The following is a 144,179-nucleotide window of genomic DNA, read 5'->3' as shown; positions in this document are numbered from 1 at the left end:
ATCAGCAAAATACACAAAAATGCACTATAATGCCAGCATAACTTCAACTTGCTTTTATTTCCTTATTATTAAAGCTTATCCTTTCTAACTTGGCAAAAATGAGTATTGATATATACTTCAACCGTTCGTCAACCTTTTGTGACAGAAACTGACATAGAGCTGACGTCAGCTTAAAATTATTGTGCAAAACTGTCATTTTTAATGTCTTTCTTTATATGGCATTTACTTCCGGTCTATTGCTTGCGCACAAATAAAAGTGGTACCAATGTCACCGCATGGGAATGCTCTATCCAGTGATACCAAATACGACATAGGTTACAACAGAAAATGTCAAGATAAGCCAATCTGAACACATGGTATACTACTCACGATGCATACATTATCAATAACAGAATTGTACACAATGTCTATGGCATAACGTATTATGCATGCACATCGTTCTGAGTTACGTTAATGAACTGTCAGGGAAATTTATATGCTCATTCATATCACTCTCTCTGTGTCTTTCTCTCCCTTCTCTCTCTTCGTTGAGCGGCCATGTCGTCTAAAAATAGAACAAATCTGTTTGACTCGAGAATGTATTTTCCTATGGAGGGCAAAATGTACCAAAATCCACTTTGATTAACATGTAATTTTTGTTAGTCCTCCCCTGCCTCCGCTCCTTATCTAAATTCATTCCGATTTGGTAGACATGTTGTCCATGATGCATTATTGTGTACCTCTTATTTCATTTTGTAAAATCATTCATGCATGACAGCGCATGCGCCATTTTGAATGAGTGACATCATCATCTCTTTCATTTGGATGTAACTGGCTCGTTCATATAACTATTTTGTTAAAAATAAGCGAAACTTTGAAATGTCATACCTTTCTTATTTTACATCCGATTTTGATGAAATTTTCAGCATTGTGCTTGTCTGATTTTTCCCTATTGATTCTAGTCAAGATTTTTCTGAGGTAAACTTGACCTTTCAATCAGACGCGTCAATGCATGCACATCGTTCGGAAACGATTGCAGTTCTAGTATTATGATTATTGTTATTATTATAAAAGAAATTTTGTCACAGACGCCACGTTGTACCCCCTCATTTTCTTTCTTTTTTCTTTCATTTTTTCTCTTGTCAGATTGTATAAAAGATCGCTGTAAGAACGGCTGGTGTGAGGAGACTATGAAAGGCTACAAGTGTCACTGCTCTCCCGGGTTTAGTGGGAGTCACTGCACTAAACGTGAGAAATATATATGATCATTAATACCATTATAACAGGCGTATAGATGACTTATACTCTTTGAAAACGCATTATCCAAATTTCATCATCATTAATTTGATAATATTGAATTTAGATTAAAAATTATCCAGTGACAATTAAATATCTACTATCGTATATCCTATATCTGTACAGAGAATAAATCACAAAATTTCTCAATTTGATTATTTTAAAACCCTTCTTTAATATTCTATTGGGGATCCACGCTCTACTAGCTGTGCACCTCCTTATTTCAATACACATTTGACATTATTTTGTACAAGCTTATGCTATCATGAAATTGCGATAATGCAAAGGTCTTGATAACTGATCTGTAGTTGATTTGAAACTCTGATTACAACTTTGTTAATTGGCTGAAATAAAGCTATAATTTCACGTTTTCATTTCTTGTCCTGCGTATGGAAAGTGTATACATACAAAAACTAAAAACTCTTCTGCTCATCATTTCTCTAAACCTCCCTTTCAGCAATAACATTACTTTTTTTAAATATTGTCCCAATATTTCTCTTATGTTTTATTCAGATTCAACGTCTACTCCGGCCATCCGACCAATGCCTCCAGTGGAGCCATCTCCCCAATGCCAGACATCAAATAGGCCTACTGCTGGTAAGAGTCATGTGATAACCTTGCACTCATTAACAAAAGGACAAAATTATTGATTTAAAGCTCCCTCAAATCCTTGAGTTCAGCAGCAAGTAAAGATTGTGAATGTGGCCCTTTTTTTGTTAAATTTTGCCTGAAAATGAAATGAAATAAGTTCATTGGGTGTTTAAGGGTGTGTTGGGGCGTGAAGGTGAGTAAAGCCCCTTTCACAATTGTCGTACGACCTGTTTACGACCGCCTGCAACAGTTTTTTCTTGTTGTTGCACGATCGATCTCTTGGTGTCTTGCGAGCACTCGCAGTGGTTGTAGACGAATGCACGAATTTGAGGTGGTCGGAGGTGGTCGTGACTGGTCGCATCTGAATTTGAACATGTTCAAAATCCAAACGCGATCAAATACGATTGATTTACTCGCATCAGGTCGTACCATCGGTCGGGCGATCATCGTGTGAGTGTTGTTCAACGTTGTACGACTTGGTGCGAGAGGTGACACAACTACGTATAGTCGCATTTAGTCGACTAGAGGTCGTACAACACTTGCACATGCGCTAGATACCTACAGAGACCAGTCTTGCGACTGGTTGCGATAATATAAGACTGTTGCAAGACCGATCGAAATTACGGCTTCCAACATTCCACTACCGTTGCATTCGCATGTATGCGACCGTACAGCCCCTTTCACAATTGACATCCGACCAGTTTACGATCGCCTGCAACAGTTTTTTCCTGCTGTTGCACGATCGATCTCTTTGTGACTTGCGAGCACTCGCAGTTGTTGTAGACGGTCGCACGAACTCAAGGTGGTCGTGACTGGTCACATCTGAACTTTGAACATGTTCAAAATCCGAACGCGATCAAATACGACCGATTCACTCGCATCAGCTCGTATCCGGGGTCGTACCATCGGTCGGGCGATCATCGTGGGAGTGTTGTTCAACGTTGCACGACTTGGTGCGAGAGGTGGCACAACTAAGTAGTCGCATTTACTCGACTGGAGGTCGTACAACACTTGCACATGTGCTAGCGACCTACATGTACAGAGACCTGTCTTGCGACTGGGTGCGATAATATGATGGGCCATAAGACTGTTGCAAGACCGATCGCAACAGCTTACAACATTGCACTACCGTTGTGTGCGACCGTTCCCCTCGCAATCCCTCGTGCAACACTCGCATGTGATCGCACGAGCACAATAGGATCATAAGCGACTTACTCGTGCAACGGGTTTTACTGGTTGTTTTTGTTGTACGACAGCTGTTGCAACTGTGAAAGCCTCTGTGCGATATTATGAGATGACTGGCGATTGATGCCTGTTGCAGCCTGTCGCACGACCAAAAGGTCGCAAGTGGTCGTACGTCAATTGTGAAAGGGGCTTAACGAAACACCATTAATATAATGGAATAGGCTGAAAATTAAACTGGCATGTCACTTAAGCCCCTTTCACAATTGACGTACGACCTGTTTACGACCACCTGCAACAGTTTTTTCTTGTTGTTGCACGATCGATCCCTTGGTGTCTTACGAGCACTCGCAGTCGTTGTAGACAATCGCACAAACTCGAGGTGGTCGGAGGTGATCGTGACTGGTCGCATCTGAACTTTGAACATGTTCAAAATCCAAACGCGATCAAATACGATTGATTCACTCGCAACAGGTCGTACCATCAGTCGGGCGATCATCGTGTGAGTGTTGTTCAACGTTGTACGACTTGGTGCGAGAGGTGGCACAACTAAGTATAGTCGCATTTAGTCGACTGGAGGTCGTACAACACTTGCACATGTGCTGGAGACCTACAGAGACCAGTCTTGCGACTGGGTGCGATAATATAAGACTGTTACAAGACCGATCGAAATTACAGCTTATAACATTCCACTACCGTTGCATTCGAATGTATGCGACCGTTCAGCCCCTTTCACAATTGACGTCCGACCAGTTTACGACCGCCTGCAACAGTTTTTTCTTGTTGTTGCACGATCGATCTCTTGGTGTCTTGCGAGCACTCGCAGTCGTTGTAGACGGTCGCACGAACTCGAGGTGGTCGTGAATGGTCACATCTGAACTTTGAACATGTTCAAAATCCGAACGCGATCAAATACGATCGATTCACTCGCATCAGGCCGTACCCGGGGTCGTACCATCGGTCGGGCGATCATCGTGCGAGTGTTGTTCAACGTTGTACGACTTGGTGCGAGAGGTGGCACAACTAAGTAGTCGCATTTACTTGACTGGAGGTCGTACAACACTTGCACATGTGCAAGCAACCTAAATGTACAGAGACCTGTCTTGCGACTGGTTGCGATAATAATATGGGCCATAAGACTGTTGCAAGACCGATCGCAACGGCTTACAACATTGCACTACCGTTTCATTCGCATGTATGCGACCGTTCCACTCGCAATCCCTCGTGCAACACTCGCATGTGATCGCACGAGCACAATAAGAGCATATGCGACTTACTCGTGCAACGGGGTTTACTGGTTGTTCTTGTTGTACGACAGCTGTTGCAACTGTGAAAGCCTCTGTGCGATCTTATGAGATGACTAGCGATTGATGCCTGTTGCAGCCTGTCGCACGACCAAAAGGTCGCAAATGGTCGTACGTCAATTGTGAAAGGGGCTTTAGTAAGCTGGTATACAAAACTACATAACATTATTTTGTTTCCTCTCAAAATGTTTAATATCGCCATTATGGTAACTTTTTGATACCGACGGTATATTATCTATGCATTTCTCTGCACGATTAGAAATGTTATATTCTGAATATCAATATAGGAAAGGAACCGTGGGGGACGATTCGACTTATATAACTTCACTGCCGCACAATGATTTTTATATTTATTTCTGCTTTGATTGATACAAAATCACAGTAATTCATTATATATATAAAACAAAACATACAAATAATTGGTCAAAGTACAAATTGCGACATTTGCATAATATCAATAGATAAAAGACAAAACAGATATAAATATAAACAAGTACAAATAATCAAAATGCAATGGCCAGCTCAGCTATTGTAAGCATAATGCTAAAAAAATATATAGCATCCAGGGGAAAGGGGCTATATGACAACATTGAAACATTCACGAGTCTATTCTATAAAAGTGATAGAGAAATCGCCTGTTAGTGTGACTATTTCATTAAAGGTCCACCCCAACAAAAAAATGATTTAAATTTGAAAAAAGGAGAAACTTTACACAAGCATATTGCTTTATCAACATCGGATGTAAAACAAACAAAAAAAGTAAGTGCATTTTGAAGTTTCGCTTTATTTCTCAAAACTTTAATATGTACACCCAAGTAGGTATGCAAATGAGAGAACCGAGGACACCACCTGCCCACTATTTTTGTATTTAATTGTATGAAATATGAAATTATATTTAAATTTTGGCTTCATTATCACTTGATTCCTCCCTCACAAGTGGAATTACCAATGTTTTTGTGGTTTAATCAAGAAGGTTCTAATTGAAAAATCTGTACAAAAAAATGAAAATGTGGTATCATGTAGACAATTATGAACAAAATAAAAAGTCGGTGACATCATCGATTCTCTCATTTCAATATCAGTGAGTTGTGCATATTCACAACCGTTGAAGTAAAATGAGGGAAAATCTACAATGGCATATCTTTATTATTTTACATCCGAATTTTATGAGATTTTCAATACTATATTTACTTTCTTTACCGTATTTAGTACAGCAGTCTTTTTCTCGGTTGAACTTTGATGGAGGTTAAGCATATTCGTATTAAGAGATAACACATCGCGTGATTTCGTCCACTTAAATCCTATATTATTTTAATTACTTTATGGAAATATAAGTTACGTTAATGGTCTTTATTTTGCTCTTAATTTTAGATTCATCGGAATCAGTTTCAAGCGAAGAAATTACAACTACCTCTTCGGAGGAATTTACCGACCTCAATATACGTAAGTATACTTTATAACATCATGAGTGCATAAATAGCTATACAAGATAAGATTGGCATAAGGCTTGTGCAACCAATATGCTTCCTCAGCCTACCCTCCTCTCCCCTCTTTCTTTCTTCTTGTTTCTTGATTTCTTTATTGCTTTCTATCTCTCGTTTTCTCCTATCTTTGAAGGTGTGTGTTGGGGTGGCGGCGAAATTGTTCATTAGTCTGACCGAACATTTTTTTTACCACATCATAAACGTTATTTAACAAACAAAACTTAACTTTTATTTACAACTGCGCCAATTTTTTGAACGTTTAAACGCTCTTTATCACAAGATACTATACTCTTAAACTACACAGACAACCACCTATTCTACCACGATCATCTTTTTGTTCTTTACCCGTCTCTCCGTTTCGCCCTATCAAGATCTTACCATCTCTCTCCTTTACTATCAATCTTCCTGTTGTATAGCTATGTCTTGTATCTTTTTGTTATAGCTTATGTCTTATTCTTGTGTGCGTCCTGCTCTCGTTTCATGTTATTTCTTGTCTTATTGTCCTGTCATGTCTTATTTTCTTATCTCATTTTGTCTTTTCTTTATGCGTTTAAAACAAGTCGTGTCAAGTCATTTGATTTGAAAGATATTTATATTTCGTATTTGAGAACAAAAATGAAGATAACGATTGTTTAGACATTATGCGCTGGCCGGCGAAAAACATTATGTGCTGTAGGGGAAGGCGGGGTAAGTTGTGACACTTTTTTGCTTTTTGCATGTTAGAATTGATACAATTAATGATCTTGTAGAAATAAGTACCTTGCCTTAAAATCTAATTCTTCTGAGATATATTTCACCTATATATAACTTTCTACCCCCACACTGAAAGTCACTGTCATCTTTGAAAAAATAGATGTCAAATGGCTCAACTTGCCCCATCTGTGGGGTAAGTTGAGGCTGTTGAGCCACCTTCTGGGGTAAGTTGAGTCACAAAAACTATGTACAAAATGTATGGGGGAAGAACCAGCATGTCAACTTTTTATTTAATGTCTTTTCACTCGCTTATTCTCTAAATACCAACATCCTCTAAAAGGAAAAGAACAGTCGTGTAAATTTGTTCCTTTCTGCATGCATATCGATGGCTTTTCAAGGTTTGTTTGTTTTTTATTATGCATTACCATAAGAATTACCATGGCTCAACTTGCCCCATGTTGGTTTGCTCAACTTACCCCAGTCCTAACTTAATGCGATAATTTCGCATCCACACATTTCTTATTCATCCATCATGTGAAAAACTACGACAACAATGAAGATCCATACCTGGACTAACAATGTTGTTCTTATGTCTTTATTATATTTAAAGGCGTGTGTGTGTAAAAAGCACTAATCTATTTCACACCCTTTTTTACTTTTTTGGCAGAAATTTGTATTTTTCCCTCTAAACAAGTACTTTTTGTTTCAAAGTTAAAAAAATGTGGTGGGGTTAGGGGTTATGCAATGGGTCATCAATACATGGCACCACCACAATGTCCGACTCATTCATTATTGACCTGGGGTGGTGGCTCAACTTGCCCCTATGCTCAACTTACCCCGCCTTCCCCTACTGTGTTTAGAGCTTCATGAAAAAAGGAATTAATGACGTATCTCTTCATGTTGACATTCAACCTTTCATAGGTCGACTTGGCTAGATAAGTTATCTCGCATATATGGCGAGATAACTTAACTCGCATACAACTTTTCATAAGTTGATTTGACTGGATAACTTATCTCGCATACAATTTTTCATAAGTCGAATTGGCGAAATAACTTATCTCGCATACAACTTTTCATAAGTCGACTCGGCGAGATAACTTATCTCGAATACAACTTTTCATAAGTTGATTTGGCGAGATAACTTATCTCGCATACAACTTTTCATAAGTCGACTCGGCGAGATAACTTATCTCGAATACAACTTTTCATAAGTTGATTTGGCGAGATAACTTATCTCCCATACAACCCTTCATAAGTTGATTTGGCGAGATAACTTATCTCCAATACAACTTTTAATAAGTTGAGTTGGCGAGTTTACTTATCTCGAATACAACTTTTCATAAGTCAATTTGGCGAGATAACTTATCTCCCATACATCTTTTCATAAGTCGATTTGGCGACATAACTTATCTCGCATACACCTTTTCATAAGTTGATTTGGCGAGATAACATATCTTGCATAAAACTTTTCATAAGTCGATTTGGCGGGAAAACTTATCTCGCATACAACTTTTCATAAGTTGATTTGGCGAGATAACATATCTTGCATAAAACTTTTCATAAGTCGATTCGGCGGGATAACTTATCTCGCATACAACTTTTCATAAGTTGATTTGGCGAGATAACTTATCTCCAATACAACTTTTAATAAGTTGAGTTGGCGAGATTACTTATCTCGAATACAACTTTTCATAAGTCGATTTGGAGAGACAACTTATCTCGAATACAACTTTTCATTAGTCGATTTGGCGAGATAACTTATCTCGCATACAACTTTTCATAAGTCGATTTGGAGAGACAACTTATCTCGAATACAACTTTTCATTAGTTGATTTGGCGAGATAACTTATCTCGAATAAAACTTTTCATAAGTTGATTTGGCAAGATAACTTATCTCCCATAGATCTTTTCATAAGTCGATTTGGCGAGATAACATATCTTGCATAAAACTTTTCATAAGTCGATTTGGCGAGATAAAATATCTCGCATACATCTTTTCATAAGTCGATTTGGCGGGATAACTTATCTCCCATACATCTTTTCATAAGTCGATTTGGCGGGATAACTTATCTCCCATACATCTTTTCATAAGTCGATTTGGTGAGATAACATATCTCGCATAAAACTTTTCATAAGTCGATTTGGCGAGATAACTTATCTCCCATACATCTTTTCATAAGTCGATTTGGCGAGATAACATATCTTGCATAAAACTTTTCATAAGTCGATTTGGCGAGATAACATATCTCGCATACATCTTTTCATAAGTCGATTTGGCGAGATAACTTATCTCCCATACATCTTTTCATAAGTCGATTTGGCGACATAACATATCTTGCATAAAACTTTTCATAAGTCGATTTGGCGGGATAACTTATCTCGCATACAACTTTTCATAAGTTGATTTGGCGAGATAACATATCTTGCATACAACTTTTCATAAGTCGATTTGGCGGGATAACTTATCTCGCATACAACTTTTCATAAGTCGATATGGCGGGATAACTTATCTCGCATACAACTTTTCATAAGTCGATTTGGAGAGACAACTTATCTTGAATACAACTTTTCATAAGTTGATTTGGCGAGATAACATATCTCGCACACAGCTTTTCATAAGTCGAATTGGCGAAATAACTTATCTCGCATACAACTTTTCATAAGTCGACTCGGCGAGATAACTTATCTCGAATACAACTTTTCATAAGTTGATTTGGCGAGATAACTTATCTCGCATACAACTTTTCATAAGTCGACTCGGCGAGATAACTTATCTCGAATACAACTTTTCATAAGTTGATTTGGCGAGATAACTTATCTCCCATACAACCCTTCATAAGTTGATTTGGCGAGATAACTTATCTCCAATACAACTTTTAATAAGTTGAGTTGGCGAGATTACTTATCTCGAATACAACTTTTCATAAGTCGATTTGGCGAGATAACTTATCTCCCATACATCTTTTCATAAGTCGATTTGGCGACATAACTTATCTCGCATACACCTTTTCATAAGTTGATTTGGCGAGATAACATATCTTGCATAAAACTTTTCATAAGTCGATTTGGCGGGAAAACTTATCTCGCATACAACTTTTCATAAGTTGATTTGGCGAGATAACATATCTTGCATAAAACTTTTCATAAGTCGATTTGGCGGGATAACTTATCTCGCATACAACTTTTAATAAGTTGAGTTGGCGAGACTACTTATCTCGAATACAACTTTTCATAAGTCGATTTGGAGAGACAACTTATCTCGAATACAACTTTTCATTAGTTGATTTGGCGAGATAACTTATCTCGAATAAAACTTTTCATAAGTTGATTTGGCAAGATAACATATCTTGCATGAAACTTTTCATAAGTCGATTTGGCGAGATAAAATATCTCGCATACATCTTTTCATAAGTCGATTTGGCGGGATAACTTATCTCCCATACATCTTTTCATAAGTCGATTTGGTGAGATAACTACGGAAGCTTAGACGTGCCCCCAGAAGACAAGATGAGAAGACGAGAAATAGAGTCAAGATGACAAGAAGACGAGGAAAGAAGACAAGAAGACGAGATCCTCAATCTTGTCATGTCGATTTATTTAGGATGAGAAGGCGAGATGACAAGATCCATTATCTCGACATGTTGACTTATTTTGGATGAGAAGATGAGAAGACAAGATCATCAATCTCGTCAAGTCGACTTATTTAGGATGAGAAGGCGAGATGACAAGATCCATTATCTCGACATGTCGACTTATTTAGGATGAGAAGGCGAGATGACAAGATCCATTATCTCGACATGTCGACTTATTTAGGATGAGAAGGCGAGATGACAAGATTCATTATCTCGACATGTGGACTTATTTAGGATGAGAAGATGAGAAGACAAGATCATCAATCTCGTCAAGTCGACTTCGTCAGGACGAGAAGATAAGAAGACAAGATCCTCAATCTCGTCAAGTCGACTTATTTAGGATGAGAAGACAAGAAGACAAGATCCTCAATCTCGTCAAGTCGACATGTTTAGGACAAGAAGATAAGAAAACAAGATACAGAATCTCATCAAGTCGACTTATTTAGGATGTGAAGATGAGAAGACAAGATCCTCAATCTCGTCAAGTCAACTTATTAAGGATGCGAAGATGAGAAGACAAGATCATCGCGCTGGAGTTATCGACCAATAACGCCCGACCAATAAGGATTTTGAAGATAGCGGACTATAAATCATTATATTTTGCGTACAGTGTCTACAAAAGCACGAACTGAAATTGAAATTATATTAAAAGATATCAATTATCTATTGAAGTTAAAACTAAAAAACTTATAAACATCTATTAACCATTAGTAATAATATAAGAATAATAAAACTCTCAGTGCAGATTGGTGGTTGCGGGAGCGAGCCAGATTAGGGGCGCGCATGGATGACAACGTAACAAAAAAGGTGATTTTCCTTTTTTTAAATCTTTATATGCCCACAATGCAAAAACAAGGATAAAAATCACCTAGAACATGGCCCATCAGTTGGAATAAATAGTGTGTGTGTTTGGATGGGGGATGTGACAGACACAAATTTTGTTCTCTTCAGTGAATGAGGATTTTTTTTTTTGGGGGGGGGCTAGTTGTTGTTTTTTTGCAGGCGTAACCGTTAGTCAAAAATAATTATGGGTCACGGAGGGGGGGTGGCAAATATGGCATAAAAGACAAATTCTATTAATAAAAAATTGAAACTACGGGAACATCAGCCTCATCACCCACTTTAGTTTGTTGCACAAGGGCGTAAATACGGGGGGATTAATGATCCGCCCATGCCGTTCTGTTTGTTTCTGTTTGTTTGGCATATAAATACCCCCCTCACTTTTTAAGACAGGAACGATATTTTTTTATCATAAACTGATTAATATAGGCTACTGCCGTTAATTCGTGGATTCGTATTTTAATGCATTTGGGGTGCTTCGGTCGCTAGGCTCATTCGCTTAATCTATATAATATATTCTTATTGGATTTCGCGATGATGAATCCCAATGTTAAGCTCATGCACTGGCAGATCAAGGGGGGCACATCCCTATAGTTGGAATATTCTTTTAAAAATAGATATTGCCCTTTTCCCTGATAAATTTCACGTGCTGCAACACCGGGTTTAACTCTTATTGTTGCAATTAGAAAACTAAATATAAGACCCCCTTAATGGTGAAAATTAATTAGCGGAAATCTACGGCAAAATTCAATATTTTTCTTCAAAATAAAATATCGAGAGACATACCGCCATTTCGCCCAGTGAAGGTCCCATGCTGGAATCAGAGGTAAAAATGGCAATTAATGGCCATTATTACCTCTGCCATTTTTACCTTTGCCATCTTTACCTTTGCCCGTTTTTACCTCTGCCATTATTAGAAAAAGATTAACATTGTTAACACAAGGCGTAACGATCAATAACATTTTATGAACATTTATATTCTTTATCACCAGTTTTATTATGATCATCGTTTTGGATTATCATGATCATCATATTTATTTTTATTACCAGCAGAAGCTCTTATTAAAAATGACATCCCCTCCCAGTGGCGTACCGTGGGTTACGACATTGGGGGGGGGGCACCAGCAAAATTCTTGAGTCACTTAGTGAGCGCGCGAAGCGCGCTCAGTTGTCAGGTATACTGACCTAATAGAGACATTTTAAGGAAGCAATCGTTGTCATTGTAATCATGAATAATATTCGCATCTCAGCAATCAAATAATGCGAGCGCGAAGCGCGAGCTGAAATTTTTTGATATTCAGACCTAAAAAGGGACTTTATAATCGAATTTTTGTGATCATGATACGTACCTGTTTCGCTAAACAATGCGAGCGCGATGCGCGAGCCGAAAGTTTTTGTATACATTGATCCCAAACAGGGAGATCTTAAGGACTATATTTTAGGAATCTCTTAATAGTATACATATCTCACCAAAGTCATCTAATGCGAGTGCCAAGCGCTTGCTGATTTTGTTAAAATTACATCTGAACACATGAAGCACTTTTTGTAGTCAATGTAATCATGATTATCATACGCATCTCACTAATCAAATATTGCGAGCGCGAAGCGTGAAAATTTAGATAATTCAGACCTGAAGCGGGGCAGTCTAAGGCTTGTTTGTAAGAATTCACTAAGACCATTCGTATTTCACTAACCAAATGATGCGAGCGCGAAGCCCAGCATGGAACCTACGACAGGTGAAAGGGGAAAATCTGGGCTTTCAGAAAACGCCAATCACTATTCCCAATATATGTCATTCGATATGTTTTATTTCGATCAAAGAAAAAGATAAATTTTGGCGGGATTTTGCGATTTTCGCCTATTTCCTGGAATGGGTCGTAGATTCAATCGTAAACAATAAGAGTTAGATTGAGTGTTCCAGCATGGGACCTATATAAAATAGGATTTGTATTGGAGGGGACGGCGTAACTACAGGGGGGCATGGGGGGCACGTGCCCCCCCCCCCCCCCCCCCCCCCATCGGCTGACCCCCCAAAAAACGGGGAAAAGGAGAAAAAGAGGGAGAAAGGAAGAGGAACGTAGTGGGAAAGAAGAAATTATTATTCATTATAATTGTATATTGTATTATGATCATGTTATGTTATTTTACATAGGAAACATTTTTGTCATAACTTTATGAAACATAATTTGCTCAGGGTCCATATCTTCATTGTTCCTGGTGCTCGCATTGTCTGTTTAAAGAGATATATAAACCTGTTGTACGAAAACCTCCTGTTTTCAAGTCAATATACACCAAATATATTATTGTTTTATGTAGTGACATATGGTTCTTTTTCATGACTACTTAAAGTGATTGCCCCATGTTAAGGTCTTAATATAAAACATTTCCTGTCCGTGATTACGTTCGCTTCAGTGGATTGGTGAGATATGTCTGCTCTCCATGAATTCCTAAAATCAGTCCTTGAAATGTCCCTTTTTCTGATCTAAATATCCAAAAAAATTCAGCTAGCGCTTCGCGCTTGCATCATTTGGTTAGTGAAATACGAATGGTCTTAGTGAATTCTTACAAACAAGCCTTAGACTGCCCCGCTTCAGGTCTGAATTATCTAAATTTTCACGCTTCGCGCTCGCAATATTTGATTAGTGAGATGCGTATGATAATCATGATTACATTGACTACAAAAAGTGCTTCATGTGTTCAGATGTAATTTTAACAAAATCAGCAAGCGCTTGGCACTCGCATTAGATGACTTTGGTGAGATATGTATACTATTAAGAGATTCCTAAAATATAGTCCTTAAGATCTCCCTGTTTGGGATCAATGTATACAAAAACTTTCGGCTCGCGCATCGCGCTCGCATTGTTTAGCGAAACAGGTACGTATCATGATCACAAAAATTCGATTATAAAGTCCCTTTTTAGGTCTGAATATCAAAAAATTTCAGCTCGCGCTTCGCGCTCGCATTATTTGATTGCTGAGATGCGAATATTATTCATGATTACAATGACAACGATTGCTTCCTTAAAATGTCTCTATTAGGTCAGTATACCTGACAACTGAGCGCGCTTCGCGCGCTCACTAAGTGACTCAAAAATTTTGCTGGTGCCCCCCCCCCCAATGTCGTGACCCACGGTACGCCACTGGGAGGGGATGTCATTTTTAATAAGAGCTTCTGCTGGTAATAAAAATAAATATGATGATCATGATAATCCAAAACGATGATCATAATAAAACTGGTGATAAAGAATATAAATGTTCATAAAATGTTATTGATCGTTACGCCTTGTGTTAACAATGTTAATCTTTTTCTAATAATGGCAGAGGTAAAAACGGGCAAAGGTAAAGATGGCAAAGGTAAAAATGGCAGAGGTAATAATGGCCATTAATTGCCATTTTTACCTCTGATTCCAGCATGGGACCTTCACTGGGCGAAATGGCGGTATGTCTCTCGATATTTTATTTTGAAGAAAAATATTGAATTTTGCCGTAGATTTCCGCTAATTAATTTTCACCATTAAGGGGGTCTTATATTTAGTTTTCTAATTGCAACAATAAGAGTTAAACCCGGTGTTGCAGCACGTGAAATTTATCAGGGAAAAGGGCAATATCTATTTTTAAAAGAATATTCCAACTATAGGGATGTGCCCCCCTTGATCTGCCAGTGCATGAGCTTAACATTGGGATTCATCATCGCGAAATCCAATAAGAATATATTATATAGATTAAGCGAATGAGCCTAGCGACCGAAGCACCCCAAATGCATTAACATACGAATCCACGATTAACGGCAGTAGCCTATATTAATCAGTTTATGATTAAAAAATATCGTTCCTGTCTTAAAAAGTGAGGGGGGTATTTATATGCCAAACAAACAGAAACAAACAGAACGGCATGGGCGGATCATTAATCCCCCCGTATTTACGCCCTTGTGCAACAAACTAAAGTGGGTGATGAGGCTGATGTTCCCGTAGTTTCAATTTTTTATTAATAGAATTTGTCTTTTATGCCATATTTGCCACCCCCCCCTCCGTGACCCATAATTATTTTTGACTAACGGTTACGCCTGCAAAAAAACAACAACTAGCCCCCCCCCCCCCCCAAAAAAAAATCCTCATTCACTGAAGAGAACAAAATTTGTGTCTGTCACATCCCCCATCCAAACACACACACTATTTATTCCAACTGATGGGCCATGTTCTAGGTGTTTTTTATCCTTGTTTTTGCATTGTGGGCATATAAAGATTAAAAAAAAGGAAAATCACCTTTTTTGTTACGTTGTCATCCATGCGCGCCCCTAATCTGGCTCGCTCCCGCAACCACCAATCTGCACTGAGAGTTTTATTATTCTTATATTATTACTAATGGTTAATAGATGTTTATAAGTTTTTTAGTTTTAACTTCAATAGATAATTGATATCTTTTAATATAATTTCAATTTCAGTTCGTGCTTTTGTAGACACTGTACGCAAAATATAATGATTTATAGTCCGCTATCTTCAAAATCCTTATTGGTCGGGCGTTATTGGTCGATAACTCCAGCGCGATGATCTTGTCTTCTCATCTTCGCATCCTTAATAAGTTGACTTGACGAGATTGAGGATCTTGTCTTCTCATCTTCACATCCTAAATAAGTCGACTTGATGAGATTCTGTATCTTGTTTTCTTATCTTCTTGTCCTAAACATGTCGACTTGACGAGATTGAGGATCTTGTCTTCTTGTCTTCTCATCCTAAATAAGTCGACTTGACGAGATTGAGGATCTTGTCTTCTTATCTTCTCGTCCTGACGAAGTCGACTTGACGAGATTGATGATCTTGTCTTCTCATCTTCTCATCCTATAATAAGTCCACATGTCGAGATAATGAATCTTGTCATCTCGCCTTCTCATCCTAAATAAGTCGACATGTCGAGATAATGGATCTTGTCATCTCGCCTTCTCATCCTAAATAAGTCGACATGTCGAGATAATGGATCTTGTCATCTCGCCTTCTCATCCTAAATAAGTCGACTTGACGAGATTGATGATCTTGTCTTCTCATCTTCTCATCCAAAATAAGTCAACATGTCGAGATAATGGATCTTGTCATCTCGCCTTCTCATCCTAAATAAATCGACATGACAAGATTGAGGATCTCGTCTTCTTGTCTTCTTTCCTCGTCTTCTTGTCATCTTGACTCTATTTCTCGTCTTCTCATCTTGTCTTCTGGGGGCACGTCTAAGCTTCCGTAGATAACATATCTCGCATAAAACTTTTCATAAGTCGATTTGGCGAGATAACTTATCTCCCATACATCTTTTCATAAGTCAATTTGGCGAGATAACATATCTTGCATAAAACTTTTCATAAGTCGATTTGGCGAGATAACATATCTCGCATACATCTTTTCATAAGTCGATTTGGCGAGATAACTTATCTCCCATACATCTTTTCATAAGTCGATTTGGCGGGATAACTTATCTCGCATACAACTTTTCATAAGTTGATTTGGCGAGATAACATATCTTGCATACAACTTTTCATAAGTCGATTTGGCGGGATAACTTATCTCGCATACAACTTTTCATAAGTCGATATGGCGGGATAACTTATCTCGCATACAACTTTTCATAAGTCGATTCGGAGAGACAACTTATCTCGAATACAACTTTTCATAAGTTGATTTGGCGAGATAACATATCTCGCACACAACTTTTCATAAGTTGATTTGGCGAGATAACTTATCGCGAATACAACTTTTCATAAGTTGATTTGGCGAGATAACTTATCTCGAATACAACTTTTCATAAGTCGACTTGGCGAGATTACTTATCTCGAATACAACTTTTCATTAGTCGATTTGGCGAGATAACTTATCTCGCATACAACTTTTCATAAGTTGATTTGGCGAGATAACTTATCTCGAATAAAACTTTTCATAAGTTGATTTGGCGAGATAACTTATCTCGCATACAACTTTTCATAAGTCGATTTGGCGAGATAACTTATCTCGAATACAACTTTTCATAAGTTGATTTGGCGAGATAAAGTATCTCACCATCTCGACAAGTAGATGGCACTTTAAAGCTCTTGTACAAATTTTGCTGTATAATACAGTTACCTAAATTTATTTAATGATTGTGATTTATTTTACTCTTCTAAATGCGGGCATTCAGCTGAGGAATGGCAGTGTACATCCTCAAAATGTTATAGACTGTACAGGGTAAAACAAGTTTGGTCAGATGCTAAGGCTTTCTGTTCTGGATTAGAGGTTAACACATCTACTGGATACAGATCGCCATCTCTACTCTTTCTTAACACTAAAGAAGAGGCTCGTGAAATTATGGGCCTTCAGCTCGGCTTGGCTGCTTGGATCGGGGTGTGGATCAACTGCAACGACCAGTCAACAGAGGGAAAATTCGTCTGTGACGTAGATGGTGAAGGAACTAAACAATCCTCTGATTGTAAGTGCTCCTCCATCTATTCCATGATCAATCTATTTCAGAACATATTGTATGCCTACATGTATGTATCAGGGCGCTGTGGATGATAAAGCGGGATGCTGGTTTTGAAAAAAAAAGATGTAGAAAAATAGTTTTCATAAAAAAAAATGAAAATGATTTTAATCAGAAAAAAAATATCACAAGCCCTCCCCCAAAGAAAGGTTTTCACGCAAAAGAATGAAGGTGAATTTGGTCTTCTTTTTAGTACACCAATCTGATTTCCAAGGTGCTGCATGTTTAACATACGCTTTAGCATCCGGCTTCCCGGCGGGGGGGGGGGGGGCATGATATACATCAAATACAAGACCATGTTCATTTGCCTTTTGCATGACTAAAACTTTAAACACGGCAATTTTATCATGATCATTAACCATATTAAACTTTTTTTTTTACCTTGATTGATGGTTATTACACAATAGTTCAAACAGACGATTGATTGAGATTAATGTATTTATTCACGGAAAACTCACAAGCGTAAGCCCCTTTCACAATTGACGTACAACCATTTGCGACCTTTTGATCGCGCGACAGGCTGCAACAGGCATCAATCGCCATCTCATAAGATCGCACAGAGGCTTTCACAAATGCAACAGCTGTCGTACGACAAAAGCAACCAGTAAACCCCGTGCACGAGTAAGTCGCATATGCTCGTATTTTGCTCGTGCGAGTGGTCGTGCGATCACATGCGAGTGTTGCACGAGGGATTGCGAGTGGTTTCATATCAATCTCAATAGTTGCACGACTGATTGCATAGTCGTGAGAGTCGACGTGAGACAATGCAATTGCTCGTACGTTTGAATGAAACCAGTGCAAGTGTCTACTACTCTGTCAGAGTAGTATGTCCATGGTGTGATTGATGTGAGGTATAGACCAATTCGAACTCAGAGCAATGTAATATAGCAGCCATATTTTTTGGCTTCCATCATGTCCATTGGGCTGTCAGCCAATCTGCAATGAGCTAGGTGCGCGTATGTACATATCCTTTTGTTTGAATGAGCTAATAAATGAAAACTGCACCATTACAGATGTATGTGACAATTAACTATCCATAATTAAACAACAACCTTAGAAGAGTTCGATTTAAGCCCGAATTCAGTATACTGGCCTATTTGGTGAGGGAAGAATGCCCTTTACCCCATTTTCTCTAGCATGTCTAGGTTCTATTTCGGAAAAGTTTGATTTGTGTTTTAAAAGACATAACATATAAACTTATCTTGCCCTTTTAATTTCGTGCAGTTTATATTACAATTTTTTAAAAATATTTTCTGCCCTCTCTTTTGTTTATTCTTAACTCCTATTTTGTAACACCGAGGAACGGTCGCATACATGCGAATGCAACGGTAGTGCAATGTTGAAAGCCGTGTTGCGATCGGTCTTGCAACAGACGTATGGCCTATATATTATCGCACCCAGTCGCAAGACTGGTCTCTATAGGTTGCTAGCACATGTGCAAATGTTGTACAACCTCCAGTTGACTAAATGTGGCTACTTAGTTGTGCCACCTCTCGCATCAAGTCGTACAACGTTGAACAACACTCACACATTGATCGCCCGACCGATGGTACGATCTGATGCGAGTGAATCGATCGTATTTGATCGCGTTTGGATTTTGAACATGTTCAAAGTTCAGATGCGACCAGTCACGACCACCTCGAGTTCGGGCGATCGTCTACAACGACTGCGAGTGGTCGCAGGACAACAAGAGATCGATCGTGCAACAACAAGAAAAAACTGTTGCAGGCGGTCGTAAACTGGTCGTATACTGTCTACGTCAATTGTGAAAGGGGCTTAAAAGAAACGCTTGTAAAAAAAACTCTGGAATTACGGTTGATGTCGAAAAAATGTAGAAAAGATTTCTCGATTTACTAAATGGAATGAGTATTCTTTATCCGAAATTTATCTGAAATGTTTGATTGAAATGATATTCAAATCAATAGATACTTCTTTCACCAGGGTGGAATGACGGACAGCCTGAAAATGAATGGAGAAGACAGGACTGTGTAGTAGTCAAAAGCAAGTGGTCTGAACTTCTCAAATGGCACGACAAAGCATGCTTATCGCTAAGATACACCATTTGTCAGTATATGGTCGGACAGCCAGAACAGTAAGAGCAACTGGGGTCCAGGCAGTAACATACACTCTTAAAGTGTTGGGCAACATACTGTTCACACAGCAAATTGTTAAAAAAAATTATCCATATACATGATCTATGGGTAGTTTTCAACTAGTTTTCACCCAAATTACAAATTATTGGTTAAAAACTACCCAGAATTGGATAAAGTTTTAACCAGTTGTTGTGTAGATAGTATGTTGCCCAACATTTTTAAGAGTGTAACGCTTCGTTGGGCCGATTTCTACGACTGATTGCATTGAATATTGTGTTTGATCAAACGTTAAAAAAAATAAATATATATAAGCATTATGTTATGTTGCCCAGTCCTACAGATTCATTAAAGTACATTGGTTATTATTCCTGTGTGGATGTTCCGTGCTTAACAGCCAATCAAAAGTAAATATTTTATTGGTATTGTAAAAGATGACAACAATAAATCCTGAATTTCAAATGTTCATTCATGTCAATCGTAATTCTCAAACAATTTTGTTTAGGTAAATATTTTATTAGTATGTGCGTTTGTGCGCGCCTGTAAAATGGAGCCCGATCAGAATGCTCGCGTGGCTATCATTAAAAATAATAAGGCGCTCCCTGAAAGTTGGAAATTTATATGTTATACTGTGACTTCTCATAGAGAAAGAAGATTAAAGAGTAAAAATTAATGCTATCGTACATGACAAAACTGCTTCAATTTCTCTAAATCTCATAAATGTTGGCAGACCTTAGGCCTTAGCCTTGAGGACTCCATGATGATATTTTTTATTATTTTGACATATACTTCTTCATCATGGAGCCTTGAACCGCCTTCCATATAAATATGTATAAGAAACACATCAAAACAAAAATGGATTTCCCCAAGAAATCCATCTTTGTAGATAGAAATCATGTAAATGTTTGTGATTTTATTTGTTAAAAAAAAATTGGTTAATAAAAAGGTGAAAACTTAAATGTTTCTTACCAGACCGATCTCGTGTAGATCCGCCGATCCGTTCGTCAACAAAGCAAATATAATAGGCCTGACCCTTGAACCGCTTCGTTCTGACGTACCTTTGATTAGCGATGTTACAAAATGCCGTTTTGAAGAACAATTTATAGATAAAAATTATTATCTAACAAATATTAAAATCAAATACGTGATTATGAATAAGTGCTATAATAATAATACTTATTCATAATCACGTATTAAAAAATGCCGTTTTGAAGAACAATGTATAGATAAAAAATATTATTTAACAAATACTAAAATATAATACGTGATTATGAATAAGAATTCCTCTCTCAAAATAACTGCAAACAGTTCGTTGATGGTGTGCATATTATAGTTCCGCAAAAGTTACTGTTGCATTCCAGGTGGAAATAAACTACTCTCGGCCGTGAAGTCTCGCCTCTGAATTTCTGAGTTCTAATCTGATCTTCTTGAAGAAACTGCCAGCGTATGGAAGCTTCTAGTACTGTCTTTAAAGAGAACATTCTGCCCCTTTCTTAAATAGTCCAATTCTAGGAGACTCTTGAATGACCTCAGTGAAATTAACAATATAAATTACATAGTTAGTCCTATTGTCCCTTTTCACTGCTGGCAGTAACTATTGTCCATTACAAAAAATACCAGACATTACTCTGCCTCATTAATTATGTGTGTACGTAGCAAAGCTTAACTGAGACATTATTGAATATTCTTAGTATGCAATGAAAAAAGAATGACTAAAGGACTGAATATAGCCTACACATAATTTCTCTTACAACTCTTCTTATATATATATATATTAATATTTATATATAACAGTATGTTTGTTGGATAAAATTACACTAGATTTTTTTTTTATTACCAGTGAAACGAACTTTTTGTTACCAGCAGACAAGCATGTTACTTAAATATTGGGTAACTAATACCATGGACCTATTCGTAATAGGTCCATGCTAATACTCATTGTTTAGAAGCTCTGTTACAAGAAAAATATTTGAGGTGCATTCTGCTCACCTAATATGTCCAAATACCCCCCCCCCCCCACCCTTAGCAGTTTTTCACCTTGAATGACCCTTTTTTTTTTAATTAATGTGCGCTTCATGAATAATCTAAATGACTTTTTACACATGGGGAGTTAACCCTTGACCTGAAGTTTATGTGCTGTAAAAAATTGTTAATTTTCGGATTATTTGTGTTGATTAATTAATTTGGATCAAATTCAAGAAATCATAAAATGGCGACTAGATGACGTCATCAAGGCCTGAGGACTTTGAAAAGTTTACTATGGCATCTCTAAGATATACCTTAAAGATAACATTATATTCAGTAAAATTGATATGGCCCATTCGGAGAAAACCTGGCGACAATCAGTGGCCTTAGAAATTATCATTACAAAAAAAAATTCTCACGAAATTAATAAGTGATTTATCATAGACAGACCACCAAATCAAATCTTTTCAAAAAAATACTAAATTGTACCGTAAATGTGCCCATTTTGAATTGTTATGGCGTTTGATTGCAACTCCTTGTGCAAAGTGCTCCAAAGTTCTGTCTTAATATTTTTTTTTCTTTTTTAGTAATTATCGTTGATATATATATTTATATATATTGTCATTGTGTTATAATTTGTATTTTCCCCTTTTATGTTCAATGTTTATATCTGGTATTCAGTATTTATTACATCATGTATTTTACAATATCATATATATATATATTCAGATTCCAGATTTTGTAAAGGTGGCAGCGCTAATAAGGCTTTCCCTTTCTAGTTGCCTCCTCATTCATTTATAAATCATGTACACTCTTTTCTTTTTATTCAACTTTTTCCCAGATTTTATAATTGTAATATTTGCAATTTTCCCATGTAATTTATGTAAACTTTGTATGTGCCTTGTATTTGTTTTTATGATGAATGGAATAAATGCTATCAAATAAAAAAAAAAATCAAATAAAAAAATATCTTATTGACCTTTAATATGTGGATTTCTCACTGTAATGCACACGACCCAGGTGAGGTGAATGGGTACCCAGCAGAATTAATTATTTGAATGCATAGGCGCTGAAAGGCAGCTCGAGATAATACCGGGGTAATAATAATAACAACAACAATGCACCTCGGAATAGATTGTTTCTAGATAGAAGGCGCTATACAAATGCCTATTATTATTATCATTATTATTGTTTTTGTGTGTGTTTTTTAATACGCAGACCTATATAGTACAACTTAAAGAGGAAGTTCGCCTTAACGGTAAAAATAAATGGTAAATAAAAGGTATATATATATATATTCCTTTCAAATGGATCATGGTGAATAAAAATAAATATTGTGTAGAAGGAAATATGAAATGATGTCTCTGGTGATTTATCGTAATAGAGCAGCTGCTCGTCTGTGAAGTCGTTTAATAAAAACTTTAGAATGTCATATCAAAACTTCAATGATATATTTTTCTAATCCTCTGCTTTCATACGACCCAGGTTTTTTATGTCGAACTTCCTCTCAAAAGGTTGTAATTTTCAAAGCCACGACTCTGATGGTGTCGTAATGTATGGCTTCGAGCGCCACCTTGTGTCGCATATTGACTTGCAGAAATTCCATATTATTGTTGCTGCTTTGTACATGCACTGGCATTGGCGGCGGAAGCCAAAAAAAATAGGGGGGTCCACCTGAAATTTTGGGATGGACGCAGGAAACAAAATTGACAAGCCAAGAAAAAAAGGGTTATCAACAAACATTTTAGGGGGGGGTTCGTCCCCCCCCCCACCTCAAATTTAGGGGGGGCAGGACCCCCCCCCCGCTTCCACCGCCTTTGTGCACTGGTAAAATTGTTATCAACCAACATTTTAGGGGGACCACGAAAATTTCATGGGGTCCACCTGAATTTAGGGGGGAGGACGCAGGAAACAAAATTGACAAGCCAAAAAAAAAAGTGTTATCAACAAAAATGTAAAATTTTAGGGGGGGGGGTTCGTCCCCCCACCTTTTATTTGGGAGGGGCAGGACACCCCTCCCCCCGCTTCCGCCGCCTATGTGCACTGTTATTTTTCTAACATCTTTGATTGAATGTATTCAATAAATATCTAAAAAGTATTCTATGACTGACGTCTTATCATTTCTTGGTAGCACTGTGATAGATAAGATGTGATTTTACCATGGACCTACCATAGGTCCATACTTAGGCCTACACCTTATACCTAGTTCCCACCGTCGCGCGATCATTTACGAAAGCAACGATTGGACTTTCGTTACTGATCGCGAAAATTTTTGAACCATTCAAAATTTTCCTACGATCAATTCGACTGCCACGACTGCTCTGATATGATCTGATACGATCTGACAAGATCACTACGATAACCCTACGTTTAAATTCACCTTTTAAATCGTGGCGCAAATCGTGACAGTGGGGACTAGGTATAAGAGGCATTGATTTACCACCCCCCTCTGACGTACCATGACAGTATTGGTATGTGTATCCCTTTTAGTAAGACCCCTTTTCACCCTTCATTGACCAACCCGTTCTTCCCGGCCCCTCATTTCGAGCATCAGTTCTTGAAGACCCCCATTCCAGTTCGCAAGCACCCCCATTTCGTTCTTGAGCTTCTCAATTCAAAGATTCTTCGGTTCTTAAGGGTGTGGTTTCAGATTTTTGGGCCCACACCGCGCACTACCTTTTCAAAAACCGAATGCCCTCCACGCTTCTACACATACCGAGGCAGGGTCGCAAGAATAATCCATTGAACAATACAGGCCCTATGGCGAGAATCTATTCGGAATTACTCCTCATTCAGATACCCAGAGTTGTGATGAATTTCAGGAGGTAAAATAACAAATTACTTTAAATCTTGGGTATTAATGCTTAAGTAAACTTAGAGAAGTGTCCCGTATTCGTTTCCAAAACGCAGCCTCTCGATCCCTCTCTTCTACTTCGTCTTCTTTTTCTTCTTCTTCTTCTTCTCCTATATGTTCCTATATTCTTCTTCTTATCATTTTGCAGTGTGATAGGTCATCTATTTCAAGTTTCAGTTTACACATGAACGGAAAATACTTCGGAATCGCGGGTTTCCTGTTAATATACTTTCATATCTTATATTAAGTTGTCTCTTCTCCTCATTTGCAAACAGAATTAATCAATGAAAGCGATAATGTAGCGCTATAAACGATCGATTTTATTTTTTGTTTTTTCTAGTTCATTAGATACAGCGCTTACTATTTACGAGCAAAAAGCGCTATATTTAAATTTATTATTATCATTATTGTTATTAATACTAAATAGGTTCATTATTGCGGATTGAATTTCCTTGTTGACCATAGTAGATTGCGAGACAAATGAATACCCTCTAGCGATTATTATTGTTATTATTACTATTTTTATTATCATGATCATCATTATTCTATTATAGTTGTTATTATAATTATTATTATTATCACTATTATCATTATTATTATTATTATTACTACTACTATTATTATTATCATTATCATGGAATTGATGGATAGAAAATATGTATCAATGCTGGAGAACAAAATTAGTGAACCATATTAAAGGATAACCTATAGTTTTGACGTTTTTATATATATTTTGTATTTCATAAAAGCAATACAGCATGTACATAGTCTATATCAATATTGACCCGGTCATGACTGTGATAGACTCCCTTGATTTGTTATGGGTTTCAATGCGTTTACAAGGCAATGACATGCAAAGTACGAAAGTAGATGATTGTTGTTTAGTTACTTAATCGATAATGTGAATCATGGATCATGGTTATTAACCGTGAATCAGATAAAATAACTTCATATTGACAATATTAGAAATCATCGTAATAAACAAAATAAAAACGAAAACATTTTAAAATAATCTAGCAAACGAAGTCTCGACATAATTATGATTGATGAAGAAAGATGAAAGTGGTGCGGTCTCCACTTCCGAAGATTAAGACTGGGAGAGAGGATAATCTTAAAGGAGAATGAAACTCTTGGAGCAAATAAGCTTTTGTGAAAGCAGAAAAATCAAAGAATAAGATCAACAAAACTTTGAGAAAAATAGGACTAGCAATAAAAGAGTTATGAGCATTTGAATGTCGAGATCACTAATGCTATGAAGATCCTCCTATTGGCAATGCGACCAAGATCTATGATGTCACAGATGAACAACTCTCCCCTTTTGGACACTGAAAATATACCCCAAAACATCTCTTTTTGCTCATTCTAATGATATGACAAACGATTCATCAATGACATAATGTTGTGAAACCTCTGTACTTGTCCTCTCATAAAGAGAACACCTCACCTTGTGATAGACTCTATAAAAGTGAAAATATAAGTGAAATAAGTACTAAAGTAATGAGGGAGTTGTACGTGTGTGACATCACATATCTTGGTCGCATTGCCAATGGGAGGAACTACATGGCATTAGTGATCTCAATATTCAAATGCTCATAACTTTCTTATTATTCATTCAATCTTCCTCAAACTTTCAACAATATGTTTCTTTGATTTTTCTCTTTGATATGGATTCATTCTCCTTTAAAGAACGAAGGCCCACAGAAAGCAACGAAGATTAATTCATCCCCCATCCCTTCCAAATCCAAACCTACCTGACTATCTCTGCTCTGCACTCTTAAAATAGTTGGGCAAAAAATCCCAACTTCCCAACAAACCCTGGGCAACATACTGTCCACACAACTATTGGTTAAAATCTGCCCAAATTGGGTGATAAAAACTAATAATTGGGTAATAAATTTGCTCGATTGGATAATAATTGCCCAGTTATATATATGTTTTTTACCAACATGCATTACCCAACACAGTGGACAGTATGTTGCCCAACATTTCAAGTGAGTGTACTTTTGAAAACGATAAAACAAAGTAATGTTGGTGAACTATTCGTAGTCTGACCAGAAAAAATGATAATCAACCATGCAGAATTTCGGCGGAATTTCGACTAATGATTTAATTGGTTTTACTATTTTTCTTGGTCTGACACCTAATTATCAAATTTGGTCATTGACATGATATATGAATTGTGATTCACCTATTATGCCGTGTTAAAGGGGAATCCAACCCAAATAAAAACTAGCTTTTAAAGGAAAATGAAAATCAGACAAGTTGATAGGTGAAAGTTTGAACAATATCGGGCAAACAATAAGAAAGTTATGAATTTTTAAAAGCTGTGAACATTGGAAATCACTATACATGCTATACCTATGGAGATTTCAAAGTGGCAACAAATGTGATGTCAAAGTGATGTAAGACAAGGACTTGTCCATTAACCCAGAATTCTGTGTCACAATAGACCTTCATCCATATAATCGAGGTAAGTGCATGATTTATTTTTCCCCTTTTATTTGAGGTGCTATTGCGACCCCATTCTTCCCCATTTTGGAGAGTACCCGCTGCCTAATATTACACGGATGAGTCATGGGCTCCCTTGGTTACCCTTCCATGTACTCCAATAATAAAATGACTAAAAGTACATTTTTTAAAATGCTTTACTTCAATTTACATTTTTTTTTCATGAGGACATAAAACAATATACTACCTAGGCTGTACAGCCCCAGGGAAATGGGTACTTGGGAGAAAACCACAAATCACTGATAATAAAGTACATTGCCTATGGGAAAGTTTCCCTTACCTCTTGTCATAATTTACCTACCCTACTGCCAATTTCAATTTTAAAACAGCCATAACTTTCTCAGTGCTTGTCCGATTTCTTTCAAACTTTCACCATTCTGTTGTATTGATTTTCCTCCTTTCAAACATAACAAATCATGACCAAGGCTGGATTCCCCTTTAAATTAAATATAGTTGAGTGTACTGAGTTCTTGACAACATATAATTATAATTAATGGTGCTTATACAGTGCGTATAAAAAAACGGGACATTTTTGAAAAGTTTGTTTCAAATCATTATATCAATATTTTTATGTTAATAGATGCTCTGAGGTCTTATATTTGAAATGCCATTTAAAAAAAAAAAGTTTTGTCCATGCTTGAGCGAACAACGGACGTTTTTGTCGGGGGTTCAAAAAGAGGCTTGCGCCAAAATGGCACAAATGAGAAATTTTATGATTAGACTTTTGGCTAATCAGCAGACTTCCTCTTAATCTTTCCATTATCTTTGCCATAATTTTCGAATTATGTTGTCAAATTTCATTTACAAATTTATTTATTTACCTGAATTATTTTGTTTTTCATTTAAACTTCTTTTTCCTTTGATTTTTTTTTTCATAAGTAAGAAAAGAAGACTTTTTGTCAACCCAAGTAAGAAGATTTGCATTATTAATTGGGATAATTTGTAATTATTCAATCCTTTTATCATGTGAAACAAATTATGTTATGGTACCTATAAAAAACATGAATCCTATTTTCAAGGGATTATTAAATCCTTCACCAATCTTTCACCAAGTTTAATTATGTGCTTGACAGGACAAACAGGACAGGATTCATGTCTTTCAATGGCAATAGTGTATTGAGTCAATTTTGAAGGAGCAAGATTTGGCAGATCGGGTAAAATGGATAAAAAAGTTGTGAAGCGAGCAAGCAAACGTTTCCACTTTTTAATTAAAATATCAAATTTTGTGATTTTGACATATTATTTAGAAAATGATATCATATTTCATTTTCTATGTTTTCTTTTATATTCCTTTCCACTTTTTTTTCTTAGTTATGATTTTATTTATTTTTTTGTTGGTGGGAGCACCCCGAGCCCCCACCCATCAGTATGCCACTGTTCAAAGGCACCATAACCTTTGTAGCACGCAATGAAAGGATTTGAAAAAAACACGCTCTCACATACTTCAGTTTAAAAAAAATTTCTTGCCTAAAGAATGAATGTTCAAAGCTAAAAGAGAACATATTAAAAAGGAACAACAGCAGAAATATTCAAGCAAATAAGTATATTTGGAAATAAATTTTGACCGAAATTCGAAAATTATGGCAAAGATAATGAAAAGGTTAAGAGGAAGTCTGCTGATTAGCAATAAATCCGATCATCATATTCATCATTTTATGCCATTCTGGCGCAAGCCTCCTTTTAACCCCAGACAGAAACATTCTGTGTTCGCTCAAACATAAACAAACTAAATTATTTTAATGGCATTTGAAGGACAAGACCTCAGAGCACCTATTGACACCAAAATATAGAGATCATAATTTGAAACAAACATTTTATAGACTTCAAATCTGTCCCGTTTTTTTTATACGCACTGTATAGCGCATAATCGATCAAATTTGCTCTTTGCGCTTTACATACAGCTCTCAAATATTACAATATTACACTACGACACATATGGCAATGTTTTAGATGTCTTTTAAATGATTCTACAGATATACAAGACCGGAGATGGATTGGTAAACTATCCACAAATTGAGACCGCAATCAAAGCATTCCCCCCCCTTTTTTTTTCGTTTTTTTAAATTTGCGAGTTTGTTCATTAAAAAAAAAAAATGTTCTTTTATCATTGTAACTCGTTGTGTGATGTTTTGTATATATGCATTATATATATACATATATGTATATACATATATGTATATATATATATATTTTAATGAGGCAAAGTGGTAATGCATTGTACTTAGTTCCAACTGAGTTTATTTTGAAGTCCAAATTTTCGACGTTAAACACACGTCTTCTTCAGGGATACAATAAAGGTCATATATATATATACAATGTCTGTGCTATCTGTCACATGGCTTGCCAAAAAAATTGCTTCCTTTACTATTCTGTATCTAAGTGCATGTAGCAAGCGCAGCAAGAGAGGGAAAATAACCACCCTTGTTTCTACCAACTAAATTAAACGAGCGACCGCTACTGTCTAATATCTACATTCTGTAGACTTACATGAGTTTGCTTGCTAATTTGCTAAGGGGGAGGTACACTTCATCTAGTGACGCTGAGATATGGACTGTCTGAATACCAAATCAGGAGTCACACGTTTCAAGATTATTTTATTTATTCCATACCCACACAAAAAGGATTACATCAAAGAATATATATATATATATATATATATATATATATATATATATATATATATATACAGTGCGTATCAAAAAAAGTTTACACTTTGAAAAAGCCCTGGGATTTAAAAAATATACAACATGTGGGTATTTTTTTCACATATAATCTTGGGTTTGGGTCTCATCTATCCAATGAAAGTAAAGGTTTTGACAGAATGTTACACTTGAGTGAGCACTGTCCATTTTTGTAAAGCTCGCAGAAATCTGTTTGCGCAGAAATGCTCGTTTTCACGTTGTGTCAAGGGGAAAGGGCGAAATCAACTTTACCCTGTGAAACATTTCTCATACATTTCCCTTGCACATTCAGTCAATTGAAATAAAACGGATACATTTAAGCATTTTGTAACAATTTTGCCATCCAAATTGAAATTTCAACAATTAGTAAACAAAACTTTTACCCTTTTTGTGCCAGCTGGATCTGAGGACATAACTGAATCTGAACGAAAGTTTTTATCAGACATCTCCAGCATTTTTTCACTAAGTTTATATCATTTAAAGTGGGTTTACATTTCATTTTTCATTTAATACTTGTTTCTCCACACTTTTCCCAAGCTTGACAATGATTAGCAAAATTAAAATCAAGCCTAAGCCATTTAATGTAAATCACAGCTCAGTGTAAAGCAAATATCGTCACGATAGCCTCCGTGTGTTGGGGAGTGGGGTGGGGCGCAATGCACTCTTCAAATTGTTTTGGGCAAGGAAACAACTTAAAAAGGGTAAAAGATATCTTCAAATCAATTCTAGCTAAATTCCACGTGTTCTTCATGATTAAGGTCAACTTTTATTCGCATAACTATTTCAAAGTTCTGCGCAAATCATTTTTCACTAACTTTTCAAAAGTAAGTGGTGCTCACTCAAGCGGAAATATTTTTCGACAGTTATATCGCCATTTGCTTAAATTGATCTGTACCAATGTTAAAATGTGGAAAAATCTTCAGGATATTACAAATGTATAATTTTACAGGATTTTTTCAAAGTGTAAACTTTTTTTGATACGCACTCTATATATATATATATATACAGTATATATATATATACACACACACATATATATATATATATATATATATATATATATATATATATATATATATATATATAGTATTTGGAAAAAGTCGGATATTTCCTTTAAGATTTACTTACAAGAGTTGGACGAAGAGGGTGTAAAGTGTTTGTCTTATCACAACATTGAAATGTACATCTCATAACAAATAGTTCCATTTTGGTATAGTTATAATATTGAATATGGACTGTTATTAGAAATGAAAATTATATATAAATATGTAAATTGCTTGGGATAAAGTATACTTCCTTTTTTATGAAATTATATTACGGAATGGTGTTATAACTTAGTAAAGAGGAAGGATCTTGTGAAAGTGATTATGTTACGCGGGAAGAAAACCCGCTTGGTCAGTAGAGATCGATTGTTTTGAGGTCATTGGTCAAGCTACTCAGTGAGGAGAGCGATCAGTCAGAGAGTCCTGTAGGATCCAGATAATTTAGATCTCAATCCTGTCGAGGTATGTTGATTGATATGTGCTATTTTATAAGAGAAGAATATCTATGTTTTGGAATATATCATCTCTAAATCATGAACTAGAATTAGAGCATTGAATCGTAAGTTTTCTGTTAGGTCAAGGATACCTACTACGTGGCATGTTACGTAACAATGAATGTGTGTATATATGTATCGGGTACCTATCGATTCAAGATGGTAGCACTCTTTCCTTTTACTGATAGAATTGCCAAATTGGAGGAATATATTTATGTAAATGTATTTCTTTAACGCTCGATAAATTATTTACCTGGTGTATTTAAATAGACGATGAGTAGAATTTATCAATGTGAATAATTCGTAAACCGGGAGATTTGGTAAATGGTAGCCTCAAGGTCAGGCAAGGTCAAATCATTTCGTACTGATGGTTTCGATTAATTATCGATTTAACTTTAATCGATTAATACTTTTGCCAGTTCGGTTATATATTTTAGATTTTAAAATGATACGTGATCAATTGATATTATACAATCATATATATTAAGGATTGGTGTATCGTTTATTTATTTAGGAGTTCGAATGTTCATTTGTTGATGGAACTAGCTGGATTGTGATGATTTCTGGGTTTTCTACGAAGGTACGAAAAGTTATGAATTTTCCTTGTAATTTAATGACTGTGTTGTTCAAAGTGATATCTTATAATATTAGGATAAGAATGATTGGTGAATTTGATTTTTTTCCTTCGAGCATTGAAGGCTTAATTGATAACTTTTTCATTAGATCACGGTGTTTGAATTAATAATTCTAATTTTTTGTCAATGTGATGTTAAGACATTTACAGTTAATCGATTGTAATTTCCCTGTAAGATGTATAGAAACCTAAAAGGTATTATGATATAGTTGAGTAGTTACTCATGCAAATGTATGTTATTATTTATTTTAGATTGCAGTGTTGGGTACCGGAATCTGACCCTAGAAAGTGATTGTTTTGGTCCTTGGTATGGTTTTTAACCTGTATCTGCCCTAGTCGGGTGAGTCAAGATGGCCGTACTTAAAATATTGATATGTGAAGTATTTTTACAAAAATTAACGTTGTTTTGTGATCGATTACAAAAGTTTGAATTTGTTGACATATATAAAAGATTGATATAATTGGAAGAATGTTTCCAATGGTTGCTATATAAATTGTGAATTCATTTATTTTACATTGGAAGAAAATGATTGCAAAAGAGATCAATTTAAGTTTTAGAAACATGTAATAATCTATGATACTTGTGACTATTTAATTGTCGATAACTGAGTTAATAACTTGTTATAAACATTGTTACTTTTCGCTTATTATCGAGCGCAAACTTTTACAATCTAAATGATTGCAAATCAGTATAAAAATACACATGTAGCAGTGACCTGCTCAGTGATCGACAGGTGTACTCGTAATATTAAGAGTTTATATTCTGTCTTGACATGTAAATGCCTTATTCATGCTGTAATGATATTTTGAACATTATACTCATGTTCTTTATTGTTTCTCTCTTTTCTGCTTGCAGAGGTTTTTTTTTCCAATTTGTTATATACTGAACAACTGTTGTGCTCAAGTGGGAAATTAAATTCCGCTCACAACCTACAACTCTCGTCGTATCGTGTCTTGTGTTCTGGAGTGTCCTGACAACTTCCCCCAAAAAATCCAGAATACTACAAGTGGTGTCAGAAGTGGGATAGAACTTGAGCATCGATAGACGGCAACTAAGAAGCAAGAAAAGAAGAACATCATTAGACGGAAACCAAGAAGCAAGAAAGAAAACCTCCGACTTTGGTTGTATGGTAAACGTAGTGTAATTTTACTGTGGAAGAAAATACTACTTTTGAAACAAATGCCATAGTTTTTTTTCCTAATTGTAGACAGCAGGTTCCAATTGTTTGAATCATACTTACTGAGTGAGGATGCCAAGGAACACTAACTCAGAGGATGATGCTCCAAGGGGAGCTACGGCCCAGCCCTTAGCTCCAGGTCTAGCTGAAATGATGGCAGCATTGACGGGGGCTTTCCAAAGTCTGCAATCACCGAGGGGTTTACCAGCGGTAAAGCTGAGTAAGTTTGGTGGGTTCCCCCGGAAACATGGAGACCCGACAATCAATGAATGGCTCCAAGAATTTGATGAATATTGTAGCTATTATCAACTGAAGAGGAAAGAAGAGGCTCAGGTACTATTGACTCATCTGACAGATTCGGCCAAAGACGAAGCGAGGCTGTATGACTCTACGGTCAGGGAGGACAGTACGGCATTGAAGCAGGCTTTGAAGTCTCGTTATGGCCTAAAGGAGACTGTACAACCATTGACCACGGAATTACATGCCAGAGTACAAAGGCCAGGTGAAACGTTGGCAGATTTCAGTAGTGCACTTATTCGCTTGCACGATCGAATGGAAGCTGCAGCGACAGGTGATGAGCGATCAGCATTGATCATGCTGAGGAACAATACATTGAAAGAACGGTTTGTAACTGGTGTGAGAGACAAACAGATTCAGAGGGAGATTCGACGTATCATGTTTAGCACTGAGGATAAATCCTTTATTGATATGCGAAGAGAAGTTCTGCGAATGTTCCAGGATGAGGACACAGTTTCTCCTAAAGCTAGTATTAGGGAATGTGAAGTAGAGGCGGCGAGAGCATCGGTAAATACTGAGGATCAGACAATTCAAAACATGAAAAGTGAGATCACCGAGTTAAAGGAGACTTTGAAAGAGGTTGTTCAAGTGATGAAAGGCATGAAAAGCAATCCTAAACAAAATTCGCCACCTTTTTGCTACAACTGTAATAAGAAAGGACACTTGAAAAGAGAATGTCGCTCACCTCCTCTATGCTATGGATGTAAGCAAGTAGGTCACATGAGAAAGGACTGCCCCAATGGGTCAGGTACACGACAAAATCAAAGAAGTCCTCAAGGATCAGACATGATGCCTCAAGAAGAACAAGTTCAAGGAAATGTCAGAAGCTTGTCAGCTGGTGGGAATGAGAAAACACTCAGCTTGGTATCATCGTGTCCAAAGTCAGTAGTTGGAATAGCAGGGATACCCACAGGCTGTATTCTAGACACAGGAGCAGAAGCTAGTCTTATTCCGGTATCCTACTATGAAGGGAAACTGAGGGAAGTTATTGGTCCTCTTGATGGTAGTGGCGATGGTATTAGAGTTGTTGGGATCCATGATAGCGTAGTACCGGTGGTAGGATACATCCATACCACCATGACCCTGAATGGCGAATCCTTTGAAGTAGGCTTTCTGGTCGTCAATGACGAGTTGCAAACCAAGAAGAAGACAGACTATCCTGTTCTCCTCGGCTGCAATGCACTTTGGCCAGTAGTCAAGAAGAAAGTCTACAAAGATGATGATGAGAACTGGAAACTTGTTGAGGTGGCTCTCAAGTTGTCACGTGAGAACCGAGAGGTTGCTACCCCAAACACACTCTTGACCTCCAAAGAAAGGAGAATCCTCCCGCCGTTGACAGTTCATCGAGTAGAATGCCTGATGAATGATGCACCTTCCTTTGAGTATACTGAGAAGAGTATTCTGATAGGCACAGACTGTCAGGTCAACAATATCAATCCTCTAGTAGGGAAAGGACTGGATGTCTATGACACTTGTTTGGAAGCTGACGGACAAGACCTTCAAGTAACTGTTGCAAATAGGTCCACTCAACAATTAGAGATCACTCAGGGCATGGTTCTTGCATCGGCTACTCAAGTGAAGGAGCGTGATGAAATAATTATGCAGGAGAAAAACGGACTTATCGAAGTTGACATCATGAAGGTGATGGTTGAGTCAGGAGCCAATGTAGCTGTGATTGAGAGAGAAACTCAAATCCAATCTCATCAGGAAGGTGTTGATCACCTTTGCATGGATGGGAAGAGTGTGAAATTACCAGTTGGAGTGAAGATTGAACATCTCTCAGGTGAAGAAGCTGATACTATTGCTAACCTCCTGTCGAATCATAAGTCAACTTTTGCCGAGAGTGATATGGATCTGGGAAACTGTACCGCAATACCACATCAGATCCGGACATCAGAAGGACCACCATTCCGACTGCCCTATCGTCGAATCCCCCCAAACCATATCCCAGAGTTAAAGGCACTCCTTCAAGAAATGTTGGATAAAGGAATTATCCAACAATCGACCAGCCCTTATGCGAGCCCGGTGGTGCCAGTCCGCAAGAAAGATGGGACGATGAGAGTTTGCATTGACTATCGTCAGCTGAACGCCAGGACGGTTCGGGACTCATTCCCCTTGCCAAGAATAGATGAAACACTGGAAGCCCTCGGAGGAGCTAAGTTCTTTAGCTCTCTTGACCTTGCTAACGGCTATTTTCAGATAGCAATGGATGAACGTTCGATCGAGAAGACAGCTTTTAGAGTCCCCTGGGGCTTGTTCGAATTTCTACGTATGCCCCAAGGCTTGGTGAATAGCCCAAGTACGTTCCAGAGAGTCATGGAGCTGGTGTTAGGCGATCTAAATTTAGCACAGTTAGTGATTTACCTTGATGACATACTTGTTTTCTCAAGTACCCTGGAGGAACATTTAACCAGATTGGAAGCAGTCTTCAGACGTCTAACAGAGTATGGCCTGAAATTAAAGGGAAAGAAATGTCAGTTCCTTCAACGAAAGGTCCACCATCTTGGACATGTTGTCACTGCTTCAGGAATATCAGTTGACCCAAAGAAGATTGACACAATCAAAACCTGGCCTGTACCGAAGACTGCCACTGAGTTGAGGTCCTTCCTTGGACTGGCCTCATATTATCGCCGGTTTGTTCAGGGATTCGCAAGCATTGCTGCTCCCTTGCATGCTTTGCTTGGTAATTGTCTTCCACCTTCTAAGAAATCAAAGAAGAGACATGGCAACATGGCTGGTAGACTGAAAGAATTCGTCTGGTCAGAGAAGGCAGACGAGGCATTCCGTAAGCTTAAAGACGCCTTGACGTCTACACCTGTTCTTGGATATCCACAGTTTGGGAAGAAATTTGTAGTTGAGATTGATGCCTCGCTAAAAGGACTGGGTGCTTGTCTTTCTCAACATGGAGATGATGGAAAACTTCACCCTGTGATGTACGCAAGTCGGGGACTACGCAATGCCGAAAGAAGTTATCCCGATTACTCTAGCTTCAAGTTAGAGCTCCTGGGCTTGAAGTGGGCGATTGCTGACAAATTCCGGGAATACCTCATAGGAAGCCAAGTTGAAGTTCTCACAGATCACAACCCACTGGCTCATCTGGAAACAGCAAAACTAGGGGCAACCGAACAGAGATGGGTCGCTCAACTCGCCCCGTTCGATCTTCAGATTAAGTATAGACCAGGAAAAACCAATAAGTGTGCGGACGCTCTCAGTCGTCTACCTATGGTTTGTGATGTCATGGACACCTTACAGCCCGTTGTTGAACAAGTACTTCAGTGTTCAGTAATGCCAATAGAAGTAGAGCAAGAAATAAACGTCAATCGATTGGACATGGATGTAATGGCACCTGGTGTGTTCCCTTCCTACGATCTTAAACAGTTATCAGATCTGCAACAGAATGACAAAGGGTTGAGTGTCATCTTCAAGATGCGGAAAGCTGGATGGAAACCAGGAGAACCAACACCAGATGACAGTCCTGAAGTAAAGAGTTGGCTTCGAGAGTGGAAACAACTCGTAGAGAAGGATCAAGTGCTATTTCGCCGAATCGAGGTGCAGGGGGATGTTGTTGACCAACTTCTCATTCCAGCTAGCATCAGGCATACTATCCTACAGGCTACACATGAAGGATGGGGCCATCAAGGTGTGACTCGGACACTCGGATTGTTACGCACAAGATGCTTTTGGCCTGGTCTTCAAGAGGACGTTCGACGACATATAAAGAAATGCTTCAACTGCACAGTGGTAAAGGCGCCTACTCCTACAGTGAAGACGCCGATGAGACACCTTCTTGCCTTCAGACCTTTAGAAGTCCTTGCAATTGATTTCCTTAAGATGGATCGTGGAAAAGGAGGCTACGAGGACATACTCGTCATGTCAGATGTGTACACCAAGTATGCTCAAGCGATCCCATGCAAAGACCAAACTGCCCAGACGGTAGCAAGAGCCCTCAGAGACAACTGGTTTGTCCACCATGGAATACCCCACAGACTCCATTCGGACCAAGGAAGAGATTTCGAAGGAAACCTTGTCCAAGAACTATGTCGGTTGTATGGTGTCAAGAAGTCAAGGACCACCCCATACCACCCAGAGGGGAATGGACAGGTTGAACGTTTTAATAGAACGTTGTGTAGCATGATTCGATCGATGGATCCCTCAGAGAGAAGAAAATGACCAGAGACAATATCCCATCTAGTGTTCATTTATAACACTACTCCCCATCGATCGACTGGATTCTCACCATACAGGTTGATGTATGGAAGAGAACCATCTCTACCCCTCGATCAGCTGTTGTCTCGTACCCGACGGTCATGGGATGAGGATTTCGTAGAGACGCAAGCTGCTGCTCTAAGCAAGATGAACGATCTCGTTGAGAAGAATCTCAAGGCCCAAGCAGAGGAGAATAAAGCCAAGCATGATAGACGGGTACAGTCCTCTCCCCTTGTAATTGGGCAGAGCGTATTGTTGAAGAGGATGGCATTCTCAACAAGACATAAGTTGAAAGACAAATACTTTAGGGAACCTTATGTCGTTGTTGACATCAACAAGGAAGGCGACGTCTACAGTATCCGTCCACTCCATGGAGGAACACTCAAGACTGTTAACCGAAAACTACTGATAGCTGATCCACGGACCCAGGAGCTCTGTGACTTGGCAGATAGCCATCCTCATCACATTCGTCAGTCAAGTGATGAAACTGGAAGTCTTTCCTCGGAGAGTGAAACTGGTGAATTCAATAGTGATGATGACGGGGACGATTGGTTCCAATACCATCCTCCATCTTTCAATACTGAAGAGAATGCACGACCAGAAAATTATCAGAATCTACGTCGGTCAAGTAGAGTTACTAAGGGCGTACATAGAAATCCTTATCACCTACCGAGATCAACACTCTCGAATTGAAGAAAAAAAAAAGATATAAATACACATGCATATATCAGATGAATCGTTGTCATTTTTCTTTTTCTTCCTTGTATATGAAGCCTTCTCAGCATTTTGCTATTCGCCTCCTAATTGACATTTTATTCAAACTTAGTGGAAGCTATTGAATATTTATAACTTATGTGTCAAAGTATCATAATTCAATTGCTGATATCATTGAGGACAATATGGTTTTGTCAGGATGGATTATAGTATTTGGAAAAAGTCGGATATTTCCTTTAAGATTTACTTACAAGAGTTGGACGAAGAGGGTGTAAAGTGTTTGTCTTATCACAACATTGAAATGTACATCTCATAACAAATAGTTCCATTTTGGTATAGTTATAATATTGAATATGGACTGTTATTAGAAATGAAAATTATATATAAATATGTAAATTGCTTGGGATAAAGTATACTTCCTTTTTTATGAAATTATATTACGGAATGGTGTTATAACTTAGTAAAGAGGAAGGATCTTGTGAAAGTGATTATGTTACGCGGGAAGAAAACCCGCTTGGTCAGTAGAGATCGATTGTTTTGAGGTCATTGGTCAAGCTACTCAGTGAGGAGAGCGATCAGTCAGAGAGTCCTGTAGGATCCAGATAATTTAGATCTCAATCCTGTCGAGGTATGTTGATTGATATGTGCTATTTTATAAGAGAAGAATATCTATGTTTTGGAATATATCATCTCTAAATCATGAACTAGAATTAGAGCATTGAATCGTAAGTTTTCTGTTAGGTCAAGGATACCTACTACGTGGCATGTTACGTAACAATGAATGTGTGTATATATGTATCGGGTACCTATCGATTCAAGATGGTAGCACTCTTTCCTTTTACTGATAGAATTGCCAAATTGGAGGAATATATTTATGTAAATGTATTTCTTTAACGCTCGATAAATTATTTACCTGGTGTATTTAAATAGACGATGAGTAGAATTTATCAATGTGAATAATTCGTAAACCGGGAGATTTGGTAAATGGTAGCCTCAAGGTCAGGCAAGGTCAAATCATTTCGTACTGATGGTTTCGATTAATTATCGATTTAACTTTAATCGATTAATACTTTTGCCAGTTCGGTTATATATTTTAGATTTTAAAATGATACGTGATCAATTGATATTATACAATCATATATATTAAGGATTGGTGTATCGTTTATTTATTTAGGAGTTCGAATGTTCATTTGTTGATGGAACTAGCTGGATTGTGATGATTTCTGGGTTTTCTACGAAGGTACGAAAAGTTATGAATTTTCCTTGTAATTTAATGACTGTGTTGTTCAAAGTGATATCTTATAATATTAGGATAAGAATGATTGGTGAATTTGATTTTTTTCCTTCGAGCATTGAAGGCTTAATTGATAACTTTTTCATTAGATCACGGTGTTTGAATTAATAATTCTAATTTTTTGTCAATGTGATGTTAAGACATTTACAGTTAATCGATTGTAATTTCCCTGTAAGATGTATAGAAACCTAAAAGGTATTATGATATAGTTGAGTAGTTACTCATGCAAATGTATGTTATTATTTATTTTAGATTGCAGTGTTGGGTACCGGAATCTGACCCTAGAAAGTGATTGTTTTGGTCCTTGGTATGGTTTTTAACCTGTATCTGCCCTAGTCGGGTGAGTCAAGATGGCCGTACTTAAAATATTGATATGTGAAGTATTTTTACAAAAATTAACGTTGTTTTGTGATCGATTACAAAAGTTTGAATTTGTTGACATATATAAAAGATTGATATAATTGGAAGAATGTTTCCAATGGTTGCTATATAAATTGTGAATTCATTTATTTTACATTGGAAGAAAATGATTGCAAAAGAGATCAATTTAAGTTTTAGAAACATGTAATAATCTATGATACTTGTGACTATTTAATTGTCGATAACTGAGTTAATAACTTGTTATAAACATTGTTACTTTTCGCTTATTATCGAGCGCAAACTTTTACAATCTAAATGATTGCAAATCAGTATAAAAATACACATGTAGCAGTGACCTGCTCAGTGATCGACAGGTGTACTCGTAATATTAAGAGTTTATATTCTGTCTTGACATGTAAATGCCTTATTCATGCTGTAATGATATTTTGAACATTATACTCATGTTCTTTATTGTTTCTCTCTTTTCTGCTTGCAGAGGTTTTTTTTTCCAATTTGTTATATACTGAACAACTGTTGTGCTCAAGTGGGAAATTAAATTCCGCTCACAACCTACAACTCTCGTCGTATCGTGTCTTGTGTTCTGGAGTGTCCTGACAACTTCCCCCAAAAAATCCAGAATACTACATATATATATATATATGTATATATATATTAGAAATTAACATTCTATCACTAAAGAGAGCATTATTTTCTCCCACACCCTCCATTCGCACATGTCTTTAAATACAACAAAGACAAAGGGATGCAGCGAGCGATGAAAAATAAAAGTGCAATTAGTACAGCATGATTTGTAGGCACCCACAAAAAAATAATGATTAAGTCACATGGTTAAATTATTCTATCCTGTCTGAAGTGAATGAGGCAAAGCAATTAATATTTAGGAAAAACGTTTCCTCACTCACTTGTAAAATTAAATACAAAGTAAGTGTCAGGAAATAAATTTAATTATAGAATGTTTCAGTTTAAACATGTGTTAAACATATTTACTTCGTCCAGGTTGGGGTAGGCCTATAGACAAACATGTACATATGTTTTGAATATTTCAAAAGCAAGCGTTGGAAACGTTTGATCCCCCCCCCCCTTTAAGTACAAGTGTACCAGGTGGATGTCATATTTTGTACAGGTGTTAGAAATATTGTTATTAGGTGAAGCATTTTCAGACAGGTGTCATAAATAGCCAATACAGTGATCTAGCATTGATGAGTGTAGATGTACAGATACACAGGAAGTGTCTTTTATTAATAAGAATGTGTTGCTTTATGCACTCATCTGCTATTGAAATTCTATAGAAATTTTACAGTTAGTCCTAGTAACGGTTGGGTATATTAGGAGGTTAATTTCAGTAATTCAGGGAGAACCACCCAAGCTAAAATAGACCACAGATGATAATATAGGCAGTCGAAGTTAAAACTGGGGACTACGTCGATGACGAGATAACGACCCCAGCTGCCGCCGGTTCTCCACCGACATGATTGGTCAAAATTCATGTCATCATTGGGGGCTCGATCTCGTCCACTAATTCGTTGAAGCCACATCTCTTATCTGGGGGCTACTCATCAGGGGGCAACTGTCTGCGGAGGCCGAGGCCGAGTGGAAGAGACATCGCAAGCTGCGGAGGCCAGGAACTGGACCGACCACCAGGGCCGAGTGGGGCATGTCAAGCCAGAAGAGATGATGGGGGCTCTATTCAACTATTGATTAAGTGAAGTTATATTTTGTTATATCCATGTATATTTCATGTACAATCAATGTAAAAGAAATCAAAAGGAAACCACAGAATGACATAAGAGATTTGATTAAATCTTTTTAATAACTGTATTTATCAGTTTTACGTATTCTTTATTTGGTGTCATGCAGCAGTAGGTAAATAATTAAAAAAGTCACTCCCACGTGACAGTAAGACCTCTTTGATACCGTGATGTAATGTAAATGATTTTTGAAAATTAACTTCAATAAAAGCAAGAGGCCCTAAACATTCTAAGATTTAAATCACCAAGACTTACTTTGAATGCAAATTCTTGTACTTTGTGCAAGGAGGAGGGAGAGGGGTGCGAAGCGGTATGCAATATAGCATGCAGCACACCGTCTTCAGGAAAATTGGGGTCTTACAACCCCCGCCCCCCCCCCCATCAACATGAATTAGCAACTCATAGAAGTATACCAATTACTACACATTAACAACGCAAAATTTAATTCAATTCAATCCTATTCACATCTTTTTAAAACACATCAAAAATATTTTAATGATCAAGTTTACAAATCAATACAAATAACATAATACATCATTTATGATACATAACAATAGAAAAGAAATAGTAAAGATGAAGTGTGGAGGATGAGGGCCGGGGCTAAACAGAAGGCCATTTGACCTGTCAAGGTTAATCCCCGAATTTACCCCCACTTCAAAAACAAATGCAAAATAACATATTTACAAACGTAAAGTTAATATAATACAAAAACATACAGTAACATATCTAAACACATAAAAGGCAATCAATTAAAAAAATATATTATGACTTAGGCAGAAATAATTTGTTTTTCTCCTAAAAGAACGAGTATTTGAGCTTTTTTGAGTTAATCTGGCAAGAGATTTCAAGGCAGGGCCTTTAAAACTGACAGTTGTTTTTGAAAAATTATAATGATTAAAAGTTATCATACATTTTATTCGCGTTTATTGCGCTATATTTATTTAAGCTGATGTTATATTCAAAGTTTCCATCAAAATAATTTAGAAACAATTGCATAGAGTACGAAAGCATAAAAGATGGTACTTGCAATTCATTTATATCATAAATATTAAATATTTTCAATATCTTAAATAAAGGCCTTTAATTAGAATTTGAAGTGTTTGTTTGACTTCCCTCTCTTGACTTCACTCAAGTAATTCTTTCATAGATTTAGCATGTTTAACGATTGTATTCCAGGAAATGAATGGGATAACGGCCGTTGAAAGTGAAACTTTGATAAATTTTCTTTATTCTCACTTCATGACTGCTTCGACTTCTGTGCAGTGATTTCTATTCAAATAAAAGACAAACAACTTATAAAAGAATGACATCAAGTACCTATCATGCCCATAAACCCGCTTTTCACAAATGACGACAGTATACATGCTGTTTAAACGATGGATTATCCACTTTCAAATTTGAATGCCATACACATATTAATTCATGGGAGTAAATACCGGGGGCAATGTCGTAAACCGAGCAATGGGGGGGGGGGGGGTTGGCAATAAATTGAGCCGGAAATTCACCATTCTGGGGACACCTCCCAGGGGCTATGTATACTGGGGTAAAACCATATGCATATTACTACCATCTATCACTTTTTGGTGATGACAGTTATGCATGACTACTATGCACAACGCTTTTAAGAACATGCAAAATGCTGTCAAAATAAAGGGCAACCAAGAAGTCTTTGACGAAAATTGGTAAATCAAAACAGCAGCTTAGTCCTGGGCTCTGGACAAACGACATATTTGCAAGTTTCCGTCAGCTCTGGAACTGCTCTTCCGGTTCACCAATTTTCGGCAAAGTCCTACCAACTATTCATTGTGATTTGATTTGCATAATACATTTACTGTGTTCTTAAATTCGTTCTGCGTTGCTGTGCGAAAACTCTCTATTGGTATGAATATCAGAGATATTGTTCTTTTATGGACGTTCGAAAACATAAAAGAATTCTCCATTGCATGTGACCAATTTTCCTGATTCGGTCACGACACAAGGAAGAACAACATCTTTTTTGTTCTTAGACACTGGATACTCCACAACCTTGGTTGCCTCAAGTTCGCCATCACATCCAACCACATCTACGGTATACACCTTCCGGTTCTGGTCTCTGTACACGACGTAGATGGAACCATCGGAGAGGTCCACATCGCAGAGACATCCATCCCATCGGTCATGATTGATGCAGAGACGATGCGACCCAGAGGGATCCATGATGGTGAACTCACGGTTGCCCGTCTTTGCGACGAAGTTACCGGACGGCAAAGAACAAAGCCATTGGATTTTCCCAGCCCCGGTTTTCACTGATTGGGTGACGATGCCATCCCCTGGGTTAATGATGTGAATGTCAGATTGGCAAGCCACCGCGGCTAGAATTCTTCCACCGTTCTCAACGTGTACTGATGCGAAAGTCTTCTCTGTTTCAGGGTTCTTTGGCAGTTCTACATCCCTGATGAACTCCCATTGTCGGCTGTACAGGCTTGCTCCTTTGAAACAACTCCCAGTTGCATCCTTGCAGAAGTTACCACAGAGGATATTTCCCTTGCCCATGGACGTACAAGAAACTACTTTCCTGTAATCCCCAGAACGTTCTAGGACTTTCTTTGTGGTCTTGTCTTTTAGGTTGGTCACGTAGAGCGTCCGGCATGAAATATCAGACACTACCATCTCATCGTCATCAATCGCTCCAATGAAATATGGTTTGGTGAGATTCGTTCCAATGGAAACACTGTCAACCAGTTCCCAGCGCTGTGTAGCACCCAGAACTTTACTTTCATGGACATCGCCACCAAGTTTGAAGTAAACTTGCTGTCCTCTTTTCAGGTTGTATTCCAACGTGTCGACATTGATATCAGCATCTAGGATACTTGTTAATGATGATTCGAACGTGTCTGCTTGTCCAACCAAGTCTCTGTCATCCTTAACAAGTCTTTCGAGACGACATTGAGCATTTTCCACAGATGCCTTTATTCCATCGACTTGCAACTTCATCCTTTGCACTCTACAAAGTGTTCGTTCTTTCATTTTTATCAAATTGTCAGTTAATCTCTGCTTTGTATGGCAAATATTCTCACGTTTAACGTCTGCTCCTTCTTTTCTATCTAGCACTCGCTTCCTCAATTCCTCTTCTACTTTTCTAATTTGCTCTTCCGCATTCTTTGTTAAAGTCTCAATCTCATTTCTCTCACAAGAATCGATGTTCTTTGACTCTTTGCCCAAGGCCTCTGATATTTCATCTTCCAAATTCTTGAAGTGCTGATCTATATCGCTACCATACTTCACTATCCTCTTCTCTTTTTCCTGTAGTTCGTGGCACTTCTCAGTCACTCTGGGTAACAGTGTCTCCAATCTCAACCTCTTTTCCCGAACTGCTTCCTCAAGGTCGTGCACCATGCATGGTTTCTGGTGCGATAGGAAAGCACAAGACTGGCAGAGAGGAATGTCGTGTGACCGACAGACGAATTCAATAGGTTTCCTATGCTTGTCGCAGGACCAGTCTGAGAGTACCTGGCCCTGTTCATCCTGTGCCTTCCTTGAGACGCAGTCCTCGCACAGTTCCTGATGTTCTCTGATGCTGTACGTGGCAACAGCATCGCCACTCCTGCAGTCGATACCTTGGCATTTGGATGAGGATCCAGACTGGAAAGCCGATGCCATGGTCAGAATCGATGAGATTCGGAACTGCCAATCTTGTCGATCAAACCATATGGATTGCCAAACTGGACCTCTGACATTCGATCCCGAATTTAAATCTGAAGAAATAAAAATACAAAGAATACTTAGGAGGCTTACAGCTCTGCATAATGTACTATACAGTGCGTATCCTAAAAAAGTGTACACTTTGAAAAAGCCCTGGGAATTAAAAAATATACCACATGCGGGTAATTTTTTCACATATAATCTTGGGTTTGGGTCGCATCTATCCAATGAAAGTAAAGTTTTGACAGAATGTTACACTAGAGTGAGCACTGTCCACTTTTGTAAAGCTCGCAGAAATCTGTTTGCACAGAAATGCTCGTTTTCACGCTGTGTAAAGGGGAAAAGGCGTAATAAAACTTACCCTGCGAAACATTTCTCATCCATTTGCCTTGCACTATTAGTCAATTGAAATAAAACGGATACATTCAAGCATTTTGTAACAATTTTTCCCCCCAAATTGAAATTTCAACACTTAGTAAGCACAACCTTTACCCTTTTTTGTGCCAGCTGGATCTGAGGATAAATGAATCTGAAAAAAAAGTTTTATATCGACATCTCCAGCATTTTTTCACTAAGTTTGTATCATTTAAAGTGGGTTTACATTTCATTTTTCATTTAATACTTGTTTCTCCACACTTTTCCCAAGCTTGACAACGATTAACAAAATGAAAATGAAGCTTAAGCCATTTCATGTAAATCAGAGCTCAGTGAAAAGCAAATATCGTCACGATGGCCTCGGTGTGTGGGGGAGTGGGATGGGGCGCAATGCACTCTTCGAAGTGTTTTGGGCAAGGAAAAAATTTAAAACAGGTACAAGATATCGTCAAATCAATTTTGCTAGCTAAATTCCACGTGTTCTTCATGAATAACGTCTACTTTTATTCGCATAACTATTTCAAAGTCCTGCGCAAATTAGTTTTCACTAACTTTTCAAAAGTAAGTGGTGCTCACTCAAGCGGAAATATTTTTCGACAGTTATATCGTCATCTGTACCAATGTTAAAATGTGAAAAAAAAACTTCAGGATGTTACAAATATATAATTTTACAGGATTTTTTCTAAGTGTAAACTTTTTTTTGATACGCACTGTATAAACAACTTTTAATAGTAAGATTATGAACATGACACGAATCCAGTATTTCATAAGGCGACACACAATCATGTAGGGTCTATCTCTGACATATTCTTTCTGGTATGCCACTAACAAGCGGGTCGATTTATTTAGATACTATGTAGGGATATTTTTCAATCCATATAAAAAGTTTTTAAGATACCCTATGAACTGCTGAACCCCCCCCCCACCAAAAAAAAAATGAATAAAAAATAATAAATAGATTAAAAAAAAGTCAATTGACAAAGGAGGCGCACGCTTATTATGGCCCCCAAATTACTTGAACTTGAAAAAAAAAACAAGCAAATCAAAAGATTATAACTGCAACAAGGGTAAGCACGTTTATAAGCACAATGCTAATTTGGGAGCAAAGGGTAAGGGGTATATCTGCAACAATCAGGTATGTCGGGAGGAGAGACCTGCAGGTCACAGTAATTCAGTTCGCTTTTCGCCTCCCAGGCACAGGTGACGCCAAACAAATAATACTAGTAACCAGTAAAAAGTAAACGGATGGAATAAAAAGCCTTTTTTTTTTGCTGTTGTCCTATATAAAAATAGATGTCAGTGCATATTGATCTCAATTGGAACCCCGGCCTTGATAATGTCAACCTGAAGTCGCGCTACCACGTGCCTGTCAAGGACGTTAAGATGCCTATTTTACATATTTTCATTTCAATAACTCTTAAGGCCTCAGGCAAGTAGAAGATACAGAAGAAGCAAGACATGGGCGGCATCTTACAGGCGCAATGGCTGGCAGGGCTCTGTCGCTTGCAAGTGATGGCGAATGAGAGAGAAATTTTCTAACAAATGAATGATGCAAGTACCTACGGTAGAAAATATCCTTTATAATTCTTTATTTCAAAAGAAAAAAAACACAAAATTTATCTTATGATCATCTTGCCCCCCCCCCCCCCCCGTTCCATGAAGAGAACGCAATGGATTAGATGAAGGGTAACTTTCAGCAACTTATTATCAAGGGCAATAATTACATTATCAATTTGAACATTGTACCAAATGTCTATTTTCAAATCAAACCTTGCTTATGATTTGAGGTTTATATCATTGTTGGTTTGTATCATTGTCGATCCAGACTGCACATGCATACAATTGGGGGGAGGGGGAGGGGGGTTGGGGGCATGAACTACCCCAAAATGTCACGATCATGAAAAAAATGTAAAAAACATAGAAAATTAAAGGAAATGGGAAAAGATGATAGGCCTATTACTTTCTGAATAATATGTCAATTTTATCACAAAACTTGACTCTTGTATTGAAAATGTTGCTATGTTATCAGTAGCGTACGCAGGGGTGTGGTTACAGGGGATCAACCCACCCCCCCTCTTAAATCCCCCCGCCCAGTGCGAAACGACATAAAATTGGTGCTTAGGATATTTTTTTGAGGGGGGCTTGTCAACATTTCATTCAGCTTGAACCCCCCCCCCCCCCTGCGTACGCTACTATATGCTATGAACCTTTTCAGGATGAAAAAATGAAATTATGAATGAAACGAATAAATCTAGATCTGATTCCAAGCATTTCTAGAGATAGGGATATGGATAGGCCTATATATCAACGTTATGATTTTCCAATCAACAGTTTGTCATCAGAATCCACATATACCATAATGACCATTAAAAATGGCTCCAATTAGAGAAGCTAACTGGCGGATCTATAACGAAATTTCTATTTACAATTTGAATACATGGTGAAACATATATATCTATGTTTTTTTTTAATTACTTCATGGCCCTATATTTTGATTTTGCATTCTCGGTTAAGGGTGAACGTAATTCGACTGTTTTTACTATTAACTGATATAGGTGTAAATAAGAATGGCTCTCACATTATGAACAGCGTATATTTGAAGAATATATAAAAATCATATCGCACTGTGTATTTTGTGGAAAATAAAAACATAATACAGTTTATTTAAAGAGGGAATTAAAAGGAAGAGCTTGCAGGAAACAAGAGGAAATAGACTTTTAACAGACTTTCAGCATGTTCGGGGAGGTCGTAAAGAGTATATCAATTCATACGGTTGGCATAAACGGCAAACAATGCATTGGGCTTGCACACATGATTGTTAACGATATCATTTATGAAATTGATCGAATGATTCGTTTCATTATCCGATCATGAACCCTCCAACATATCCGAGTAATTACACAAAAATGCACTATTCTGATGATCGAGTGACACAAAGCTTACATTCATGATACACTCCAATTACCCTTTTGTTTTTTTAACCACAATTTGGGGATCTTAACTCGCGTCCTGCTTATTTTGGCATGACTCATGCAGACAGACCGACAGACAGTCATTAACATCAAGTTTTAAGGCATGGCACAATCATAATCGCGGACATGACAAAATTTCATTGTGAAAACAACAGTATGCTCATAGGCCAACAGCCTGGTATAATAGTCCCATATAATATATTATTTCACAGCAAAAAAGAAGAAGATATATTGGTTAAAAGACTTACCACTCAATGTTTTCCAGCGTTAACTAATTTTCATCTACGAAATTAATGAACCAGTAAGATATTGATCCAATCATGAAGATATGATCAGAATAGGCTACTAACTACGTCTGTTATGGTGAGTGAAGTTCATCATGTTGGTTGTGGTTTTGTACTACGTTGAGTATGATGTCATTGTGTCGACGTCATACTTATACTCTGCACTGATTCATGGTGAGTGATTGTACAAAACGAAGTCAGTGAGGCGATATTTACTAAGGATTTCTCACACAGGCAGTACAATGGGGAACGTGGCAAAAGGGGGAAATTTGGGGCGCCACTGAAATGGGTGAATCCAAGGAATATAGCAAGGCGGGGAGGAGCTATAGGGGTGTGGAAAGAGCAAGAGATAGAGGGAGGGGGAGAGGAAGCGAGTGGAAGAGAGATGGTAAATGGCAGTGATTTATTACCTGATTGCTAAGAAAGCATGAATACTTGTAAGCAAGCAACCAGAGGACCGACGTCTTAAGGTCCTCTCCGAGGTACCTGGTAATGAGGATTTATGTGTTACCAATTAAAGGGAACTAGCGCACCAAGTGGGAATCGAACCCGGACCACCGGAATCCGAAAGCCCGCTCTACCACCTGAGCTTATCCTGGAGAGAGGCCTGGCCGAGAGGGAAGTGAGTGGGAGCGGGGTACATTGATGTGGTTTCTAAAGAGTCGGTTTAGATCAGTAGATAAAGCGGAGTAACATTTTAGCAGCCATAATGATTCTTTCGATATTTTCCCTAGATACTTATAGATATATGGAAGGTTACGATGCGTCTTGTGATAATATACGTCAATATACATATGTTATTTCATTATGTTAATATTCATGTTTTGTGACTTCGAGTAAAATAGTAAGCGGTAGTTCAAACTGCATTTTTCTGATTGTCGTAGAAATGACAAAGTACAGGTGACCGACTCTTTCCTAATTGTATGTCCCGTTCTTCCATTCAGGACAAAGTCCGAATAATGATCCAATCTTATCGGCACAAGTGTTTCGCAATCAAAGGATACAACAATATATTGTCGTGGATACTCGAAAAATAATTGGCAACGTTTAAGTTATTTGACAAAGCACATATTTACACAATAGTCCATAATTGTGTAGGCCTCGATGGAATGTATGAATGACACTTGGGTAAATCGGCTGGTGTTTCTAAAGGCCCCCTCACACCTAACCGAATTGCCTGAAATATGCCTTGCGATGGCTGGCGAAAGGCATTTTTTTGAAAATCTTTTTCAATGGTAACTGATAGTAGATCATAATATTTACCCTTCGTGTTTGGGTTCGTACACCTTCTGAACTAACAGCTGCGATTATTCAAATTCGCGCGGAAATTTTGAACATGTTTAAATTTCCCGACGAATTGAAAAATCGTTGGTCGTCTGTTTGAATTCGCATCTCTAATTTAGTCTGCTGTAATCGTCCGTTTATCGTTCGTGTGTTATTGTCGCGCATAGTCCCTCATCGCGCTTTTGCCAGATTGGACCGATCTCGAAAGAACCCTTAACGAAGCAACACGATGACACAAACGTACAAGAACGCCCGATCTATTCCCTCGTCTTCGTTTCTAATCACACGCCATATCAAAACATTGCTTACTGTTCGTTCATCTTATTGGGTTATATCAACCCGCCTTCGCTCGTCTTATGCAGCAATTTACTCAAAGAGGTGAACCGAAAAATCGATATCCTTCGCATGTCATATTTATCCTTCGCTTACCATTTGTTGATAAAATTTGACAATAGTTCCTGATCGCATGATCTGACGGAAATTTTATTTGAATTCGTTGAATTCGCGCGCATTTCGTGCATTTTCCCATTCGTCGGCTACATTCGGTCAGGTGTGAGCTAGGGGGCTTTAACTTTTCAAGTCAATAATTTACATATCCCTAGTCATATTTATCATTTTTTCTGCTCATTTAACACAAGACCATCGGCAAACAATGATTTGTAATTTTGTACTTTTTGGTTTTGGGGTGGGGTGTATTTTTTCCCCCATTTTTTTTTTTTGGGGGGGGGGGAAGAGACATTTTGACGCACGTTAAGTGGGATTTGAATGCCGAGCCCACCCATAAAAATTTTGATTTTAATTAATAGAGAACGATCAAACAAGCATAACGCTCAAAATCCGATGTAAAATAAGAAAGTTATGACGTTTTCAAAGTTCGCTTGTTTTTCACAAAAAAGGAATTATAGTGATAAGCACATGTGAAATGCAAATGGAGTCAATGATTGTCCCTCATTAACTATTTCTCTGTTTTTATTGTTTGATACAATATCTTGAGTTTTACAGATTTTACATTAACCTGTTGGAGGCGGACTCTGGCGGAGCCCGCATATATGCGTGCTGGAGTCTATGGAAAACATGTGTTATAGCAAAATCACTCAATCTCCAACGGGTTAAAGTGATGGTCCGGGCTGAAAGTATTTATAGCTTAATAAATAGAGTAGAATTCACTAAGCAAAATGCCGAAAATTTCATTAAAATCGGATAACAAATAACAAAGTTATTGAATTTTAAAGTTTAGCAATATTTTGTGAAAACAGTCGTCATGAATATTCATTAGGTGGGCTGATAATGTCACATCCCCACTTGTTCTTTTGTATTTTATTATATGAAATTAGGTTTATTCAAATTTTTTCCTCCAAGATCTAGAAATAATGGATTGACAACTGATTTAGTGCATCAGATATTTATTGCTGCAACTTATTTCATTATAAGGGAGATAAATTATTCACACAAGTATATAAAATAATGAAAAAAATATGATTTTTTTGTACTAACATAAGAAAACGGAAAGTGGGGATGTGACATCATTAGCCCACCTAATGAATATTCATGACAACTGTTTTCACAAAATATTGCTAAACCTTCAACTTCAACAACTTTATTATTTGTTATCCGATTTTGATGAAATTTTTGGCATTTTGCTCAGTGAATTCTACTCTATTTATTAAGCTATAAATATTTTCAGCCCGGACCACCCCTTTAAGGACCAACTTAACAATACCACATGATCAGGGAGGAATAAATCTTTGTTTCACAGAACAACGAGGAGAAAATTAGAATGTTTCGGTTAATAAAAAAAAGAAGAAAAGAAATAGTGAATTGATGACGTTTCATTTAGATACCGACAGCAGTGGCGGATCCAGGTTGGGCACAGCCAGCCCGTGTCCCTTTGTGAAGCAAAATTAAAATATATAATGTAAAAATGCCATTTTAAAAAAGTGTGCCCCACCCCCTTTTGAAACTGATGACTTTTTTTTGTTGCTTGTCAAATTCCTCGGAAAAAAATGTGCCCCCTTTAAATCCTGGATCCGCCCCTGACCGACAAAATGTGCATCCTGTTTTGTCAAATTAAGCGAAACTTAAATATAATCATAACTTTCTTATTACAACCGATTTTGATGAAATTTTCAGTGTTACTTATTGGATTTTTCTCTTTTTATTCCGATCATCTATTTGTTGGGATGGGCTTGTCCTTTAAACAAAGCATTACATGCAAGATAAACATATTAACGAACATTTGGTGAAAATCCATAGAACAATAAAAGATACAAATTGCGAATGATCTAATAGTTCTCCAAAAAACACATTGGCCTTTATTCTGAAGTTTGATTTGATTTAAATTCTGGTCTAAAATTGAAGAGCTCACTTGCAAAAGGGGTTAGGTCTATTTTTCATCAAATTTGATTTTTTTTTGTATCAATGTATATATTTTTAGTAGCTCTATATAATATGATTCCAAAGAAAAGTTGAAATTCCCATAAAAAAATGATCTAAAATGGCAAAGAAAAGTCACTTTTTTTTCAAAAGGGGTTAGTTCCATTTCACTTTGGTTGCAAAATGGGTTAGGTCCACACAGATTTTTTTTTTGGAAAAGAATATTTTTTAAAATATGAAGACAGGTAGATTTATTTTATACCCAATATCATGTTCTCATGGTAGGGTATCGTGAAAATTTAGTTTCGCATAAGAATATTGCAATATGGGAGAATAAAAAAAATATATTTTCTTGGATTGGACCCAACCCCTTTTGCAAACAAACTTTTCTAAAGAGCTCATTTGTCAAAAGGGGTTAGGTCCATTGTTCATAAATTTTGTTGTTTTCTGTCTCAAAACCTCTATATGTAAACGTAAATAAAAGTGGCAAAGAAAAATAACTTTTTTTAATCAAAATAGATTGGATTCATTTGAGTTTGCTTGCAAAAGGGGTTGGGTCCACAGCGATAGTTTTTAAAAGAATAGTAAAAAAATTTAGACAGGTAGATTCTTTTATACCAAATGTTATGTTCACATGATAGGGTAGTACATCATGACAATTAAGTTTCTCACAATAAGTGAGAATAAAAACATGTTTTTTCTCGGAATTGTCCAAAGTGGACCTAACCCCTTTTGCAACCAAACTCTTAAATTCTTGTTAACTATAGATAGCCAATCATGACACTAATATTATAGAGGTTTCATGTATCAGCTCTTTTGACTCTCAAATCATTCTAAATTATGACTATCTGAGAATGATAAATGGGATAGTTGTATTCAGAGAATTGCGGAAGAGCTCATGAGAAACATACATTAATCTATAGCAATTCTTTGTATATTATGACAGGGCCAAGATTTATTTTTCATTGAAACATGTATGAGACAATAAAGTCTAAAGAATATTAAAGGCACGGGAAAGTCCCTTATGCGAAAAAACATAATTAATGACGTCATGAATGACGAATGTAGGAGTTGCTTGCTTGTGACGTCACAACATTAAAACTTCAAAATGGATTCTTGTTAGACCTTTGTTTTTTATATGATAGTATAGTATAGAAACCATAAAACCAAGTTGACGTCATGCTAAACTTTGACAAATACATATTTCAGGGGGATGTACCCACCCGTCCCACCGGCAGGGGGGGGGGGGGGTGATATCCACTGGTAACGATAGATCTGGCGGATTTGACAAATGCTTTGGAGGGATCAACCTTTGAGAAAATAATTAGTTGCTACAGAAAAGGTGTTACCCAACTCGATTTACCGCTGCCCGCTTTGACGAGGGAATGGATAAAAAAAAATACAACATAATAATCCCTTCAAGTTTGTAATCTTAAATGAATGTATCAATCATTCATTTCAAAAGCATGATAGAAATAAAAATATGGCATCAAATACACTTCTTGAAAGAGATGCTGAAGAAAGAAAAAATTGTTTGGTTCTGTAACAATTAATCTTCTACTTGCTATTCATCCTTATCGTCAGCCGTATCGTTATCATCTTTCTCCTCATGTTCATTAACATCATCGTCGTCGTCATCACCACCCCTCTCCTCCCCATCATCATATTCATCACCACCAGCATCATAACCATCTCCATCATCATCACCATCATCATCATCATCATCATATAAATATCCATCATCATCATCATCTTTATCATCCTCTTTATCATCATCATCATCATCATCTCCATCATCCTCATCATCACCATCATCATCATCTCCATCATAATCACCATCATCATCATCTCGGTGATTCATCACTTTATGTCATCCCCAGAGAATTCATCAATTACCCTTTGGCAGTCATAGACACTGAAATTATTTGCAATTACATCAATGATTCCAGCCAGCAATTCATACAATTTTCGAAAATGATCAGATAAGAAATTTAAAATTCAATAAAACAGTCAGATTATGGGAAGTCAGAAAATAACACAACAATGACTAGATATCCTCTCATTAATTCTTTATTGAACAACTTCAATAATTTACTATTTTTCATAACTGAAATAGACAAAAGAATAAATTCACAGCATTCACAAAGTTACATAGCTTATACATTTTTTTTCTTTCGACTCTTTGTTATAATCATATAGTATATGACAGTAATATACATTTCTCTCTTTTCTTTCACTTCTGTACAAAACTAAGTTTTTAACCATGCTAATTTCTGCACCCATTTTCTAGAATTATCCCCATTTTTTATGTCAAAATACTCTTGAAAGCAAAATACCACGACACAATAAGAAAAATAGCTTTGTATTGAAATATTCCCTTAGAGATCTAATTAGAAAAGCAATATATAATGAATACCATTGCCTGATTATATTTGAAGTTAACATTGACACATCATATTCCTATAAATTGAAAATAAAAGCCATCTAATGCCCATTTACATTTACTCAACGTGGCATTCCATAATCACTATCCAATATCTATCAACTTTCAAACATTTCAACTTTCCATTTAAGATCAATATTTGCATTCTACAATCAACTTGAAAGCATTCCAGCATATTCTTTTTGACAAATATCAGACTACATTCTGCTACAAGAAGCATTGTCTGATTAGCATCACCTGTACATTTCTATCACTGAGTTATTCTAATTGTAGCTAAATTGATTCTTCTCTTGATTTCCGTACAGTCAAAACACTGGTTTGTGGTGAGATAAATAATATCTTCAGTATTTGAGAGCTGAAAGGTCATTATCATCCATAGTTTGACAGCCCACTATCTCTCAAAATGTGTCATGAAATGGCAATATGGACCCTATCAAATGATTGGCGGAAATACATCACATGCTCCAGTCGTTTATTTTTAGCTATCAGGCAAATGACGGGTTCCTTTGAAAACAGTCCAAACACCCTTAGCAATCCAACAACTGTTCCACGCTACCCCGTGCGTATAATTCTTACTAGTGCCTTTAATGAATAAATTCTGTATTGAACTATGGGAGCCAGCAACCTTTTAGCTCTCTTAAAGTTATTGGATACATTGTCTGTGGGGTAAGAAAACTTTTCAGAATAGCGAACATACAAAGCCAACAAGCTCAGTAAGTTGTAATCTCCTACCGTAACTCCTTTCTGAAATTATAGTGGGTAAGTTCAAGTAAAGTGTTAAGTGTGGCGTTGGTGCTAGTGTTAAGGTTGTGAATCAGGGTGTTTGAAGAGAAACACCAGCAAAGGCTGTCTGTTTAGATACCAATCTGGTTCAGTTTGATACCAAGTATATCATTGCCTTATTGATAGCTAATACCTTGGTCACATTTGCTCTACGGCGGCCGTACGGCAAGTTGAAAACAGCCGTTTAAACATTTTTTCCAACTACATATAGGTGGTTTGAATTAAAATTAATAAAACGGCTGTTTTCGACTCGCCGTACGGCTGCCGTAGAGCAAATGTGACCAAGGTATTAGCAACGAGTGATGCTGAAACAAACACCAGCTTTATTTAAGTTTGGTGTCATTGTTGGTGTTTATATTGTCACGACACTAATTTTCAACACTACTAGTAAAGACATTATCCAGACAATATGAAACTTGCTCTAAAAGAAATTTGAGTTCAAAGGATTTTTTAACCTCAATGGCTGATTTCAAATTCAGTATTCGTGTTGGTGTTGAGTTTTGGGAAACAGCTGTAAACTTTAATAGCTCTAACACCAAATATGAGTTTACAAATACAGAAACAACATTCATATTATCCATGGATCTATAACAATTCACACCAGTCCAAACACCAACCTATTTCAGGGTTTGATTTGGGGCTGGTGTAAACATTTGGCCAACACTCAACACCAGATATTAACACTTTACTTGAAATCACCAAATGATATATCCAAACATTATATCATGGGTACATGTACATCTAACTACACCGGTTTTTCTATGCTGCTATTACAATGTAACACTATACAGAAAGAGAATAACAGGTGGGTGTTTCATTAAGCTGTTCATAAGAGTGACTTAAAGAACGACTGGTGATCCCTTCTTTTGGTAAATGGTATACACCATAAGCGATGATTAAGTGCGTAAGATAGGATCACCAGTCGTTCTTAAAGTCGCTCTTAACTTTATGAAATGGCCCCCTGAGCACAGAAGCTGAACACCATTCATTTTACTCATGTATACATAGAAGCTTATAATCAAGGTTCTGATTGGTACATGTAATTTGATCACAATTCCAATACAAACATCCACTAATATTTACGTCAATAATTCTGTTTAAAATGTGCACATCAAATTTAAATTCAAATGACAAAATATTTGATTCATTATGGCAGTAGTTGAGATTTATGACAAGGTAGAATGTTGATAATACTATGAAGTAAATTCATTTTAACAGATATGGAGAATATTGATTCCCCTCTGAAATTTGATAAAAGTACATGAAGGTAAATGCATAACAATTGTTTAAAGGGAATCTGAAAAAAAATCTGAATTACTAGATCAGTTTGACAACACAACCACAACTGAATATATTCATATAAAAGCTGCGCTATACAAATTAATTTTTTTTATTAGTATTATTATTAGATGAAACCCAACTGATCAAATGAAAATCCTGTCCTCCAATAATTCACCAATGATTTTAAAAACCTGATTCAGTACAATAACCTAGTTGGCGCATTCATTATGTAAATACATACATGTAGCAAAACATCAACATGAAGAATTACTGTCATCCATATAAACAAGCCTTAAGCAAATGGGAGTAACTAAAACACCCAATGGCATTAAGCAATATGTATTACAAAATATAAAATGAAGAACACAAGAGAAAATTGTAAAAATGGGAAAGAGACATGGAATTACTTGCAGGAGTTGATGAGTGAAATTTTTTATTACAGTCCCCAAAAATGCAGCATATCTGGTAAAGTGGTAAAATGTATTAAACTGTAAACAAATTTGGAGTAAAATGTGGAGACAAACAGATAATGTATATGTATATGATCATTCGTTCAGAATAGTTAACATACAGGATAGTTTTTCAACTATTGCAGTGACTGTAATGTAGCAATTGTCATGTATGTACAATATGTACTTTACAATGGTTGCAGAATGTATAAAAACACACGACTGATAATATCAGGCATAATGAGGATTAAATGATTGTGTTTGTCATCATACATTTGTGCTAGTGGGGCAGCAACACGGATTCAGGAAAGAATCGATCAATGATATCATTCACCAGAAATATCAAATGTTGGAAGGGGTTTGAGTAGCATTTCACATCACCTTTTATTCGATTCTAAAGCACCATGATCATCTTAAAGTATATTTCTCTCACCTACATTTTATAACCAAAAAATATATTGGCAAAACCTAGTTGATAGCTGTGTGCATCAAATAATCTATACACGTGTACTTCTCCAATGAGATTTCAATATACATCAGGGATTCATACGTTACAACTTACTTGTCAAAGTGCTATTGTATTATATACATCAAATTAAACTTTGTTTCATATTGTTACATAATACTGATAAGGGTGCTGAAAATCAGGTTCACAAAGTAACCTCTATTCTCTTTACATATATAAACATGTATTTCATGGTTAAGACTACATGTATATTGGTGTTGATTCAGCAGACTCGGTACCATAGGAACGTTTTCTGAAGTCGGGTTTAACTTGCACCATCATAATTCTGTGCTAAAATTATGAGAAGCCAAACGTTTCAAAATTCTGTTTATAGTGAATGCTTTTCATGTTTACCGTGCTGTTCACTAATTCTTTAATGGTGAAGACAACTGTCGTACTTATCCTTCCCAGGCAGTTACAAAAAATGTAATGTTTTGGAAGTCAAATGAGCTGATACATTGAACCTCTACTGTTAAAGATTTATGTAATAACTGGCTTTCTATAGTTAAACAACAACTTAAAACCAGAGTTTAGATTAAACCCGACTTCAGAATACGGGCCATAAGGTTTATTTAGTCAAACTATGCCTCATGAATATAGCGTAATTTCCAACGCATCAATCAACTTGACTGAGGTGGCGCGATTAGTAGAACAATGCGCTATTGAGAGTTTACTCCAGTTGAGATCATTGATGCAGGTTCAAGTCTTGACGTAAACAATTTTTCAAAGCTCTCTGCTTTTATTAAATATTGAGGCAAGACTCTGAAAAAAAATACAAGTCCAAGATTTGAAGGCTTATTCAAATCTTCCTTAACAAAGTTAGGCCCTTATTGTATGGTTACGAATCTGCCAAATCGACACCGTATTTCATGGACATGTATGAACAAGAAGCAGAGAAGTGCTTTAGAAGAAAAAATGAAAATGACTTCCCATAACAATATAAACCACAGATTAAGAAATAAATAGAATGGTGCGCAATTACAAATCGAGGAGATATTCTTGGACTCGATATAACACTCTACAAGCAGATTCAGTGAACCAGTCCACTATTCTGTGATTGAGTGAAAATATGCCAGGAAACAATCATTTTATGTTGCATGCATGAATGTTCTAGTGTAGACATGACTTAGTCTAATGGTAATACTGAGTTTATCATGCAGCATCATTACAATGAGCTGATGCTAGTCTTGTATCAGTTCACATTTAAACACATTATCGTCTCTTATTTGACTTTTAAAAATGTATTTAAAAAACTGCAAAATTTATAAGTTACAAAAACAAAGAAGGAACTTCTGAAAAAATGAGGGGACTGTTCAGAGAAAGTTAGACGCTCAGTCATATGAAAAATCATTGTGCATTATACATAGCACATCATTGAGATAAGTTTGACCCCGTAACAAGAAGCTTAGTAATTAATAATGTGACTGATTACTATGATAGATTGCATCGATTATTGTTTATGATCAATTGTCAATCAGCACCAGGATCAATCACTAAGTTTTATTTCATGGAGGGCAAGGGGGGGTGTTTCACAAAGATTTAAGTGTGACTTAGAGTCGCACTTAAAATCCCAGAAGACATCACCACCTTGGTCAGATCATGCGCACAGGACGCGCACTACCTCGTATCCATCAATCAGATTGCGCGTTACATATCATGTGCGCATCTGCGTTTAAGTGCGACTCAAGTCACACTATAATCTTTGTGAAACGCCACCCCTTATCTGTCAAACTTGCTATTGGGTAACTTGCATATGAAGTTCAGTCAAATATAACTGTTTGTGAAACACACCCCTAAGTTTTATCATGACTCCACCACTTGCAGCACTGATAGATTCACACACAAGATCTTGGTAATGTAGGACTACAATAAAGCTCCACATGTAATCCATAAAAGCCATGCTGTCTGGTAGCACTATGTACAAAGGTATATATATATATATTGCACAGTGCCAACCTTTGGTCAACTTGTGCACAGTGTTTAACTCATTACCCAATTCTCGCATCACCATAGAATTTGCAAAGATTTATCTTGATATCAACTGCAAATATCATTTTAAAACAAGTAATTGTTGATACGTTTTCACCCAAAGCAGATCAACAGTAAATACAGGTACACTAGCATAAGTTGTCATTTCATATTGTAATATGGTTTTTAGACCAGATTATGCAAAACATGTGTTACATATACCTCTACTTAGTTGAATTTATGTGGTCCCAAAAAATGATACTTCAGCAGAGTCACCTCTATGACCAATTGTACAACTCTTCACAGACCTTATGCACATGACATAATCTCATAGCGCCCTCCTTCAGAGGATATAGGAATACATGTAAACTAAGTTGTCAGAGAAGGGCCAGCCGCAGATCACCGATGCATGCAAGGCAATGGCTTCAGCCTCTAAAGATGGTAGCGCGATGACGTCAATGCCAAAGGTCAACTGACATTGTTCCTAAAATTGATTCGGTATGAGTTCCCAATTCTTGAAAATGCCCCATACCCAGGTAACTGACTTAGATAAGTATCACACTGCAGCAAAGGGAGGCAGCCAGTTACAGAGGTGACACAACAAATTTCGCTCCAGCGACATTTGCTCCGGTCTTACCATCTCAAAGGGCATTGGTTTAGAGTTAGGATTGTAACAGAGTTTTTGGTTCAGAATAATGTAAAGACAAGGATTAAGGTTCATTCAGTTTGGAGGTTAGGCTTCATGTTTATCTGAACGAGCAATTGCCGCCAGAAAAAAATGTCATGGAACCGTTTTAGAATCACACATACTGAACATACATTACAGCTGATCTGTGATGACATTATGCTATTAAGTATTTCAAGTCACTATGGAAAGAATGCCTATTACATGTAAATCTTGTTTACATCAAACTATCGATACCTGATATTTCCCAGAAACTATTCAAACACACAACATCAAAAGGACATGGGGGGGGGGGGAATCAAATTCATTAAATTCAAGATGGGGAAAAGAAGTTGGCCAATCTACAAAAAAAAATCAATACCTATTACATTACCCAAATCAAAATATTTCCATGTTTCTACTTAACAAAATAAGCACAATCGATGCTTATGATATCAGATATGCATACATTTTGAAAAACAATCTGTAATAAACAAAAAGACAAAAAGAAAACATACAAATTTCAATAGTTACTCATAGCACCATTACAATATCCAATTAAACAAAACAAAACCTTGGTCCAAACTGTCTACCTGGGAAGAATCAATACTTTCAGCAAACTGAATTTAGTAAAATGAAATAGATAACAAAACATAGACAAACAGCTCAAAAGCAATGTTTTATAAAACTTGAACTTGCAAAGACAATGTCTCATATTAGAACTATTACAGTGATGAAATACTGTTAGGTTTTTGTTTGTTTGCTGGTATTCCCCATATTGTAAATTTGTTTTGTACTACTTTTTTTTGTTTCAAACAAAATATTGGCAGATGCCAGTGATAATAATAATAACGCAGTTCTTGTATAGTGCATATCACATTACGTCATAACGTCCCTATGCGCTTCCAAAGGCCTTGGATATTATTACCCTGGATTTAGACCCGCAGCCTTATACAGCGCGGTGGCATTTCAAGGAATAAATTCCTGCCAGGTACCCAGTCATCTCACCTGGGTCGAGTGCAGCACAACGTGGATGAATTTACGCCATGGCTGGGATTCAAACCCACGACCCTCTGTTTCAAAGTCAGAAGACTAATCCACTGGGCCACAACGCTCCACAGTGATGTTCTACTATATTCCATTCAACTCGATTTAGACTAGGTTTGAGGAAATAGGACCCTGATATGACAAAAATAGGAAAGGTCAGAGGGCTGTGAAAACGCTGTACCTTTAAAGTTTTTAAGAATGAGGATAGCTAGAGAAGGTTGTACTTCAAAATTATAACAATGGTAGCAACCAAATAGGCCCGAATTCACAAAGGTTTTGAAAAAAAATATATATTTCTTTTATATTGCTGGCAAATTGGCAGTGAACAGCAATTATACTAAACAGAGAGGCATTCTAGTATATTACATAGCTTATGTAGATTCGAATCAGTAATAGGTCAATACGCAATCACGTGATCAAAGCTGCGAGGATCGCATTTGTTATATTCTAGGTTTTGACGTCACCTCAGTGAATATAACTGCGTTATATTGTCAATTGCGGCGTTATATCCACTAAGGTGACGTCACTCGCTGCTTACAAGTTGCGTAATCAGGTACTTTATTTGATGTACGCGCTAGTGTTAACGCGTCGATTGCATGAAGAACGCGCTTGATGTATTTTCCTTTTTTTTTTATTATGACGTAGACGGATCAGAGCTGTAGCAAGAATTTCGGGTTGGAGCCAGATGATGAAGGCAATCTCTGATGGCGAATCCACTAAGACTATTCAATATAACAGATATTGCCTGGTCTATCTTTTAAATAAATAACATTTCAACTCCCCTCCAAAGCTATATTTTTCCCTCGGGATAATATTTTCCCTCAGCGCTGCGCGCTTCGGGCAAAATATAATCCCTTGGGAAAAATATAACTCCGTCGGGGAGAGGAAATGTTATATTCAAACTCTAGGTAGGCAACATCTGTATAATATTATCAACAGACCACCTAATACAACTAGCAAATATTCAGCAGTCATACATGTATATCATCAGATATACAAGTTCATGTTTAAGACCAGGGCCCCATCTAACAAAGAGATACGATTGATTCGATCAACCTTAACTCTATGGAAATCCACCACCGTCATGTTTCCTACAGGAAATTTGCACAATGTCCTTTGTGAACAAAGAGAAGCACACTGAATTTTCAAGAAAACTATCAATGTATGATATCTAGAAAATATTGTGAACAAGCATGTGTTTTAGATGTTGATATTGCTGGCTTTTCATAGTTGTGGTTGATTGGATCAATTGTAACTCTGTGTAAGACAGGACCCAGGGGTGTATAACATTAAGAGATATTCTCAATATTTACAAGTAATTGTATCTGCCATAGACTTACAGATGCGCTTGATAGAATAGTTGATTTGATTCTCTTATGTTACAAGACACTTGTCTCACTGCAATTTGCGAGGACTTTGACATGTCAAATATACACGTAACAATGTTCACAGACATTGACCACGAGTATCAGCTGGCCATGCCAAGGTATTTTCAAAATGCATGTTTCAGTCGTACACATATAAATGTACTGAAAACAGCAAAGAGCATAATATCTTATGTCAAGTCACCGACAACTAGTTAAACGATCAAGTTTGTCGCAAGCAGTGCATGGCCAAACGGTACAGTGTGCGGTGGGCTTTTACATGTAAGTATTCAAATTAATTAATGATCATTCCATTTACTACGGTAATCCTCAATTAATTTACCAATCATTGCAATGAGCTAATCTGCAGCATATTGATGTGAACAGGTACCTGAGAGAAATTCCCTTCATCGACACTTATATTCTACAGAATGTTCAGAAAATAGTTGTGTTTTTTTTTAATCCCATGATATTCTGGCATAGTTGATCTGCAAAAATTTGACAAATTGTCAAGGACTTTACAAAATATGACAACAGTGTTGACAGAATCGAAATATTCAACCTCGCTTTCAAAATGTCTACTGGTCATGTATCAACAATAAATGTACAGTAGGCCAGAGTGTGGTTCAATTTATCATTCCTGAAATTGTATAATGAGAGCAATTTTAATGGTTGTCTGCAATTTCAACACATAAATGAAAAGATATACGGCAAAAAGTAACATTTATGGGAAGCAATATCAAGGTTATCCAAAAATACAAAAACTTAAACACATTCTGCATCAAGAACCCTGACAATGTACTTACATTTATTTGTTTATTTATGGAGGTTGTCATGGTGATATATATCATGTTTCTGGTGAGAGACAGGACTCAGAGAACTCGAAACATTGGAGTAATGTATGACAATTCTGCATTCTCAACTCATAGCCTACATGTATTATCTTCTGCATTCTCAACTCATAACCTACATGTATTATCAATCCAAAGTAAACCCTACCAGTCCTTTCAAAACTGAGCCCATACACACCTGCAAATCATCAATGCACACCAAACCAAAGCAGCTACAAAATACATCAGAAATAATTCTCAGAACATATAATAATGCATAATGGAAGACTAAAAAATATCTCTCAAGCAGCTGGAAATGAATTACATGTACCTGCAGCCACAAAGACGCAAAGAGATAACAATAGAGAGGAAACAAAACTATAATCAAAAGAATATTGAAACAAAATTGTACAAGAGTCATTTTGAAACGAGGGCCTGCTTGCGATATATTGGAAATTGAAACGATGAATGATGATATAAATGGGCCACATCCTTTATCATAAAATTGTATGAATTGACATCTAAGCAACTGAGTCCAAAAAGATATAATGGTTTGCTGTAACAGAGTGGAAAATGAGGGTCAGTTTTTCTTTTTTTCTTCTCTCTCTCTCCTTAAAAGATATGGGATGAAAGCTTGTAGTACATGTATATCTATTTTACGAATATATGGGGATTGGTCAGACACAAATATTTTCTCATATTCGGGGGGGGGGGGGGTACAAAAATCTATTCTCAACTTTTTTTTTATAACTCAAATCATGTGACCTGCTCTGGATTTACAGGGGGAAAAAAAGGCAAATCTTCTGTTTCCTTCACAACGTATTGCTATCAAGGACAGTGGATATGACAAACTATGGCAAACTTCAAAGATAATATATGCACATTCATGTTCTCCCTGCTTGGCTACGTGTATTCAGATTTTTTGCCATTTTGCACCACTTTCCGATGGTACACTTATATTTCATCTTTTCACTATCTAAGTATGAACATTGACAAAGCTTTAAAATACAAAAAAATTGTTAATCTTTAGTTAGCCTGTCAATGCAGTTTGTTAACTGAGATAATTCAAAATCACAGATAATATAGAAATATTCACCAAATAGTCACTTCCCTATACATGTACATGAGCAATTTACTCAAGGTTTGTGTTTTAATGAAAAAAAAAAAATGGGCCAACCTGGAAGGGGCATAGAAAAGGCTTACATACATGTACATCAGTTCTCAGTATCTTATATTTAGATAAATCCATTACTGCTTGAGATCCAGTATAACGGCGGTAAAGTAAAATAACAAGAACTGCTTAAAAACAGAAAAGTATCTGTTTTCTTGATCAATCTACATTACTCAGAGCACTTCATGCAAGTCTCTTTTGATTTAGCCTATTACCCTCAGCTATTTGCACTTTGTCTCCCCTACCAATGCAGTGGTAGAGTCCATCACTCATGAAGTGCTTTTATGTCACACAAGTGGCAAGGTTGAGAATTGCTGTAATAGTACTGATGATTCCATTTCAATTTGAGGGGTCCTGCAGGAAAAAAAAATGTAGAAATATATGAATTAATATCAGTATAAGTGGCAATCAGTCAGGAGGATCCCATTTTAGAGCCTGTCTAAAGCTTTGGTAAATGGTCAATCATATAATTTTTTTAATAACCTTTATTTCTTGGTGAAAAAAAAAATTTTTTCAAATATCTTACATCCTCTCACGGTAAAGTTTTGATATTTCATCAAGAAGGGTATTTTAACCCTCTGCATCCGAAAAGCCAACTTTGCCATGAAAGCACATATACCCTAATAAGCCTGAATACTGGCTTCAAGTCATGTGACTTGAAAAGCAAGGGTTTTGAATGTTGGGTGACCTTTTAAAAATGACATAATCTTGGAGATATTCAGTCAATAAATCCAGTTTATGATTTTGCTGATAAATGAATTTCATATGTGAAGTTTTAGCATCAAAATACTACCCTACCAAGGAGGCTCGTGTGATTATAGACGGCAAGTCATTTATACAGACTTTGCGTAAGCTTGTGATGAATTTTACTTCCGTCAAAGCAGTGATTTTGAGACAAAATCTGAGATTATCATCAGTAAGGGAAGCTACACAACATCAGCCGGGCCAGGCCGGGTACCAGCGGAGTAAGGTGCCGCTGGCATGGCTGGGTCTCAAATCATGAGAATATGAGGTCATTATTTCAAATGGCACATATTTCCTTATTTTGCCGATAAGCTCGATATCTGCAAATAATTCAGGGTGAGGATCACGACCATCCCAAAGAATTTAGAGTTCAAAGGGTTAAGCATGTATCATATAAATTTAGAGATATTGTAGGATAACAGGGGAGTGTTTCATCAACATTTTCATCCGACAAGTTGTCAGATCTGACATCTTTCTCTGATGTTGATTGGCTGAGAGGTACTGTTACTATGGTAACTGTCGGATAAAATGGGACTTGTCGGATAAAACGTCCGACAAGTCCTTTCATGAAACGCTCCCCTGAAAGCTACATGTACAGGCAAAGATTATATCCTGACATTTCCAACCTAATGAATGCTTAAGAAGTGTTTTGAATGAAAAAAATAAAGTGCAGATAATTTATTTTGATTGGGCACAATTAGAACAAATTGGTATTCATTATCCTTCACATCAGAACTGAATGAAGGGCATACACACATATTATCTATTGATGGATTGGAATGGTGACAAGCACCGTTCGAAGATTTACAAACACTAAAAAAGGGCTTTAACATTTTCTAATAGCCTTTTTAAAAATCGTCCCTCAATTGATTTCATAGGAACGGCTAAACTTTAATCAAGTGTTCAGTGATCATTTCCTATTAATTAGTGAGCAATAACAACTTAAAGATAAATGAGTTCGAACAGAATTCAATAAAATTACCACCCAAGTGTTTGCATGTATGAATTAAAAATATGTGCCAAATGACTCTGAAAGAAAATGCGTAATTGCTGAGGAATGAGCAAAATAAGCATGGAATTCCATCAATGTTGGTTATTTTTCTGAGCAACATTAATACACTGTCCCACATATGCTTTCCTGTGTTAGTGATCATCAGAATTACCAGTTTTCACCCAAAATTTCATGATTTCACTAAGAAAAGTTTATTTCAATGTACCAGATCTAGATCGATGATAATATTGTGGCAATTAACCAAACTGTCCCTACCAAGCTTGTACATAAACATGTTGGAAATATGGGGTGCTACGAAAGAAATATTGCTTAAAAAGGAAAGGTCCAAAAGAAATGAGATATTCAATAATAAGTTTATACGAGTGGACGGACATATGTTATTTGAAGAAAGTTTATTTCTTAGAAATATTTATAAATTACATCATTTAGTTGATGACAGGGGTAATTTAAAATCATCTAGAGCCTTCCTGAGGATTGGGTTAAAAGAAGATGAGATAGAATATCTCCACACAGTATATGAAAATATTCCAGCAACGTGGAAATGTCTCTTGAAGAAAACAGATACATGCAGGGACACAGCTTTAAATTTTGAATTTATGATTCATGGAAATGTGAACACACTAGCTAATATTACATCAAAGAAAATCTATAAATCTTAGTTAAACATGAAATCTGAGAGGTCATGCGCTGTTAAAAACATTGAAAGAATATATGACTTTTCCGAAAAAGATACTGATACAATATTTTTAAGACCCAGGATAGCTACCTTAAATAGCAAGTTAAGGGAGTTTCAGTTTAAATTGTTATATATGAACTTGTATATACTAAAAAATATTTGTTTCGATTTAAATTATCGACACACAATCTATGTTTGTTCTGTGGTAAATTTGAAGAGACATATGAGCACATATTCTTCACCTGTGAATACATAAAAACTTTGTGGAGAGACTGTGGTTATTTAAATTACGTCGATTTGAAAATGTTAATTGGAAGGATATTCATATTGGAGTTAAGGTTTTTAATATAGGGAAGGAACAATGACTAAATCATATTATTTTTCTAATCAAATTTATGATCTTTGAGCATAGTAAAGCTAAAAGAAGACCCCCAACCCCTCAAGAGATTAGGAAAAAAATATTGGAAAATGAAAAGGAGGTAAAAAGAATAGCAGAGGCAAGTGGAAAATTATCTGGGCACGAGGAAGTGGGAAAATTTTTACACTTCATGACGAGGCATTCCGAAACCATTTGTTTCGTTGACTTAACTTAGCACTTATGCGGACAGATGAAATGCATTTGATTTGGTGGATGTATGTATGTGTGTGTGTGTGGGGGGGGGGGGTGTTTGTACGTGAATCTGTGTTGAGTGTGGTGGGGGTGGGATGTGAGGTTGTCCGAGGATTATGAATATTAAATCTTCTCTCATAAATCTTATTAGTGTATTTTAATAATTTACAGGATTCAAGATTTTTTTTGTGTGTGTGATACAACCATCAAGAAATGGTGAATAATTTGTTTGATTTTAGGTTGTACTGTTTTTTAATTAGACATATATATTATGTATGTGTAATGTAAAGAGAAAAGAATATAGAAAAAAATGTATATCAGATATTCTGAGAACAAATTGAATTGATTTAGAATTTATTCATGACATTGTTTTACTTCATTTTCGTTAAGAATTGTCAAATGTATGGATGTGTTGATCACAATAATTGTACGTTCAAACCAAGTTTTGTAATTATGGTGTAATTTGATTTGATATCGTTTTTTAATTTATGATCATGAATGTAATGTTTTACTATGTTCAATTTTGTTTGATGAGAGAAGAGAATAAAAGATTATTAAAAAAAAAGAAAAAATTATTTTACAGAGTTCCTCAAGAAATAATTGTTTGCTGCATCTACCGTCTTTTACCTTTACTATACATTGGTGATGTATTCTTACCATAAATCTATCTTGGTGTTCCATACTGCATGAGGTAGCTTGATCCATGACTTGAGTGGGTCGCTGGCATGTAACTCCCAGTGTTTGGGATATAAGTGGGCATGCCTAGATCACCGGGCTGCTGGTTCACTCCATACGGTGGCATCACACCATTCATGGCATATCCTCCTTGGATGGGTACTGAGCTGGGTAGGGGTGACATGGTAGGGGGGAGGGATCTTCCCCCATGCGATGGGGGCGTGGCGCGCATTGATCCATGACTTTCGGAGTGGGTGGAGTCACTCGATGATGGGGTCCCTCTTGAGCTAGGGGGAGGAGGAGGTGTGGAGAAGGGAGACCGGTAGCTTTCAGTGGATGATTGCAGGCTGGAGTGGGACTGGCTACCACTACCTCGATTCTGGGAACGGTCCAGGTGATCTGCTCCTGGATGGATGCCAGAAGATGCCAAAGCGCTCGTGTAGTACGTGCCCCCGGTGAAGCGCTGAGTGCCAGTGGACGTCGTCAGTAGGGTCTGTTGGGTCGTGATGGGTGCACCACTGGGTGGCGGGTTGGGAACCTGCTTCAGGCCTGCGGACCTCAGCTCGATAAATGGTCCAAGGTTAGGGTCATGCTTGCTATGGCCGCTACTGCTGCTGTACTTGGGTCCTTGCTGACTTGACATGGCAGATGAGACAGGCGTTGATGAGCCTTTAGAATGGTAATGACTGGAATGTTGTTGCTTTATGGCTATTTTAGGAGGATCATGAGTAGGAGGTCTCTGCAGAACAACAGTAGGTACCGAGGACTGTGTCTTGCTCTTTGGACCTTCAGTCTTCTGTCCTTCACCCTCTTTCTTCTGTGCTGATAATCCCACTGCACTATGTTTCTTACTTTGCACTTCTTGTCCAGCGACATTGTGAGATGAGGGTTTGCAGTTCCATCTGTTGCCTTTGCGAGAGAATTTCTTGTGGAACTGAACGTCCGAGTAACTGGTATCCTCCTCTGGCAGAACTGTATTACGCTTGGCTACAACTGTTGTTGCCTCTGTCTTAGTGTTTATTGATGAACTACTACTAGCATTACTGACAGTGCTACTCTGTTTGGTACTAGACGAACTAAAAATATTTTCCTCTTCAAAATCCTTTCCAGGAGTCTTTGGAGGAACTAGATCATCGCCAGAGGGGTCTGGTTCCAGAGGTTTGGGAGATAGTTTCACAGGGATAGGCTTTTTGCCTTTTGGTGTGTAATGTCCACTCATGAACATTTTAGGCTCATTAACACTCTTCACTTCTGGTTTCTTCTCCTTGGGGCCACTTTTTCCACCATTAGCTCCTCCTTCCTCAGAGCTTTGTATCTTGTTCATAAAGGCCATCTGCCAGGCGTTTGGTGCCGCGGGCAAAGCTGTAGCACAAGCCAGTCCAGCATTGCTCAGTTGCGCAGAAAGTAGATCATGTGGCCCTCCCGTAGCCGCTGGTCTGATGCCAGCCTGTGACTCGTGCAGCGTGGGCATGTACCGGCCACCAACAGCAACCTGACTAGGATTGTGGTTGTCCCAAGAACCGTGGATATCTCCTGGACTGTTGCCCGTACTCTGACGGCGGATCTGCTTGCTGCGGTCCAGCTGACATGAAGCGAAAGCTGCAAGGGCATCTATCTTGCTGCTAATGTTTGCCTGTAGTTTCTTGGTGTTGGGGGACTCTCTGACATTGGAGGTCTCAGGATCAGAATTTGTATTTGACTTCTCACCTGGATTTAATTCAGAGAGATGGGCAAAGAAAGAAAAATAAATAATTATTTCATGAATACAGGGAATAATCTTACTTCTCAAATTTGATTAGCATTTCTGACTTTAAAGGAGAATGAAACCCTTGAAACCAGCTGAATCCATATCAAAGACAAAAATCAAAGAAACATATTGTTGAAAGTTTGAGGAAGATTGAATGAATAATAAGAAAGTTATGAGCATTTGAATATTGAGATCACTAATGCCATGTAGATCCTCCCATTGGCAATGCGACCAAGATCAGTGATGTCACGCACGTACAACTCTCTCATTACTTTAGTACTTATTTCACTTATATTCTCACTTTTATAGAGTCTATCACAAGGTGAGGTGTTCTCTTTATGAGATGACAAGTACAGAGGTTTCACAACATTATATCATTGATGAATCGTTTGTCATATGATTAGAATGAGCAAAAAGAGATGTTTTGGGATATATTTTCAGTGTCCAAAAGGGGAGAGTTGTTCATCTGTGACATCATAGATCTTGGTCGCATTGCCAATGGGAGGATCTCCATAGCATTAGTGATCTCGACATTCAAATGCTCATAACTCTTCTATTGCTAGTCCTATTTTACTCAAACTTTTGTTGATCTTATTCTTTGATTTTTCTGCTTTCACAAAAGCTAACTTGCTCCAAGAGTTTCATTCTCCTTTAAGATAAAAGCTTACAACTAGAATACTCTCTTGACTGTCAGTCGGATGCAAAAATTGCTACACCAATGAAATTTCTGTAGGAGTTGTTAAACAATGTGGAGCAATTGCAATGAGATACCAGGAAAATCAGTCCCTGAATACACATTAATTTACAATGGAAAGAAAGTAAATATGCATATAAAAATATCACAGGAAATTTAAAACACGTATTTCATAATTCATCATAGCAGACAAGATGATCATTTGTTGTACGTTTGATACTTCTTGTAGCCGTTATTGTGACCGAGTAGGGATGCACAAAAATGTACCATATGACTTTTTAAAGAGTTACAGTTTCTTTGTCACTGTTTATAAAACAAAAGCAAAAAGAAACATTTCCTCTTTCATGTGTAAACGTAAGTGAAAGTTCGTTTTCTTCAGTTGGTGCACACTGGATACTCAACTAATCAGCTTTGCACACTTATGGTACCTATCTAAACAAACTCTGCAAGGACTGCCTTCCCACCATCATACTTGGTTTTTGTGTGTTATTTGTATATACTATGATATGGTAACTGCCATCCAATCGTAACTTTCAAGAAATCTTGAACTTTGATTGGCTGGTAATATGCATTGTTACCACGGTAGCCACTTTATGGAACAGGGCCTTGAACTTTAATGGAAGTGCTGGAGGATTTCTGTTATTTTGATGAAAAAAAAACAGTTGTCATCCCTCTAAATTTGATCAGCTGTCATTCAATCTGTGTAGACATTTCAATTGTGAGACTCGTTTTTCATCTGATAAGTGTCTATTTCCAAGAACTTAACACACCTATAAAATAATTCTCTTCAGCTGTAGAGGTGTCAAGATCAAGTTGATGAATGTCATTGGACTATGCATGTCGATCACAACATTCAGGTTCTGAATCCCACTGCAACACCAACATCCTTTGGCAAGGTATTGATCTACATTTGTCACACTCCTACATGTACGTGTCAAGTTTGTTGTATGTGGTCTCTTTTTCTTTCTCCCTTCTCTCCTTTCTGCTTTTGCTTCCTCATTTTCTCTCCTTTTTTTTCCACCTTCTATAGCTTCTGCCTTGCACCTACATGTATATGACTCCTATTTTCTTTCTTCCTTCTCACGAACTTACTACCACTTTCTTATTTTCCCTATTGACATTTCCAATGACCACATTATTTGCTTGTTAGGTTTTTGTATAATTTTGAAATGTCATGATATTTTGTCTGAAAACTTTATATGTAACACCATGGTCACATTTGTTCTACGGCGGCCGTACGGCGAGTCGAAAACAGCCGTTTTAACATTTTTTGTCAAACTACATATAGGTGGTTTGAATCAAAATTAATAAAACGGCTGTATTCGACTCGCCGTACGGCCGCCGTAGAACAAATGTGACCATGGTATAACTTACATGTCTATACAATTGATCACAATTCGGCCATTGGCTGCAATGATCTTTTAATAAACCATTTTACCTATCTATATGAAATCTTCGATAGTATTTGTGCTTAACCTTGAGCTAAATCCTAATTTGTTTTTAAATAAAATATCAGTTTTGACTATAGCCAGTTGCTTTTAATTTGGATAACTATCACTTTTTGATCAATTAATGGAAACTTGATTTGGTTTGCTAAAGAACAATGTCACCATCATAGTTACCAATGATGGAAGCCATTCACTTAAAGGGATGGTCCAGGCTGGAGGTAATTATATCTCAATGAATAGAGTAAAATTCACGAAGCAAAATGATGAAAATCTTATCAAAATCGGATAACAAATAACGAAGTTATTGAATTTTAAGATTTGCATTATTCCGGTGAAGCAGTTCTAGGCATATCTTTATGAATATTCATTAAGTGGGCAGATGATGTCATATCCCCACTTGTTTTTTTGTATTTTATTATATGAAATCAGGATTATTCAACATATTTCTACCAAGAACTAAAACAATTGGTTTTACAACTAATTAAGTGCATTAGTTATTTATTGCTGCAACTTATTTCATCATAATGGAGACACATCATTTACACATGTATGTAAAAATGAAACATTTGTTATTTCATTGTAATAACATAAGAAAAAGGAAAGTGGGGATGTGACATCATTAGCCCACCTAATGAATATTCATAACGATGTGCATTTAACTTTTTTCACAAAATATTGATAAACTTTAAAATTATCAAATTTTGATGAAATTTTCAGCTTTTTGCTCTATGAATTTTATTTTATTTATTTAGATATAAATATTTCCAACCTGGACCATCCCTTTAACCCTTAATAGACTGGGCGACTTCGACGCCTAAGAAGACGGGGGAGGGGGGCATGATTCAGCCCCCCGCTTATGATCTCGGCTGTCGATCGCAGCAAAAATCTCACTGGTAATTAATTATGCTAATTTGTGCGTAAAATCAGAACTTTGCTCTACATGTAATTAACTTAATAATGCCCCTAAAATGCTAGTTTTTGCCCCACTGATTCTTTATAGGAATCTGATCAAATAGATTTAAAAAAAATTTCAACATCAAATTTATGTTCTTACGTATATTCATTGTTTTCGAAATTTCGTATGTATTCCTACATGTATGTTTTTCGACTTCTTTTTTTTCTTCAATGGAAATTGTTAGAGACTTTATTTTGACCATAATCAAGATGAAATTAATTGATTTTAATCAGTAAAAGGAAAAATAATGACACATGTATGAATTTTGGCTAATAACACTTTTTGCATTGGATTTGTACACGAATTCAATTTTGGGTCTGCATGCACTTACAAAATGTTGTGTAATTTCGGAACCGCATACCCGGGGTTGCAATTTTCATCTTGAAAGTTGTGCAAGACTTGAAAGTAAAAAGTCAGAGCGACGCGGTTAAAAACTTTTTCACGGCGGATTTATTGCGCAAAATGTAGGGGAGGGGGGAGGTGAAGTAGAATTTTTTAGTTCGTAAAAAGTTTTGGGGGCTGAATCAGCCCCCCCCCCCTCGTCTTTTTAGGGTTTAAGCACTGAACTAAAAAATTCTACTTCTTGTTCAGTGATATGTAACCCAACAACTTCAGGTCTACTCATACTGCAGCTAGCGCTAGTCTAGTTGCACCTGCTTTTGCAATGCGATCTCAATCTCTTCTTACATTTTGAGGAGGTATCATTGTAAAACTTGCCACTTGTGTTATCCCTCTTGCTGTATACTATTCTTACCTTCAAGCTACTGGAAGTTATTGGGTCACACGAGTAAATGTTAAAGGTCAAGTCCACCCCAGGAGAATGCTGACTTAAATAAATAGAGAAAAATCAAACTAGCATAGTGCTGAAAATTTCATCAAAATCGGATGTACATGTAAAATAAGAAAGTTATGACATTTTAAAGTTTCGCTTATTTTTTACAAAACAGTGATATGCACAACTAGGTGACTCAGTCGATGATGTCCATCACTCACTATTTCTTTTGTCTTTCATTGTTTGAATTATACAATATTTCAGTTTTTATAGATTTGAAAATAAGGACCAACTTGACTGAACCATATAGTATCAAACAATGCTAATTCCACATGTTCAGGGAGGAATCAATCGTTATATCACTTGACAATGAGGAGAAAATTGGAATATTTCATATAATAAAATACAAAAGAAATAGTGAGTGGATGGCGTCGTAGTCTCTTCATTTGCATACATGCCAGGATGTGCACATAACTGTTTTGTGAAATTAAACGAAACTTTAAAATGTCATAACTTTCTTATTTTACATCCGATTTTGATGAAATTTTCAGTGTTATGCTTGTTGAAATTTTCATTTTTTTATTCAAATCAACTTTTTGTTGAGGTGGACTTGTCCTTTAAGAGCTAAATCCAGGAAACTTCTGGTTATTGCTGACAACAAGAATCAAGTTTTGTGCAATAAGCAATTTTGTTGAATGGGGAAAAATGTTAATGTTGTCCATACAATTTTTTTTATCTCACCTGAATTCTCTGTTTGAGTCATAGGGACACTCTCTCTACCCGTCTGCCCAGCCATGGCTCCTTCAGGGGATGGGATTGCACTAATCTTTAGAGGTTGGTTAACATTAGTAACCATGGTAATAATGTCCTGTGTCTCAGTAAGGGCTCCACCCACTTGTCCTGCCTGATTGGGTTTGTCCGTTGCTGCTGTCACCTTTGAAGGGATAGTTTGCTCTGCGGTAGAGGTGGGGACAGGGCGCTTTCGATTCTTCTTAGTCTTACTAGTATCCGTTTTCTTGGAGGATGTTGAGGTGGGGGTACTTGCTGCCTCAATGGCAGAGGATATCTTGGTGAGTTCTTCTTTAGAGGAGGATGCATCAGAACTTCTTCCACTGTCAACATCAGCGGCATTTCTGTTAAGAGCAGCGTGACTCATGGCAAGGGATGATAGGGTAGTGGTATCTACCTTACTACTTGCCGTCAGATCCTGTCTAGGATCTGGTGGATGTCCTGATGCAGGAGGATATAGTGTCACATTCTGAGGACTAAGGGGAGGTTCACCTGTGTCTAAGGAACTGTTGATGACCTTACTGACTTGGGCTGCAGGCAAGAAGCCATAGAGTCCTGAATGCTTCATATCTAGTGGACTCATCATGCAAGATTGTAACAGGTGGTGCACTCCAGCACTTGATGTAGCTGTGGGAACTCCATCCCTGTTTCCTAGAGACGCCATAGATGTGTGCTGCAGCATCTGACCTTCCTGGAGACCCGCTACTGTGCTTGTCACAACATGCAGTGCAGAGGAATGCACCGGTTCAACTTTGCCAGGGTAACCCTTCTGTGTCTGCTGCATCTGCTTGTGGGCAGTCAGCATCAATTGTCCAACATCACTTGCAAACTCCTTCCCTCTGTCTTCCTTCATTGCCATTGGACTGCTTTCTATGGTATTCGATAATTTCCTTTGTAATGCCACTTTGCCAGGAGACATGTGGGGATGTTCACCTTCCACTGTCCCACCTTGGACAGCTCTAGGTGATTTGTAAGTTCCTGTTGTACCCTCACAGGGCCAGGATTTTGACAATCCTAGACTGCTTGAGTAACTCCCAGATAGTCTCTCATGTTTTAGAGCATCCTCCTTTATTGCTGGAGGTGAAACAGGTGGTCCGACAATGTCCTTGATCTTGCGACTCTTCTCAGAGGCTTTATTGCGACGCTTTTTCTTGGTTGCTTTTTCTGGTTTCTTTGTAGTTTCACTGATCTTCTCCAGTGCTGTCACTTCAAATTCCAACTTTTGAACCTAATCATGAGATAGAAAAATTGCAATTCCATTGAACAATTATTTTTCTACATCCACCATCCCTAATAACTTGAGAATATCAATCCTTTTTAAGCAAATTATAAAACAGTGACAAATAAATTGAGGAAGGACATACATACAAGGGGCTGGATGTAAATATTTTATGGATATTTTCTTTCTTCAAATTAAAAACATAAGATGATGTTGTTGGCTTCATACAGGTCTCCATTGCATTTGGAACCATTATTACCCCAGCAAAAGCCGGGGTAAAAGAGTGCTTTTTAAATCCAGCTAATAACAATATCATAACTATTAATTATGGTAACTTCGTCGTTTTGGCAACTACCATGGTAGCATGGCTCTTTAGCCAATCATAAACAAACATTCCACAGTAAAATAATGTCAAATTTACTCTAGTTATATCTCTTGACGGAACATGCTCCCAGGGCCCTGTATCACAAAGACTTTGTTATATTAACAAATACAAAATTTATATCAGCCAATCAGATTGAAGGATTTCAGTACCTTTTAACTGTTAATTTGTTATAATGAAAAGATTTATGAAACAGGCCCCTGGTCTAATCTTTCTGTGATCTTACCTGTCTTTTGAGTTCTTGTTGATTACTGAACTCCTGAATGATCTGCTCTGTGATGAGGGATGCAGCCTTGGCATTACTAGCACTGTCACTGTTATCCCACTTTCCACTATGACCAAGAAGCTGGGTAACAACCTCTTGATTACGAGTCTCCACCTGAAATGGATTCCGACATCGTTAATTTATTTTCTTTCTAAAAAAGTCTAAATATTCTTGGATAGAGTTTTATTACACTGCATAATAGGAGAATGAGGGATCAGGAAAAGAAGAGAAAGTAGCCTTAACGCTAAAAGGACTGGGCTATTTGAGAGGTATTGAGAACTGAGGAAGCGGGGGCATCATACCCCCCCCCCCTAGTCCTTTTAAGGTTAAAGAATGTGGACTCTCCAATTTAGGAGCATAAAGAATATCAACTCCATACAAAAATGTATACAGGTTCTACAACTCGATAAATGAGAAAGTAAGGATCACTACTGCCACCTTTACTAAGATTGCTGCATGATGATTCCTTTGATATCATAATCATTTGTGAAAGGAAATATAGGAAGCTGACTTATATTATGGTGAGTAATGTTTTTGTTTGATTCAGAATCAATTAATTGATCCGGTGAATGTCTGTACCAAGCCATTAAGTGAAGTGCTGTTGCAGATTTTCTAATGCAACGCTAACCTTTTCTCTGAATTCTCGATCAAAACAAGGTATCAAGTAGAAATACCACAAACTAGCAGGTAAATCAGATGATCCTATAGACGGACAGTCAACCTGCACAAAATGTAGAGTCTTCTCTCCTACTCCTACTTTTCCAGCTCAAGCCAGCCTTCTCTCATCCTTCCAACTACTCAAGCCCCTCAAATTTTCTGGTTTGTAAGTCCTTTTAAGGACTAGTCTTTTTCAGAAAAGAATACTGTACTTTCCAACCTTCCACTTTCTCGCCTCTCCATGTCACTCCTACCTCCATCCACTTTTCTTGTCAATAGCATATCCAGCACCAACTATGACAAAGGTCTCTATGGGCCCATGAACGAGCATAATAACGTCACTAGTGTCCCCAGACAATGTGGCCAGACCTGCCAACCTCTGGGAATGAAAAACTGTATTCTGTGATTTAAAAAAAATGTATTTTCCCCCAAAAAAGTGTATTTCATAATAAAATGCTTGGCGCACTCGCTCATCGCGGCGCTCAAGCTGCATGCAAGCTAAAATGCGCACTGCTCTTGCAGATGAAAAAAAAACATTAACATGTGTATATCTTCACCCTGGTTTTAACAAAATGATTGAAAAAAAAAAAAAAAGTTACCTGAAATTACATTGATCTAATAACCATATTTGTGTACGTTTTATGAAATAGAGACATATAGAGATTATTATTATTATTATTATTTTTTTTTTACAAAAAACGTATTTTTCAAAGAAAAATAGTACTCCCGTATTTTGGTTGCAAAAACGTACTAAATACTGCTAAAACGTACTGGTTGGCAGGTCTGTGTGGCCCATGAAATGATTTGTAGGATCTGATGCTGGATACGTGCCGGTCTGTGATTAGCAGGCAAAAATTGGTAAGATGCCAAGCTCTCAACACTCTCAATCACTTGATAAACTAGAAGACAATTGCCACTCACCAGTTTCCTATTATCTGCTTCAAGGACCTGCATGTTGGCTGTCAGGGATTGGTACTTCTCCTGGAGCTCCCGATGCTTGCCTACGATCTCCCTAGACTTGGCTACCAGCTCTGACGGTGACTTGGCTTGTATGCCGAGCTTGTCAAGCTGTAGGTTTAGTAGTCTTACACCTTCCTTGGACAGCACTGATATCTGATCCTCCAGGAGGCCACGCTTAAGGTTCAGCTCTTCATGGTATAACTAAAGAGGTGTTGCGAGAAAATATTTGCAATTAATTGCAAATTTCTGATGCAAGTTTACAAGTGACGTACCAATTTTAGCTAGAACGAATGGACCTTTACTACTCTTTGTAAGAAGCAGACTGGCAATCGAGCACACATTAGCAATTAATTGCTAGACTTATGATTGGTATTGAAACCAAATTTGACGTGCGATTGATTGGAAGTTACTTCCAATGCTCAATTAGAAGGAAAAGAAAAATATATACAGTGAAACTGGGTGTAGCTACCACATGTTTATATATCACAGGTTTGGGTTCCATCAACTATTAAAAATATATACACTATGGCCCATATTCTGAACTCAGGTTAAAATTGAACCAAGGTGGGTGTTTCATAAAGCTGTAAGTTAAGAGCGACTGGTGAACTTTTCTTATGCGCTAAATAATCACCAATTAACATTAAATGGTAAATACCATTTACCACAAGAAAGGATCACCGGTCGTTCTTAAAGTCACTCTTAACTTATGAACATCTTTATGAAATGGCCCCCTGGTTTAAAGTTGTGGTTTAACTATGGAGAGTCAATTGGGGCACAAATCCCTTACAGTACACATCCAGTTTATTAAATCATTTGACACTAAAATAGTTCATACTTCTCTGGGAATGTATAAAGAATATTTAGAATATATAATACAATGAAATTCAATCATTGTTACTGACCCTTTCTTCTTCCAGCTGTTTCCTCACGAGGTCGGTGTATTGAGGTGTTTTCATGTAAGATAGAAATTGCAGCAATTGCATCTTATAGTCGTCTAGGGAAAAAAGAGGAATTTAAGAATTTCGAATAAAACATTAGCAATAAATGAAAATAATAACTGAATGAAGTGAAGAGACAAGGGGGTGTAACATAAAGAGATATCTACGAATGATTGTAACTTTTTGTCATAGATTTCCAGTTATGCTTAATTTTACAATTAATTGCATCTTTAACGTTACAAGACCAAGGTTCTGTGTAATCCCTCAAATTGTCCAGAATGCTGGAATGTAATACTTATTACGACAATTTATCAGCAATAAGATATTTTATACCAGAATCTTTCGGCACATAATATTTCTTGTTTTCATTTATGCATACAAACACTTAAGTGGTCCTTTTATTGGGTTCTTTTTCAAACCAATTTCTGGACTGTTATCACACCTTGGCCCCATTGCATAAAAGGTAGCAACTATGGTAGCAACGCTCATCAGCCAATCAAAAATTCCATTAAATTAACCATTGGATGGCAAAGTTACCATAATGGTAACTTTTATGCAACAGGCCCTTTGTATTTGTTTTAACCCTCAATCTCCCGGGGTATTTTGATTCTTGTCATTCCCGGGGGGGGGGGGGGCATTATGGCCCCCCCTTAAGATCTCAGCCGTGGATTGCGCGATCACAACGAAAATTTGCATGATGGTAGAGAATGACGTAATCTACGCAGTTACATTGGTAAATTTCACCGAATTCATATATTTTTATTTTATATGAATTAATTATGCTAATTTATTCATGAAATCATACTTTTTGCTCTGATTCACTAAATAAAGCTCCTAGAATGCTATTTTTTGGTGAAAATATTCTTTATAGCATTCCTAACAATTGTGAATGAAAAAAATTCTGGTACCAAGACCGATTTCTTATGTATTTTATTGCTTTTTAAATTTCTTATGTATTTCTTAGTTTTTTTACTTTTTGTTTTTTATTGTTTTTTCGATGGAAATCGTTCCAGACTTAATTCTGATTATAAACAAGGCAAAATTAATTAAGTTTAATCATTAAAAGTAGAAATAATGATACATTTATGAATTTTGGCCAAATACACTATTTACATTGGATTTGTACATGAAATCACGTTTATGAGCAATTTTGGGTCTGACATGCACTTACATAATGTTGCGTAATGTCGTAACCGCGTACCCGGGCGTCACAAATTTGGTCTCAAAATTTGCGCGAGACTTGAAAGTAAAAAGTCAGTGAGCGGCGAGGTCAAAAAATTGCGCAGCAGATATATCGCAAAAATTGTCGAGGGGGGGCCATAATGGCCCCCCCCCCCGGGAGAATCAGGGTTAACCCTAAGAAGACAGGGGGGGGGGTTCTGATTCAGCCCCCCCCCCTCAACATTTTTGGCGATAATTCTGCTGTGCAAATCTTTCGCTCGCTGACTTTTTACTTTCAAGTCTCGCGCAACTTTAGAGACCAAGAGTGGTATTCTGGAACACAGTCATAACTTTTGTCATAAATTTTGTCATTTCTCTCCAAGATGTGACACCGCTATGATTGTCACAAATCGGTATTCTGAACATTGTCTTTTCCCTGTCATATCTCTCAAAGTTCCCGCCCATATTTTCGGAAGCAATCCAATCAAAATCATCGTAAGTTCCCATTGGGAACCCTTCTAGCCAATAGGAAGGCCCCATGACAGGTAGGGCGTATCACCAATACAGTTGCTGGCATCGCGCAACTACGCGAATATTGATGCGCTTTAATAATTACAAAGAGAGACAGGGAGCTGTGAAGGATTTTAGAGAAGTAGAAAAAGAAGGAAAACAGAGAAAAAAAGGAGGAATTAATATGTAGGGCCTAACTAGTTTTAGCATGAAAAAAATTATTTTGAAAATTGTCATGGATGATGAGTGAAACTAATACCACGATCTAATCTAAATAATAGCATTATATGCTTGACATTCAGTCGGCAGGATATCGGGATATTTAGTACTAAAGATATGACAAAATTTATGACTGCTACCCCCTGTCATAACTTTTGTCATATCTTTTGCTTGTATAAAAGGATTACGCGCATTTAAAGCCACGTATTTTTGGTGCGCGCTAAAGAGAAGACACAAAATTTATGACAATTTTTGTGACAAAAGTTATGACATCCACCAGAATACCGATTTTGTCATATCTCTGAGAAAAGATAAAATATGGAGAAAAGACAATGTTCAGAATACCGCCCCAAAATTGCGACCCCCAGGTACGCGATTCCGATATTACGCAACATTTCGTGAGTGCATGCAGGCCCAAAATGTGAATTTGTGTAAAAATCAAATTTTTATAATTAATAAATGTATCATTATTTTTCCTTTTACTGATTAAAATCAATTACTTCCATCTCATTTATGGTCAAAATAAAGTCCATGACAATTTCCATTAAAAAACAATAAAATACATAAGTAAATAAATTTGATATTGTAATTGTTTCAAAGTACATTTGATCCGAGTTTTATGAAGAGTCTGTGTACCAAAAATTAGCATTCAAGGGGCATTATTTAGTTAATTAGAGCAAAGGTTTTATTTTACGCATAAATTAGCATAATTAATTAGCAATAAGATTTTTCGCAGAATTTGCCATGGGTAACGTGCCTCCCAATTTTCGTCGCGATCGACGGCCAAGATCATAAGGGGGGGGGGGTCCCCCTCAGTATTCTTAGGTGTCAAAATAAGCCCAGTCTATTTAGGGTCTAATAATCACTCTTTTTTTCTATGTTCGACCGTTATTTTCTCCATTCTCACTTCAGTTTGTGAAATGCTTGAGCCATGATCAAACGACAGCATCATAATATTTTATATAAACTAAAAAGAAGAGACCAATCCGGAAAGTCCCCTACATGGGAGGACAGAATCGCATAGTGTACGAAATTGTATAAATGTTTGGAAATCCATCAATGACTCAAAAAAACTTTTACGATTTACTGGATTGAAAAGAAGCCTCAAGAAATCTCTCCTTATGCCCACTTGCCGTACAGTAGTTACTTCCATTTTGAAATATATTCCTATCATACATTTTATTATCCTTTTTTTTCAGTTTGAAAGGCATTTTGTTTACTTAATACATATTATACAGAATCAATGCATCCATTTCGCTGATTGTACGCCGTGTACCTTATCTTTTTCAGTATTATAACTGTCTCATGTGTCCACGTTCGAAGTAATTTACTCATTTTTGTTGTTTTCTGTAAGGGAGCACCAAGCAAACATTTTGAGGTGCAGCCCGTTTCTAATCTTTGTACATTTTATATTGCAACATCTGATAAAAAAATGAATTAAATTCAATTGTCTTTGGGCATGTTTCACAAAGAGTTCCAACTATTATAACTGTACCATCATGGCCAAGTTACAGTAATTTCAACTTATCATGAAACGGGCCCCAGGACTCACCAACAAGCCACTGAATGGATGCTTCAAGGTCTTTCTTCTGACGATGACTGGGTTTTCTTTCTCTTGATTTAGGCCTGGATTTCTCCTTGACGGGCGTCACCATACTAGCTAGGTTGAAGGACATGCCAAGGTTATTCAACATACCTGCAACAAAACGTGCAAATAAAAGCTTTACGTCATGAAATACGGGGAACGAAATGAATTGTAGATAAGTTACTAACATACATTTAAGACTGAATTTATACCGTGATATGAAGTAAAGTCTGGGAAAGGCTAAGGTCTACATCTTCAGGCATATCAATCAACCTTGCTATTACATGTATGCTGCAATATGACACACAGTATAGTATCAGCAGTAATAATGATTATAAACCAAATGTACACAGAGTACATTTGATCAAATGACTTACCATTACTCTTATCAGGGGGTGACTGACTGAGTGAGACTGTATGTTGATGCAGCAGATCCATTCCTATTAGAGCCGATTTCTTGAGTTCATCCCTAGCCCTACGACTCATTACATTCTCTGACTTCTTTGGTCTGCCCCTTCCTCTTAATGAAGAGTCCTACATGTACATAACAGAATGGAACATAATAATAAATATACATTTGTATAGCGCCATCTATCTGGATATGACCTACAGAGGAAGCTGTTGTGGTGTAGTTCTTCTGACCCTTGCCTTACAATCAGGAGTCATGTGTCCGTGTTCATAGAGTGTTTTCCTCTGTAATATGGCCTGAATCGATTGAACAGAGGGGACACGTTTGTACATAAAACGCAGGCTTCAGTCATCCACCCCGGGACTTGAACCCACAGCCTCTCATTCGACAGGCAGACACTTTACCAACTGAGCCAATTCGCTATCTGGGATTATCTATTTTGACCACACTATTATTATCACCCAAGATTTAACTCGAAAGGCTGTTTCCAGCACTTAGTGCATTCATGGAATTAATTCTGCCAGGTTACCATTAATCCCCCTGGGTAGAATGCAGCACAATGCGGGTACATTTCTTGCAGAAGGTAAACACTCCATTACTAGGAATCGAACCCATGACCCTACAATAGACCTTAGGCATTGACGTCATCTCAGAGGCTGAAGCCATTGCCTTGCGTGCAGTGGTGATCTGCTGCTGGCGCATCTCTGACAACTCTGTTTACACATATTCCTATATCCTCTGAGGGAGGGCGCTATGAGATTATGATGTCATATGCATAAGGTCTATTGAAAGATGAGAGTCAGAACCACTAGACCACATAGATAAACCTACATGAACCAACAATATTTCGAAGAATGACTTGCTAAGGATGGTCTATGAAGTCTTTCTAATGCAGAACAAAGTGGAAATTATGGAATGAGAACATGCAAAACAAAATTTTGCAAAATGCAAAATGCAATTTGAATAGAAAAAAAAATTATCAGTGGGCTGTTAAACACCTTGTGTCTCAAAATATAGGATTTGGAGGATAGCTCAGAAATTGATTTATTATTAGACCAATGACATAAGTGAAAAATTTCTTTTCATGAAAAGTGTTTTCTAGAGCAATTCCAAGACCGTTTTTAGGCGATTGAGGTTGTCCTCACTTTGTCATAATTCTAAACCAGCTCTTTCTGAGCTGTCCTAAAAAAAAAATCAATTTAGAGATTCAAGGTTTTAGCAGCAAACCAAAGGTAAGGAAGGAAATAAATATACATTTTGGATTGCGCAAAATTTATTTCAAACAATTTAAAACTATGAACTCTGTCCAAAATTTCCTCAAGATTAGTGGACAGATGACACAATCTGACATCTGATGTTGTATTAGTTGAATTGACATTGTGGCATGCAAGGTTAAGTCCAAAACATATCAAATTAGAACACAACGCCCATATTCATAGAAGAGTACATCATTTCATCAGCTGTTGAATACTGACTTCATTGAATACTGGTATACAATTTTACACATGAAAAATTGAAAACACAAACCACATTCACGAAAGTGTACCATAGTATGCTGGGCTTTCATGTCGAATTTGCCACTATCTGGATCAACAAATAGGTTCTAGGTTTAGTGAGGGCGATATATGTCCTTTCGCCCCCAGGCCAGTAAATATTGCTACTATTAACCAAATCAGACATCTAGAGCAAAAATCGTTAAAATTTAGATATTTCAAATTTTTAGAGTGAGAATCTAGTTTCTCATGTTGAGCAGACTGGGCCTCTGAACTTTACCATTGTGACGTAATTGAAATGACGTGACCCTGGCCTAGGGACGCAGTATCCAGCGTTGTCTCAACTTGATTACCATTATGACGTATAGCACTGCGCGGTTCAAGGACGCGTACAAAAACGTGTAGAATACCCGGATCTTAGCTCTGCTTTATTGCCCGCTACATTTCCACGCATTTTCTCATTGACTTTCCTGAGCGGGCAATAAATTGGGCCCGTGGATAAACATTTGGAAATTTATTGACCGGCCATTTGATCCCAGGCAACAATGTATCAAAGTTGCCCTGCTCAGTTGTCTGATACGGTTAATAATAAAGCAATATTGACTGGCCTCGGGGCGATACGACATATATCGCCCAAACTAGATTTATATCGCCCGAGTCGTAGACGAGGGTGATATCAATGTAGTGAGGGCGATATATGTCCTTTCGCCCCAAGGCCAGTCAATATTGCTATTATTAACCAAATCAGACATCTAGAGCAAAAATCGTTAAAATTTAGATATTTCAAATTTTTAGAGTGAGAATCTAGTTTCTCATGTTGAGCAGACTGGGCCTCTGAACTTTACCATTGTGACGTAATTGAAATGACGCGTCCCTGGCCTAGGGACGCAGTATCCAGCGTTGTCTCAACTTGATTACCATTATGACGTATAGCACTGCGCGGTTCAAGGACGCGTACAAAACGCGTACAATACCCGGATGACAGCGATGCCTTTTATTGCCCGCTACATTTCCACGCATTTTCTCATTGACTTTCCTGAGCGGGCAATAAATTGGGCCCGTGGATAAACAATTGGAATTTTATTGACCGGCCATTTGATCCCAGTCTTAAGCAGGCAACAATGTTTCAAAGTTGCCCTGCTCAGATGTCTAATACGGTTAATAATATCAAATTCTGTGAAAAAATCTCATTGCTCATTAATTATGCTAATTCATGCGTAAAATCATAAGTTTGCTCTAATTAATAAAATAATGCCCCTAAAATGCTAATTTTTGTTTCACATACTCTAGATAGGCATCTGATCAAATTTATTTTTCAAAAATTTCAAAAAAACATTTATTTTCTTATGTATTCTATTGTTTTCTAAATTTCTTATGTATTTCTCTGTTTTTCGACTTTTTTTGTTTTTTATTGTTTTTTCAATGGAAATTGTTGGGGACTTTATTTTGACCATTAACACGATAAAATTAATTGATTTTAAGCAGTAAAAGGAAAAATAATGAACCATTTATGAAATTTGGCTAAAAACACTATTTGCATTGGATTTGTACACAAATTCGCGTTTTTGAGTAATTTTGGGTCTGCATGCACTTACGAAATGTTGCGTAATTTCGGAACCGTGTACCCAGGGGTCACAATTTTGGTCTCAAAAGTTGCGCGAGACTTGAAAGTAACAAGTCAGCGAGCGACGCGGTAAAAAAATTTCGAGCGGTAGATTAATCGCGAAAAATGTAGAGGGGAGGGGGGCTGAATCAGCCCCCCCCCCAGTCTTCTTAGGGTTAAACCTATCTTAACTGGGCTATTTCAGACCAACATATACTGGGGAGGGGAGTCAATTTGTACCCCCCCCCCCAGATCTCTCCCGATGATTGCGCGATCACCGTGAAAATTTGCACGCTCGTAGAGCCGGATGTAAACCACAAGACTGTATAGAAAAATTAACAAAAAATTAATTGCTTATATTTTTTTTTATTAATTATGCAAATAAGCATAAGAAATTTGCCCTAATTTAGCTTTTTGGTGCATGTTTTTGCCTTTAACTCACTTTCTATAGCTAGTAGAATGTTAATTTTTTTTGGTGAAAATATCCTTTTTTACATTTCTAACAAAAATTTCCAAAACAATTGCTGAAAAATAATTAATTTCCTATGTATCTTACTGTTTTTTTTTAATACTTCTGTATTTCTTTTTTAAACCTTTTTTTTTATATTGTTTTTTACGACGATCTTCGTCGGGGACCCTTTTGCGATCATAAATAAAATAAATTAATTTAAGCCAACAAAAGTAAAAATAATCATACATTTATGATATTTGATAGAAAAAAACACAAATTGCCTTGACTTAGTACACAGAATCATGTTTTTGAACAATTTTGGGTCTGAAATGCATTTACAAAATGTTGAGTAATTTCGGAACCGCGTACCCGGGCGGCGTAAATTTGGTCTCAAAAGATGCACAAGACTTGAAAATAAAAGTCAGCAAATGGCACAGTAAAAAAAACGCAATGGCGTAGTGACAAAATTTGTCCCGTTTAAGAAGTGTTAAAGAATACTTTTTCCCTTTCCTAGTGTTACCCCAAACAGTCAGTTAACAATGTTTGTCTTTTCATATCATCAGCTCTTTTATCATGTTTATTCAATGAATATAAGCAATAATTCATTCTAAACAAAATTGAATAAAGGTAAAAATAATCCCTTTTCATTTCATCTTAATCATATTATTTCATAATGATAGAATATATTGCTGGTATTCAAGCACAAAACATGTGCAAAGATATAATAATTATAGCGTAGACTTTATATTATTAAACAGTGAAATCATCAAAAATTGTTAGGAACAATGGCATTCAAGAAAAAAAAGATTAGTTGCAAAAAGATGATAAAGGTTCAGGAAACAGTAATTTCAATATTAATCATCAATCAAACAAATGAAATTGAAACACACACACGAAAAAAAAATAATAATACGATAAAAAATAAATGGATGGAAAAATTACTTGAAATTCAGACCCATTGTCAACATTTAGAATTTAAGTGCTTCAGGACTACCAACACAAGATACTTTTTTTTTAAAAACTTTAATCCGTCTCATAAAGACATTTGAATATTAAGTACAGAATGAATGGCAAAGTGTCAATAAAAATTTAAATTTAAGAATTAGGTTTCCAAACTCACACGCCAGTATGGAGGTAATAGTAATGAAATTTGGTGTTAGACAAAAAACGAAATGGAAAATCCAGTTAAAATGAAAGTTGAAAGAATGAAACACACATAATCGAATCTCTCTGACCTTCTTTTCTTCTTTCTTAGGTATTTTGATAGTCTTTTGTTTAGCTGGTTTATGCGGTGGGGGCTTTGGAGTTTCCTAGTTTAAGGGAAAGAAAATAAAATGGATCTCTGGAGTTCATGAAATCAACAAGTTCTCAAAACACAAACAATGCAATGCTTACAAATATTTCAATAAGGATGAATACATTTCAAACAAAATGTCACCACTCCAACATTTTCCAACCTTTCGTTTTCAAACTTCGGAAGCAATGTTCATGCAGTCTAAAATGAAGGGACCACATTCAATGGAAATGAAATAAATTAAAAGCAAATCAAAATAAAGCCACTTCTTTCAGTTGATAAAAAAAAACATATTCAAAGGACTATTTTCAAACTGCCAGTTGACAAACCCTCATTACCCTTTTTGATTACATGTTTGCTTTGAAAAAAGGTTATAATTCTCTGCTTTAGCATCAATAACAGTGGCATACGTAATGGAGATGATTAATGAGTAATATCACCTATCTACATGGAGGCCTCTTAAAATAAGCAGTTCGAATAATCTCACATCAATGTTCAACCAATACAATAACTTGTAACTCTTTCAATAATAAGGCCTTTTCGTGACATTCTGAATAAATGAAAATTACCGTTCCAGAGCTGTCTTTATTCCTACGTCTTTTTCTTCTCGAAGCTTGGGATGAAACGTCTGAATCCTGAATGATAAGCAAATTTAAGACACACAAAGAAAATATTACTTTTTTAGATTTGACTTATCACCACAAGCAGTCAATAAAAACGGATGGTGCGACTGAATTGGTACTGGTACGACTGGACAAAATAAAAGGAGTTGAGAAAGACTTTAAGGAGAATGAAACCTTTCAAACAAGATAGCTTGTGTGAAAACAGAAAAATTAAAGAAACAGATCAACGAAAGTTTGAGAAAAATCGGACAAATAATGAGAAAGTTATGAGCATTTGAATATTGCGATCACTAATGCTATGGAGATCATCATATTGGCAATGCGAAAAAGATGTGTGATGTCACTTGTGAACAACTCTCCCCATTACTTTAGTGTATATTTCACATAAACTGCCTCTTTTATCATATCTATCAGTAGATCATGTGTTCTTTCTATAGGAGGGCATGTAATACAGATTTTAAATGAATACATCATGGATAAACAGCTTGTATCACCATAAGAAAAGCAAAAAGAGAGACATTTTGAGGGTATTTTATAGTCCATCAAAGGGAAAGTTGTTCACAAGTGACATCACTCATCCCTGTTGCATTGCCAATGGGAGGATCTCCATGGCAGGATCTCCATGGCATTAGTGATTGCAATATTCAAATGCTCATAACTTTCTTTTTATTTGTCCAATTTTTCTCAAACTTTCTTTGTTCTTATTCTTTGATTTTTCTGTTTCGACACAAGCCTACTTTTTCCAAAGGTTTCATTCCCCTTTAAATAAAAAAATATCAAATTCTATTTTTTTACAAAATTGAAAGAAAATAATGCAAGACAGTAGTTTTTTAATCAGAAATTGAGATGTTTTATCAACCATGAATAAAATCTTGTTCTACCTTGAAATAAAATGAACTACAAATAGGCGAAAGAAACGGTATTATCGTATTGACTTAAAAACGTTTCTTACCATATCCATTTTCTCACTATCATCCATCAGGTCATCGTAGTTCTCCTTCATTCCATCTCGATTAGCAATCCATTCTGACCACTGACGACGGGTGGTTGGTCCATAGACCGCCGAGTCGCTGTCGCTCGACGTCTTACCGAGATCGAGGGATCTCGAAGCGAGGTAGTCAACGTTACTGCGCCTAGGGCGCTTTGCTCTAACGCAGCTTTTGTAGTATTCTTCCTGTAATTGGATTTTCACAAGAGGCAATAGTAATATTAGGTCCTGATATTAGCATTGATGATTGGAATCCATCAAGATGGCTAATCCTTGATGAATATTCCTAGATTGATAATCGAGGAAGCAGATTCATCTTTGGAATACAACAGCAAAGTTTCAACAGAAATCTTGTCAACTAATATCGAGCTGATTCTCTTCAAGTAATGAATTTCTTCAAGATTTCTGTAATAAAATACAGACAGAAGACATTCATTTAATTCCTGATTTTAAAGTATTCCCTTATGAATTCATAAACAGAGAATGATAATATTCCCTACTGTAAATGAATTTCAAAAAGGATAAATACATGTACAATTTCCATCATAACAAAGAGAATTTCAATATCTGCTTCTCAAGATATTATATTAGTTTTTAATAAAGAGAAATGGCAGTTGTGGTAACGATCTCAAATGAGTTTGAACAGAATCCAATAAAGTGTTTAGGTGAAAATGAAAAATATGAGCCAAAAGGCTCTGAAAGAAAAAGTGTAATTGCTGGGATATGAAAAAGAAAACAGAGAATTTATTCAAATGTCAGGTATTTTTCCAACCAATATTAATACAATGTCCCAAGAAATTATTTTTGCTGCAACTACACCCTTTTCCCTTTAAATGGTAAGATGACAAATAAGCTTGTATAAGCAGTTCTGCTGCAGCTGACCCCACATGCACATTAGTGTACATTTATGCTATCGCTTTCTGGTTTAAAAGTTAAATGCCCTCATTTGACGCACAAGATTGATCTGTGATTTTCTTTCATGGTACATGTACATGATGATGGCTGATGATTTTGCCAAGCAGATGAGAGTGTATGAGGTCATTCATCGATGAGAAATAATCAACAAAATGATAGCTGAAACGAATGTGGTATTCATGTATCTGACAAATGAATAATGTATAAATGTTGCCATGCATCGCAACAAAAACAATCACCATGTTGCTTGGGAAGAAAATTAAAGAGTAAAAAAAAAATCATGCATAAATGGTACTAAAATCATTTAAACTGTATTGCTTTTCAAAATATATACCAGGTGAGAATTATTCTTTACTTGCCAAAATTAGTACAAGACCAATAAAGTAACAGGTTTATTCATTGTTCTGAATACTAAAACCAAATAAATAAAATGACAATTATTGAAATTGATCTTTGTTTACTAACTGAACTTTAATGTCAGCAATAATATTTTGTCCTATGAGGAACTTCATCAATAAATCAAAGTCAAGCCCCAAATCACCAATTTCATGTTACCTATCATTTATTGATTTTCTAAATTTAATTTTAAGTAATTAATTTTCCTATTTTAAAGTCTACTCAATGCATATTTCTATATTTAACCTTAATAATAATCAGAAAGTAAAAAAGGGGCCTAAGCTTTCGATCCTAGCAGAATCTTCGTCGGAGGCAAACTTTAATGTCAGCAATAATATTTTGTCCTATGAGGAACTTCATCAATAAATCAAAGTCAAGCCCCAAATCACCAATTTAATGTTACCTATCATTTATTGATAGGTGATTATTAATAATAATCAAAAATATTCCCAAAGTTATTCATTAAAGCAAATACGAACCAGCAGACTTGAACAGCATCACAGGAAGTCCTCAACTACGCAACTCTGATCAATTTCCTAACCCACAATGCAACATTCTGAGCAGAGTAGTCTTGTAATATAGGCCCACTTATATGATAACTCACTAATTCTCTACTCAGTACATTTGTACTGAAATAATCACATTACTATTAAAGTAGAAAAAACAAGTAATTTATCTCTCACAACATTTTAGCTTTGATATACAAATAAGATTAGAGGCTTATTTATTCTCTGTATCATTAAGAGTGATCTCAAAAAGATATTAAAGACTAGTTATTTATAACACACGGTACATGAAAGACCACGACCACCGTTAGTCAGTTCGCTCCCCGTTAAGGTTAAGATTTATTATAAGAATAATTACCCTGAGTTTTGGATCCTTGAGAGTCTGAAAGTATTTTTCCAGCTGTATAACACATAAAAAAAAGAAAAACAATCAATAAATCCCTTTGCAAAGGATAAATGAACCATTTTATAAAATCAATAGTAAGGTGATGTTGATAACTTTCTACAAACAAAAAAGTGTTAGTTATGTTATCTAGAATGTTAGAAGAGTTTTAAGCAAGACAGTGATTTAATAACTGAAAACGAAAAATAATGGGATGTAAGTATGTAATATCTTTATTAAATATCTGAATATTATACTAACTTTTTAGCCATGACATAACTCCTAAATTATTACAGAGACAACGTAAATGAACCTATTTAATTATACAATTGGTATGCTACATGATTATTGAAAGAATAAAAAAATTACATAGAGAAAGAATATTGATGACAAAGTAAATCAAGGGGAAAATAAAAGGCCATGCGACGTTAGCAGAATTGGTATATTCCACACAGACTTGAGCTGAGCTATAGAAAATCAGAAAGTCATTCACTTCAGTCGAAGACAATGAGCACATCTATTTCAACAGTGTCCAGAGATGAATCACTTTCAACCTCCAATACTCTGCAAAATGTTAAACTCATGTTATCAATGTCCTTCAGATAGCAACATTAACCCCCATCAAGACTGTTCCCTTTGAGCCAATGCCATTCTGCCGTACCACATGTTGTCAAAAGAGTTACCTTAAAATTCCGATGGTGAATTTAAGCATTTCAAAAGCAACTTCAGCTCAAATTTTGGGCATAATATGCTGTATCTTCATTCATTGCATTCAACTCGACTGTCTTACCCAAGTTCATATCTTTCTCATGAAATAAGGCGAGGTGAAGGCCCCCCAAAAAAACTCTCCTGTCATGAAATGATCTATTGCTGCCTCAGGGATATGTGTACAAACGCAGTGTTAGTGAAATATTACTACTCTCATACTACTCAATCATGTATAACGGAGAAAACAATCCTTTATGCCATATACGCAGTGAACGGATGTCCGGCAAAACTTTTGGATGGCACCAAAGATGTGTCAAAGGGGTGTCTGGTTTATGAGATAACATCAGTTTTGGGAGGGACTGTTGTTTGTCACAATAATGCAATATCGGAAACAGCATGAAGTTAGTGGTCCATTGCCATTGGGTATCTTATGACAGCTGCCAGTTACAATCACTTACGTATTGCCTGACGAAATGCTCTCCATACCCCGAGGTTCCTTTCACAATTTGCATGATTCTACTGTCTTACATTGGTGCATCTGTCAGGAGTCGCCTCATCAAACTGAAGCATGAATGAAACTTTATTAGCTACTATTTTTAGTACGCTTCTTCTGATTTGAAAACTAGCTGTGTTCCAGTGGTCATTTTCATTCTTCTGGGTTGATTTCTATTTCATTCAGTTTAATATTCTATTTACTAATTCATCTCTCATTTCAAGTATAATTTTGTCTCCTATTTTGCTATTTTTTCCCATGTTTTTTTATGGGGGGGGGGGGGGCAGGGGTTGGTCAGTATGCGAATGTTCTCTTCTGAATTTGGCCAACGAAGAGTTCTCATCTTATTTGTTCAATTTGTTGGATCTGGTTAAACATAGATAGAATGACGCCAAGAATAGCTGCACAACCAATTTTCTCAATGTCTCCCAACATGGCATAAAACCAAACTTGAAACCAAAACTATTAATAGACAAAACGGTGCCCAACGAAGTTGCTTCACATTATTTATTAAAGATATTTTTTAACAAATTTCTAAAGTCCTTGGCAAACCTGATTCATTCCTAATAAAGTACAATGTACAATATCTGAAAGTACAGTTCTGTGAACATTAATTCATTTCTGATAACGTGAGTTTTTCTGATGAACTGGATTATCTGAAGAGAACTTATTTGTGGAAATCTGATCAAGGGACTTTAAAGATAGGAAACAATGGAAGGACCATAGGAACACAGCTGAAGGCACGTTGGATATGTGCAGCATGCAGACTAATGATAGACTTACCAGAGTTCTGTCTATTGTATGTAGAAAGTAAGACACTGGCTTCCCTGTCCAAGAGACAGAGCCACGGAGGGGGGATAGTTCAACAACATCCATGATACTACCGATATCTGAAAGTATGAAGGATAATGTAAAGAATTGATAATCAGATGCTCTCAAAGATTCAATAGAGTAGTATATGTCCATAAAAACATATCCTGATGGAAAGGGCACATTATCCCATTGTATTATAATGTACTACAGAGATATCATCTTCACAATGTCAAAAAGCTCAAATTTAACACTGTGAACCTTATATTTCGAAGTTGACTCTGTGCACACGCAGAGAATTGTGGAATTTTGTGCATCTCAACAGTGCGAATCACGTATGTTCACATTTTTTTCCAAGAACTTCTGTGTGTATTGCCCCCCCCCCAAAAAAAAAAAAATGGCATACAGCCATATGCATGACTGGGCAATGGCACATTTGGGATGGAATGACTGATACCCATTTTGAAATGGAGATTTGTTGGTCAGAGTGATGGTCAAATATGTACAAGCCTGTTCATCTTTCCATTATGAGGCAGGAGGCCTTTACCGCTGGCAATGTGAAGCAGCCCTCGTGTGTGAAGTCTTCTGCATCAAACACTATACAAGTACAGCAAAATACCTTGACGAAAGAAGTGGTCTCAATATTTGAGCACAGTCTTTAACATATTTGTAGGCACTGTGGCCCGTATTCTCAAGTCCGGTTTAACTTAGACCATATTCTTTGTTGATTATATTCCTAAATATCTTTTACTATTTGTACTTTTATCCTTTTCTTTTCTTAGCACTTTGAAACAAATTGCTTAATTTTTATCATTCTTATTATACTTATTATTGTGAATGAAATGTGATTTCAGTTGAAGTTGGCAGTACATTGTATGTTGCTCTATTCGAACAAAGCAGGCCAAGAGTTAACATCTCCAAGCACTTACAAATGGACTTGGGTATTATTATCCTGGCTTGAGCCCCTGCTTTTCACCCAAGTTGAGTGCACTACAAGTTGTATCGATTCCTGGCTGAAGGATATTACACCTGTATATATGCACGGGCACTACAAGAACAAAACTTACTATGAAATAACAGTACATCATATCTGTCAATACTGACAGCCAAGAAAAAGGAACAAATTACTTAGAAATTTGGAGCATACGAACATAAATTAAATTTCCCGTTCAATACTGCAGAAAAATTTTCACAGAAATGAGTACACAGGACAAGATGGCAATTTTATTGGGCCTCAAAATGGAATGTTCCTATTCAATATGTGAAAAGTTCCACACATACACGCACACAACAAGTGCATTTATCTTCAATTTGCCTTGAAGCAGCACTCACACTGGCTGGGATTCGAACCCATGACACTCTGTTTCAAAGTCCGGAGACTAATCCACTGGTATTCTTTTCAGCCATTATTTAAGTGGAAATGATATTGAAGTACTCACCACTGAGATTCCGGTCCGTTATACGAAAGTTGAGAGGGCAGAAAGCTTTAGAGGACACGATCTTAGCACCTTCCTTCATATTGGCAAACCTCTCTTTTAGCTACAACAGTAAAAATCAAATACATACATGTACGTGTACATTCATTATGATTTGGGCTGCATAAACTGAATAAATTAAACTTATGGTCAATGGTATCATATAATAAGGCATGCTGTACATACACACATTAAAACGATTATTTATTTATTGTACAGAGTGATCAAACATGCGATAAATCTTATTACTAAAGTTAATCATGCATTCTTAATTACCAAGCTATATTTACTGAATGACTTTTAAATAAAACTATTTAATGAAGGTTGTAATCATTATTGCTTATAGTTCATGAATGCTTTATCGAGCGAGATTAGATTATTTCGAAATTCTAAAGAAGGGTGAAATAAAAACCTCCCTTATCTCTGCAATGCATTTCTCATGGTTCTGCGGGGTATACATCAATAAACAGCAATGGAAGGCCAATGCCGTGGATGCCCTTCTGATTGATCTTAACCCTATCTGGGCCGGGGTATTTTGGGAGCTCATATGGCCGGGGGGAGGGGGTTGATTGGATCAATCGCAACTGTTTGTAAGACGGGGCCCAGATATATCAGTTGTAACTACAAGCAATGTCTTAATAATAATAATAATAATAGGCATTCATATAGCGCCATCTATCTAGAAATATTCTATTCCGAGGCGCGATGTTATTATTATTATTACCCCGGCTTTAGCTCGGGGTTATAATTATTATTACTTCTTGGAGCAAGGAGCAGATCTGCAATCAAGTGCGAATTTCCAATGAACTGCCAGACATGTGATTGATTTATAGGGACCTTATGTTGACCTGCAGTTGATTGCAAATTCTTGCAATGCCCCATATTAACGCTTTGATTATGTTTCTCCTAAGATTTCACTCACCTGGTGATCAACACGAGGGCCAAAAGCAAAGTTGTTCACAAAGATGACACTGTGTAAAAATAAAACAAAGACATTGCATGTGTTGTTACCATGTGCATGTATCTTTATCGTTATCCAGATCTGTAAGATGAAAGAACCCTGATACGATTATCCGACCCAAAGGTCAAAACAGTGTGTAAGCGCCAGTAAAGGAAGCATATATTGCAGAGACATTGAAGAGCTAAATATGGTGACTCTCCCCTGGTACATAGGAATCTTGTTTGGTCAACTTGATAAAATATAACCACGTTATGAAAAACAACAATTGCAGCTTAAAAAACATTACCGCCAAAACCATGGTACACAAGAAGTTTCAAGGCAGAAATGTTTTTAAATGCATTTGATAACAAGGTAATGGATCTGTAGCATCACATACATGTAATCATCCCCATCATCATCATTATAATCATCCCAATCGTCATCGTCATCATCACCACCATCATCGTCATCATCACCACCATCATCATCATCATCACCATCACAATCTCCATCATCATTACCATCATCATCAGGGGTGTGAGTGGTCACAAATAAAAAGATCTGAAAAAGCTGAAACTTGTAGAAAAAGTCTGAAATAGAAAGAGCTCCCATACTTTTTGTACATAGGAAAGCCAAAAAAAAGCTGAAATTAAGCTGAAAATCAAAACGAAAAAAATCTGAAATCAGATAAAAATCTGAACACCCCTGCATCATCATCATCATCACCACCACCATCATCGTCATCAAAATCACCACCAACACGATCATTATTATCCCATCATCATCTTCTTCATCATCATCATCATAATCACCATCATCATCACCACCACCACCATTATCATCATCAGCATCATCATCATTATCACCACCACCATCATCATCCTCACCACCATCATCGTCATCACCACTACCATCATCCTAATCATCGTCATCACCACTAGGGACAGTGATTTTCGCGATCGCGGAAAACGGACGGAATTCACGGAAAGGGCCTTTTGAAACGGAAAGTGGCATTTCAAACGGAAAATCACGGAAAACGTATTTTCCCTCAAAATACACAGAATAGCAACAGAAATTACTCCAAATCACAACAAAATGAGAATATTAAATGGCCACAAAACCCCAGAAAACACGATCCCACTTCGCTACTTTCATGACAATTCACACATCGTGACTGCACTCGACATCAGCACACTCGATTGTACCCCGCACCGTACCCGTACCCGGCAGGCCGGGTTGGGCTTCACATGCACACATATCGTTCACTACACGGTCGTGTGTTGCTGCCCTCTACGTTTGAAGATGTAACAGCACGATATCGTGGTCTTAAAATCCAAGATGGCGGATTGGCAAAGGCCGTTGACTGATGATAACGATGTCCTAAAAACACCAAAATTATTGATGAAATATCATTTCACCGTGAAATAATGCTAATAATGTGAAAGGTGAGGATGTATGCATGCTAATTGGAGTTGGAAAAATATTTTATGCACCCGCATAGATCCGATTAGAACGGATTCTTTTGTGTTGTTGGTACAGTAGCAGATACAAATTTTGACCAGTGCGAGTGTACGGTACGTGTTGTGATTTTGCTATTCAATGTGTAAACGGAATTGTCACTTTTCCGTGTGTACAAAGTCTATGGGGAAACGGAATTTCCGTTTTCTGACATGCTGAAACGGAATTTGAGATTTTCTGAAACGGAAAAGGCAATTTTTTGAAACGGAAAATCACTGTCCCTACACCACCACCACCACCATTATCATCATCAGCATCATCATTATCACCACCACCATCATCATCATCATCCTCACCACCATCATCGTAATCACCAATACCATCATCCTAATCATCGTCATCACCACCACCACCATCATGCCCATCATCATTCCCACCACCACCACCATCATCATCACTATCATCAATTACCCTCATGCACACTCCTAATAGAATCTGAAGGAAGTATCATATCTGGTTCAACTAGTGCTTTATTACATGAAGGATTACAATCTTAGAGCAAGAAGGGATTATGAGTGACTCACTTTGAACTGGCTATCTTCTCCTTCATGATATCCGAGAGGAAATCACCATGCTCTAATAGAAACTTGCTGTGTTCTTTCCCATACCATTTCATCCAACGCTTGTACTCCGATTGCATCTCCTAGATGAAAATAAGCATTTAAAAAACAATAAATAAGGAACTCACACGGACATATTGCCATGTGCACGATTGATATGAAATAAATTGCAATTGATGTAAAAATCCCATCCCTTTACTACACAATTCCAGTTGGATTTGAATCTATTGCAACATTTTGTAAGACGAGTACATGCTAAACTGACTTGTGTTTAATTTGTTAAAATATTCATAACACTGTTCATGATAAAGCACAGCAATGCATTTGGGTAGAAGTGTACAGATATGCATTCTTCCTGATACTAGTTTCAATCATTTCCTCATCTCATGTCAAAACTTATTATTTTCTACAACTGAAATTATATTTACTGTTATAAAATAGGTGTATTATTTCAAGCATCGCGATTGGCCAATACGCGTCACATGACATCCAACTTTTTTGGTGCACTGCACGGCAGTGCAAAAGGTGCGCACCGAAAATTGACATTGCACGCTCCAGCAAACCAATGCGGTAGAAGTCCCGGGAGAAGTCCAACAAAACTGTACTGTAACTTTTTAAGAATTTGTTTGTGTTGCTATTTTATAAAACTAATAATGCACTTGCTCTGTCGTGCGTAAAAGTATATGCAGAGAAAGCTTGGTTTCTTCAGATGGTGCACATTGGCACTCGCCGCCAGCGGCTCGTGCACAGTGCGGCACCTATCTAAAGAAACCTCCCGTGCTCTGCATTTCCACTAACGCACTCGGCTGCATGCATTATTTGTATAATAATGAAAATCAATGATACTCACCACTGAATATTGAGCTGGAACATCTGCCTTCTCGATTCCATAGGCAAGTTTACATGGGGTTGCAGCAGCCACTTGTAGTACTACATTTCCAACACCTGGCAAGAAATAATTACAAATGAATAAAAACTCCATGTACAGAGGGAATGCTTTTAAAGGGAATTTCCCCTTTATATCTATTATCATAAGATCCCAGGTCCTTTCAAACAAAGGTTTGCAAAAATACAATGTATAAACAATCTTACTGGATCATTGTCAGTACATGACAAATTGGAACACCAACTTGGCAATGCCATTCATAACAATCATTTTGTCTTACAAAGCCCAGGTAGATGCAAATATTATGTACACTACACTTCCTTCCACATCTTTAGTATGAATTCCAATAAGAAAAATAATATAAAAAAAAACAGGATGAGATAACAATGAGAATGGTGTGTAAGCAGCTATGTATGTATGGTCATAACATTTTCAAGATTTCTTTGATATATCTTGAACAATTTGTTATCTTGAATGATGCATATATTAAAACTTGGTAGTTTTTTTTCCTGTTTTCACCTTGAAGCATGCAAATAAACTTTAGAAAAAACATCTACTATATACTATTCTAAATATGTCTCCCAGCAAGCCAAGGACTGGGGAGCGTTTCATGAAAGGACTTGTCGGACGTTTTATCCGACAAGTCCCATTTTATCCGACAGTTACCATAGTAACAGTACCTCTCAGCCAATCAACATCAGAGAAAGATGTCAGATCTGACAACTTGTCGGATGAAAATGTTGATGAAACTCCCCAGGTCTGCACTTGCCTTGCCTTTTCTCCACTACAGGAAATAGACAATAGCGTTTTGTTGTGATATCATACTTTAATAAAAATTAAAAAGAGAGACAATTCTGAAGCAATGCGTGGAGCTGTATCTGCTTACAAATACAAAGATGCAGTCTCCTCCATTAAAAACAAATCAAAATATTGTCGTTCTGTATATAATGAAATATATCTTTTGGAATGTTCCCAAGTGGAAATTCCCTAGAGAGGAAATGGAGTTTGAACCTATCAAAACAATCATTTTCTTCCTGATCCACTTCTTCTACAAAGATGACAAGGAATCAATGTTGCCCTTATTTTCAAGTACAGAGGAGTAACCTGATTGGCCTGCATTGGGGCTGAGCCCAAACAACAGTTGAAAGCATATCATAAACATTTTCCTATTCTGACAACCATTTGACTATACAGGGATGGGCGAATCTTCCTAAAAAAGGATGAAATTTCACATTTCTCATCATGACATCATCTATTTTCCTTATTTCCTTGATTTTTTTTATTTAGTTGGTAACTATCACTAATATTCCATTCTTTCTTGACTCGGAAGATTGTTTTCAGATGTCACACTTGAACTAAACAATATATAAAACATTGTAATTTGTAGTCCCACATGTAGGATTATATGTAGTACAGTAGATCAAGTGTGACATCAACTGAACATGATCTTTCAGAGTCAAGAAAGAAGGAAACATTCTTCATTTTCTCTATATTTTCACTAAGCAGAATGGTAAGCAATTGCATGCAATGAGGTAGAGGTTTACAAATGTACATTGTTCTTGTCCATTTCATACTTAACTTGTTTATAATGCAAATTTATTTTCCTGAAAAAGGACATCTTATTTCATCTATTGAAGAGGTATCATATTGAAATTAAATTAACATATTATCTTCTCTCACAATGTAGATTAGAAGTGTTCAAGGACACTGTACCAATCTATCAAAAATGTATTTCACTTAATAATAATAATAATAATAGCTGGATTTATAAAGTGCTTTTTGCTAGAGGATACAAAGCCCTGCTATTATTACCACGGCTTTAGCTCGAGCTACCATCATCGGCGCTCAGTGCATGCAAGGAATTAATCCTGCCGAGTACCCATTCACCTCACTTGGGTCAAGTGAAGCAGTTTGGATAAATTTCTTGCTGAAGGAAAACACGCCATGGCTAGGATTCGAACCCACGACCCTCTGTTTGAAAGGCGAGAGTCAGAACCACTAGACCACAACGCGCCCACTTACACTGTATAGTAACATAAAAACAACATAAACGTAGCAAGTATCTGATAGTCTGTTGTGCAGACCCTTCACTAATGGTCTGAATGCGAAGCCTCCAATGACTTGTGTACAGAAGGCCAATTGAAACAGCAAGTTTAACTTAAATGATCAACTAGTAATACTAGTTGATCAAAGTTTCAATCAGGGTCTGTGCCTGCAGACAAATTATCTGCAGGAATATCAGATCAAATTTTAATGAAAACAATCACCAAATAATGGAATGCATTTTCAAAATCTGAAGTTACTATTGTTTTGGGTTGTTTTTTTGTCTTCCTGGATACAAGCCAAACAAAACAGAGGGATGCAATTCTATTTATTACTGTTATGGAATCTCCTGTAGTCATTTGTGGAGGTGGGTCTTCAAAAGAGAGTGAGGACTAATTAGAGATGCTACAAGGAGAGGGATGCAAAGAGGGTATTTGTTTCCTTCTCTCCTCTGGAGACTGGATGGCAGTTGCTCTATTTGTTCCTAAGTCCCTATTCATTACAGATTAAATATCATTCAGGAATTAAATTTTTTTCGAAGAATGGAAAAAAGGAAGATAAATCCTTACCACTTCCAAGATCTACGAATACATCATCCTCATTGATCTTCACGTGTTCCAACATCTGAGCCACAAGATCATAGGACGTCTCTCCATACACCTACAAAATACAAGATATAAACAAAGAGTGTTACATGGAATACACTGGAAACCTTAACCCTAACTAGGCCGGGCTTTTTTGGCTGTTCTGTGGCCGGGGGGGGGGGGGGGGGTGATTCAACCCCCCCTGAGATCTCGGCTGCCGATCATGCGAGCGCCGCAAAAATTTGCACGCTGGTAGTGTGCGATGTAATCTACAAGGCTGTATGGTAAAATGTTCCAAAATATTGAGATTTTATTTTATATGAATTAATTATGCTAATTTATGCATAAATCATACTTTTTGCTCTAATTCACTAAATAAAGCTCCTAGAATGCTAATTTTTGGTAAAAATATTCTTTGTAGCATTCTTAACAATGGCAATTGAAAAAACCTTCGGTTTGGAAATCAATTTCTTATGCATTTTATTGTTTTATGAATTTCTTATGTATTTCTGTGTTTTTCAATCTTTTGTTTTTCTTTGTTTTTTTCACCAGATTTACTGCACAACCTTTTTTAAGCATAATTATGCTAAAATCAATTGCTTTCAGCTGTTTACATTAAAAATAATCATAACTTTATGAATAAGATGAGAAAACTCAATTTGCATTGACTTTGTACACAAAATCACGTTTTGGAACAATTTTTGGTCTGACATGCACTTACAAAATGTTGCGTAATTTCGGAACCGCGTAACCGGGCGTCGTAAATTTGGTCTCAAAAGATGCGCGAGACTTAAAAGTATAAACTCTGCGAGTGGCGCGGTCAAAAAATTTTGCGCGGCGGAATGATCACAGAAAATGTTGAGGGGGGGTTGATTCAACCCCCCCCCCCCCGGCCATTTTAGGGTTAAACCTAAGGGGAATGGATGAGCTGTATTTTGAATAGTGTATCTCAATATACCACTGCTCCCATATCTACCATACTGTAGCCTTATCAAGATGAATACTACAATGGAATGCAATTTACACTTGAGAGAAAAAAGTCTGATCTTAAATTTGTTATCCCTGAATGCTCGATCAGGACAAAATTGAGATCTACTTTTGTGGTTGCGGAACTACATGTATGAGTGCTGGCTAGCTCTTCTTCGTTGTTCAGCCACTGCGATCAGTGAAATTTGATATTAGTGTCTGCACTGTCGTATCACAAGGGTTGCCCAATACTAGAGACATCTCGCTGTTTGGAGTGTCCGAGAGATTACATGATCTGCAACGTTAGTGTTGGCATAGCAAACTATTCCATCATTGTTGTATCAGCGTATAGCAAATACTCTTCATGTCGATTTTGTTTCTCAACATCACTCATATCATATCCATAGTATAATTGGTCATATGACACTATCCGAACGATTCACTAAACAGGATTGAATTACACATCATACCTCTGGTGAGAATGGTTCGTAGCAGTTGAGTTTATCAGGGTCATCTATAGCATGGGCATATACCTGCTGCATGATATGTTTTAGAAGACCAGGTGTTGCTCTCTTGGATATGGTTGAGGTACATGACGATCCTTTCCACTGCAAATAAATGGATAAAATGGTAGTGATTTTTTACCTGATTGCTAATACCTCGGTCACATTTGCTCTACCGCGGCCGTACGGCGAGTTGAAAACAGCCGTTTTTATTTATTTTTATTCAAACCACCTACATGCATATGTAGCTTGTACAAAAAATGTTAAAACGGTTGTTTTCGACTTGCTGTACGGCCGCCCTACACCAAATGTGACCGAGGTATAAGAAAGCATGAATGCTTGTAAGCAAGCAACCAGAGTATCGACAGCTTAATGCATTACCAAAGGACACTAGGGCACCAATTGGGAAACGAACCCGGAATAGATAACACCGGCTCTACTGACTGAGCTATCACGCTTTCAAATATGATTCCATTAAAATGCCTTAAAAGAAAAACAGATATCGATGCGTTTGGTACATGTAGAAGGACGCAAAAATAAAGAATAAAGATGTCATGACAGCGAAACTACAGCTGTGCTCAAAATATTATAGCTCTTCATATAAGATAGGCACATATACTGATACGTTCCAAATATTTCAATGACGGTTGTGAATAAAACAATAGTAAATAAGTATAATACTTAGTTTTATATAGCGCAAAGAACAATTACTTCTCTTTAATAGCATTATATGACAAATATATTCTAGTTTATCACCTGAAGCACACTGACACAGGAGATAATCACAAGGGCTTTTGAAACACATTTCTTCAGTTTGTCAATCATAATTTGTAATCCCTCTCTTTCTTTTCCCTCATGCCTGATGTTTTTATTCTTCTTTCCTTTTTTTCAGTTGTGGTAACGATTTAAAAATGAGTTTGGACAGAATCCAATAAAATGACCACAAACTATCTGCAAGTATAATTATTTTTTTTATCTGTGCCAAAGGATTCTGGAAGATTTTGTGTAAATCCTGAGAAATTAGCAAAATGAGTGTTGAATCCCATCAAATTGTCAGGTCATTTTTGAAAACAATAATAATGAAGACATAGTGACAGTCAACCTTGGTTTTAAAGGGATGGTCCGGGCTGAAAATATATCTAAATAAATAGAGTAAAATTCACAGAGCAAAATGCTGAAAATTTCATCAAAATCGGATAACAAATAACCAAGTTTAAATTTTAAAGATTTGCATTATTCCGCGTAAATGGGTATTTAAATGATGCGTCTCCGTTATGATGAAATAAGTTGAGGTAATAACTATAAATGCACTTAATCAGATGTCAGTCCAAATTTTTTTAGTTCTTGGTAGAAAATTTTGAATAAACCTAATTTCATATAATAATATATAAAAGAACAAGTGGGGATATGACATCATCAGCCCACCAAAATATTCATAAAGATATCCCTAGAACTGTTTCACCAGAATAGTGCAAATCTTTAAAATTCAATAACTTTGTTATTTGTTATCCAATTTTGATCAAATTTTCAGCATTTTGCTCTGTAAAATTTACTCCATTTTTTGAGACAGAAATATCTCCAGCCTGGACCACCCCTTTAAAGTTTCTCATGAAATCAGTGTTAACTGCAACTTTCATCTGTAAATTATATAATTGTGTTATTGAACAAGCATTGTTTACTATCTTTGATACCAGATGACATCTTTACAGCTCAACCCATTTACTTTAACATTTCCTAACAATACATCTTTTTCCACAGATCCTTAACTGAATTACAGTATTTCATATATTAAAATGGCGCAATGGGTTAAAAATGTCATGGATGTACTTACCAACTGCCTTATTGCTTCAATTGCCCTATTGTATTTCTCACAGAGCGTTACCATACTCTCGTAACTGCAGAAAAAAGAGAGAGAAAAAAGATTAACCCTTAACAGAACACAGCTTTCATACACATATCAAAATCTGTCTCCTGTTTGTCCTCAAATTGGCACCACTGATTTCTATTAATTTTCATATTTGGAAAAAGTAAGACATGGATTTAACGTGAGTCATTGAATTTAACTGAAACGCTTCCAATTTGCATCGGAACCCCTATCGAGGCAGGGATATTTTGGGAGATCATGTGGCCGGGGGAAGGGGGGGGGGGCGTTGATGGATTAAAATGTGATTTTGTTGTTTTCATTGCAATGCCAATTTAGAGTGTATAATAATTAGCTCAAGTTAAATGACTTTTTTACAAGTATAGGGGAGTGGCATCATTTTTTTATTCCATACCCTATTTGTAATTGCTAACATTAAGGAGGATAATAAGAAACTCTGGGTTAAAATTCTGTGTGTTTCTCTTCACATAGGTGCATGTATCAACATTATGTCCATTGATAGTGACAATCAATTGACGATATTTAAACTTTGAATCTGTTAACATCCATCACAATTTGTGTGACAGCAGGCTACATGCAGATTACCCAGCAATCATCACAAGTATTTGACAGCACTCGTCTTTTCCACCTAAGCTTTCATTAAATTCAAATGTATCTTTTTACTGTAAACTGCTAGTACGCTACATTGTAATTCACAAATATTCAGTTATCATCACCTTCATGAATTTCTGCAGATATACAAGAAAATAATGTATAGCATTTCGCAATTAGCCCCTTTTCCTAAACAAGGAAAATGAAATGCAGGAAAGACAATGAAAACAAGAAGGTAGATGAACCACCGGATCAAAGCAGCAAATGCTTTTAGATATTATTATTAAGTGCTATGAAAGCATGATAGGCTTTAATGTATACGCAATATTCATGAAATGAAATGAAAAAATGAAATGTTACTCATATACATGTATCTGCGCATAATACTTAAAATAGGTTTATACGGCCCCCCTCTTCCTTATATTAAAACCAATTCAAAGTTCTTACCTGGATGTGTCATAATCGTTGAGGACATTATTCTCCATAGCAAGCATCAACTGTGGAATATCCTCACATACCCATCTGAAAAAGAAAAATAAGAAAATAAAAATAAATCATGAGATAATTAATGCTGCATACATTTCAAATCATACACTTGTGTTTTACAAGTTCCTGTTCCCAAGAAATCATGGGGGAATGGGCATTTGTTGACGTGGGGCCAAAACCCGGGGAATGCTTAAAGAGTTTAAAATCCTAGACATCAGCAACCACCTTCACAAGCAACCTTAAGAAAAGTACTTTTTGACAGACTGTGTGAAATCTTGAAATCTACGCTGAAAAATGTTCAGACTGAACTTCCCCAACACAGATAAGCGCACGTGGGACAGTGTATAATTATTGCTTTGAGCGTCGGGCCCGACGCTCTACCCGAATCCTGTGCTTATTTGCTGATTTCTCAGCAATTACACAATTTCTTCCAGAATCCTTTGGCACATGCGTTTTATTTATACAAACAGACACTTTGGTGGTCATTTCATTGGATTCTGTACGAACTCATTTTAATATTGTTACCAAAACTAGCATTTACCTTTAAAGAGTTTAAAATCCTAGACATCAGCAACCACCTTCACAAGCAACCTTAAGAAAAGTACTTTTTGACAGACTGGACTGTTATTTAAAATTAAATCTGTAATGCATTTTTGTTGTTGTTGGGAAGCACCTTCAGCATGTCATTAGGATGGAAAGTGCATTATTATTACGCCTACAGGTTACTACATGTAGTTTTATTACTATAGATCTGAAGAGTATTCATTTACAAGGTATTGTCACAGTCAAATGAAATAAATATTATGTGAAAGAGCAGTCACAAGCAAAATTTAAAATTTACCATTAAAGGGTATTGCATGATCATACGGGTTGGGATATTTGGGACCCTGATAATTATCATTTTTCCAAGTCACTCAATGCACCTCTCATTATTTATCATTTCTACTTGAAACAATAAAGCAAAGGTACTCATGTATATTACGAGTAAGAAATAAAAATTACCTGATTGTATCAACAATCTCAACTGCTCCATCTGTCTTGTCCTGAAAAATGAAGAGCAAAACAAATGAGATAATCCATTATCACATTCTGATAATTATTTACAATATACAAAATATTCAAAGCAGTGGTTAAAAAAACAACTAATTTCTAAATTAACATAAAAGGTTACCGGTACATGTAGGTCATGTTAAAAAAAAAATGCCTCAGAATACTAATGCATTTGATTATTATAAGGTTATCAAGTAAAGGTTTGGTATTTTGTTTATGGGCATTTCCACAATAACTGACATTACACGGCACAATTTGACACACCTTTACATAGATCTCTCAAGTACTACAAATGACCAGAGTTTATAACGGTAATAGTAAACTGAAGTTACTGAACCTTGGTGTACATGTGTACATGTATGATGTAGCTTTCTTGCGGTATCAGCAGAGTTTTCCCCTGATATTCATTCTAACGGAAGATCTGTGTAACTACAATGAAGCTAATATTTTTAGCTAAAAATAACCAATGAATCCGTTATGTTAAATACCACTACAAGTTCTGAATACTTTATTCTGAAGTGATACAAAGTACATGTATGACAAATATGACCTTGAGTTCGAATAAATGGTAGAGTGGTTTGGAATTTTTCTTCACATAGCAACGAAGCCTTTGGTGCATTTTGGTGTTTTACTGTAGATTGCACACTTGCTACAACAAAAGTGCTGATAGTTTGAAAACAAGCATATATGAACCCCTATCTTTTAATGTTTACACCGCTTTAAGACACCTTCCTCTACAAGCTTGCACATTTTGGTGAAAAATGACACAGATTTTAAATAAAGTGCAGCATTGCACTTCTCAAACTTGTTATACATGTAGGAATTTTGTTTTTATCTTTCACATCATTTGAAAGAAATGAAGGTGCTGCTAGCCTAAAAGGGCAAAACGAATAGCAATATGAATGAATTTTCCATCTTCAGTATACAATTCAGAACTATACTTTAAAATTGGATAAATTTTGCCTTAGCAATGGAGGTTTAACCTCAACGTAGTGATCTCGTAGGGTCTAAAAATGCTAAATTCTTGAGAACTTTCAATGGGGTGAACTTCAAAGTTCAATAGCAAAAAATCAACCACATGAACACATGTTGTTGTTTGTTTTTGATTTTTGCAGATTTGTAGCGCAATTTTTCTCCAGATTTTGCACACGTTTTTATCAACTTTCTAAAGTTCAAATTGCAAGCCAGATCGTCATGCCACTTTTTCTTCAATCTACACACAAATACACCCAAAGTTTGCATTGTCATGACAATACATGTACATACCGCTGTGGCGTACAGCAGTTAGCCGGCTGGCGCTGCTGCGCACGCACGGCATATATCACAAGCTGAATGAAGCCATTGCAACTAGCAGCCTACAGGCTTGAGCTGCGATACGAAATGTTGCTGAGTTATTATAAAAGAAATCTTCCCCTGAACTTTGAAAATCTCAGTCAAAGTCACATTTTACACCAATGAAATGCCCTTCTACAGTCCATATTGCTAATCTGGTGTACCCTGATTATTTGCAAGCATTAGAAAGAGGAACTATGACCTCTCTTTTGACTCAAAAGGACCGAATTTTAAATGAATTAACAAAATCCATAGGTGAGTACATTACAGTCCCACGTGTGCATTTGTATACACGTGTGTTGATACTTAGTTTCTTTCGAAGCTGTGTCTTTTCTAGCCAAAATTTAACAGATAATTTATTTCTTTGTTTATATTTGACTTCTTAAACCACTCTTGAGGAAGTAAATACATGTACTTCGGGAAGGCATTTCCTTAATATGAAATGTGGATTTTTCTGACACTTTGGAAAATATAGGGAAGGAAGGAAAAAAAAAATTAAGAACAAAATATCGCGCTCCTAAATAAAAAATAAAAAAACCTTCACAAAATGTTGCTGAAATTTCACATTTTACATCTTTATATTCATGAAATAGGCATCTATTTTCCCTAATTCCTTGATCACACAATCGTTTTCAATTATTAATGTTGCAACACCATGGAAGTCTACATGTGGGACTACAATATTTACCAAATTGTAACATCATCAATTAGAGTTAAGAAAGAGCTGAATATTCTTCATTTTACTGATAGTTTTCAACAAAATAATTTCAAGGAAAAATCTACAATTCATCATACATGTATTGTATTGAATTGATTTGAGCCCCTCAAGGAGAGCGATTCTGAGGAGCTCAATTGAGCTCCTCGAAAAAATAAGGAGAGCTATTTATTGAGCTCCACAAAATTATAAACGTGAAGGACTGAGGAACTCGATGTTGGCTCTAAATCACCAATTTAAAGGCTAACCGGAGAATTGATATGGAGTGAAATTAGGATGAAAAGTAAGAAGTTAAGCTTCTTATTCTTTTTAAGCTCATTTCGGTGTAGGATTTTTACAATACAGTGTAAATATGCATTTTTTCCCACCACCTTTGTGAGTTTCTCACTCGAAGTATCAGAGCAAGTTTTGGACCTTGAGGTTCGGGTAGGTGGAGCATAGTGTAGTGGTAGTGAAGTGGAGTGGAGCTAATCTTGAGGACTCCATGATGATGTTTTTTTAATATTTTGACATATAATACTTCTTCATCATGGAGTCTTGAACCGCCTGCCATATATGTATAAGAGACACATGTACACAAAGATGGATTTCCCTAGGAAATCCATAGTTAGAGGGTGAAATCGGTTTGTAGTAGGTGAATTTTAGTTATCTATGAACCTTCATGCGCCTAATGCGTATAAAGGGATAAAAATTATTTCACAAATTTATACTAAATTTTAATATGTGATTATAAATAATTAGTAGTATATATACTAATTATTTATAATCATTATTAAATTTTAGTATTTGTGAAATAATAATTTTTATTTATAAATTGTTCTTCAAAACGGCATCGCTGATCGGATGTACGTCATGACAAAGCGGTTCGAGGGTCAGGTCTATTGTCTTTGCTTTGTTGACAAACGGATGAAGGCGCATGAAGGTTCATAGATATATAAAATTCCCCCCTACAAACCGATGTCACCCTCTAACTATGGATTTCCTAGGGAAATCCATCTTTGTGTACATGTGTCTCTTATACGTATATGGCCGGCGGTTCAAGACTCCATGATGAAGAAGTATATGTCAAAATATTTAAACAAATTTTATGTTATATATGTTAAACCTGGCTCTCAGTTGTCAACCTTTGGTCCACCAGTCTTTGAGCCAAGAGATGACGAATCCCACGATTTGAGTCAAATGAAATCATTTTTTATTCATAATAACCACAGTATATATATTATGATATACTGGTTAGTGATTGCAAGTGTATTTATGCAACTAAAGGCAAGATTACATAATATTTTGGGGGTAAATAAAGTATTGTTACATATTTACCCGAAAAATTGTGATGTGAAATTTTGTCTTAAAAGATGATCGCGCAAAATTATTTTAGTAAAAGTTATCCCTAACAAAGTAACATCATTAGAAAGGCCTCAATCTAAAGAGTTGAAATATGCATGTTATTTTCCTACAGGGTGTAAACTTAAAGTTTGTCTGATTCTAAGATTTATTGGGAAGTATATTTTTTCAGTTTTCCACATATTTTGACCTTAAACTTTTTGTGACATGACCCTATGCCTTTTCTGATTGCATTTTTGAATTCCTCAATTTCCTTTCAGGATATACAGTATCGCTCAAAATAAAGTTGACACCATTAACGGACGTAACGCCGCACCGGCCCGTACTGCGTTTATTTTTTCATTAACGTTCACGCGCGTTATTGCCAGCGCGGAAGGATATCAAACAAAAACCCAAAAAAAAAGTACCTCGTAGACGTACGTCGCATTATTATCGCGATAATGAACGCGATAATAGCGCAATAAACAGGAAGATTGTCATAATAAGATGAATCGGCGCGCCGATGTTTTACTAAAACCTCGTGTAAATATCTTGAAATTTACTACCCTCACGGAGATCGAAATCCAGGAAATCCAAGGGTGTCGATTTGGGTTGATTAACGGTGCGCTAGTTGACAAGTCAACAAACTCAAGCCGTCTCGGAGGAGGTGACTTGGTTTGGCCAGACCTCGGAGATGCCAGAACACTCGTCTCGTGCCATCATGAAGCTCGATCCGTTCTGATTTGGAGTTCAGTTGTTTTCCCCATGATTCATTAATATACTCGTTTTAACTAGTGTCACTTTTTAAGAATTCTCAATTTTCTTATCTTGTTTCACTCTCTTTAAATGCGTGTAGTTTGTGCAAGCGAGACCAACCCCCCACCCACGGATACAAGCAGGGGCGGATCCTACCTCAAGTGATGTTCGTGCAGGCTCCACTCCACTTCACTACCGCTACACGACGTTCCATCTATAGTAGTCGGGTAGGTGGAGCGTAGTGTAGCGGTAGTGAAGTGGAGCCTGCATGAACATCATTTGAGGTAGGATCCAGGATTTTTCAGGGGGGGGGGGGGGGCACATTTCCCCCGAGGAAAAAAATGACAGGAAAAAAAAAAGTTTCAACTTAAATAAAGACATTTCGTCCATGAGCAAAAAAAAAAAAGTTTTTCAACCCAAAATTATGACATTTCGTCTAAGAAAGTTGTTGACAAGCAGAAATAAATTTTTAGAAAATAAAATAAATGTCTTCACTTTCAAAAGAGGCCACACTTTTGTTTTCACAGCATTTTTACATTTACAAATATTCATGGTGCTTCTCGAAAGTGGGGGGGGGGGGGGGGCAAGGGCCGTCTGGATCCGCCAGTGGATACAAGATAATACGCGGGTGTTGTACCCCTGTGTTGTGAGTATCAACCATGAACTTGTTACATGTAAGAGTAAAGCAATTAAAGTAACTATCACGGCTACATCTTCAACTGTTTAAAGAAACCACCAAAAATCAGCTTTTACCTGCAGTTCAGGGAACTGGTTAAACCCCCCCCCCCCCCCTTACTTGCGGAAGCTGGATCCCGACCCTGTTTCTGTCAAGTCTTCAAGATCCCTTTGATGGTGTAGTACTAAGCGCGGATGCTTAATTGTATTATGAAAAATGATAACAAATGCCTACTTTAGTATAATCAGATTTGATAGAAAAATATTCAGCAGCACTAAAAACAGAGTAGAAGCCCGGAGTAGAAGACAAGTGCTATGCAGCAAGGGAGAAGTAAATACTACCCGCAAATGACATAGATGCTCTGAAATTTCGAAGAAGAGCTCAAAGTGTGAAAGGCAAGATGTAAGCTACAAAATAAAGCATTTTCCTTTCCTATGCACGCGAAGAACGGAAACCTCTATGATTTATTTTTTGGGGGAAAAATGTCAATTTCGCTCAAACGTTAGGCCACTTGTATTGAAAAAAAAAATAATTGGTTAAATTCTAATAGTTTTATTTCTGATAGTCTAGATCTACCCATCAGGGGCGTATCAGCGTACAGCCAGGGTCGGTGGCCGGGGGGGGGGGGCAAGAGCAAAAAAATTCCCGGTCATATCATGGTAACACGAACAGGATTTTTTTATAATTGTGCTCGGGCATTATTAGCTCAATGCGTGATATTTAAACACAAAAAGAGGGGGAACATCATGGTGACTTCTCTTTTATTTCATTTCCTTTTCGCCATTGTCAGAATAATGCTTCTTTTATATTTCTTAGAGAGTTCATAACAAAAGGTATATAAAATATATGTTAACTCCTTATAGCATCTCAAAACAATTTTGAAACATGTCCTGATCATTCGTTCATTAAATCTGAGATGTTTGTGACTTCTATTTTATTTCCTTTTGCCGTTGTCGGAATGTTTCTTTATATTTCTTAGAGAGTTTATAACAAAAGGTATATAAAATACATTTTAACTCCTTAGCACCTCAAAACAATTTTGAAACATATCCTGGTCATTCGTTCATTAATCTGAGATGTTTGTGAATTCTCTTTTATTTTGTTTCTTATTTGCCGTTCTCGGAATAGTGCTTCATTTATCTTTCTTAGAGAGTTCACATCGAAAGGTATATAAAATATATTTTAACTCCTTAGCATCTCAAAACAATTTTGAAACATGTCCTGATCATTCGTTCATTAATCTGAGATGTTTGTGACTTCTATTTAATTTCCTTTTGCCGTTTTCGGAATAATGTTTCATATTTATATATATATTTCTTAGGGGGTGTTGCAAGAAAATATTTGCAATTCAATTGCAAATATTCTGTTGCAATTTCACAACTGATTTTTACAACGTTAGCTGTAGCAAATCAGATTAAACTTCTTGTTTCAAGGAGCAGATTAACAATCAATCACTAATTTGCAATTAATTACAAGACTTATGATTGATTTAGGGACCAAGAATAGACTTGCAATTGATCGCAAGTTTCTTGCAACACCCCAATAGAGGGCTCATAAAGAAAGGTATATAAAATATATTTTAACTCCTTGCACCACAAATCAATTTTGAAACATGTCCTGATCATTCGTTCCTTAATCTGAGATGTTTGTGACTTCTATTTTATTTCCTTTTGCCGTTGTCGGAATGTTTCTTTATATTTCTTAGAGAGTTTATATAACAAAAGGTATATAAAATATATTTTAACTCCTTGCACCTCAAATCAATTTTGAAACATGTCCTGATCATTCGTTCCTTAATCTGAGATGTTTGTGACTTCTCTTTTATTTTAGCCGAGAGGTGCTTAAGAGTTAAAATATATTGTATATACCTTTCGTTATAAATTCTCTAAGAAATATAGAAGAAGCAATCATATTCCGTCAACGGCGAAAAGGAAATAAAATAAAAGAGAAGTCACAAACATCTCAGATTAATGAACGAATGATCAGGACATGTTTCAAAATTGTTTTGAGGTGCTAATAAAGGAATTAAAATATATTTCATATACCTTGATCCTTTAGAACTAAGAAATATAGTCACTGCATAATGAGTGATTTCGGGGGATTTCATGCAACGGTCTAGAGTGGGCCATAATGTGCCTGCACGTACTGTGTTATAGAAGCGTTGGTGTATGGTTGAAGTTAATGACCCTATATAGCTACTACGACCTGTTGAACCTGACTGTGATCAATATTCGTCAATTACGCCGTCTAGCACGTTTTGAGAACAATGGACGAAGGTGTGAAAATCACAAAGCAGCCAACAATAGGAAGAATCCGTTTCAATTGAAGTTATACTCAGATCTCAAACGTAGCGGTTTGAATGTGAATTAACCCTGAATGGTCTTCATGATAAAAAAACATTACGCCTATTTTATCTTCAAGACAGTTATGAGAAAAAAAGGATAAATCAATTAAATAATTAATGTATGTGTTTTACTTTTTACAAGCGTGTATCAATCGATCATCTGATTTGCTGTATTGATGAAGAGTGCCAAGGTCGATGACATGATTTATTGATAATACGCCATCTGAGTTCTCAAATAATGGTACAAGATTTTAGAAAAAGAAGTTTTGAGTGTCGTCTCGTTTATATCAAATCTCAGCAAAATTTAAAAAGTTTCTGAAATGTCATTACTTTGAAAGTATGCACTTCATTAAACTTGCACATCAGGGTGGTCTCCCTTAAAAGGAAAACATTTTGCCCTATCAGGGTGCAACTCCTCTTGTAAGGAGACAAAGGAGCTGCACCCCTTCCCCATTGTCAGCGGAAATGAAGAAAGTGATTACTCAGAGAAGAAGTCGGAGATGGAGGGGAGAAAGAGCAAGAGGAAGGTAAGGATCTGTTAAAGAATATTAAAAAAAAAAATGAAAGAAACATAAACAGAATGGGGGGGGGCGGAAGGAGAGGTTGGCCAAATAACCAATTATAAAAACATTTAGGTCACTGTATCAAAAGCAAGTTCAAGTTTATTTATTCAAAATTTTATTTAAAAAATCACGTTATAATAAAAAAAAAGGCCTACATGCGATGCAAGTGACTACAGTAATAGTATAATTTTGTTTAAATGAAATGATATGTATGTACTCTGCCTTCTATCTCTTTTTTCCCCTCTTTATTTTCCTGATCACTTCAATCTTTCGTAATTATGATTTATCATTAAATTTATTGTGAACACTTTGATGTAAAGGATTGGTATGTGATGATTTATTAATAAAACATAAATAATAAAAAATTATAGTATAGACAAATTGGATAATTAAAGCCCCCCCCCCCCCCCCCCCCCCCCCCCGTGGTGCAAATCTAGCTGGTCCAACAGTTGGGTAATAACAATTTATATTGGCCTGATCAGACCCCCTTCCCCGGGCGGGATATAAAATACGGGAAAAATAACCAGGGGGTATAACCTATTATGCAAGCTGATCTGAGGCCCCATGCACTGTCCACATTTATTATTATTATAAGGTTGCGTAGAACATGTTTTAATCCTGAAAAAAAGGCTTTTATTATATTCTATTGTATTTTATTTTCACCATTCGTTGTGCCCAACCTCGGCTCCAACTACTCTCTTCCTTTCTATTCGTTTCAACGTTTCCTCTGCCTCTACATCGGGGGACGGGGGTGTGCGGCTGAAGGTTCAAAACCAATACCCACTCAGGGTCATTTCGGCTAAAAGGTACCCATTATTAGGGATTTATTAAAATTTGAACCCCTCCCCCCCCAAAAAAAATGGAGAATATGGACCCATGTTTAAGGCCAGTATCTAAAAATTAGGGCCATGTTTAGGGAATTTCCAGCATAAAACCAAACCCCACGTTTAGGGATTTCTTCAACAAAAAAAAGCGACCCATTCCAGCGGCACATCCCCGTATGCCTTATTTCGTGAGAACACCCCCCCCCCCCCCGGGCTCTGAAGGTATTCAAAATTTTCTGAACGCTAATATATTTGACTTAATTGCTCGTAATTAATTTCCTCGTAATTTCAAATTATGGCTCGACTGCATTGATTTTTTATTTGCATTTTGCAGATACCATATTAAGACTCGTGTCTATCTATTAAAATTAGATCCAACTACTGTCTTAGAGACAGGGAAGCGACTATCACATAAAGGGCCGCAATCGGTCATGCATTGAAGTTTTATTTATACCGGTATTAGAAATATGTATTTGTTTGCGATTTTGGTATATTTCTCCTAGGGCTGGCTTCAAATTGTAAATTTTGTGCGTGCCGTGGAATTGTTTAACACAACTTCCAAGTCCGGACGGCTGCACACGCGTTGAGCCCGTTGACTGTAATGTACCGCCTACCGGTACCGGTAGATCCACCGTCGTCTCGACTGGAGTGAAAGGGTCTAGTCACTTGTACAACTACAAAGTACAAGAACAAGTTCTGTTTTTGCCTGATCTTTGGCAGAGCCTTTCTATTTCTATATAGGCTCAGGTTGTGGAGTAGGGATTTTCGTTTATTTCGTTCTCTGCCAGGGTTGGCACGTTTTAAACGGTGTGTTTTAAAACATGTTTTAAACGCGTTTTAAAACACCCGTTTTTTTTACAAAAAAAACGTGTTTTAAAACATCTCATAGACCTGTGTGTTATAAATATGCATGGTCATGGATGTGATTTTAGATGAATATTTTTTTATACTTTTATTTCTTAAGTGGCACATTATTTTCTTCTAACTAGATCTCTTTCTCGACACCACTCTTTTTCTCTTTCCCCCCTTATCCCCCTTTCTCCATCCCTTTGTCATGTTCCTTGAAATCCTCTTGTTCAATTGTGCACATCAATCTATATTAAGAATATTCTCATTATAACAAACATGAGTGTTGTGCTTTAAAATAAGTTCAAATATGGAACTTGAATGAAATGGAAGTGTTGCACAAGCATAATATTTTACAAATAGACTGTAAAACTGACATTGTATTCTTGAGGTACACACAAAAGCAGGTGAAACTTTGCGCTTTGTAAATATGAAGAAAAGTACTTAAATTCAGTATAAGATAGTCTGCAAGCAAACCTTAAAAGACAAGTCCACCCCAAGAAAAATGTATGCTGAAAATTTCGTCAAAATCAGATGCAAAATAATAAAGTTTTGCTTAATTTTGCAAAACAGTTATATGCCCATCTTGGTCGGTATGCAAATGAAGGGGACTGATGACATCACTCACTATTTATTTTGTATTTCGTTATTTTCTCATTGTCATGTGAAATAAAGTTTAATTCTTCCCTTAACATATGGAACTACCATTGTTTTAACATTTTTTGGTTCAGTCAAGTAGGTCATCTGAAAAAATTGAAATTGTATTGTTCAAACAATAAAAACAAAAGAAATAGTGAGTGAGGGACATCATCAACTCTCTCATTTGCATATCACTGAGATGTTATTACTGTTTTGTGAATAAAAGCGAAACTTTACAATGTCATACATGTAACTTATTTTATATCTGATTTCGACGAAACTTTCAGCATTACATGTATGCTTGTTTGAATTTTCTCTACAGATTGAAATCAACATTTTTCTGGGGTGGACTTGACCTTTAACCCTAACAGTCCAAGGGGACCGTAATGGCCCCCTAAAATTTCTATGATAAATCCATAAGCACGACAGGGCCATGCCATATTGTTCAAGACTATCTTTGGGATGCATGCATGGGTATGCGATTATGATATTACACAAGTGCATGTCAGACCCCGAATTGCTCAATAACGTGATTTCATGTATAAAGCCAATGCGAATTTTTCGCCAACATTCGTATCTGTATCAATATTTGTACGAGTGGAAAAATATTGCCAATAATTTCCATTAAAAAACGATTGAAAAAAACCAAAACTAACCAAAAAACTGTACAAATATTTAAATATTTTAATTCCTCAATTAAAAAAATAAGCAGTTCAGGGGGTTTATTTATCAATTTAAACCCAAACTTGTATTTCATGCACTAAAATTGGTAAAATTGATTAAAATCAAATTAAAAGGATGGTCCGGGCTAAAAATATTTATATCTTAATACATAGAGTAGAATTCACTGAGCAAAATGCCGAAAAATTTCATCAAATTCGGATAACAAATAAGAAAGTTATTGAAGTTTAAAGTTTAGCAACATTTTGTGAAAACAGTCGTCATGAATATTCATTAGGTGGGCTGATGATGTCACATCTTCACTTTCCTTTTTCTTATGTTATTACATAAAGTCATATTTTTTTTCATTATTTCATACTTGTGTGAATAATATGTCTCCCTTATAATGAAATAAGTTGCAGCAATGAATATCTAATGCACTAAATCAGTTGTCAATCCAATTTTTCTAGTTCTTGGAGGAAAAAATTTGAATAAACCTAATTTGATATAATAAAATACAAAAGAACAAGTGGGGACGTGACATCATCTCCCCACCTAATGAATATTCATGACGACTGTTTTCACAAAATATTGCTAAACTTTGAAATTCAATAACTTTGTTTTTTGTTATTCGATTTTGATGAAATTTTTCGGCATTTTGCTCAGTGAATTCTACTCTATTTTAATATTAAGCTATAAATATTTTCAGCCCGGACCATCCCTTTAAGCTTTGAAAGCACATAGTCTATAGATTATGTTATTTTCTTACATTGTGCGAATTCTTCTCACCCCCTAGATTGACGAGACCCAAAAGTATGTACATTAATGTAAATGTATGAGGAATAAATAAAATGTCAACTTACTTGTTTGCATTCAATTTCAATGATTTAGTAATTTGGGGGAAAATATGAACTTTTCTATTGGAAATTCAGTAACAAAAAATGTACATGTAGTTATCTTTTACTTACTCTAAAAATGAATTTAAAACATCAACAGCTTAAATTGTACTGTATTAAGTGTATAGTTTAATTTATTTACAGAAAATTTCATCGTTTGTTGGAAAAAAAAACGTTTTAAAACGATTTAAAACGTTTTAAAACAATAAAAAACGTTTTATTTGTTTTTTTTTATAAAAAACGTTTTTTATTACAACCCTGTTCTCTGCTTATTTTATTGTTATTCTTTTACGGGCATTTGAACTAATTAGTACTTTCTGGTACTAAAAAGTAATGCCTGGCCAGGATTAAACTTGGGGGTAAATCGCGGAATTTTCTGTTTATGGGGGGGGGGGGGGGTCGAGTACAAAGTCGGACATCAAATTCTTAGCAAATGTGTGGATGCATACGTTATACCGGATGTGGTTTATAAAGATATATAGGTCAATCGATATCTATTGTTAGGTTAAGAGTAAGGATCAGGACATCATGTAAAGGGTGTACATGCTAGCTCGGAAGGACAGGAGTGGAAAAGTAGATCAGCCAATTACCTAATTGTGAAAACAAATCCTCTTCTTTTTAACCTTCTTTCAAGCCTAAAATTCAATTTTTCTTTAAAATTTTGAAAAATGTAGTCCTACCAAAAACCATCATTCTTACAAGTTTCAAAAATCACGTTTCTTGGAGAAAATCCATGCAGCGTGTTTCCTTCCCCTTAAAAATCCCACACTTAGTCTTAGGCAACTTTTAAGAAGTCACCATGTAATCAAAATAATGTTTGCCTCACTGTAATGGAAACCTTACGATAAATAGACATAAGGAGAAAATTTTGTCCATTGACATCGTATGCCATTATGTTACCTGGTTATTGTTCATTCGTTCACTGTTTGAGGTTCATGGGTGGAATCCCGAACCAACTGGAGAGTTGCAGCTCTGTAATTACCGATAGCTTGAAGTATAGAAGTTCGCCTTGGTGAGAAACACGCGGTGAAACTGTTCAGTATAGGACTTACCTTTAATTTTCAAATGGAATCTCAAAAAAAAAAAAAAAAATGCATACATGCCCCCTCCCCACTGCCATGTCATCACCATCGCCATAATCATCATTGACATATAATTATTGTAATCATCAAACTTTTAGGATTATTATCATAATTATTCTCGGCACCTTCATCACTATCATTAATCACCGTCAACATCATAAAACATTAATTAATCATCACCGAGGGGGCCGAAGTAGGGGATATATCCTATGTTCATAGGGTGCATCAATATTTGTCCCCTATCGCAAAATATTATCTTCTGATCCGCCGCCCATGATCATCACTATTATTGCTATTCTCGGGATTATTTCATAATTCTAATGATCAATTATTAAGATCATTATTACCATCATCATAATCTCAACATTATAATTATCATCATCACCATTCTTGTCATTGCCATCATCGTTAGGATTACAATCACAATCATCACCATCATGATCACCGTCATTACCTTTCTTTTCGATATCATCATCACGATCATAATACCCATCACTGTCATCACGATCATAATAACCATCACTGTCATCACGTAAGTTACTCAGAAAACTGATTTAAAGACTGCCTAATTCGACGAATTATTCACTCAATTATTGTTTCAAACGTAAGCTTAAGTTAATGCTGCATCGTACTGATGAGCTGCAAATAATAATAATTGTAATTGTGTTCTATTCTTTCTTTCAGTATACTCTCTATTAATGAATGAACACAAAATTATCATAACGGGGATCATAGTAGGTGGAGAAATAGGAAGAAAAGAGAGAATTATAGGGAGGTAAATTATGTGATATTCCCTCAAAACAATTATCATGCTTGAAACAAAATCACTAAATCCATTTTTTAACACTTAAGAGGTCCATATTTTGGTAATTCTTAGCTTACATTCGTGTAATTGCACGCAAGTTAAATCAATCCATTATAGGGCTCGGGTCTCATTAGAAAAAAAAACCCGGTATAGTGGTAGAATTAATGATAACATCGATGATTATGATAATAATGATAATAGAAATAATAGTAGTAGTAGTAATAATAATGATGCAAAAAGCTATGTGACTCTAAATACGGGCCTTGAGATTTGGCTCAGCCAGCAAAGAGTCAACATCAGGCAGATACTCGGACCCTAGCTAGAGCTGGAGAAGGAAGAAACAAAATGGATAATTATTGGTTGGGTCTGAGCATGTACCCAAGGCTCGACATTAGCGGTGGCCCGGTGGCCCGGGGCCACCAAAAATTCACCTCGGGCAACCATTATTGATAAAATGTTAAGTTTTGGTGGCCCGAATCGGGCAACCAATAATTTTCAAAGTAGCGCAATTTTTCTCCCAATTTTGCACGCATTTATCAACTTTCTACAGCTCAAATTGCAAGCCAGTTCGTCATGCGCCTTTTTTGTTGATCTACACACAAATACACACACACACAGTTTGCATATTAGGCCTACAGCTATAGCATACAGTAGCTATTATCCAGCCAGCCGCGCCGGCCGGCTGGCGTGAGCTTTGCATGAAGCCACTGCATACAGCTGTGCTCTAGATCTAGCTCAGCCTATTCAGACTCAGGGAGCTGCGATAAAAAATGTTGCTGCTGAGAAATCTTCCACAGAACTTTGAAAATCTAAGTCAAAGTCACCTTTTACACCAATGAAATGAAATTCTACAGTCTATATTACGAAAATCTGGTGTACCCTGATTATTTGCAAGTATTAAGAAGAGGAATTATGACCTCTCTTTTGACTCAAAAAGACCGATTTCCACATGAATTAATACACATAAAAACACATAGGCAAGTACATGACAGTCCCACGTGTGCATTTGTATGTATGTTGATACTTGGTTCCTTTCGAAGCTGTGTATTTTCTAGCCTTAAACAAACAGACAGTTTCTTTCTTTCTTGTTTATAAATGACTTCTTAAACCACTCTTGAGAAAGTAAATACTTTGGGAAGGGAAAGTAAATACTTTGGGAAGGCATTTCATTGATATGAAATGTGATTTTTTTTCCAACATTTTGGCAAATATAGGGAAGGACTTTTCTCACACTTTTTTTCCAATATAGTTTTTTCCATTTTCTTTTTTTTTCTTTCATTTTTTTTTGACAGTGGTTAAACCATTTATACCCCTTCCCATTGAATATGCCTGATTAAAAAATATGTTTCTACTGAAAATAAAATAATACAAACTAAAGGATATAAAAATAGAAATGTGCCATTCCCAAAAGGTAAGTGAAAATTATATGCTTGGCTTTTAATTATATTCCAGTCAGAATAGACTGTTGCCACAGCTGTTGAAAATATATGTAATGGCTTCTTCCTCCTCAGGAGGACGACAAGAACTTTTCAGGACCAACATATGCCCAAGAAAGATACATGGTGTACCGTGAAACCTACTACACTAAGATGTATAAAGTGAAAGGAACTTAGTGGTAGTGGCTGCAGAATTAATATTTCAGAAGTTTGTTTTATTCATTTTAATGTTTTTCTTTATATTTTTCGGGCCACCAAACTTTAATATCGGGCCACCAAAAAAAATTATTTGATGGTTTTGGTGGCCCGAATGGGCCACCACCCAAAAAAGTTAATGTGGAGCCTTGATGTACCAATAGGTCCATGGTCTGAGGGACGATTGTGAGTAATTTATTTCAACGTTAACAATTTAAGTACTTTGCTTGGGACAGCTGCGCTGGCATACAAACTCGTAGTCAGCGTCTATCAACCCATTTCATTTCGCACGCGCGCGCGTACGGCGGAGAACTACTGAGGCCAGGAACCAAAATTGTTTGCTGGCGATGGCCTGGCCAGGCATGTGATGCGCGGCCGAGTAGATTCTAGATTCTTATTCTAAAGCAGAGCGATTCCACTGATCGCTACATGTGAGTTGTTTTCCAAGCCAATCAGTTATCGAAAATGTAATTCAAAGAAATAATCTATGCCCATAATCTTTGCGAATGATATAGAAAAGGTTCGCTGATTGGAGTCCTATCGCGATAATTATCGCAGCTCGAGACAGTAGTTCGCGGCCGTGGCCGTGCGCCGAATCACCGGCAAGAACACGGCGATATCTGCCACAGACTGGCCTGACGTTCACGCGCGTGAATATTGCGATAGTCAGACCCACATCGGTTAGCGCGTTTCACGTGCGTTATCTGTCAACTTTATTTCGAGCGATACTGTATAGGGCATATAGTAATATACTTTTAATATGGGTATCAGGGTATAGGATGTCAAACATAAGAAAAAATTGCAATTGTATGAAACGGTGCGATTTTGGAGGAAAATTTGACTTTTTTAAAGTTATAACGGAAATAGGCCCAACTCAAAACGCATGCATGGGTGGCCATATAATATATCTTGGTCCTTGGAGGTGGATTGTGTATTTATCGTGAAAGTTTGGTGACTTTTATGAGAATAATGATGACGTGTTTGATACGATTGAATTCATGAAGTGTTCGGTAAATACGATCCACTACCATCAAGTACACCGTGTGGCCTAAGTTAGTATACCCAGTTGTTGTGTGTCCGGACAGGTTGTGTGTCCGGACGATCAATTTTACTTTTTTAGAAAGTCATACGATACGGTCATGACGGTATTTGGAAAAATTTACAACTAAAAATAAAGTAGGCCTACACTGTACACACATAGTACAACTGTCACTGTCTATACTACTACAAGTACAAGCGAAGTTTCATTAATTTTTAGTACAAAATGTTAGGAAATATTAGAGAACAAAATAGAAGATGATTACAACTATTGAATTCATGTTTTTAGTGTAATCCAAAGACAAAAAAGAAGGCTTCAAAAATATTAAGTGTCCGGACTGACACCCGACCCCCCATCCTACACGTTACGCCATACCGTAGGCCGTAGGCGCTGCCTAACTTTAGGCTAGCTAGAGCCATCCGGACTCACGGCACCCTCCCCGTTACTACTACGGTACTACTACCGGACCCCACACTCAGTCAATCGCACTCATGCATGCGGTCATTCAATCAAAATACTCACCGTGTGCTGAAGAGGCCACGTATAAATAGCTGGTTCAGCACCCGCTGGACTATGTAATCGTAACTCTTTTGCCATTTTACAAATGTATTATCCTTCAGTCCTCATGTAATTGTCTTAAAACTCCCAAATTGTAAAGCAATCAACTCATTTTCCATTCGATATCCCCCCTTGTATTTCCCCGAGAATCGACCTCGTACAACTTCCGTACAAAGACGCCTTCTGGATGTGCCAAGTCATGTGACCTGAGTGCCCAGTCATGATTGGCTGAAAAGCTGATAGAAGATGTTTTTATTATGATAATTGTATCATATAGCTTTCTCACGTCAAAAATACATAATGAAGGTGTGAGATATATCGAGCGATGTAATATATGCACAAGGAAATTTAGATATATCCAAAGTACATTATGAGGTCAGAGATGACGTCAATGAATATTTCCTTTTTTAATCAATTATTTGGCCGTCGGATATTAAAGTGCCCAGCCACAGAGCCACTGACAAATCATGGGGAAATTGAATCAATACGAAATTTGCAAAAGGCCAATTGACTTGCATAATATAATCCGTCCGTCATAATAGGATTGGTTGTTTTATTTATTTATTATTATTATTTATTTATTTATTTATTTTGTTTTATTTATTTTATACTGCAGGGTAGGCCTGTTCAGTTCTTAAAACTGCTTTACAAAGGCGCCCTGCAGTTTAAAATACATGTCAAGATAACTATGAACAACAACAACAAACAACATCAAAAATACAAAATATCTAACATCAGAAACAATCAACACCAAAATATAGAGTGGGAAGTGACAATTTAAACATACATAGCATTGTAAATCAAAGGAATATCATTTCGCTCTTTATCAATTCGTATGAAAGGCTTTGCATAATTTTTTAAAAACTAACAAGGAGGTACAAACTTGTAAATTTGAAGGAAGTGCATTAAATAATTTGGGTCCGACATATGCGAAAGATTTTCTTTTATGTTCAATTCTAGCTTTGGGAAGCTGAAGGGGGCATCGTAAAGAATACCGTGTCCTGTATTTCCATTATGTTTACATTATAATTGTAATAGTGTAGACATTGTTAATTTAGGGAAAAGGTATAATCTACCCTCCTTTTATATCGATTTTCTATATGTTTGAGCAAATTTGAGATACCAGAATTTTTTAAAAATTACTGATATTCCAAAACAAGTTTTATGGAATAACAGTAATATAGAAATACAAAATGAAACACTAAATTTTAATAAATGGAGGAAATCTGGTGTATTGATGGTAAATCATGTTATAAAAGAAGGTAAATGGAAAAACCTCAATACGGTATTTGATGATTTTGAAAACAGAAAATTATTATACAATTTGGAACTACAAAAGTTGAAGAAAGCATTTCCCAACACCTGGCTGGAAAATAGATCAAAATAATGCACAACAAAAGGAAATAACGATTATACCTAATCTTATTGAAATATCTAATGGTGATTTAATTGATGTAAATATCTTGAAAGCTAGGCATTATTATCATTATTATTTAGAACATAACAAAACAGAAGCATCTTTCTTTATGTTTTGGCAAAATTATTTGGGACTTCAGATAGAAATTAATTGGGACAAAGTCCTGTATTTTAAACTTAGACAAATAAAAGATAACAAGGTTAGAGAATTTAATTTTAAGCTCCTGCATAAAATACTTCCGTCCCAATCAAATTTATTTAAATGGAGTTTAAAAAATGATGATAAATGTAATCTTTGTTTACTTAAGGGAACAATTATGCATATGTCGATAAAATGTGAGAATATAAAACCTCTATGAAAAATGGTAGAAGACACAATTCTTTCTGTTTCTAAAGTACAGGTCTGTGTTAATGAAAATATAGTAATTTTAGGTTGGAATACACAAGAACCGAAATACTGGTTAATTAATATCATTTTGAATTTTACTCAATACACCATTTACAGAAATTATATTGAAACGAGTATGAAAAAAGGTTATTACTTTGTTAATGTAAATAGATTATGGATGAATTTAAAAATGAAACTGAGATGGTATTTAAGTTCAAAATATGTTACCAAAAATAAGAATACAAAAGAAATTGACAAATTGCTGGAACTCATTTATTGATTGATTAATTTGATTTCTGTATATACTTTGTGATTTGTAAACTGTATTATAGAGATGTAAATAAAGTCCCTCGAAAGAGGTTTAAAGAGAAAAAAAAAATAATCCGTCCGTCATGAGCGCCCGTCTAAAAAATAGTCGGACTAATGCGATAAAACTTTGAACAGCACGAATTTGACCGAACTCGTGATGGTTATTTACTTCGGATCGTCGCAGTTCCAGTTTCCAACAATCCCAATTCCTAGACTCATAACAGGTCAGGGGCTGCGGAAGCGGGGGGGGGGGCTATAGGGGGACTTCAGCCCCCCCCCCCCCCACTTTTTTCCAAAACCATGTACAAAAACGTAAAAATGACCATACGATTGTGATATTTTGCATGGTCAGCCCCCCCCCCCCCCCCCCCCCACTTGAAAACCGTTCCGCGGCCCCTGCAGGTCTCTTGATTGCTAAACAAAAATAAATAACCTCTGTGAAGTTACATGTTTCAAAAAGAAAACATGCAGTTTACTTCTGGTTGGTTAGTATACTACTGCTACTGCTCTCCTATAAAGACCTCCCAGACATGCCGGCGTCTATTACATTGAACACCCCCAGGCATACAGCCGAGTGAAAGACTTGAATCCTTTCTCTGTTCTGAGATAAGCCTTGATTTCCCCATGATTTGTCAATGAAAGGTCGCTTTAAACTCAGTTATGCGCGCCTGATTGCAGACTATGCACATACAGTTGAAGTGCACGTACCCCCGGTGCACCCTAACGAAACTTTGTTGTAAAAATAGCAGAAAAAATAATTAACAAATATTTGTGAAGGGTTTGAAGAAAATCCATTACAGATTAAGAAATTTTTTACAATTTCAAGTTTTTGATTTGTGACGTCATAAACGATCGAGCAACTGCCCCGTTGTAGTATATGTAATATAAAATGCTCAAATTCAATTTGTTTAATGGTTTGAGATGACTTATAATAACCCCCATACGATTTCGGCACAATTGGCTAAAAATCGTGTCGATCGCATGAAGCTTTTTTTCAGAATGCTTTTTGTTTTGTTTTGTTTTACATGTATGATACCAAATGGCAAGGGACATGTAAACAAATGTGCAGGTTATTTCGGGAGGCGAGTTTTAACCACTAAGCCGTTGGTGGAGAGTTGAATTTGGGCTGAAGGCTAAAAAGTGCGTGGTCGCCAGTGAGAATTTTACACATTTTCTCCATTCTATAATAGAAAATATAAATACAGATAAGATACTTAAAGGGATGGTCCAGGCTGGAGATATTTATATCTCAATCTCAATAGAGTAAAATTCACAAATCAAAATGCTGAAAATTTGATCAAAATCGGGTATCAAAATTGAATTTTGAAGATTTGCATTATTTCGGTGAAAATTTACAGTTATAGACATGTCTTTATGAATATTCATTAGGTGGGCGCCTGATGTCATATCCCCACTTGTTCTTTTGTATTTTATTATATGAAATTAGGTTTATTCAAACATTTTCTACCAATCAAGAACTAAAACAATTGGATTGACAACACCGTTAAGTGCAATTGGTTATGTATTGCTGCACCTTATTTTATCATAATGGAGACATACCATGCATTTACACATGTATGAAAAAATGAAATATTCATGATTTCGTGTAATAATGTAGGATTGTTAATTTGTCATTTACCTATTTTGTTTATTTCCTTTGACTTGTGTTTTCTTCAGGTGTTTTACATTTATGTTCTGTCTAGACTTTAGTTCATTTGCATTTCTTTTCAGTACTGCCCTTGCAGTCTGGACTTAGGTTATTTGAGTTTAATGATATTCAGTTGTCATTCATTCATTCTACTCTGAATGCCTTTCCTGTGTTTCTCTTGTCATCTTCATTCCTTCTCTATTCTCTCTTCAGGTGTTACACTCATTCCATCCCTCACCTGACTCCTTAGTTTCTACTTCCATTATTACATAATCACCAGACATCTTTGTCATCTCATCTCATTCCTTATTGGTTTATCTTATGAATTGGGTTCTTACATTTTAGTTCGATCCTTCCATTTTCTTTAGTTTGATTGGTTGCTATTTCTAATTTAAATATTTATGTAAATTATAGAATGATTTGATTTTAGCTGAGGCAAAGCAGCCCAGATATTAAACAGTGCACTACCAGACTTCTTCGGTTTAAGTTCTCTTCATTTTGCGTCTGTTTCACTTATTCCCCCTTCAGCATGATTGATTGAGTTTGTTGATTTAGAACTTCATTTATTTTCTACCTCCAAACATATAATTTTCTCAACCTTACAACTGGTGGCAGCGTCGGTTCGACACCTTCACGCTATTCTTCAACTTTCCTCGGTTCCACGATTCAGTTTTGTCTGCATGCTCATCCTTTATCATCTGCTTTAGGAATAAACTTTTACGAACCTCGTCTGTCTTTTGGTCTACCCGGTGCTATCCAACAGCCATTCGTCTTTCTGCTCAACTTACCTGGTGAGTGACGACTCCTGTTTAGTCCTGAGTACATAAACCTGCAGTACCTGGTCGAAGTGAAACCGCAATCATCTCTGAACTATATCCCGAATACCTATATTTGTCTGCTACTGCCTCTTTATTCAGCCTGAAGACTCTCTTCACATCTTTAAGAGACTCTACTCCTTTCCACCTGAACATTTATTTTGCCACCATAACAATTTGCTGTGATTTCAGATCACTATGTCACGCAACTATTCTTCGGACACTAATGCCATGCTATCACGTCTAGATAGTTTGGAACGAGCCCTTCAACATCTTCAAGGCAATGTTACCCAACTTCAGGCATTGTTGTCCACATCTGCCCGATCATCTCCAACTCATGTTGCCGCCACGATGTGCAATAAGACAACACAGACAGAGCCGTCTCGTGTGTCTGCGCCAATGGACCTTGATAATCTCAACCACAAAGTAAGTGAATGTCAGAATGAGGACAGAAATATTTCAATGCTGAAATACTTCCTAGAACATGACATTAAACCCAATACCAAGGAGATTGCTGATTTTGAGCCCCAAATGCGTCGACTTCTCTGGCAATACCAACGTTTCTTCCTGAAGGACGGCAAACTTTTCCGCAAACGAATGGCCTCTGATCGCATAACTGAACACCACCAATTCGTCGTTCCAGCAAACATGATTCCTGATGTCCTGAATACTTTCCATCCTCTGGATAATCACACGACATTAGAATGCTCAATTTCCACCATCTCTGAGCACTTCTTCTGGCCTAGCATGAAGCGAGACACTACTCAATTCGCAAGAACATGCAGCGCTTGTCAACTAGCACAAAGTCACAAATCATCAGCCAAACTGGACCAGATGCCAGCATCAGCCATCCGCACCGCAGTTTGCGCCATAACCGAACTAACGAAAGATTTCATCAGACGCACAGATCAACCTAGAAGTTTGAGACGGAAACGACATCGCAAGAATCGGCACAACAACAACTTTCGCAAACCACCAGCAGATCTCCAACCACCACGTTCACCTCCGAGAGATTACCAGCCGCAATCACCAGAGAACCCCTGGAAAGATCTCTCTCACATGCGCTCTTATTTCGCTCATCCAGACCATGACACATCCTCATCGCCAAGAGACTACCACTATTCGCGATCAACTCGTACAAGGGACCATCACCACTATCATTCGCCACCAAGATACCGAGATTACTCACCTTCAAGAGAACTGTATCCTGAGAACCATACCATCAACTCACCAGACAGATGGAGAGACTCTTATATCAACCCACCAGATAGATTCAGAGACTCATCTTCCAGGTATACTTACCAACATTCCTCTCATGAACATTTCCCAGTTTGAACAATTACTCTTGAAATGAGAAACCCTTTAGTGAACTCGGTGCTCATATGTCATTTGCAAACTCTTCAAAATGTCAAGTCTTAATGATCATTGGTATGATTTTCTGATTCTATATATATATATATATAAATGTGCAATTTTACAAGAAAACATTTTGCTTAAGAACCTTTTTTCAGAAGGTGCCAAGCATTTCATGTGCATTTACGTGTATTTTACTATGAAAACAAATATATTTTGAGATGTTATGTATGTTTTATGTTCTCAAAATGCTTCAATAAAACCTTTTACAAGGGCATCATATATTTAAAAAAAAAAAAAAATTGAACTTCAACTGAAAATTTCAATTTTTTTTATACAGTACATAAATAGTCATATACAAAATTTTGAATTTGCCCCCCCCCCCCCCACCAAAAACCATCAAAAACTATGTTTTATTGTCAAAATAATTCTCGTCTATTTTCACCTTCATTACAGCTCTTAAATCAAGTTTACTGAAGCATTCACTTTTGAAAAGTTTTGAAAACATTTTTGTGCTTACATGTATATCTCAAAGTTACAAAATTTCTTCTTTATGTCATTGATATGTTCATTGCATGCATAATGTTTGTGTTATAGAAAATCTGTTTATCATAAACCATTCAAAATGAATAGCAAAATTTATTAATCAATTGAAAATATGCTCTTAAACATATATGCCCCCCCCAAAAAAAAAAATGTCTTCATGAACAAATATTTGTATAACCACAAGTTTATGAACTGATGCCAGCTGACATTTTGGGCATAAAATAATAGGAAAGTTTTGAAACATTTATTTTGCTGTTGGAATACATTTACTGTTAATAAAAGAGGTAAATTTTTACATATTCTTTTGTAATAGTAAATGATCTACTCTTAATATGTTCAAGATTATGATTGGAATTCAGGATCTTTCAAGTACTAGCTTGAAAGTTTTATTGCATATCTCTCCAATATAAAGTCAAAATTAAAAAAAATGTTCCTTCTCTATTTTGAAGTGTCTTTAAACAAAAAATTGAAAAATGAACTTAAATAATATATATTTGGCAGACCCACTCTGTCATCTACATATAAATGTTATTTCAGAAAATATGGCATATATATCTGAATATATTAGCTAAATTTCATATTTTTTTTAAATTTGTTAAACTTCAGTAGTATTTTATCTTTATTCAGTACTGTTTTTATCTATTTGTCTTGTAGTGCTCTCATATGAGTTATTGTTCCATTTTGTTAGAATCCAGGAGATATCATAATTTTTCAGTCAGTAAAATGTGTTCGAGATTACTTTGCAATGAAAAAAAAAATGCTCATTGATAAATTGAAAGGAAAAAAAATGCATTTCATTACAAATTCATCTTTAAAAAAAAAAAACTAAAGTTGATAGATAAAATTTTGTTTTCATTTTCTTTATTGGTGCATTGATGCATTACATAACATGCAATTACAAAATGAAATTAATATGGAAGAATTATTTGCATGTGCACCCCTCCTTTGGACTAAATAATTTTTTTTAAAAGGCAATATTTTCATTTTTTTAATGAAGTTACACATAATTTGAAATTGGTATACACATTACAACTTAATTAATTTATTGTTCTAAAAAAAAAAAAAAAATCCTTTTTGGCTACTCAATGCAAATAAGTTTAAAATTCTTTTGGGTTTTTCAAATTTAATTTTTTTGGACACATTTGTAATAATATGTTGTAAATAATGAATTATGTGATTTTTGTTTGAATATTATGTAAATAATGTTAGATGTTAAAATTGTTAAAATCTGGTTTTGCAGAAACTGATATTCATTATAGTTCTTTGATTTGAAAATTGAGGACAATTTTTTGGAAGGAAAAAGTTTATGTAGGATTGTTAATTTGTCATTTACCTATTTTGTTTATTTCCTTTGACTTGTGTTTTCTTCAGGTGTTTTACATTTATGTTCTGTCTAGACTTTAGTTCATTTGCATTTCTTTTCAGTACTGCCCTTGCAGTCTGGACTTAGGTTATTTGAGTTTAATGATATTCAGTTGTCATTCATTCATTCTACTCTGAATGCCTTTCCTGTGTTTCTCTTGTCATCTTCATTCCTTCTCTATTCTCTCTTCAGGTGTTACACTCATTCCATCCCTCACCTGACTCCTTAGTTTCTACTTCCATTATTACATAATCACCAGACATCTTTGTCATCTCATCTCATTCCTTATTGGTTTATCTTATGAATTGGGTTCTTACATTTTAGTTCGATCCTTCCATTTTCTTTAGTTTGATTGGTTGCTATTTCTAATTTAAATATTTATGTAAATTATAGAATGATTTGATTTTAGCTGAGGCAAAGCAGCCCAGATATTAAACAGTGCACTACCAGACTTCTTCGGTTTAAGTTCTCTTCATTTTGCGTCTGTTTCACTTATTCCCCCTTCAGCATGATTGATTGAGTTTGTTGATTTAGAACTTCATTTATTTTCTACCTCCAAACATATAATTTTCTCAACCTTACAATAACATAAGAAAAGGAAAGTGGGGATGTGACATCATCAGCCCACCTAATGAATAACTGTTTTCACAAAGTGTTGATAAACTTTAAAATTCAATAACTTCGTTATTTGTTATCCGATTTTGATGAAATTTTCAGCATTTTGCTTTGTGAATTTACTCTATTTTTAGATCTAAATATTTTCAGCCCGGACCATCCCTTTAATCACATTTTCATAAAAGCAGCTGAATGTTCCATGAAATATAACAACAATTTTCAAGCTAACCATTATTTTAAAACAAATACACCTCTTGGGAATGTATCGCCAGATCTATACTGAAACCTACGATACCATTTTTATTCTGCACATTCGAATATATGCTATTAAACTGAGAACTACACAATTACATTCTTTTATACTAACCAAAAGGGGTCCATAAGATTAGTAATGTTTCATCATTCATCTTCAAACGTACTGCGACTGGTAATAGGATGAAGCGAGATTGGAAAAAGGTAGATTTAAGAGGTGTGACATACGTTACCACACATATAACTAAAATAGCTCTGAATCATTATTCCAGAGTTGAGGCTAGAGAACCTCATTTCCACAGGGGTCTAAGGATTCATTGAATATGACTTGTTAACTTAACCACGTACTTTAATCCACAAAATAATGTAACATATAATTATACGTGATGTAACACAGGCTTACGTTACCATACAGTTTGTTAAACCATGAAATAGTCCAGTCATTTTAGCCCAAGTTTTGACCAAACTTGGAAAATATTGCAACATATTTTTTTTTCACCACAATCATGACAATGCATTTCTTTGAGATCCCTATACTAAAAATCCCAAACTATCCGAATAGGGGAAAGGCATCTAATTTGCATAAATCCAACCTGGCTTCCAAAATTAATTGATAGCTAGGCCTTATCCCTTATATTTTTTGCACAGACAATGGGAAAATCTTGAAATGAATGCGCAATTCACTATGATTAAAGGAGAATGAAACCCTTGAAACCAGCTGAATCCATATCAAAGAGAAAAATCAAAGAAACATTGTTGAAAGTTTGAGGAAGATTGATTGAATAATAAGAAAGTTATGAGCATTCGAATATTGAGATCACTAGTGCCATGTAGATCCTCCCAACGGCAATGCGACCAAGATCTGTGATATCACACACGTACAACTCCCTCATTACTTTAGTACTTATTTCACTTATATTCTCACTTTTATAGAGTCTATCACAAGGTGAGGTGTTCTCTTTATGAGATGACAAGTACAGAGGTTCGTACAACATTATATCATTGATGAATCGTTTGTCATATGATTAGAATGAGCAAAAAGAGATGTTTTGGGGTATATTTTCAGTGTCCAAATGGGAGAGTTGTACGTGTGTGACATCACAGATCTTGGTCGCATTGCCAATGGGAGGATCTCCATAGCATTAGTGATCTCGACATTCAAATGCTCATAACTCTTTTATTGCTAGTCCTATTTTACTCAAAGTTTTGTTGATCTTATTCTTTGATTTTTCTGCTTTCACAAAAGCTAACTTGCTCCAAGAGTTTCATTCTCCTTTAAGATATTATAAATCAATTGCAATCATTTTCGGGACTGTCCGGTTAATATTTTTTGAAAAATGTGAAAATAATTTATGCCAAAATTTCCATGTTTTTGGTCAAAAATGTTCATGTGCTTTGAAATATTTTTGTTTTATCATTAACATCAACAAATAATGTAAAATGTCAGCATTCGTCAAGAAAGGGGGTTATCAACGAGAATATTGATATGCTTCATAACAGTATAATGTCTAATACATTATAATACATCACAAATTTCTTTGTTGCAGTCACTGAAGTGGCAATCAGTAGATCAGCGTATAAAATATCAGTATTGTGTTCTTGTATATAAAATAATGAATGATTTAGTTCCAAATTATTTAAAACCTTTAGTATTTAAACGGCCCGTGAAATACAGGACACGGTATTCTTTACGATGCCCCCTTCAGCTTCCCAAAGCTAGAATTGAACATAAAAGAAAATCTTTCGCATATGTCGGACCCAAATTATTTAATGCACTTCCTTCAAATTTACAAGTTTGTACCTCCTTGTTAGTTTTTAAAAAATTATGCAAAGCCTTTCATACGAATTGAGCGAAACGATATTCCATTGATTTACAATGCTATGTATGTTTAAATTGTCACTTCCCACTCTATATTTTGGTGTTAATTGTTTCTGATGTTAGATATTTTGTATTTTGTATTTTTGATGTTGTTTGTTGTTGTTGTTCATAGTTATCTTGACATGTATTTTAAACTGCAGGGCGCCTTTGTAAAGCAGTTTTAAGAACTGAACAGGCCTATATATACCCTGCAGTAGTAAAACAAAATAAATAAATAAATAAATAAACTTGCTCTGAACTGGGCGTTGTCACGCGTGCGCCTGTAATCCGAGCTATGTGGGGAAGTTATAAATTGATGCAGAGGTTCGAGCCCTGGTCACGTCTTTCGGATGGTGACGTTAAAGGTCGGTCCCAGACATAAATACTCATATCTGATTGATACACGTCTGACAAAACTCAAACACACAGTCACATGATTACGGATAGAGCCTCGTCGATCTGGCGCTGCACAGCGGCTAGCGCTAGCTGCCGGGCCCATGCACGATCAATAATATTGGGCAAAGCAAATTTTCGGAGTATTTCATTTCATGTCTATTTCGAATAATAAAATATGGATTCATCTAACATGTAACTTTTTTAGAAAAAAATGTAGCATCCACTTTGGCCAGGTAAAATTGAAATTAGGTCTATACCGATACCAGGTTGTAAATTAAACAAGAGGGTTATTTCATCATTTATATTCCTCCTCCCCCTCAGATTTCGTCATCGTATTTTGATGGGGACTGGGGAAGGGAATCAACGGTGACCTTAAAAAGTGAGATATAATATGGAGTTATCGTTATCATCATGTTATTAATATTTTCACTATTTAGTTATTATGTGTTCCTTTCTCCTTACTTTTTCTCCCATCTCTCTTCTTTCCTCCCCTTTTCACTATTTGAAAATTCACAGGGGCCTGGCCAGGAGGTCGCCCCTATGGCACCTTTCTTTATATATATACTGTTTCTACTTTTAAAGTTGAATTTACTTGTTTTCCTACGCATACATTCGTAATTCCGAAGCTTCGTTATTCCGAAGGTTCGGGTATTCCGAAGGTTCGTTATTCCGAAGGTTCGTATTTCCGAAGGTTCGTAATTCCGAAGGTTCGTTAGTCCGAAAAGAAAGTGAGGTTCGTAATTCCGAAGGTTCGTTTATCCGAAAACGAAATGAGGTTCGTAATTCCGAAGGTTCGTTAGTCCGAAATGTAATGATTAACAAACCTTATTTCGTTTTCGGACTAACAAACCTTCGGAACAACGAACCTTATTTCGTTTTCGGATTACCGAACCTTCGGAACAACGAACCTTATTTCGTTTTCGGACTTACGAACCTTCGGAACATCGAACCTTATTTCGTTTTCGGATTATCGAACCTTCGGAATAACGAACCTTCGGAATAACGCCACAAATTTTCGGATTAGCGAACCCTTTTACGTTTTCGGATTAACGAACATCGAGGTATAGGCAATTTACGTGTTTCGGAATTACGAACCTTCGGAATAAAGAACCTTCGGAATTATGAACCTTCGGAATTACGAAGTGTAACCGTTTTCCTATACCATTGTATATCATACCAGCCTGCCCCGCATCCTGCTTCCCGATAGATGCGTGCTGAGAGTGATGAGAACAAAAACTAAATTTATGTTACTATAGTGATAGTGACCCTGTTTTTAGGTCTATAGAAAGAAATTCAGCACGCGCTTCGCACACGTTAACTGCCAGGGGCGTAACAGGGTTCAGTGGCCGGGGGGGGGGGGGGGGCAAGAGATAAAAACCCAGTCATATCATGGTATGTACAGCCATGCAGTCATACAGTATTTTTTTTTATTGTGCCCCGAGCATTAGGGAATAGCTCAGTGTGTAATAAGTACAAAAAAGAGTGGGCACAGCGTGGCGGGCGCAGCAAAAATTTGCTAAATATTAGCTCCGATCAAGCGAAGCGAGCTAGAAAAAAATCACCTTTTCATGAGAATCTAACTTTGAGATTGACTTTGATATGGTATTCAGAAAATAACATCATATCTTACATCTTCCTTTCTTTTCCTCTTTTCTTTTTTGTTCTCTGTTGCAGAACTTTTGGGGGTAGTATGCAGAGCGGGTTTAAATGCAATGGCGGCACCAGAATTCTAACCTGGGGGAGGCAAAAGAACCTTTTTTTGTTGGGGGGGAGAATACACAAATATTTTATCTATTTCTCAAAATCGAGCGAGAAGCGCGAGCTAGTTTTTTTTAATGTAGACCTACTGACTTAAAAAGGGACCTGTTAAGGACTAGCTGTTTGCATTGGGTCACTAATGCGAGCGCGAAGCGCCAGCAGAAATTTTTTGACATCCTGAGATGATAATTGGACGTTCTAAGCACTTTTTGTAATCATGAACTGGATGGCTATCTAATTATTGATGCGAGCGCGTAGTGCGAGCCGAAAATTTTTGATTCGTGAAAATTATGAAAACGCAGGATGTGTATCTCGCTAAAACGAATAATGAAAACTTTAATCGAGAGAAGCATATTTACTTGAACATTGGATTTTTAAGCCCCATGTGAACAAATTATTTACTTATCTCAGTCAACAGTTACTGCAAGCGGTGTATAACGCGAGCGACATTTTGAATTTTATATAATGACCTGAAAGATTTACGTTAGTGACAAAGATTGTTAGGAGCCAACAGTGAATGGAAGAGAAAATTTTTAAAGAACGAAAAAGCTGTTTTGGAGCACTTTGCAGTTTTAGTAGAATGCTTTATGACAACATTTATTTTTCATCATTTTTTTTCGGGGGGGGGGGAATGCCCCCCCGTGCATCCCCCTTGGTGCCGCTACTGGTCTGGGGTGGAGCCACTTTTTTAATCAAATCGCGGGTACATACACAGCAATTATTAACTTCGACACAGTTGCAGATAATGAACGAAGTATTTGAGGCAGCACAACATAGCAAGTGTGGAAAAAAATGTAAAAGTCGACAGCGAGCAAAGCGAGCCAGAAAAAATTGCCTATTGAAATTGAATTTTAATTATGTGATATATTTTTCCATTGTATTCAGCAAATAACACATTTCATTACGTTGTCTCTTATAATTTCTTTTATTTCCCCTTGGGTGTGGAACCAATACACCCCCGCCTGTATGCCAGTGATTGAACGTAAAGCTTAACGTAGGAATTAGGGTCCCTATAAGGGGGGGGGGGCGGCGATATAGAGTTATAGATGAAGAGCCCTTATTGCGCATGTTACGTGGGGTCTGGGGGAGAGCCCCGGTAGCTTATTTGCATAAAATTTAGCAAGCATTATAACACAATTTTGTATTCAGTCCATCTTTCGTCCCGCTCTTTTTTTTCAATCCTCGGCAGCCCGGTCGTGTTATAAAGTTTTTTTTTTGTCCCTTTTCTTCGTTTTCCATTTGAGCTTATGGATAATTCATTTTTCCTTCATTTCCTGCTATTGTTTGCCATTTTGTCATCTTTTAATTTATTTCCCTTTCTTACTTATCATGCTATTGCATTTCATAGGCCTATTTTGGAATGATTTGATCTTTCTCAAATGTTCTTCTTTCGTTCCCGCTTTCCTCCCTTGTCCATTTATAAAAAAAAAAATTTTTCGTTTTTTTCTCCACATTTCCCTTTCCTTTTCCTTTTCCCCTTTCTTTCTCCGTTCCCTTTTTTCCATCCCTTTCTCTTTTTCCTTTTTTTTTTAATTTCCCAGGTGAAATCCGCCAGGTGGGGGGGGGGCAGCTTGCCCCCTGCCCCCTTCTTTCCTAGCTTCCTTTTCCCGATTTCTTCCATTTTCCCTATTTATTTTCCTGTTCTTTCTTTTCCATTCTCTCTTCCTCCTATTTTTCTTTTCCCGCCCCCCCGGTGAAATCCGCCAGGGGGGGGGGGGGGGGGGCAGCTTGAAATTTTAAGCACTTTCCAACATGAATTAAAATTGTGGAGAGAATATTGATATCACTGAATATATAAGAGCGCGAAGCGCAAGCTGGCAATTTTTGAGACTTTGACTTTAAACCGGGCAATTTTTATCACTGTCGGTTAAGCGCGAGCTGACATCTTTTGTTATTTTGAATTTGATTTTTTTTTTCAATAGATCAATAGATAATGTGAGCGCATAGTGCGAGCTGTATTCATATTGACCCTCTAGGGAACCTTTCAAGAGCTGGCCAAGACGTAAGAATATTGTGAAGATGATTATGGATCTCACTAAATGAATGATGTGATCGTGCGAGCCATTTTTTTTGCGATTTAGAACTACTATCGGGCCATTTTAATCACTGTCGGTAAACGCGCGCGTGACATTTTAGGTGATGTATACTTTAAAATCGGGACATGCACTGTCGGCGGGTAGATGAAGCCCTTGGGAACAGTACTGGATGACCCGACATTTACATTCTAATCACTGTTGGTACATGAGGCAGTTGGAAAATTCCAACGTGACCCGACAGTTTATAATTTTTCTGACAGGTGTCGACCTCACTAAATGAATAATGCGAGCGCGAAGAGCGAGCTGAAATTTTTTGGCGATTTAGACCTATACAACCGGGCCATTTTAATCACTGTCGGTACAAAGCGCGTGTTCACTGACCGAAAATCGGTAAATTCTAATCACTGTCGGTATAGATGAAGCCGTTGGAACAGATAGGTGACCCGACAGTTTATCATTTTCCGACAGGCGTCGGTCCAACAGCCCCTGCTTTTCTTTATTTTCTCTTTCATTCTTTCTCTTTTTCTCTTTCCTTTCTTTTTCCCCTCTTTCCTCCTTTCTTTCATTTTTTTCCGACGGGCGCGCAGATTTACCGATCGACGATATCCAGAGTAGTGGGAGTGGGGTGTCGCACCCCCACCCCACCCCTTTAGCGACGGTCCTGCCCAAAACCCATTATCCCAATACATATCCTGACTTTGGAAAGTTTTTAGTGCATGGTTGTAATGTAAGAAAGTGCCACATTTCCTACCCTTTGAATGTAAATAAAATTATAATCATCTGATAGAAGAAGTTGTTAACTAACGTTCATTTCAGGGGGACGGAAACTCTATCTGATTCAATTCTTGTCCTTGATACAGATTTGTTTGTGAAAAAGGGGTATATGCAAGGAAATTCTGCGTGTTATAAGGGTGCGCGAGTGCAGCATATTTTATCGGGCTTTTGGGTCAAGGATTTTTCATTTATGGATCTTGTCAGTCACAGAATAACGCGCGTGCCGTACATCCCGCCATGGGCGTCAATCGGTGGGGGACGGGGGGGACGTGTCCCCCCCATGATTTTTTCAGGGGGGACACAATATCAAATGTCCCCCCCATGTTTTGTCACAAAAGAAGTGTGACCATCTGGGCGGGGGGAATATGTGCATACCTTCTCAAGGAAATGAGAGTAGATTCCCCTTAAAAAATATAAAGAAAAAAAAACAACTGTCATGTAACTTTTCGATGCAATTAACGGTGGGTAAATTCGCATTCAAAAGCAGCGCAGCTAGCCGTCTATGAGCCGTTCCTGTACGTACGACGCCGGGGTACACGCGAGCACCCACATGGAGACCCGCACGTGCGTGGTGGGTTTTTTTTTCATGTGGGTATATGCACGGCATGACAGCATAGGCGGATCCAGGAGGGGCCCGGGCCCCCCCCCCCTATTGGCGGAGCAAAAAAAAGAAAAAAAGGGAAAGAAAGAAAAAAAGAGAAGAAGAAGGAAAAAGAGAGGAGAAAAAAAGAAAGGGAAACATAAAAGGAGGAAGACGAGTGAATAAGATAAGGGGAAGACTTGGAAAGTAATAATAAAAAATCTTTCATGATGGGATCGATACAAAATTTTTGCTCGCGCTTCGCGCTCGCATCGCCTTTTAGGTGATTTACATATCTTGCTCAATATGGAGCTTAAATATCAAATCTTGAAGTCAATATACAAAACATATTTCAGCTCGAAAATGTAACTTTCATTATTTTGTTTGATTTGCAAATTTGATTTTTTTTAAAGTGTTCTGTAAAAATTTTTGTTTTATGGTCTGAATATTAACATTTTCGGCTTGAGCTGCGCGCTCGCAAAATTTGATTTGTCAGGTACCTATTATTTTCCTGTATTCCATAAAGTTATCAAAATATCCCTATTCAGGTCAGATTGTGAAAACGTATCAGCTAGCGCTGCATGCTCGCATTTTGATTGGTGAGTTATGTTTATCTCAATATTAATTCTAAAACAAACTACTTAAAATCCCCATTTGATCACATGCAGTTTATCAGAAATTTCGCCTCGCGATTTCCGCTCGCATTGATTGTTGAAATATATCAACTCATGCATCTTATTCATAATTACACAAATGCTTTAAATGTCCAGTTTTCGGGCCATAATATTAAGAGATTTCGTGCTATCATGCTTAGGAAGAGAAATAGGAAGATAGTCATCATTTTCATATGATGACATAATGTCCCGGTCCTACTAATATGTCAAAACTCAAAGTAATAATAGTGAAACATATTAGCTCTTTTTAACTGTGATCCATATCCACCTCACAATTTTCCCACAAAGTGCTTGAAAAACAGAGCTTAAATTGACCCTTTTCAGAGCGGAATATCATATATTTTTAGCTCGCGCTTTGCGCTCGCTTTATTGATTTTCATGATAAGAAATGTATTTAAATTACCCTAATTCTACATGTTCTAGGTCGAAATCTGAAACAAGCGTTTATTTAGATACGCGCAGCTTGTTCTCTATTTAAATCGTTATCCAGTTTCAGATCACAATGTAAAAAATTGTCTGCTCGCGCTTTGCGCTCGCATTATTAATGTAGGAAAATGTCCAATTACTCATTTTCATGATTTACAAATCATGAATAGAGTGTCCAGAATTTTTCCGCTCGCGCTTCGCGCTCGCATCAATTGTTTAGTTATATACTTATCCTTTTCACTATTACAAAAAGTGCATAGAATTTACATTCTTGAGGTAGAAATGTCAAAATTTCCAGCTCGCGCTTCGCGCTCGCATTATTTGGTAGTTAAAATATGTAACGTCATCATGTGTAACACGCAGCCGTTAACAGATCAGATCAAAGCGTATATCAAAAATAAATAAAACAATTTGTGCTCGCGCTTTGCGCTCGCATTATTAATGTAGGAAGCCGATTTCCAATTACTCATCATTTTCATGATTTACAAAATATGGATAGAGTGTCCAATTTTTAGGTTTGAATCTCGAATTTTTCAGCTCGCGCTTCGCGCTCGCATTAATTATTTAGTTATATACTTAACCTTTTTCATTCTTCAGGTAAAAATGTCAAAATGTTCAGCTCGCGCTTCGCATTATTTGATAGTTGAAATATGTAACGTCTTCATGGCTAACAAGCTGCCGGTAACAGATCCTTTTTTATCAGATGAAAACGTATGTTACAAATTTCTGCTCGCGCTTCGCGCTCGCAGCAATTATTTAGTTAGATACACATCTCGTTTAGGATCATAAACATTGCCCAAAATATTTGAATTTTAAAACAAAATACATAAAATAAACAAAAAGTTCGCACTTTTTAAAGAAGGCTTATGAAATTATATATATAAATATATTACCCCTTCAAAGAAACAAACAAAAATTAACTTCTAGCGGCCGATCGGGGAAAATGTGGGTGAAAAAAATTCCGCCCCCCCCCCTATTTGCGAAGGCTGGATCCGCCCCTGTGACATATGGTACATGTAGCGGTGGAGTATGACGAAAGTGTAATTGATCTGGAAAGTATACCTATAAAAGTGACATGCTTGCATGTTGCTTTTGTGTCCCCCCCATGCTCAAGTTTGGATTGACGCCCATGCATCCCGCAGTAGGCCTATAAGTGCAAATTGCATACCATTTTTGCTTTTAGAGGGCCTTGAATGCGATCGGGGCGGGGCGCGGCTTCTGAACAAAATTTTTGTCATTCGGAGCTAGTATCTTGAGAAAATTCAAAGGGGAACGTCATCAAAGCGGCACGTGCCCGTACTACCAATGCCTGACGTGAGCATCACTATAGCGTACCTACGGGGGGGGGGGGGGGGCAGAGGGGGCAGACTGCCCCCCTGACGAGTCACAATCCATGCAAGGGACATATCCCTGCCCCCCCTGACGAGTCTTGAAGACCTTTTTTTTTTATGCCTGTCAAATTTTTTTCTGGTACGAAATCCTTTATTTGTGGTTGAAGACCTTTTTTTTTTTTTTTTTTTTTGCTTGTCAAATTTTTCGGCGGACGAATTTGCCCCCGCTGTGGAAAATCCTAGGTACGCCTCTGGTGAGCATGGCCGTAATGCATGCAGCCGGGGGGGGGGCAGTTGCCCCCCAGAAATTTTGAGAACTTACAGTTTTTACTGAAAATTTTAACAAAATTCACCAAAAGCATATGCAAGTTTCAAGTTTCAAAATTTATTGATCAAAATCCACACAAAATGGATCATTTTCAATTTGACAAAAAAACATAAATATGGACAATTACAGTGAGATACAAAGTAACAAATAAAAAATACGAAATACAGAAAAATTATGGTTAATAATTTTCATGTTGAGCCCTAAGAAAGACATATTCGATACATATATACAAATCAATAACCTCTTAAAGACGTATAGCATAGGCCGGCCGAGCATATAGGTTAAAGTTTCTTTGCACGATTTTTAAATATGTAGATTATACTAGGCTCATTAAATCACATTAAATATAATTAAATAAAACAGCCTATCAAAAGGATTACAAATATATCACGGGTGTGAGGAGTGAGGGTCTGCAGTACTTGCAAGACTCGGAATTGTAGTTAAATCGTTTATAATACTGGTTGAAGCTCTATAATGGTATATAATTCAAAATAACTAACATTTGATGATGAATATATAAAGGGGATCACAACAATAACATAGTATAATTTTATAATGTGACACTTAAAAAAATAGTGATACCGGAAGCTTGGAGAGAAAAGCAACAATAATAACAAAAATAATGACAACAATAATACTAAGCCTTTAGCGGACTAACAGCAAATAAAGGTTTAGTTTTTATCTCTTATCGTGGAAAAACAAGTATGGCCAAAAGGTGCATTATGACTTATTATTTTCTAAATTAAAGCTCCAGACATTTATAAAAAATTGCACTAATATTCCCTTCACTATTATTACGTTTAAGTCTATTTCGGAGTTTGACATCCGTTAATTTAAATTTCTCTTTGTTGTTTAATCTTTGGAAATTGGGTAGTCATGTAATTAATTTAGAGAATAATTCCAGCCTGGCAAGGAAGTGAAGTTCATCCTCTACACCAGACTTGCATAGAGGACATATTCTTTCTTCTGGCTTCAGTTTCTAAATTGTACTCGTCCTTCT

At 36.6% G+C, this 144,179-nt stretch overlaps 2 protein-coding genes and 1 long non-coding RNA gene across 4 annotated transcripts; 1 reads left to right on the top strand and 2 right to left on the bottom strand.

Moving 5' to 3' along the window:
• Nucleotides 1-31,042: 31,042 nt before the first annotated feature.
• LOC135155993 (uncharacterized) lies at nt 31,043-40,435 on the top strand. Its single transcript, XR_010295121.1, has 7 exons — nt 31,043-31,096; nt 31,643-31,708; nt 32,015-32,102; nt 32,619-32,892; nt 39,332-39,397; nt 39,704-39,791; nt 40,308-40,435. It is a non-coding gene; the product is annotated as an uncharacterized LOC135155993 (long non-coding RNA).
• Nucleotides 40,436-42,046: 1,611 nt separating this feature from the next.
• On the bottom strand, nt 42,047-49,174 carry LOC129270708 (uncharacterized). The gene is made up of 2 exons (XM_054908029.2): nt 48,857-49,174; nt 42,047-45,314 (listed from the first exon to the last, which is right to left on the bottom strand). The coding sequence occupies exon 2, from the start codon at nt 45,217-45,219 to the stop codon at nt 43,486-43,488; it is 1,734 nt and encodes a 577-aa protein (XP_054764004.1). The 5' UTR covers nt 45,220-45,314; nt 48,857-49,174; the 3' UTR covers nt 42,047-43,485.
• Nucleotides 49,175-61,454: 12,280 nt separating this feature from the next.
• Nucleotides 61,455-109,385, bottom strand: LOC129270707 (histone-lysine N-methyltransferase, H3 lysine-79 specific-like). Of its 2 annotated transcripts, XM_064106442.1 has the most exons (22): nt 107,580-109,385; nt 106,539-106,613; nt 105,450-105,513; nt 103,586-103,723; nt 102,135-102,225; nt 99,487-99,581; nt 98,601-98,719; nt 96,541-96,589; nt 95,583-95,682; nt 94,117-94,223; nt 92,109-92,150; nt 89,898-90,119; nt 88,892-88,957; nt 88,264-88,338; nt 83,450-83,606; nt 83,040-83,183; nt 79,562-79,653; nt 78,621-78,860; nt 77,004-77,156; nt 75,129-76,404; nt 68,754-70,478; nt 61,455-65,408 (listed from the first exon to the last, which is right to left on the bottom strand). In XM_064106442.1, exons 2-21 carry the CDS (start codon nt 106,583-106,585, stop codon nt 68,761-68,763), a joined length of 4,995 nt encoding a protein of 1,664 aa, XP_063962512.1. In that variant the 5' UTR covers nt 106,586-106,613; nt 107,580-109,385; the 3' UTR covers nt 61,455-65,408; nt 68,754-68,760. The 2 variants fall into 2 exon arrangements, with proteins under 2 accessions (XP_063962512.1, XP_063962513.1); XM_064106443.1 differs by lacking the exon at nt 88,264-88,338.
• Between the last annotated feature and the right edge of the window lie 34,794 nt (nt 109,386-144,179).

Source organism: Lytechinus pictus, chromosome 11 (genome assembly GCF_037042905.1).
Source record: "Lytechinus pictus isolate F3 Inbred chromosome 11, Lp3.0, whole genome shotgun sequence".
Lineage (NCBI taxonomy): Eukaryota > Metazoa > Echinodermata > Echinoidea > Temnopleuroida > Toxopneustidae > Lytechinus > Lytechinus pictus.
Note: the sequence above shows the minus strand (reverse complement) of the source record. Positions and strands in the feature narration are given on the sequence as shown.

Excerpts from the sequence above, each read along its gene's own strand:
- LOC129270708 (XM_054908029.2), bottom strand. The coding sequence starts at position 45,219 with ATGGCATCGGCTTTCCAGTCTGGATCCTCATCCAAATGCCAAGGTATC.
- LOC129270707 (XM_064106442.1), bottom strand. The coding sequence starts at position 106,585 with ATGCTTGCTATGGAGAATAATGTCCTCAACGATTATGACACATCCAG. Across the intron at positions 105,514-106,538 it reads AACGATTATGACACATCCAG|TTACGAGAGTATGGTAACGC; the intron begins GTAAGAACTTTG and ends TTTTTTCTGCAG. Across the intron at positions 102,226-103,585 it reads ACGAACCATTCTCACCAGAG|GTGTATGGAGAGACGTCCTA; the intron begins GTATGATGTGTA and ends TGTATTTTGTAG.